General features: G+C 47.8%; 1 protein-coding gene across 1 annotated transcript; it reads left to right on the top strand.

The window, feature by feature from the left end:
* The first annotated feature begins 21,682 nt into the window (after positions 1 to 21,682).
* LOC119953758 (protein HEATR9-like) lies at positions 21,683 to 127,729 on the top strand. The gene is made up of 16 exons (XM_038778346.1): positions 21,683 to 21,701; positions 43,923 to 44,034; positions 44,900 to 45,048; positions 45,968 to 46,094; positions 64,089 to 64,145; positions 70,772 to 70,828; positions 85,062 to 85,122; positions 92,354 to 92,484; positions 94,409 to 94,597; positions 95,608 to 95,700; positions 97,136 to 97,255; positions 100,585 to 100,658; positions 108,795 to 108,846; positions 113,962 to 114,048; positions 120,157 to 120,248; positions 127,534 to 127,729. The coding sequence occupies exons 2-16, from the start codon at positions 43,933 to 43,935 to the stop codon at positions 127,595 to 127,597; spliced, it is 1,455 nt and encodes a 484-aa protein (XP_038634274.1). The 5' UTR covers positions 21,683 to 21,701; positions 43,923 to 43,932; the 3' UTR covers positions 127,598 to 127,729.
* The last annotated feature ends 8,601 nt before the right edge of the window (positions 127,730 to 136,330 follow it).

The following is a 136,330-nucleotide window of genomic DNA, read 5'->3' as shown; positions in this document are numbered from 1 at the left end:
CAGACACCACACAGACATGTGGCCCATTCTGACTGTGGCCTCAACTCTTACCTTCCTGTCTATCCTCTTAAAAACCTTTGTCTCCCTTGTTGATCAGAAATCTGCCTATCTCAGCCTTGAATATACTCAATTACCCAGTCTTCACTCCCCACTAGAAGAGAGCATTCAAAGAGAGAACATAGAACATACAGTGCAGAAGGAGGCCATTCGGCCCATCAAGTCTGCACCGACTTCAGCCCTCACTTCCACTCTATCCCCAATAACAACTCCTAACCTTTTTGGCCACTAAGGACAATTTACCATGGCCAATCCACGTAACCTGCACGTCTTTGGACTGTGAGAGGAAACCCACGCAGACACGGGGAGAACGTGCAGACTCCTCACAGACAGTGGCCCAGCGGCGAATTGAACCTAGGACCCTGGTGCTGTGAAGCCACAGTGCTAACCACTGTGTTACTGTGTTGCCCTTTCTCATCAATTTCTTCAATGTCTCTATCTTAAATGGGACAACCCTATTTAAACTGTACCCCCAGTTCTTGATTCGCCCAGGAGACTAAACATCCTCTCCGTATCAAAGCCCCCTCAGAACCTGATTTGTTTCAATAAGAGTACCTCGCCTTCTGAACACCTGCTCAACCTTTGCTGATAAGACAACTCTTTCACCCTGGGTGTCAGCCTAGTGGACCTTCGCTGACCTGCTTCCAATTAAAATATATCCTTCCCGAAGTAAGAAGATCAAAAACTGTACACAGTACTCCAGGTGTGGTCTCACCAATGCCCTATACAGTTGTAGCAAGACTTCCCTATTTCTCCATACTCCATCCCCTTCGTTATGATCCTGGACAAGACACTCAAATTAATGTTACAAACTGGGTAGCGATGAATAACTTTTTTATTTAAAGGAGACATAGTTTGAGATCCCAGATATAGCATAAGAGAATAAAGATTCCATGATTTTTGAACAAAAATAAATAAACACCATACGCAATCAAAAGAATAAAACAATTTGCAATATTTATCTTATACTTTTAACATTGAGAATCAAAATGAGGTACATGTGAATTAACAGGAAAGGTGAGGTGGAACATGCTACACTACATGAAAGACATATTAAAGGCAGATATGACTAAGGCAGATCCCATGGATTTCTCATCTACCTGTTGAAACATCACTGTTCAATATGTGTTGCATGATCTCATTAAAGCTATCTCATTGATGATGGGTCACAAATCATCAGCCTTCCATTTCAAAGATCTAGCCTTGGAATTCCCTTCAAAGGTCTCTCCAACTCAGACTGCCTCAATAACTTCTCATCTCCCAGAGTTTCAATCTCATCTTGTAAGACTATATTCCCTTGAATTGCTGGGTTTATGTTCCTCACAGATACAAGTCGAGCTCTTCAGCCATGCTGAGCAGAACACCACTACTCTAAAGGGTTACCTTTACCTCAGCAGCCAGTAGTACAGAGTCAATAGCCTTCTACTGCCTTTTCAACTCTGCAGGTCTTCCTCTGAGCCCTCACTACTTGGAACCGATCAGCTGCAGCATCCCTACTGCTTTTAGCCTAATTTTTTGCTCCAAGTGGTTCCTACCAGTGATATCTTCCCATTGACTCCTTCCTTGGTTTTCGCTCTTTCTCTCTCTCTGGAATTTATCCCTTTCCACTCTCTCTGGATTCCTTCACCCTGGGTTCCCTTTATCTCTCTTCTCTCTGTTCCCTATCCGGGACTCCATTGTGTTATGGCACCCAACTCCTGGGTCCCATGATCAGGTGTTCATGCCATTTTTTCCCACGAAGGCGCTCAGGCACTTTTCCCCAACCCAAAGATCTCACAATGTTGAACTGTACATGCACAGCCTACTCTCAATTCTCATAACTGTGCAAATCTCTTGGGGTGTCAGGACTTGTAGTTCTTGACCTTCGCTCGCAAATCAGGTAAGTTCCTATTTCTTGACATGAGATCCTTTGGGAGAAAGAAAAGAAAAATAGCACAGGGCTAAATAGCTGGATCTTAAAGCAGGCCAAGGCAGGCCAGCACAGTTCAATTCCCGTACCAGCCTCCCCGAACAGGCGCCGGAATGTGGCGACTAGGGGCTTTTCACAGTAACTTAATTTGAAACCTACTCGTGACAATAAACAATTTTCATTTCATTTTGTTTACATTTCAGTGAAGGTTTCTTTCCAATGGCTTTACAATTTATTTTCAAGAATGACTTAACATCATAAATTTCTAACAAATAACTTGTTTCGTACTATTCCTATAATTACACATTTCATACTATAAAGTTATAAAGACTGATCCCAAACAAAAACAAGTTCATGTGACAAATAGGAATAGCAGGATTCAAATATTACAGAATGATCTTACATCAGAACTGGCCTTTTCTCCTACATGCTTTCTCTAAACTCTGTATTGAACATCATCAATTACTTGTTTTTTTTCCCCATAATCTGTTCCTGTCAACCAAAAATATTGAAAATAGATTAAAGTCTACATTAGCAACATCTTGACCAGTTTGTATTTCTAATGTGTGCCATAGGTTTTCAGCCTTGTTGGTGTAACTGTAAACCAATACTCTGGCAATGTCCTCCTCTTCACGTATGGATGCATATTTGTCACGCTATATGACACAAACAACTTTCACACAGGTTTCTCAACTTTAATACGAAAGAACATAGTGTTTCTCTTACTTTTATCCACTATTAATGGAGTCATGCCTTTAATGTGTCCTCTAAGGTTTCTGTGGCAACCATAGCTATCTGATTGACAACCATCTTCAAAATGATCTTTTTCACTCACTTTCTCCATAACAGCTTTTCTCGTTTCATTGTTTTGATCAAAAGTAGATGAATAAATCTGCGCCGAGGGACTCTTTTTCCCTTTGCTCAAGTAATTTTCTAGCTTATCCAAGAGATGTGCCCCAGCCTTCTGCATATATTCACATCCTTGCTGATGCTCCTTCATAATTTTATCCAAATATTTGTTTACTCTCTTATCTCCCAACAATTTTCCAAGATTATTACCTTTCCATTCAGCTCAGCAACTGCTCTGGTGAGTTCAGTTGCCTTTGTTTCAGAGTCATCTGTGAAGCCCTTATACATACTTAACAACTGCATAAGGGTGTTTTGTTCATTTCAGAATCTTTCTTCCATGCCTGCTGACTGCTCCATAGACTTTTTCACTTTACTTGATGGATCCTCAATCTGTTTCTTAAAATTTCCCTCAGCTGCTTTTAAAGTCTGGATGTGCTTCTCTATGCTGCACTTCTCATTCTTTTTGTTCTCCAGATTGCATCGGAGTTCAAGGATTTCATTGCTCTTTCACACCAATTTCTAATGGTTCATCAGTCTTGTTCAGAATTTGGCATTCAGCAAACTGTTCTGATTCATTTGTTTAAGGGGTATTTCATGATACCTAATACTAAACTGATACATGAAGTTCACCCAGTTATAATTGAAGATCTATCTTTGTTGAATGTGCTTCAAAACGTTTATCATTTAGATGGCTCAAGTCCTCAGATCAGCCATGATCTCATTGAATGGCGGAGCAGGCTCGAGGGGCCAGATGGCCTACTCCTGCTCCCAGTTCTTATGTTCCTCTTTCAAATGTTCTAATTCCTATAACGGACACTCCAGTGTTCTCACCAGTTCTTGTTTTTCACCGGCAAACTCATCTTCCATGCATGAAAGTTGGCTCACTACACTAATCAGCTTTTCTTTAGCAGAACCTAGTTCCTCATGCATCCTTGAACATCCTTGCATGTCTGATACTAGCTTTTATTGTCCTGGGGTAGTTGTTTATCCACATCATCCTTAGCCTTAGAAACATGGGTTCTAGCTACTATGAAATCGGAGAACAAGCCAAGGCGTTCTTGCTGCAAAATCTGTTTCTCTTATATACCAACTGGCTCTCTCAAAACTCTCAGAGATGCTAAGAATTTCAAATAATAAGGGTGGCATGTTGTGCAGTGGTTAGCACTGGGACTGCGGTGCTGAAGACCAGGGTTTGAATCCCATCCCTGGGCCACTGTCCGTATGGATTTTGCACATTCTTCCCATGTCTGTGTGGGTTTCAGGCGCACAACCCAAAGATGTGCAGGTTAGGTGGATTGGCCATGCTAAATTGCCCCTTAATTGGCAAAAAAAATAATTGAGTACTCTAAATTAAAACAAAAAGAATTTCAAATAAGTATCCATCATAAAATCTATCCCTTCCATAGGTAACCTTGGAACAATTGCCACAGTAACAATTCTGTTTTCTAAGCCACTTCTTAAATTTACTTTACACAATGGAATAGGTTTTTGAGTCTCATAAAGATGCTCTATTATTACTTACTCATTCATTAAACCATCTGGCCCGGCTTGGGTGACTCTGTGCGGAGTCTGCACGTTCGCCCCGTGTCTGCGTGGGTTTCCTCCGGGTGCTCCGCTTTCCTCCCACAAGTCCCAAAAGATGTGCTATTAGGTAATTCGGACATTCTGTGTACCCGAATGTAAGCCTACTTGTGACAATAAAGATTATTATTATTAACTGCCCCCGCGGCTCGCAAGATATTAATTTGTTCACTTGTTTTGTTGGCGGATTAAGGGAAAACATAAAACATTTATAACCTCCAGTAGCATGACCCACTTCAGCACTATTCAAGGAAGAATTCCCTTGAATACCTGGGCCATATCCCCCAGTCTAGTCAGTTATGACTAGAATTGCAAATTTGCCATTGTTTTAACATCTGTCTTCTTTTTTACGACTGCCTTTTCTGAAGACTCCTTAAGGATGTACTTCCACAAAGATGAGTGGCAGTCCAGAAGCTTGGACAGAATATAAAGAAGAGCAAAGAATGATTAAATGATTAATAAGGGGGAGTTTGAGAGAAAGCTAGCTGGAAATATAAAAACAGAGTAAAAGTTTCTACAGGTATTTAAAAAGGAAGCGTGTAAGGAAAGTGAGTGTTGGTCCTCCAGAAAGTGAGAATTAAGAATGGAAAATATGGAAAATAATTGTAAAACTGGAGGTGAAAGGGAACAAATAAAATCATGAGGGAAAGGGTACAGAGAAAATTACTAGAACTCATAGCTCATAAGTTTTAATATCCTGATGGACTTCATTCTAGGGTCTCAATAAAAGTGGCGACTGAGATTGTAAATGCATTGTAATAGTTTTGTGTGAAGAAATAAATACAGTAAGTAATGCAAAATCGGTCGAGAAAATTAAACCGTCATTTTGGAGTTTTGACATTTCATTTTTGCATGAGATTGGAGGTGTGAAGAAAACATTATTTTTAAAAATGTATTTTTGGTTTTATTGTGTTATTCTGTGAAGCAGGTTTGTGGCTGTGCTTGTGCATGTGAATGTGTGTGAGACTAATTTAATTAAGTTGGGTATTGGGTGTCTCGAAAGTTGAGGACATTAGGTGTCAATGGCATACACTTGGAACTGAGTTTTCTATAAGTAAATATGACACGAGTAGAAATTTGCATTCGGAGATAAAGAAGGTTTAATTTTCCAAAATTCCCTAGATTCTGGAAAGGTGCCATCAGATGGCAAAATAATTAATGTGATACCTACATACAAGAAAGGAGGTAGAAAGGAAACTAGAAGCCAGTTCGCTGCACATCTGCCATTGGGAAATTGCTGGGATTTATTATTAATGAGGTTGTAGCGGGGCACTTGAAAAATTTCAGACAGAATCACAATGTGTTTAAAGGCGAAAGCATATTTGACAAATTTACCGGAGTTCTTTGAGGAAGTAACAAGCAAACAAAATAACAAAGAATCCGTATACATGCTGTACTTAGATTTCCAGAATACATTTGACAAGATGGCACATCAATGGTCTCTATGCAAACTAAGAGCTTATGGTGTTGGGGATATTAACACGAGTAGAAGATTGGTTAACTAACAGGAAAGCAAAGAGTAGAGATAGATTAGTCTTTTTTGGATTGGCAGGATGTGACATAGAGTGTCACTGGGATCTGTGCTGAGACTCAACTATTTACAAATGATATCAATGACTTGGGTCAAGGCACCAAATATATAGGGCGGAATTCTCCACTCCCAGGAAAAATCGGGAGAGCCGTTGTGAACTCGGCCGAGTTTCACGACGGCCTCGGAGGCCGCTCCTCGCCCCCTATTCTCCCCTCCCGGCGGGGCTAGGAGCGGCGCGCCGAGAGTGACGCAACGGCGGCGCCTATGTGACGTCAGCCACGCATGTGCAGGTTGGTCGGCTCCAACCCGCGCATGCGCAGCTGATGTCATGACGGCTGACAGCTCGAACCCGCGCATGCGCGGTGGCCATCTTTCCCCTCAGCCGCCCCGCAAGACGTGGCGGTTTGATCTTGCGGGGCAGCGGAGGGGAAATAGTGTGTCCGATTGAGACGCTGGCCCGACGATCGGTGGGCACCGATCGTGGGCCTGTCCACTCCCGAGCACAGTCGTGGTGCTCATTCCCCACCAGGCCCCCTACAAGCCCCAAAACGGGCATCTCACGCTGATTTCATGACGGCAGCGACCAGGTGTGGTTGCCACCGTCGTGAAATGGTCGCGAACGGCAGGCCGCTCGGCCCATCCGGGTCGGAGAATCGCCAGTCGCCGTGAAAGACGGCGAGCGGCGATTCTTCCGAGCGGGGGGTGGGAGAATCATTGGGGGGGCGCCAGGGGGTCGTGAGATTAGTCAGGGGGCCCTCCCGCGATTCTCCCACCCGGCGTGGGGAGCGGAGAATCGCGTCCATAGTTACTAAATATGCTGTTGGCACAAAGGTGTAAGTTAATAGGTTGTGAAGTGGACACAATAAGTCTGCAAAGGGACACAGATACGTTACGTGAGTGGGCACAAATTTGGCAGATGGTATTTAATGTGGGATAATGGGAACGTGTCCTCTTTGGCAGGAAAAATAAATAAGCAGTGTATTATTTAAATGGAGAGAGATTGCAGAGCTCTGAGATACAGAGGGATCAGAGATTTCTAACTCTAAGTGGATTTTATCAGACGTTTATGCCACATTTTAGCAGTGTGGTTACTCCATTGACTGAATTATTAAAAAATAACAGAAAATTTCAATGGACACAGGATTGTATTTGACAGATTGAGCACACCATCATGTATGTCTGTTCTAGCAGCACCTAATTATACACAACAGCTTAAATATGTCAGTGATGTTGGTGTACGTGCTGTGTTATTACAAGAAGGTGAAGTAGGAATTGATAAGCCAGTAGGATATTTCTCACGGAAGCTGAGTGTTTATCAGAAGAAATATTCAACCATATTCAAAAGACACACAAAGCCTGGTGTTAGTTTTACAGCATTTCAAAATTTGTGTTATAAAAAATTCTTTGGACACAATTATTTATACTGAACACAATTTTTTGAAATTTCTGGAAAAGTTTGAAACCAGAATGCCAGAGAGTTCAGGTGGAATTTATGACTGCAGCTATTGAATTTATTAATTATACATGTGGCTAAACGAGAAATTTTAATTTCCGATGCATTGTCAAGAGTTTTTTAGTTTGGGCATCATGATCGGCGCAGGCTTGGAGGGCCAAAGGGCCTGTTCCTGTGCTGTATTTTTCTTTGTTCTTTGTTCTAAGGGAGCTTAGACATTTGAGAAATGGAAAATGGACTGGAATGAGCTTACAAGAGGATGAAGTAGGAATTGAAAAGCCATGAGGATATTTCGCACGGAAGTTGAGGTTGTACAAAATACTTGTGTATATTTTCATGATTGGCAGGTTTACCTGATAATGTAGCAGTTTTGTGTGAAGAAATAAACTTTATTACTTTTAAATATTTGGAGTCTGCACCAACTCTTTGAAAGAGCACCCTACTAAGCTCACTCACCTGCCATATCCCTGTAACCCCAAAGCCGCACCTTACCTGCACATCTTTGGGAACAATGGGACAATTTAGAATGTCCAATCCTCCTAACTTGCACATCTTTGGACTGTGGGTGGAAACCAGAGCACCCAGAGGAAACCCCCGCAAAAACAGGGAGAACACATTTGCGATCAAATTAATAGGCAAGTAGACAAGGGCAGCACGGTGGCACAGTGGATTAGCCCTGTTGCCTCACGGCGCCGAGGTCCCAGGTTCGATCCCGGCTCTGGGTCACTGTCCGTGTGGAGTTTGCACATTCTCCCCGTGTTTGCGTGGGTTTCACCCCCACAACCCAAAAGATGTGCAGAGTAGGTGAATTGGCCACGGTAAATTGCCCCTCAATTTGAAAGAAAAATGAATTGGGTACTCTAAATTTTATTTTTTTTAAAGTAGACAAATATGGGTTAATTAAGGAAAGTCAGCATGGATTTCTTCGGAGAAAATCATGTTTAACTAATTTAGAATCATAAAATACCTACAGTACAGAAGGAGGCCATTTGGCCCATCGCATCTATACCAACTCTAAAAAAGAGTATCCGACCTACTCTATCCCCTCCCTCTCCCCAAAGCCCCACCTAACCATTGGACACGAATGGGCAATTTAGCATGTCCAATCCACCTCACCTGCATATCGATGGACTGTGGGAGGAAACCGGAGCACCCTGAAGAAACACACGCAGATATGGGGAGAACATGAAAACTCCACACAGTCGCCCAAGGTCGGAATTGAACCCGGGTCCCTGGTGCTGTGAGGCAGCAGTGCTGGCCACTGTGCCATCATGCCGCATTTACTGGAGTTTATTGAAGAGGTAGCAGAGAAGGTTGATGAGGGAATTGCTATTGATGTAATGTACATGGACTACAAGAGGCATTTGATACCTTGCTGTGCAGCAGACATATGAGCTCATGTAAAAAGGACAGTAGCAGCATGGCTACAAAATTGGCTGAGTGATAAAAAACAGAGAGCGGTGGTTAATAAATATGTTTTGGGCTGGAGGAAGGTTTGACATGGAGTTCCCAGGAGTCAGTGTTGGAATCCTTGCTTTTCCTGTTTTTTATTAATCTCCAAGACCTTGGTGTCCATGCCCTTCTAATTCCAGGTGGGACTTAAGGCCACAACTATGTTCCTCCATTGAGCCCTGTCTTATGCTGTGGCTTGCCCTCACCCCATGTAAGCTCCATCTCTTCCAGTTCAGTCATCACAGACCTACGTCATGTTGCGCTTTGCATGCACATGTCTGAGCTATCTTATGCATTTCTTTATCTCAAGGACAATGCTGAATAGCTTATATGTCGGGTATATTTAAGTGGCTTGGGTTTGCACAGAGGTTCAACCACTTCTTCATCCAAGCAGCTAATGTTATACTTGACCAATGTACAGCACAATATGTAAGTGTAGCAGTTGAAAGGATGAATGTTGTTTTTTGGAATTGTCCTTCCCCTAGATTAGGTGCTTTTTGTTTTTTCTCCTTGCTTTGTAACTTTTAAATCTTTACAGAAGGGTCTTGCCCTGCTGAAGCTGAGGCTACAAGGGAGAGAGCTACATGGTAAGTTGTGGGGAAGGTCGGTAAATCTTCACAACTTTTATCACTTATAGATTGAAAATACTTTTTGTGGTTTATAATCCATAAAGACTATAATTGCTAGCAACGAGGACAAGGAAAGAAGGGCCATTAGGAATTGGATACAATCTAAAATCAAGCATCTTACAAAGTTTTAATTTTAAGGGTTAAGCCATAGCAGGAGAGCTCAAAGCTTTGATTTGTTCCTCTTGCTCCATGTGGGAAGCGGGGAACATTTCCAGTGCCCTGTGTCATGATATGCAGACATGCACATAATGAGATACAGACAGGCAGAGAACAGGACATAACAGGACATAATGAGCACAGAGAACAGGACATAACCAATCAGCAGGCAGAACACTTGGGGGTGGTTTCCCATTATAAAAGCCATGAGGCACTCACACTCCGCCTCTTTCCACTGGGGACATCTACAGAGTGAGTCCGGTGTACATATCACATAACACCTGCAGCACGTGGCTAAGAGCTAGTCTGGTTCAATCAGACAGAATAATCACACTTAGGTTAGCAGAGGGTCAAACTCACAGAGAGCTGTGCTAACTGTGTGACAGGTTCAATAAATCAAATTAAACTAACTTCAAGGTCTGGTGTATATTTCAGTTGTAGCTGCATCCAGTTGCAGCCCTTGTTATCTCAGTGTGCTTAACAGGACACCAGGGACAGCATTGTGTGTAGTAAATGTCTCCAACTACAGCTCCTGGAAGCTCGGGTTTCAGAACTGGAGCGGCAGCTGGGGACACTGTGGAGCATCCAACAGGCGGAGAGTGTAGTGGATAGCAGGTATAGAAAGGTGGTCACACCACAGGCTCAGACTCCACAGGCTGGAAGGGAATGGTTGACCACAAAGCAGAGTAAGAGTGCGAGGCAGGCTGTGCAGGAATCTCCTGTGGCCATTCCTATGGATACTGTTGAGGGAATTACCTCTCAGGGGAAAGCAGCAACAGCCAAATCTGTTCTACCACATTTGGTTCTGCTGCAGAGGGGAGAAATAAAAAGTATTGGAATGCAATAGTCACAGTGGGTATAGCTGTAAGGAGAATAGTTACGTGTTTCTGTGTCCGCAAATGAGACTCCAGGATGGTATGTTGCCTCCCTGGTGCTAGGGTCAAAGATGTTCTGGGTGGACATTCTGGAAGGGGTGGTGAACAGCCAGTGGCCATGGTACACATTGGTACCAACTGCATAGGTTAAAGAAAAGGATGAGACCCTGAAAGCAACGTATCGGGAGTTAGGAAGAAAGTTGAGAAGTCGGACCTCAAAGGTAGTGATCTCAGGAATGCTACCAGTGCCACATGCTAGCCAAAGTAGGAATCGCAGGATATATTGGATGAATACATGGCTGAAGAGACAGTGCGAGGGGGAGATTTTCAGATTTCTGGGGCATTGGGTCCTGTTCCGAGGGAGGTGGGACCAGTACAAACTGGACGGGTTACACTTGGGCAGAACCAGGACTGATGTCCTAAGGGGAGTATTTGCTAGAGTGGCTGTTGAAGGGCTTGAACGAAAAAAGCAAGGGGGATGGGAACCCATGCAAAGAGTCAAAGGAGGTGGAAACAAGGACAAAAAGACAGAAGTGGGAATAAGAAAAGTGACAGGCAGAGAAATCAAGGGTCAGATTCAAATAGGGCCAGAATGGAAAATATTGGGAGTGGGACAAGTAATGTTAAAAAGACAATCCTAAAGGCTTTGTGCCTTGACGTGCAGCACATTCGCCATAAAATGGATGAACTAATCACACAAATAGATGTAAACGGGTATGACATAATTGGAATTACGAAGACATGGCTGCAGTGTGACCAGGGATGGGAATTGAATGTCCAGGGGTATTTAGTATTTAGGAACGACAGGCAAAAAGGAAAAGGTGGTGGAGTTGGAGTGCTGGTTAAAGAGGGAATTAACTCAATAGTGTGGAAGGATATTAGGTCCGACAATGTGGAATTTGTATGGGAAGAGCTGAAAAACACCAAGGGGCAAAAAACGTTAGTGGACGTTGTATATGGACCTCCAAACTGCAGTGGTGATTTTGGGAACCATGATGTGGAGATGCCGGCGTTGGACTGGGGTGAGCACAGTAAGAAGTCTTACAACACCTGAAGAAGGAGCCGTGCTCCGAAAGCTCGTGTTTGAAACAAACCTGTTGGACTTTAACCTGGTGTTGTAAGACTTCTTACTGTGATTTTGGGAATGGCATTAAACAGGAAATTAGTGCACATGCAATAAAGGAACATCTGTAATTATGGGTGAAGTTAATCTGCATATAGATTTGGCAAATCAAATCAGCCACCGATACCGTAGAGGAGGAATTCTTGATGTGTATACCGGGTGGTTTTCTGGGCCAGTACGTTGAGGAACCAACAAGGGAACAGGCCACGCTGCCAAGACCCTCGGGACACACCGGCTTGGAGTCGCTGGTCAGTGCTGCATGTGTCCGACTGGGTACTGTGTAATGAGAACAGAATCATTGGCAATCTAGTTGTGCGAGGCCCCTTGGGGATGAGCGACCATAATATGATAGCTGGAGAGTGAAATAGTCGATTCTGAGAGGAAGCTACAGTGATATGAGGTGTGAGTTAGCTATAATTGATTGCGGAATGTACTTAAAAATGACAACGTGTAGCATTGCTGAACTTGCTTCATTATTATTGGTCACTGAATGTGGACAAGGTGCGGCAGTGGTGGGAAGGAGAAGGAATAGAGTGGGGTAGGATGGAGGAGGAATCTTGTAAGGAGTCTAGTTTGAGGGCTATGGTGATGGCAGCATTGCTAATGGCTCCGAGTAGGTATTCAGGGAGCCCAGTGGTGCAGTCCACGGTGAAGATATGGAATCAGCTGAGGAGGCATTTTAGGGTGGAAGGGATGTCGGTGGTAATGCTGCTGTGCGAGAATCATGGGTTTGAGCTGGGGGGTGGGGGGATGCATAGTGTATATAGGAGGTGGAGGGAAGTGGGGCTGGTCAAGGTGAGGGATTTGTATTTGGAGGAAGGGTTTGCCAGTCTGGAGGAGCTAGGGGAGAGGGTAGAGCTGCTGAGGGGTAGTGAGTTCAGGTATCTGCAGGTTAGGGACTTTGCATGAAAGGACTGGAGGGTGTTCCCTAGGTTATCGATATACACCCTGCTGGAGTGACTACTGCTTCCGGATGTGGAAGGGGAGGGGAAAATTGGGGATATATATAAGTGGCTGGGGGAGCAGAGAGGTGAGCAGGTGGTGAAGATCAAGGAGAAATGGGAAGCGGAGTTGGGAATGGAAATCAATTGGGGAGTATGGAGTGAGGCACTGTGATGGGTAAATGGGACCACCTCTTGTACAAGGATCAGCCTGATGCAGTTTAAGGTGGTGCACAGGGTGCATATGACTCGGGTGAGAATGAGTGGGTTCTTTCAGCGGGTGGCAGATGAGTGTGAGAGGTGTGGGCGGGGGCCAGCGAATCATGTGCACATGTTTTGGGGTTGCGAAAAATTGGGAAGATTCTGGGCGGGAGTGTTCGCAGTCTCAGCCAGGGTAGTGGAGGAGGAGGTGGACCCGAACCCTTTGGTGGTGATATTTGAGGTTTCAGAGAAGACGGAGCTCATGGAGAAGAGGAAGGCCAATGTTGTGGCCTTCGCCTCTCTGATTGCGCGACGATGAATTTTGCTGGAGTGGCGGTCGGCATCGCCACTGGTGGTAGCAGCATGGTTGGGTGACCTGTACGACTTCCTGCGGTTAGAGAAGGTAAAGTGCCAGGAGTATACGAAATAAGGTAGGGGAACTGGCAGCATGGGTTGGTACCTGGGACTTCGATGTTGTGGCCATTTCAGAGACATGGATAGAGCAGGGACAGGAATGGTTGTTGCAGGTTCCGGGGTTTAGGTGCTTTAGTAAGGTCAGAGAAGGGGGCAAAAGAGGGGGAGGTGTGGCGCTGCTAGTCAAGGACAGTATTACGGTGGTAGAAAGGATGCAAGATGGGGACTCTTCTTCCGAGGTAGTATGGGCTGAGGTTAGAAACAGGAAAGGAGAGGTCACCCTGTTGGGAGTTTTCTATAGGCCACCTAATAGTTCTAGAGATGTAGAGGAAAGGATGGCGAAGATGATTCTGGAAAAGAGCGAAAGTAACAGGGTAGTTGTTATGGGAGACTTTAACTTTCCTAATATTGACTGGAAAAGATATAGTTCGAGTACATTGGATGGGTCGTTCTTTGTACAATGTGTGCAGGAGGGTTTTCTGACACAATATGTTGACAGGCCAACAAGAGGTGAGGCCACTTTGGATTTGGTTTTGGGTAATGAACCAGGCCAGGTGTTAGATCTGGAGGTAGGTGAACACTTTGGAGACAGTGACCACAATTCGGTGACCTTTACGTTAGTGATGGAAAGGGATAAGTATACCCCGCAGAGCAAGAGTTATAGCTGGGGGAAGGGCAATTATGATGCCATTAGACATGACTTAGGATGTGTTGGTTGGAGAAGTAGGCTGCAAGGGTTGGGCACACTGGATATGTGGAGCTTGTTCAAGGAACAGCTATTGCATGTTCTTGATAAGTACGTACCAGTCAGGCAGGGAGGAAGGGGTCGAGCGAGGGAACCGTGGTTTACCAAAGAAGTGGAATCTCTTGTTAAGAGGAAGAAGGAGGCCTATGTGAAGATGAGGCGTGAAGTTTCAGTTGGGGCGCTTGATAGTTACAAGGAAGCGAGGAAGGATCTAAAGAGAGAGCTGAGACGAGCAAGGAGGGGACATGAGAAGTCTTTGGCAGGTAGGATCAAGGAAAACCCAAAAGCTTTCTATAGGTATGTCAGGAATAAAAGAATGACTAGGGTAAGAGTAGGGCCAGTCAAGGACAGTGGTGGGAAGTTGTGTGTGGAGGCTGAGGAGATAAGCGAGATACTAAATGAATACTTTTCGTCAGTATTCACTCAAGAAAAAGATAATATTGTGGAGGAGAATGCTGAGACCCAGGCTATTAGAATAGATGGCATTGAGGTGCGTAGGGAAGAAGTGTTGGCAATTCTGGACAAGGTGAAAATAGATAAGTCCCCGGGGCTGGATGGGATTTATCCTAGGATTCTCTGGGAAGCCAGGGAAGAGATTGCTGAGCCTTTGGCTTTGATTTTTAGGTCATCATTGGCTACAGGAATAGTGCCAGAGGACTGGAGGATAGCAAATGTGGTCCCTTTGTTCAAGAAGGGGAGTAGAGATAACCCCGGTAACTATAGGCCGGTGAGCCTAACGTCTGTGGTGGGTAAAGTCTTGGAGAGGATTATAAAAGATACAATTTATAATCATCTAGATAGGAATAATATGATTAGGGATAGTCAGCATGGTTTTGTGAAGGGTAGGTCATGCCTCACAAACCTTATCGAGTTCTTTGAGAAGGTGACTGAACAGGTAGACGAGGGTAGAGCAGTTGATGTGGTGTATATGGATTTCAGTAAAGCGTTTGATAAGGTTCCCCACGGTCGGCTATTGCAGAAAATACGGAGGCTGGGGATTGAGGGTGATTTAGAGATGTGGATCAGAAATTGGCTAGTTGAAAGAAGACAGAGAGTGGTAGTTGATGGGAAATGTTCAGAATGGAGTGCAGTTACGAGTGGCGTACCACAAGGATCTGTTCTGGGGCCGTTGCTGTTTGTCATTTTTATAAATGACCTAGAGGAGGGCGCAGAAGGATGGGTGAGTAAATTTGCAGACGACACTAAAGTCGGTGGAGTTGTAGACAGTGCGGAAGGATGTTGCAGGTTACAGAGGGACATAGATAAGCTGCAGAGCTGGGCTGAGAGGTGGCAAATGGAGTTTAATGTGGAGAAGTGTGAGGTGATTCACTTTGGAAAGAATAACAGGAATGCGGAATATTTGGCTAATGGTAAAATTCTTGGTAGTGTGGATGAGCAGAGGGATCTCGGTGTCCATGTACATAGATCCCTGAAAGTTGCCACCCAGGTTGATAGGGTTGTGAAGAAGGCCTATGGTGTGTTGGCCTTTATTGGTAGAGGGATTGAGTTCCGGAGCCATGAGGTCATGATGCAGCTGTACCAAACTCTGGTACGGCCGCATTTGGAGTATTGCGTACAGTTCTGGTCGCCTCATTATAGGAAGGACGTGGAAGCTTTGGAACGGGTGCAGAGGAGATTTACCAGGATGTTGCCTGGTATGGAGGGAAAATCTTATGAGGAAAGGCTGATGGACTTGAGGTTGTTTTCGTTAGAGAGAAGAAGGTTAAGAGGTGACTTAATAGAGGCATACAAAATGATCAGAGGGTTAGATAGGGTGGACAGCGAGAGCCTTCTCCCGCGGATGGAGGTGGCTAGCACGAGGGGACATAGCCTTAAATTGAGGGGTAATAGATATAGGACAGAGGTCAGAGGTGGGTTTTTTTTACGCAAAGAGTGGTGAGGCCGTGGAATGCCCTACCTGCAACAGTAGTGAACTCGCCAACATTGAGGGCATTTAAAAATTTATTGGACAAGCATATGGATGATAAGGGCATAGTGTAGGTTAGATGGCCTTTAGTTTTTTTTTCCATGTCGGTGCAACATCGAGGGCCGAAGGGCCTGTACTGCGCTGTATCGTTCTATGTTCTATGTTCTATGTATGAGTTAAGGGGCTCAGCAGGGGAGTTCGAGAAAAGATGGGGGATGTTTGTGACCTTGTTTGAGGAGCTATTTGTCGCAGGGGGGTGGGGGTTGATGGGGAGGGTGGGTGAAAAAGGGGAAAAATCTGTACAGACTGTATAGTTGATTGTTGGGAAGTATGTTTCCGGGAGTGTTTACTTGCTGTAACCTGCTTTAATACAAGTTTGTAATAAAATACGTTTGAAAAAAAAAGGGATGACAAAGTGGATAGGCAATGGCTATATTCAAGGAGCACATGGGGGAACTGCATCAATTCTTTATCCCTGTCTGGTACAAAAGTCAAATGGGAAATTGACGATATGAAAGAAGCGAGCAAATTGGTCAAGAAAAACAACAGGTCTAATGAATGAAGTGTCCTGAACTGATTCTTACCAATCTCTCACATTGAGGATTGTAATGATCAGGTAGGTCTGCTTACATCAGTAAAATTGATCTCTTGAAAGAGTACCGACAAGTTCCCTTGACCACCAGAGAAATCTCAGCTTTTGTCATCCCGATGCAAGCTAGTGCAATTCAGTCTCAGAAATGGCCAACAATATCCCAAAGACTGACAAACCATAGGAACAGAGGAGCATTAGAGCAAGAGCAGACCATTCGGCCCCTCGGCCCTGGTCTATCATTCATGGTCTCAAAGTCGTATTCCCACACTATCCCCGCATCTCTTAATGTCAATGGTATCTGGCAATCGATCAAGCTCTGCTTTGAACATACTCAAGGACTTAGCCTCCATCGTCCTCTGGGGTCGGGAATTCCAAAGATTCAGCACCCTCGAACTGAATAAATTCCTCTTCATTCTGGTCCTAAATGGGCTACCTTATTCTGAGACTGTCCCCTGGTTCTAAACCCATCCAACCAGGGGAAATATCCCTCCTGCATCCGCCTCATAAGAATTTTGCACACTTTAGTGATACCACCTCTTATTCTTCTGAACTCTTGAGAATACAGACCCAGTCTCCTCAATCTTTCCTCGTCAGACAATCCCGCTATCCCAGGGATTAGTCTGGTGAACCTTTGTTGCACTCCCTCCATGGCCAAAATATCCTTCCTTGAGCAAGGAGACCAAACTGCACACAATGGTCCAGGTGTGGTCTCACCAAGGCTCTGTACAACTGTTGCAGCAAAACCTCCTGACCCTTATATTCAAATCCCCTCTCAATAAAAGCTAACATACCAATTGCCTTCCTAATTACTTGTTGTCTCTGCATGTTAGCTTTCAGTGACTTATGAACAAGAACACCCAGGTGCCTTTGGACATCAACACTTTCTAATCGCTCACCATTTGAGAAATATGCTGTATTTCTGATGTTCCTATCAAAGTTTTCACAACACCCTGGGCTAGTGCATGGTCAATTCCAACCCACTTGACCCAGAGACGCAACATGGGTGAAATAAGATTTTATATCAATACCCATGACTTTGGTCACCAGGTTTGTAAAACGTAAACACAAGTAACCTTTTATTATTAACAGTAATTATAACTACATTAGGCAAAAAATACAACTGGCTATCTATTATCTGATTCCCAAACCTTTCCCTTTCTAATTTCCCCACTCTCTACACACACACACACACATAAACAAACAACACAGAAAGAAAAGGGCAGTTGAGAGGTAAAGAATTTATAATAAAATAAAAGGATCCTTGATTCAGTGAGTTTCTTTCTCAAGGTTAGGTCACCAGTTGGATACTTTCTTTTCCTTAAGCTTGTAATGATCTTTACTGCAGACTCATAGAGACAGCAGGCAACCGGCAGCAGAAAGAGGGACAAAACTCTTCCTTCGAGCATCCAGAGGCTTCTGACAGGTTCTCTCTGAAAATGTCACCTGGCAGGAACCAATTGGTGACTGTTGTCAGGCAGAACACTGTTCCTGGCCAACCCACCGGTTGCCAATTAGCCAATCGAACCGATTTCTTCCAAAACCAGTTCCTAAGAATCACTTGGTGCTGACGAGTCTGGTTTCCCTTCTCCAAAATATAAAACCTAGCAACACATTGTCCTGGAAAGTGCTATTCTGCTTACAGGCACATTCTGATTATGGGTCCACGGATCCAAAATAATAAAATAAGATAATAAAAGAAATGGGAGCAAAGGAAATAAACAGGAAGGACACTTCCAAAAGTGGATAACTACATATTTTTCCACTTATATTCCATCTGCCATGTTCTTGCTCAATCACTTAATCTGTCTGAATCTCTTTGAAACCTCTTTGCACCCTCAATCAGGTTAGGCCAAATTAAACAACTGAGCAGTGTACCTGGATCACCTGTTGATTTACAGTGATACCAGAAAGACATCTTAGACCATCTGGAGGCAGTGTTGAAGGGCCAACAGAAAGCTAACGTATTGGTAAATATAGCCAAGAATGAATTTGCTAAAGCATAAATAACCTATTTAGAGGATATAGTAGGTCTGAGTTGAGTTTTGCCATGGAATATGAAAAATAATAATCTTTATTAGTGTCACAAGTAGGCTTACATTTCACTGCAATGAGGTTAAGGTCTGTCCCCTGGCAAACCTCCCCATTCCCAAAATAACGAGGCAGATACTGTAATTTCTGTAAATGTGTGGGTTCTTTCGAAAATTGTTTCCAAACTTCAGCACCCTAACTGCCCACTGACAGATATGCTCAAGAAAACTGTGTGTACGTAGGAGTGCCAAACGGTTTTTAAAAAAATGAACGGCCATTATGTGAAATGAACTGCGTCAATTGCCCCATCTAGGGTGGCTATTGATGCAGGTGACGTGGGAATGGAGCAGTTTTTCTCCAGGAGAACTACTTTTCAAAAAGGTTAAAAGTACAGCAGAGATAATACTGGGGCTGATTTAGCTCACTGGGCTAAATCGCTGGCTTTTAAAGCAGAGCAAGCAGGCCCGTCCCAGCCTCCCCGGACAGGCGCCGGAATGTGGCGACTAGGGGCTTTTCACAGTAACTTCATTGAAGCCTACTCGTGACAATAAGCGATTTTCATTTTCATACTCTACAGTGGAGAGGGGAATGTTCTGACTCTTATTTGCACTCCAACACTTTGAGGTTTATTTCAGCAATAGGCACCGAGAGGACCTGATCTATTGTTATGGGCGCCAGGGTTTAGAGATCTCCAAAGTAGATCATGGAGATCACCTGACTCATGACTTTTACTACATTGTGGTATGGAGAGCACACAGTCCACTCTACAGGTGAGTGTGTGTGATTAATGTGTGGCTCTCTGAGTGAGTGTGTGTGATTAATGTGTGGCTCTCTGAGTGAGTGTGTGTGATTAATGTGTGGCTCTCTGAGTGAGTGTGTGTGATTAATGTGTGGCTCTCTGAGTGAGTGTGTGTGATTAATGTGTGGCTCTCTGAGTGAGTGTGTGTGATTAATGTGTGGCTCTCTGAGTGAGTGTGTGTGATTAATGTATAGCTCTCTGAGTGAGTGTGTGTGATTAATGTGTGGCTCTCTCAGTGAGTGTGTGTGATTAATGTGTGGCTCTCTGAGTGGGTGAGTGCTTTTGCCTTACCACAAAAACCATGTTAAAAAGAAGTAATCAGGATTCCAGTTCTTCGCATGTGGCAGAAGCAAGCCATGCCCAATAAAGGCATTCATTGTAATATAAAAGCAAATTACTGCTGATGCTGGAATCTGAAACGAAAACAGAAAATACTGGACAATCTCAGCAGGTCTGACAGCATCTGTGGAGAGAGGAGGCAGCTAACCTTTTGAGTTTGGATGATTTTGTCAAAGCTTTGATGTATACTTATTTGTAACTCGGAATGTTAGCTTCCTTCTCTCTCCACAGATGCTGTACGACCTGCTGAGATTGTCCAGCATTTTCTGTTTCTGTTAAAGGCATTCATTACTTTGGAAATATGAATTTGAGTCAGTTTGGAATCTTTTAGAACTGATTTCCATTTTAAAATGGACAATATGAAATGCAACAGATGAGTGCCAAAGGTCATCTGACTGGCTCTGTGAATTCAAACACTGCCACCGTGCCTCATTCTAGACAGGGCGGCAAAAGGCGTAGTGGTTAGCACTTGGACTGCGGTACTGAGGACCCGGGTTTGATCCCGGCCCTGAGTCACTGTCTGTGTGGAGTTTGCACATTCTCCCCGTGTCTGCGTGGGTTTCACCCCCACAACCCAAAGATTTATATACTGTGAGCAATTTTGGGCCCCACACCTCAGGAAGAACATACTGGCACTGGAGCGGGTCCAGCGGAGATTCACACGGATGATCCCAGGAATGGTAGGCCTAACATACGATGAACGTCTGAGGATCGTGGGATTATATTCATTGGAGTTTAGGAGGTTGAGGGGAGATCTAATAGAAACGTACAAGATAATGAATGGCTTGGATAGGATGGACGTAGGGAAGTTGTTTCCATTAGCAGGGGAGACTAGGACGCGGGGGCACAGCCTTAGAATAAAAGGGAGTCACTTTAGAACAGAGATGAGGAGAAATTTCTTCAGCCAGAGAGTGGTAGGTCTGTGGAATTCATTGCCACAGAGGGCGGTGGAGGCCGGGACGTTGAGTGTCTTTAAGACAGAAATTGATAAATTCTTGATTTCTCGAGGAATTAAGGGCTATGGGGAGAGAGCGGGTAAATGGAGTTGAAATCAACCATGATTGAATGGTGGAGTGGACTCGATGGGCCGAATGGCCTTACTTCCGCTCCTATGTCTTATGGTCTTATGGTCTTATGTGCAGGTTAGGTGGATTGACCATGCTAAATTGCTCCTTAAGTGGAAAAAATAAATAATTGGGTACTCTAAATTTACAAAAAAAACCATTCCAGACTAAGAGATGTCTACTACCCATATTCTGACACCATCCAAAAGACATTCCTGAATTGAATGTATCTTTCTGAAACAAAAGCGACAATTGTCTCAATCACCTCAGGATGAACGTCTTCAAACGGTAATGAAGGTAGTGGCTAATCCACCTGAGACTTAAGTGTTGTCTACAGAAAGACACAGCAGCAGAAAGGGCAATGCCATCTATGCTTCAGAACTCGAGGTTGTAACTTTGCACACAATCATGTGAATGACAAACTGTTCCTTCTGTTTCTCACTTGTAAAAGTGCACTATTCTCTGCAACTGTATTTTATTTGAATGTGTGTGTGTGTGTGTGTGACTGACTGTATGCGAGTCCACAGCATTAGACTTCAGGGTGAGGGTGTGAATAAACAATCCTCTTTATTTAAACCCACAAAAGATTAGTGCTGATTTTCAAATTGTCTGCACACTCAGGAGTTAGGAAACAGGCCCATGTTCCTTTGGAAAGCTTACAGATTTACAGAGAATGGGGCAGAGATTTCAGTGGTTCTGTCTCACCCTGTGGGTAACAATTGCCATGGTGCTGAGACCTCTCACCATTGCCACTCTCAGCCATTTCTCTCTTCGGTCCCATGCCTGGATCAAGGCTGCAATGAGAGATGGAACTGGCTGAGCCAGTTTGCACTTTGGCAAACAGGGCTTTGGTATATGCTATATGAGAATTATTGAAGGAGGGAGAGCAAGCCGCCACCAGCAGGAGGGGCAAAGCAGTGCGACATTGACAGGGGTGATCCAGCAGGCCAATGGGATGCGGAGAGGGAGTTACCCCGCTATGATTGTAGCAACTGAGTGCGGAGCGGAGTTGGTGACAGCGCTCGGGCAGCGGGAGGTAGGAAGCTCCTGTAACTCCGGTTCCCAGCCATTGGGGGGAAAACACAGTCCTCGGCAGGTGAAACTTTTTGTTCGATTTGTTTTCAGGGGATCGGGTGAGGAGCAACTTCTGCCGACTCTGAGCCCCTGTTGAATTGCTCGATGCAGTTCTCGGTCATAAGAAAAATCCCTGGCTTCGTGAGAGGTCAGGGTCATTTCCGTATGACTTGACCATTGGCCTCTGTGCCGCTGAACTAGTGAGGGGTTGGAAGAGAAATCAAACAGCGGTTCTAATCTTGTCACATTTCAATCACACCGAGAGTGAATGTGTCTCATGTGTTTCTTTACATCTGTATGTGCCTGTTTGTGTCCATGTACCTGTTTGTTTTCATGTGTCTGTGTCCATGGTGAGTTTGTGTCCATGTGCCAGTTAGTGTGGGTGGTGAATGTGTGTCGCATGCGCCTGTTTGTGTCAATGGGTTTTTTTGCATCCATATACCTGTTTGTGTCCATGTACCTGTTTGTGTCCATGTACCTGTTTGTGTCAATGGTTTGTTTGTGTCAATGGGGCAGCACGGTAGCATGGTGGTTAGCATAAATGCTTCACAGCTCCAGGGTCCCAGGTTCGATTCCCGGCTGGGTCACTGTCTGTGCGGAGTCTGCACGTCCTCCCCGTGTGTGCGTGGGTTTCCTCCGGGTGCTCCGGTTTCCTCCCACAGTCCAAAGATGTGCGGGTTAGGTGGATTGGCCATGCTAAATTGCCCGTAGTGTCCTAAAAAGTAAGGGGGGGAGGGAAGGGGGTTGTTGGGTTACGGGTCTAGGGTGGATACGTGGGTTTGAGTAGGGTGATCATGGCTCGGCACAACATCGAGGACCGAAGGGCCTGTTCTATGTTCTATGTGTCTGTGTCCATGGTTTGTTTGTGTCCATGTGCCTGTTTGTGTCCATGGTGAATGTGTGTTGCATGCGCCTGTTTGTGTCAATGGTTTTTTTGCATCCATATGCCTGTTTGTGTTCATGTACCTGTTTGTGACTATGTACCTGTTTGTGTCCATGTGTCTGTTTGTGTCCATGTGTCTGTTTGAGTCCATGTGCCTGTTTATGTACCTGTTTGTGACTATGTACCTGTTTGTGACTATGTACCTGTTTGTGACTATGTACCTGTCTGTGTCCATGTTTCTGTTTGCGTCCATGTGCCTGTTTGTGACTATGTACCTGTTTGTGACTATGTATCTGTTTGTGACTATGTACCTGTTTGTGACTATGTATCTGTCTGTGTCCATGTGTCTGTTTGCGTCCATGTGTCTGTTTGCGTCCGTGTGCCTCTTTGCGTCCATGTGCCTGTTTGTGACAATGTGCCCGTTTGTGTCAATGTGCCCATGTGCCTGTTCGTGACCATGCGTTTGTGTCTATGTTTGTTTGTAAGGCTGGAATTTTCTGGTGGTTCCCACGAACGGGATCTTCTAGTCCTGCTGCTGGTTTGGCAGAGTTTTACAGATGTCATGTCTACGGTCTTAAAAACAAGGGTTGTGCTGAGTCCAGAGGTGACGCTTTTCGGAGTGTCGGACGATCTGGGAGTCCAGGGGTGAGAGAGACTGACGTCTTGGCCTTTGTTTCCTTGGTAGCCCGGAGACGGATATTGTTACCGTGGAAGGACTCGAAGCCCCCGAATTCAGAGATCTGGCTTAGTGACATGGTTTGGTTTCTCAGACTTGAGAAAATCAAGTTCGCCCTGAGAGGGCCAATGCTAGCGTTCGTCCGGAGTGGCAGCCGTTTGTCGACTTCTTTGGAGAAAACTAATTGTTAGCAGAGGTGCAGGGAGGGGGGGGGGGGGGGGGGGGGGGGGGGTGGAGTAGGTTTAGATAATTGTTTAGAGGAGGTGGGACTTGTGAGGGAGGGAAGGGAGGGATTGTGAGGGAGGGAGGCTGTCTTTGCACTATGTTTATATTTGTATTTGTAATGCTTGCTGTTATTATTATAAAATTATAAATGCCTTAATAGAATGTTTTTTAAAAATACTCCTCCCGTATGGGCAAACTATTTTTAAAACTTGTCATTACCACTCTATGTGATACCAAGAAATGACCGATGGCACTTTATAGGCCTTAACAACATTCCGGCAAAGTGATGGAAGGTGTCATCGACAGTGCTGTCAAGCGGCACTTACACAGCAATAATCTGCTGACTGATGCTCAGTTTGGGTTTCATCAGGGCCACTGAGCTCCTGATCTTATTACAACCTTGATCCAAACATGACAAAAGAACTGAGTTCAAGAGGCTTGAAAGGTGAGAGTGACTGCCCTTGACATCACAACAGCATTTGAGCGAGTGTGGCACCAAAGAACCCAAGCAAAATTTAATTCAGTCGGAAACACGAGGAAATCTCCCCACTGATTTGAGTCACAAGTGGCACAAAAGAAGACGCTTCTTGTTATTGAAAACCAATCATCTCAGCCCCAGGACTTCACTGCAGGAGTTCCTCAGGGTTGAGCCAGAAGCCCACCTATCTTAGCTGCTTCATCCTTGACCTTCCTTCCATCATAAGGTCATAAGTGGGAATTTGTGTTGATGATTACACAGTGCTCTGGACCGATCAAAACTGCACAGATACGGAAGCAGTCTCTGCCCACATGAGTTTGACTTGGACAATAAATGGTGGCATTTGATGCTGCACAAATGCCAAACAATGACCATAGCCCACCAGAGAGAACCTAACCATTGTTACGATCCCTTAGAGTCCGAGTACCTCTAAAAATATATATTTGAACTTCCAATTAATAGTTGGAAGAATGGCATGTCAAGGTTTCAAGTTTTAATATGATTGCCAAATTAAATCCAAAATGATTCTTGCCTCCCAATAGTTTACTTCTGTTCTTTTCCTTTCTCAGCCTGGTAACTTATACCCCCACAATTCTCCTTCATGGTGACTTTCATGATTTACCACAGCTAGGTAAATCATCCAGCCTCATTTTAATTCCTCATGCATTTAGTCTTTTAAATTTATGCACAAACTTCCAACCACATGCAGGTACCATGAACTGTAGAGATCTTTGGTCTCTTTCTGCTGTCTCTCTCTCTGAGATTCACACGGGCCTTATATCCAGATAGAGATGCTAATTCATTGTCCTTGAGAGCCAGAATCTCTCTCTCTCCCTTCAGACAAATCTGTCCATGGTATTCCATGATATATGAAACTTGATATCACCATGACTACTTCTGTACCCTTCCCATCACCATGGAAATGTGCATCACATGGGCCTTGTATCCAGGTAGAGATGCTGATTCATTATCCTTGAGAGGCAGAATCTCATCTTGGAACTAAATGGACAGTTGAAAGCTAACCTGGCGGTTCGTAACACTTTTCACTTTTCTGGTACTTTGCAGTAAGTCTCCTGTGGTTACAAGAGCAGGTCATAGGCTGGGGATTTTGCAATGAATAAGTCACCTTCTGGACTCCAAAAAGCCTGTCCACCAGTCCATGAAATAGTCTGCAATTGCCTAGGTGAGCGAAACTCCCACAACTCCCAAGAAGCTCAACATCATCCAGGGCAAAACAGTCTACTTGGTCATCCGCCTGCTTAAGCATTCATACGTTCCACCACTGGTGCACATTGGCAGCAGTCCCATTTACAAGCTGCACTGCAGCAACTAGCCAAGCATTTTCACCAAACCCTCTACTGTTGAAGAACAAGGGAACACTACCTGCTTCCCATTCCCTCCAAGTCACACGACATCCTGACTTGGCAATATATTATCATTCCTTCAGTGCCACCGATTCAAAATCCTTGAACTCCCTCCCTAGCAGCACTACGGCTACAACACTGCAGCGGTTCAAAAAAAGTAGCTCACCACCACCTTCTCAAGGGCAATTAAGAATGGGCAATAAATGCTGACCTAGCCAGCCATGCTCGCATCCCATTAACAAATAACATTTTTTTTCTATAGACACAGCAATTGGAGATCACTTGATCGAACTGGTGAGCTGCTGTGAACAATTATTGGTCGAGATCATGCTGCAAGGTCTTCAGCAGCATTGCTAGCATCAACCCCAAGTCTGTATATTTTCAATTTACACAGCAGTAGAGACACAGAGACAGGAAAAGGGAGAGTGATAACTTTATTTAAACTTTATCGGTGAACAATGTTGAACAAGATTAATCAGTAACATTAGAAGGAGGGACATCTATAGCAACCTTCATGACTTTAGAACATCAACAACCCTGTATAGCAAATTTTCAAATGCAGTGTTACAATCCCCATAGAACATAGGACATAGAACATACAGTGCAGAAGGAGGCCATTCGGGCCATCGAGTCTGCACCGACTCACTTAAGCCCTCACTGCCACCCTATCCCCGTAACCCAATAACCCAAGGGCAATTTATCATGGCCAATCCACCTAACCTGCATGTTTTTGGACTCTGGGAGGAAACTAGAGCACCCGGAGGAAACCCACGCAGAGACGGGGAGAACGTGCAGACTCCGTACAGCACTGATAACGTTTTTAAAAGAAAGGAATCTCCACAACGCCAAAGAAAAAGACAAGTTTCACATTAATAACATAACCCAAATGTGCTCCCAATCATTTATTATGGAAGGATTGTTCTTGGGAAAGCTCCAGTTTTCCTCCTGCTGCTTTGCAACAGCGTCTTTTCTTCTGTTATGTGAGCCTCTGTGAGAGCTGCTGCAAACCGCTGTTTGACACTGTTATGAGTTTCTATTTGAGTTTCTGGCCCTTCTCAACTTCCATTGCCATGACAACCTGAAACCATGTGGGTACTACTCCAAACTGAGGTATTGACCAGGAATTCACTGCCCAATGTTTCAAAGCTGTTTTACTTTGGGTTTAAGGTACATTTTAAAACATAATCTTCTTGGCAAGTTCCGCTTTTGTGACACTACGTTACTTGATGCAATGTAGGAAACATTGGCGCCAACTTGAGCACAGCAATATTCCACGAATAGCATTGAAAGAAATGGTCAGATCATCTGCTTTTATGGTGTTGATTGAGGGATAAATATTGGACAGGATATCTGGAGGAATTCCTCTGAACTTCTTCCGAAATACCATGGGTTCTCTTAAGTTTTCCCGAGAGGGCAGACAGGACCTCGGTGTAATATCCCATCAGACAGTGTGGTGCTGGAGAGTTAGGAACAGCTTTGAGACTACTATATATATGCAGATAGCATGGGCGGCATGGTGGCACAGTGGTTAGCACTGCTGCCTCACAGTACCAGGGGCTCGGGTTCGATTCCGGCCTTGGGTGACTGTGTGGAGTTTACACGTTCTCCCCAAGCCTGTGTGGGTTTCCTCCAGGTGCTCCGGTTTCCAAAGATGTACAGGTTAGATGGATGGGCCATGCTAAATTGCCCTTTAGTGTCCAAAGATGTGGGGTTAGGGGGAAAGTGTGGGTGAGAGGGACTAGGTAGGGTGCTCTTTCAGACAGTCGGTGCAGACTCGATGGGCCGAATTGCCTTCTTCTGCACTGTGAGGATTTTATGTTTCACACTGAAGTACTGATAATTTGCAGTCCAGGTGAAAGTGTCATGAGATAATTTCTTTACCAGGTAGGTTGAGAGGTAGACAACTCACACTCGCTGCTGTATAGGTTGAAGGTTTATTTAATCACTATTGGCTACAAAGTTGACTGACAGGAAAGTTCACTTGGTTTCATAGACCGAGTTACAAATCTACCATTCCTTGAACCATCAGCGAAAGAATCACTGGCTAACGGAAAATGAATAGTTTGTGATTCACAGAATGCGAAGAATAACAGCTTTGTTAATCACTCCTGGCAGTGTGCCTGTCTTCCAATGTGGGTGTTTCTCAGATTTCATGCACTGAGAATGAACTGGTACTTTTTTCAATGCTTTAAATAGGAAACCTAACTGGGAACTAAAGGGTTTCAGATGTCACTGGCTGCAATCTAGATTAATACTTTGTAATTACCAGAGACAGCAGACCAGAGGAAACATCATTAAATGTTAAATCAATGTTAATATTGCTGTGTTTATAGTGGAAGGGAAAGCAATAGAATAACTGGGGGAGTAACTGTAGTGAGCTAACTCAGAGTGTTTCAGTATGTGTATCTGATTCCAGCACAGTTCGGGAACAGGTCCATCAGATCCCTAAGGAATGCTGGGAAGGTTGAAGGCGACTAGGGGCATTTCATAGTAACTTGATTGCAGTGTTAATGTAAGCCTACTTGTGACAATAAAGATTATTATTATTAGGTGGAGATGGAGCTAGAGATGAAGCCATCGGTTGACATCTTCTATTAAACTGGCGAAGAAGCCACAATGAATGATTTGTCACATAATTCCTAGCTTCTGGGCCTTCCTCTAGTTCATAGCTCACAGCAGTGTCTCATTGTCCTAATGATTGGCGCTCTCACTCAATTAATCCATGGCTGGATTAATGAGTCTCTTTGCAGAATGGTGTAAAAGCACATATCTGGAACGTTCACACTTTCCCCCCTGCACAGATACTGCCTTATTTTCAGAGTGCTTTCACCAAATCTGTGTTTGATTTAGATTTCCAACATCCATAATATTATGGTTTCTATTTCATGCCCTGTTTTGATTGCAACATGTATTTAAGGATGGCATGCAACTGAACTATTCAAGAAGCATAGACATTTGGGGAGCATATCTCTAAGAACATAGAAATTTCCATAATATCCACGTTCATGTTTGAATTCATTTACAGGATGTGGGCATCACTGGCTAGTTACCCACCATCATTCCTGTGGTGGGGGAAGGAGGATCCCCCTCCTTGTTGAGGGGTTAGGGGTGCTCCACTTGTCAATGGGGGGGGGGGTCAACATTTGCATTATGAGGTGGAGGGGCTCTTGTCTTTGGATGCTGGGTTTGGGGAGCCCATTCAAAATGGTGACCCGTAAGGGCTGGGAAACTGCCGCTTTCGCCATTATGCATTATTGTGCTTAGCAAAGGTCTGTGAATTCCACCTCGGCTCCCAGCGCCAGCGAGACACGGACCTAATTGTCTGCTGGTGGGAGTACCTCATCTCTGGAACGGAGAATTTCGTCCACCGTCTTCCATCTGAATTCTTTGCCCACTGCATCCAATGGAGCCTTTGAGCCAGGTATAGCTCAATGATGACACCCTTTTCTATCAGAAAGTGGTAGGTCCAGGTCCCAGTTAAATGCTTACACGCAGAATTGATTGTATGGAGCCTTCAAGAGCTGGGAATGTGGAATTAAAGTGGGAGTTGAAATTTAACTTTTATGACAGTGGGTTGAGATGCAGAGATTAAGGCTGGTATTTTCTGGCCCCACCCATGGCCAGTCCTGCCCAAAGTCAATGGACGTTTGGTTGAAATGAAAACAGTAAATGCCGGATAAACTCAGCACGTCTGGCAGCTTCTGTGGAGAGAGAAACAGCGTCAATGTTTCCAGTCCTGTATGACTCTTTGACAAAGGGGCGGCACAGTGCTTAGCACTACTGCCTCACAGGCCAAGGACCCGGGTTCGATCCCGGTCCCCGGTCACTGTCCGTGTGGAGTTTGCACATTCTCCCTGTGTCTGTGTGGGTCTCACCCCCACAGCCAAGAGATGTGCCGGGTAGGTGGATTAGCCACGCTAAATTGCCCCTTAATTGGAATTTTTTTTTTAAATGAAAAAAAAGACTTCTACAGAGCTTTTTGCTGGCTCACTATATCCTCTGCAAAAAAAGCACTCGTCCTCCAGTGGGTGATTTTGATAATCAAGTCCTTGGTTTGTAAGAAAGATAGCAAACAAGTGAGACTTGTATTGAAGGCCAAGGAGGGTTTTACCCATAACTGGATAAACGTTTCTGGGTTTCTGTGGCTATGACTCATCTTTCATTCTCACTCCGCAGTATAAATATTTCCCACTCCTGTGTCTGTTAGCCTTGAAAGAGTCATCGGACTCAAATCGTTAGCCCTTTTCTCTCCCTACAGATGCTGCTGGACCTGCTGAGATTTTCCAGCATTTTCTCTTTCGTTGCATCCATAACTACCTGAAGCTAACAGCAACTCACCTGAAGAAGATACGTATGGTCCACAGTAAGTGGGAGGAAGAATGTTTGACTTAAAGCTTCTGTCAAAGTCGATCGTTTCCATATCTTGAAGGGGAATCAGATCACTGGATGTAGAGTACAACATCAAGAGAGTCAGACAGACAGAAGAATATCATCCTCATTGAAAGAGATTCTAAATTCTCCGCAATCTAACTGGATTCCTTGATCAGAGGAAATAATGTCTCTCTCTTACCCCTATTGCAATCCTATATCGTTTTAAACACTTTGATTAGCTTCCCCCTTAATCTTTTATATTTAAGGGAATACAGGCTGAGTAATGCAACCCGTGGAAGGCCAAGTATCACTCTGGTGAATCTGCATTGCACCCTTTCTAAGGCCAATACAACTTTCCTGAGGTGTGATGCCCAAAGGGTTTGATGATGTTTTACGCAGGTACCTTGTTGAGTTCAAAGAAGTGTCATATTGGATTTGAAACGTTAACTCATTAACATTAACATTTCTCTTTCCACATATACTGCTAGATCTGCTGTATTTTGCAGCACTTTCTATTTTTAGTTCAGGTTCCCAGTATCTACAGTATTTTGCTTTGATACTACTTTGATGTTGACATGGCTGTGTATACCTTGGAGATATGTCCATTCATTTTGTTTATTTTTTGGTTATGTGAAAGGGAAGCGAGGGCATGCTAGCTCAAGGGTTACAATTGTGAGATTTATAAGATTATTATGTTTTAGGACTATATCGCTTGGTTTATATAATGTGTTGAGCTTGGGACTGTATCTTTACATTTAGGGTTATTGGGGGTCATATTAAGCGCTGAAGACTTGTCCGACAGTATGCCTGGGTGGTTTAATTGTAAGAGATTAGAATAAGATTTGCTTTCTTTTTGAGAGGGATGTACAAGGACAATGACAGTTGTTCTTAAATCTACAAAGGACCTTGCATTTCCTGGTCTCAGAAAGGTTGTTTCAATAACAAGTTGTAAACAGTTGAGCTGGAACCTACCCCTATAATTTAAGATGACAGGGCAGTTATGATCAAAGATTAGCATTTAAACTTAGACACAAAGCTAATGGGCAGGATTCTCTAACAATGGGGCTATGTCCCCACGCTGGTGTGAAAAGCGGCGCCAACCACTCCGGCATCAACGGCCCCTGAAAGTGAGAAGTTCTCCCCTTCCTAGGGGGCTAGGTTGGCGCCAGAGTGGTCCCCGCAGTCCAGCCGGGCACTCTTTTTTTTCCGCCGCCGCCACAGCCTCCCCCATGGCGGAGGCAGAAGAGACCCCCTCCACCGCGCATGCGCCGGGGTGGGGGTGACGTCAGCGGCCGCTGACGCTCCGGCGCATGTGCAGACTCACGCCGGCCGGCGAAGACCTATCGGCCAGCCGTTCGCGCCGGCTGGCGGGGCGCCAAAGGCCGTTCGCCTCGGTCGGCGGGGCGCCAACCACTTTGGCGCGGGCCTAGCCCCTAAAGGTAAGGAGAATTCCGCACCTTTGGGGAGGCCCGACGCCGGAGTGGTTCTCGCCCTGCCGTGTAGGGGAGAATTCCGGCCCAGGTTACAGATTTCCCTATAATCCAGGCATATCGCAGAGAGACTGGGGTTGCAGTTTTGTCCTGTGGGGTCTGCAACAAACTGAGAGCAGAGAAAATGCTGACTTTAACATTCACCATGTGGAATGCAGATGGGTGCTCATGCTCAGTTTGAAGAGTTAAAGCAAGGCTGCAGGGTTCTTCCAGCTGGAGCTAGGGGGAGCATCTCCAGGAAATCTCTCATGTTGAAGATAGTACTGGGAAAGGGAGCTGCAAATCACTTTGGTTTGGTTCCTGAGAGTTGGATGTCTGCTTCAAAGACTGAGTAATACCCAATGTGGCTAGTTAGCCTTTGGAGTAGAAAAGAAGAATTGCTTCTCATCTCATCTCATCTCCCTCTCATATTGGACGCTTTCCCTTTCCTGAGCATGTTACTGAGTTTAGCAGCGCTTGGGAGGAGCAGGTGACTCTGGACCTATGCTTCCCAAAGTTCTGCATTACTGGGCTTTTCCTCATCTCTAGTTCAGCAGTGTTGTCGATTAATTGGTGGAGACCAGTTGCTGTGATTAGTCACCACCTCAATTATCATTGTACATGCAGTATTAGACGCTGAACTAGATGTACCCTTTTTTTTCATCTAGGTATTCCTGTATTTGGGTGTTCATGGGAGGAAAATGTGGGTGGTCTGATTAGTAAGTTTGCGGATGATGCATAGATTGGCGGAGTTGCTGATAGTGCCGGGTATTGTCAGAGGATACAACAGGATATAGATCGATTGGAGACTTGGGCACAGAAATGACAGATGGAGTTTAATCTGGACAAATGCGAGGTGATGCATTTTGGAGGATCAAATCGAGGTATGAATTATACTGCAAATGGCAGAACCGTTAGGAACATTAACATACAGAGGGATCTGGGCGTGCAGGTCCACGGTTCCCTAAAAGTGGCAACACAGGTAGCCAAGATAATTAAGAAGGTATATGGCATGGCATGCTTGCATTCATCTGCTGGGGCATTGAGTACAAGAGTTGGGAAATCATGTTGCAGCTATATAAAACCTTGGTTAGGCCATATTGGGAGTATTGCGTGCAGCTCTGGTCACCACATTATCAGAAGGACGTGGAAGCTTTGGAGAGAGTGCAAAGAGGATTCACCAGGATGTTGCCTGGCCCCGAGGGTATTGGCTATGAGGAGAGGTTAAATAAACTAGGATTGTTTTAACTGGAAAGACGGAGGCTGAGGGGAGACCTGATAGAGATCTACGAAATTATTAGAGGCATAGACAGGGTGGATAGTCAGAGGTTTTTTCCAAGGGTGGAAGTGTCAATTACAGGGGGGCACAGGCTCAAGGTAAGAGGGGGAAAGTTTAAGGGAGATGCGCGGAGTAAGTTTTTGATGCAGAGAGTGGTGGGTGCCTGGAACACGCTGCCAGAGGGTGTGGTGGAATCAGGCACATTAGCAACATTTAAGAGGCATCTGGATGGATACATGAATAGGGAGGAAATAGAGGGATATGGACCGAGTAAGGGCAGAAGATTTTTCTTGGAGGGCCCAAGCCTGTTCTTCTACTGTCCTTTTCTTTAGAACATAGAACATAGAACAGTACAGCACAGAACAGGCCCTTCGGCCCTCGATGTTGTGCCGAGCAATGATCACCCTACTCAAACCCACGTATCCACCCCATACCTGTAACCCAACAACCCCCCCCTTTAACCTTACTTTTTTTTTAGGACACTACGGGCAATTTAGCATGGCCAATCCACCTAACCCGCACATCTTTGGACTGTGGGAGGAAACCGGAGCACCCGGAGGAAACCCACGCACACACGGGGAGGATGTGCAGACTCCGCACAGACAGTGACCCAGCCGGGTCTTTGTTCTTCTTTGTTCTATGGGATGTGTGCAAACATTCCAGATACTGACACTCATTCTAAACTGCAATGCTTTTAAAGAAAGCCTCCCTGATTAGTGCCACAAAGGTTGGAATTAGGCTATTTTGCCAACTCTGCCACCATCACAACCTTCGGTCACAGAGCTTCCCAGGCTCTGCTACTCTGCAAAGTATTTACTTTATCAAAGCAGGACCCCTGAGCCACTGTTCTTTACATCCCAGTCATGTTAATCTGTGTGACAGACTTGTGCTGGTCTGTATGGCACTGTCTTTACTAACTAAACCGACAGTAGGGCTACATTCTGAGCTAACACTTCTATATATTATTAACTTTTCATATATGGACACTGGTTCCTACTAGCAACTAATCCTGAAGCTGGCAAATGTGTAATTAGCAGCAGAGAAGATTACAGAGAAACTTGGTGGTAGAGACTCTCAGGATTGGCAGCACTTCAACAGGCACGGAGTGAAGTAAGATCTCCATAGCAACAACTTAACAATTTGGTGTGAGCCTAGAAATCACTTAATCTCTTATTTAATATTCTGGACTTCAGAAATACACAGGAATTCCTTTCCGTTTGACTCGTATCCAGTGGAGGTGTTTGGACTGGTTGGGGCGGTGTGTTGAACATCCCCCCCGATCGATGGGACTGTCCATTCCAGAAGACTTTGGGTGTTCCTACCTCCACCTGCTGTACCAGAGCATGTATGTGGTGCGCACCAGATAGTGTCCCAGGGGCCTCTTCACTAAAGTACCCAACCTGGGTGAGTGTCTCTGGGATGGTGTAGGGTGTTGGAGACAGCCGTGAAGGGAAATCAGTGTCATCATCGGACTCGAGCTCTATGGTGTCCTTGGTCTCGGGTTAATGGCTCATGTTCGTGTCGGAGTCCTCGTCGCTGTTCGTCACCCGGTGTTCTGGCTGTGTCTGGAGCGGGGGATACCAGAAGGGCTCGCTCCATCACCAGCAGCTCCTGCAAGACATAGGACGAGGTGCATGATTAGACTACGTGCCGGATTGGTATGTGCGGGGAGGGGTGTGTGTTTGGGAGGGGGAAGTAGGGGTGGTGGTGGAGCAGGGTGTTGGGGTGGTGTGAGGGTTTGGGGGTGAGGTGCGGGGGGGACACACATATGCCGGTTCCTCGCCCGATGCTGACCCCGGCGACTGCCCGTTCCTTGGACCCGCCAACCATGTCCAGGGGAGGGGTATGTGTTTGGGAGGGGGAAGTAGGGGTGGTGGTGGAGCAGGGTGATTACATCCAGGGCACGATGCTCTGCCACAGTGAGGGGTAGTATTTGACAGTCTGATGCATGCAGCCCAACGGGGTGGGTAGCTGGTGGCTTCAGTGGCCAAGGCACCCGGTTACGGTTAGGGATGCCGGCATGTGGTGCAGGGTGGGGGTTCGGCCGCCCTCCGGATGGGGGGGGGTTACCTGTGTGTGGAACCGGGCTTGGTGCCAGGCCACAGTTCTGCCTACTTACCCTGGCCGTGCTGAGGAGGTGGTGCAGTTTCTTTAGGCACTGCTGGCCGGTCAGGATGGTGTTGCTGATGGCGCTGACAACCTTTGATACCTGTGCCCAGGCATGGCGAACGGCAGTGGCTGGCAATCTCCTTCCCGGGCAAGGTCTCAAGCTTGCGTCTGTAAAATGGGGTGCCGCTATCCTGACTGCCTTCTTATTGGGGAGTGAAGTGTGTATATGTGGCTGAGTGTCTATCGCGAATTTGACGAATCCTGCACCGTTTCTCATTGGAATTGATTGTGTTCCACATGGTGCCAGTGCTAGCCCCTTAACAGTCGTTGAATCGATCCCGGTGTGGCGCCAGTTTTGCTGTTGTAGCAGTCCATGAATCCTATCTCGGCGTCAACACTTAGTCTCAGGAACGGAGAATCCTCATTTGGGGAGGCATTTTAGGATGGAAGGGATGTCGGTGCTAATGCCGCTGTGCGAGAATTATGGGTTTGAGCCGGGAGGGAATGGATAGTGCATACACGAGGTGGAGGAAAGTGGGGCAGGTCAAGGTGAGGATCTGTATTTAGAGGAAGGGTTCGCCAGTCTGGAGGAGCTAAGGGAGAGGGTAGAGCTGCCGAGGGGGAGTGAGTTCAGGTATCTGCAGGTTAGGGACTTTGCGTGAAAGGTCTGGAGGTGGTTCCCTAGGTAGACGGGATACACCCTGCTGGAGCGACTGCTGCTTCCTGATGTGTAAGGAGAGGAAAAATTGGGGATATATACAAGTGGCTGGGGGAGCAGGGAGTCGAGCGGATGGGGACGATCAAGAAGAAATGGGAAGGGGAGTTTGGAGGGGAGATCAATTGGGGAGTATGGAGTGAGGCACTGTGTAGGGTAAATGGGACCTCCTCTTGTGCAAGAATGAGCCTGATACAGTTTAAGGTGGTGCATAGGTTCGATATGTCTTGGGTGAGAATGAGTGGGTGCTTTCAGGGGGTCGCAGATGAGTGTGAGAATTGTGGGCAGGGGCCAGCGAATCATGGGCACATGTTTTGGGGTTGCGGAAAATTGGGAAGATTCTGGGCGGGGGTTTCCAGGTTTTAGCCAGGGTAGTAGAGGAGGAGATGTGACCCTTTGGTGGCAATATTTGGGAGCTCATGGAGAGTAGGAAGGCCAATGTCTCGCTGAGGTGAATTTTACTGGAGTGGTGGTTGACATCGACACCAGGGGTCGCGGCATGGTTGGGTGATCTGTACGACTTCTTGCAGTTGGAGAAGATAAAATATGAGTTAAGGGGCTCAGCGCAGGGGGGGGTTGAGAAAAGGTGGGGTATGTTTGTGACTGTGTTTGAGGAGCTGTTCATCGCCAGGTGGGGGTTGAAAAAGGAGGCAAAACTTTGTACAGACTGTATAGTTGATTGCTGGGAAGTATGTTTCCCGGAGTGCTTATGTGTTGTAACCTGTCTGATACATGTTGGTAATAAAATACATTTTTTTAAAAAGGAAAGGAGAATTCGGCCACCAAACTGTCTCAAATCCTTGGAGGTGTTAACCCACAACACAAGATGTGGAATCAACAGGAACACCACATCTTCTTTGGAAAATATCATGAACTTGTGAAAAGTCAGTCAGTGAGGCAGTCATGTTGTATTTGTCTGTTTACAAGATCAGCTATGAGTAGTTTTCTGATCAGTTCCACCAAAGCCACCTTTTATAATCTTTATTATTGTCACAAGTAGGCTTACATTAACACTGCAATAAAGTTACTGTGAAAATCCCCTATCGCCACACTCTGGCGCCTGTTCGGATTCGCAGAGGGAGAATTCAGAATTCACTGAAGAAGCACGTCTTTCTGAACTTGTGGGGGGAAACCGGAGCGCCCGGAGGAAACCCACGCAGACACACGGAGAATGTGCAGACTCCGCACAGACAGTGACCCAAGCAGCGAACTGAACATAGAACATAGAACGATACAGCGCAGTACAGGCCCTTCGGCCCACGATGTTGCACCGACATGAGAAGTCAAAAACTAAAGGCCATCTAACCTACACTATGCCATTATCATCCATATGCTTATCCAATAAACTTTTAAATGCCCTCAATGTTGGCGAGTTCACTACTGTTGCAGGTAGGGCATTCCACGGCCTCACCACTCTTTGCGTAAAAAACCTACCTCTGACCTCTGTCCTATATCTATTACCCCTCAATTTAAGGCTATGTCCCCTCGTGCTAGCCACCTCCATCCGTGGGAGAAGGCTCTCACTGTCCACCCTATCTAACCCTCTGATCATTTTGTATGCCTCTATTAAGTCACCTCTTAACCTTCTCTCTAACGAAAACAACCTCAAGTCCATCAGCCTTTCCTCATAAGATTTTCCCTCCATACCAGGCAACATCCTGGTAAATCTCCTCTGCACCCGTTCCAAAGCTTCCACGTCCTTCCTATAATGAGGCGACCAGAACTGTACGCAATACTCCAACTGCGGCCGTACCAGAGTTTTGTACAGCTGCAACATGACCTCATGGCTCCGGAACTCAATCCCTCTACCAATAAAGGCCAACACACCATAGGCCTTCTTTACAACCCTATCAACCTGGATGGCAACTTTCAGGGATCTATGTACATGGACACCGAGATCCCTCTGCTCATCCACACTGCCAAGAATTTTACCATTAGCCAAATATTCCGCATTCCTGTTATTCGTTCCAAAGTGAATCACCTCACACTTCTCTACATTAAACTCCATTTGCCACCTCTCAGCCCAGCTCTGCAGCTTATCTATGTCCCTCTGTAACCTGCAACATCCTTCCACACTGTCTACAACTCCACCGACTTTAGTGTCGTCTGCAAATTTACTCACCCAACCTTTTGTGCCCTCCTCTAGGTCATTTATAAAAATGACAAACAGCAACGGCCCCAGAACAGATCCTTGTGGTACGCCACTCGTAACTGAACTCCATTCTGAACATTTGCCATCAACCACCACCCTCTGTCTTCTTTCAACTAGCCAATTTCTGATCCACATCTCTAAATCACCCTCAATCCCCAGCCTCCGTATTTTCTGCAATAGCCGACCGTGGGGAACCTTATCAAACGCTTTACTGAAATCCATATACACCACATCAACTGCTCTACCCTCGTCTACCTGTTCAGTCACCTTCTCAAAGAACTCGATAAGGTTTGTGAGGCATGACCTACCCTTCACAAAACCATGCTGACTATCCCTAATCATATTATTCCTATCTAGATGATTATAAATCGTATCTCTTATAATCCTCTCCAAGACTTTACCCAGAACCCGGGTCCCTGGCGCTTGTGAAGCCACAGTGCTAGCCACTGTGCTGCCGTGCCGCCATAGTACCAGTTCAACCAGTCGGTGAACCAGCAGGACGTAAGTTAGCCAGAGTACGGAACCTGTACCAGTTTCCCAGTGTCACTTGAAAACCAACCTCCTAGATATTCATTGAAAAGTGGACTAGTAACAGCTACTTGAAGGTAAATCAGTGCCAAGAGCAGCGGGATATATTCAAAGGGGAGATTCAAAGGATTCAGAGTAAACATGTTCCCACAAAGAAAAAGGGTGGTGCAACCAAATCTAGAGCCCCCTTGATGTCAAGGAGGATAAAATAAGTTAGTAAAGAAAGCTTATGTCTGGCTCCGGGAACTCAATAATACAGAAAGCCAAAAGCAATATAGAAAGGAAAGAAGTGAAATCAAAAGGGAAATTAGGAAAGCAAAGAGAGGACAAGGAAGAATTGGAAAGTAAAAACAAGGATGACCCACAAACATTCTATAAATACATTAAGAGTAAGAGGATAATTAAGGAAAAGGCTGTTGCTGCATCTTACAATGCACATGTCCAAGCCCGAGGACCTATGGAGATGCCAGTCTGAGTTGGAGCAGAGGGTTTTGTAGGCTCCCGCCATACATATCCTGTTGGGTGAAATACCACTCGTTTATTAGGGGAATTCATATTCCATGAAGCCCCAGGGGGAGATCTATTGACGATCGCCGACATCCTTCGTGGCCACCATAACAATTGTGTTTGGAAGTGCATGGTTGAAGGTGTGCCTCTGTAACCTAAGCTTGTAAGTGAAAAGATAAGTCTTCAGTTCTATCCTGCCTGGTTATCTGCAATAGAAGACCCAGTTGAGGAGGAGGAGGAGGATTTGAAGCATTTCTAGCTCCCTCAGCATTTGAGGTGACAACATTGTTGTTGAATTGGAATTCTTGGACAGGATTAATAACACAGGCCCACAACACCGACAAGAGAACCACTTCCCACTGACCTCAGCACTTAATCAAATATAATCACTCATTTCAACATTTGTAAAGTTCTATGACCAATTCTTATTGAGACTTTCCTCCACTGAGACATGAAGACCAAAGATGCCTTGTTTGGAGAAGAAGATCCTCAGAGGAGCGCATTCCTGTTGAATGATTGAAATTAAAAATAAATAATTACTGAATCGCTAAAGATAAGTAGACCAGGATATCATTCAGGTTCTTCACAAATTGCAAAACAAGGATAAAAGCAAAAAAGAAGATGAAATTATCCTGGAAAATATCCAGCACACAGATGGAGGAGGGTGAGGGAAGGGGACAGAGGATGGTGCACAATCTCCAGGTACAACACTTTCAACTTGTACCTCAAACAGCATCATGACCCAGAGGCTCCATGATATCACAATGGGGCAGCAACTGCAAAATGCTGTGCCAGCACTTTAACCCCAGAAATAAATGGGCTCCATAATGGTGAGTAAGAATGAAGGATGTAGACTCGGCTCTGTTTAACTTTCAACTGGGGACTTAATGAATTACTTAGCATGATGCATCTCAGTGCGTTAAAGATTTAGGGCTGACACTGGCAAGGTTGTATTTACAGTTCGCTGATCTTGGGGCTATGTTCATCTCGGGGGTGGGGGGGGATTTTCTGCTCGTGTTTGCTATGGGTGAAAATGGTCCTGAGGAGATTTTTTCGGGGGGGGGGAGAAGTTTTGGCTGTTGTTGCCGTGGTTGTTTATTGTTTTTCTTCTTTGTTATCTATATATATTTGAAAATGCCTCCAATAAAAAAAATTGTTTTAATGGCTCTGGGGAGAGGAACGTGGCCGTGCACGGTTCTGGCACTGCCAACTTGACACTGTCAGGGTGGCACTGCCGGCAGGCCCTCTTGGGAGCTCAATTGAGGGGGGTCCCCTTTTTTGTTGGGGGAGTTTCCACGGTAATTGTGAGGGAGGGGGTGACACCCAAGGCTGGAATTGAAGCCGGGACCCTGGAGCTGTGAGGCAGCAGTGCTAACCACTGTGCCACTGTGCTGCCCGTGTCTAGATATGGAATGACATGAATCAATTTCCTATTCAAAGGCAAAAGTCCTAAACCTGAAATATAATTGCCATTGTTGTATTAATATTATAAACAATAAGTCCAAATCATCATTTCTTTTTAGTTTTCCTTTTATAACTAATGTTTTACCTCTTTACATAGAAAGATTTACATAGAATTTACAGTGCAGAAGGAGGCCATTCAGCCCATCGAGCCTGCACCGGCTCCTGGAAAGAGCACCCTACCCAAGGTTAACACCTCCACCCTATCCCCATAACCCAGTAACCCCACCCAACACTAAGGGCAATTTTGGACACTAAGGGCAATTTATCATGGCCAATCCACCTAACCTGCACATCTTTGGACTGTGGGAGGAAACCGGAGCACCCGGAGGAAACCCACGCACACACGGGGAGGATGTGCAGACCCCGCACAGACAGTGACCCAAGCTGGAATCGAACCTGGGACCCTGGAGCTGTGAAGCGATTGTGCTATCCACAATCTGCCTCTTACTCCTTTATCGTGAAAATAGAAACAAAACTTGTTTAATAAATCAGCCATTAACTTTTTATCTGTAACAATATTACCTGTGGTTTTCTTTAATGTACTTACATTTCCCTTAGCCACTTCCTCAATTCATTTATTTATGAAAATTATTTACGATTTCCCTCCATCTTACTTGGAAAATTATTGGAATCCTTTCTTAGAGCTGTTAATTTAATTTTGTGCCTTTTGCTGCTTTCTGTAGTTTTATTAGTGCTATGAATTACCACTTTTCTTAGCATTTGGTTAAGCCATTTAAAAAATTTTTTAGAGTACCCAATTATTTTTTTTTCCAATTAAGGGGCAATTTAGCGTGGCCAATTCACCTAGCCTGCACATCTTTGGGTTGTGGTGGTGAGACCCATGCAGACAGGGGGAGAATGTGCAAACTCCACACGGACAGTGACCCAGAGACGGGATTAAACCCAGGTCCTCGGCGCCGGGAGGCAGCAGTGCTAACCACTGTGCCGCCCCCAAGTCATTTGTTTTAACTTCTCACTGCATCTTACCTCGTATATAGCCAAGGGCACTTGACTGAAGAGTTGGAAATTTAGCACTTTATTGGTCTTGTTATTGTTCCCAATATTTCTTTCAATGCCTCTCACTGTTTCTTTGTTAACAGCCCATTCCTTCAAAGTCAACTTACTAAAGATTAAAACGGTTAGTGTATGATCTTCACATATGACAGTTAAATGTATAGTTGTTCATGGGATTTGGGCGTCACTGGCTAGTCCAGCATTTACTGCCCATCTCCAGTTGCCTTTGAGAAGCAGGTCTTCTTGAACCACTACAGTCCCTGAGGTGGGGGTACACCCAGGTACATTTCTGTTAGTGAAGGAATTCCAGGATTATGACTCGGCAGAAGTGAAGGAAAAGCAATATATTTCCAAGTCAGGATCAAAATCTATTGTTTGGAGAGTAACTTGCAGATGGTGGTGTTCCCATGTACCTATGGCTCTTGTCCTTCTAAGTGGTAGTGGTCTTGGCTTTATAAGGTGCTGTCTGAGGAGTCTTGGTGAGTTGTTGCAGTGCCTCTTATAGATGGTACACACGGATGCAACTGTGCTTCAAAAGTATTTGTGGATAGTCTTTCAATCAAGCGAGTGGCTTTATTTTGGATGGTGTCGAGCTTCTTGAGTTGTTGGAGCTGCACTTGGTAAGCCCCCAGGATGTTGATAATAGGAGATTCAGCAATGGTACTGCCAGTGAATGTCAGAGTGTGATGGCTAGATTCTGTCTTGTTGGAGATGATCATTGCCTGGCACTTGTGTGGTACTAATGTTATTTGTCAATACCAAGCTTGGATATTGTCCAGGCCTTGGTTGGGCCTAGGATACTACCCTGATAAACTCTTGCAGTGATATCCTGGAACTGGGATGATGGGCATCCAATAACCACAACTATCTTCCTTTGTGCCAGGTATGACTCCAACCAGCGGAGAGGTTTCCTCCTGATCTCTATTTGCTCGGGCTCCTTGATGCCACAGTCGGTCAAATGTCACCTTGAAGTCAAGGGCTGTCATTTTCATCTCATCTCTGGAGTTCAGCTCATTTGTCCATGTTTAAATCAAGGCCATAATGAGGTCAGGAGCTGAGTGACCCTGGCGGAACCCAAACTAAGCATCAGTGAATAGGCCATTTCCAAGCAAGTGCCGCTGATGACCCCTTCCATCACTTTGCAAATGATCAGAGTAGACTGACATGCCAGTAATTCCCATTGATTTTTTATGTTTTTTGTGTACAGTGGGCAGCACGGTAGCACAGTGGTTAGCACTGTGGCTTCACAGCACCAGGGTCCCAGGTTCAATTCCCGGCTGGATCACTGTCTGTGCCGAGTCTTCACGTTCTCCCTGTGTCTGTGTGAGTTTCCTCTGGGTGCTCCGGTTTCCTCCCACTATCCCGAAAGACGTGCTGTTAGGTAATTTGGACATTCTGAATTCTCCCTCTGTGCACCTGAACAGGTGTTGGAATGTGGCGACTCAGGGCTTTTCACAGTAACTTCACTGCAATATAAGCCTACTTGTGGCAATAAAGATTATTATATTATTACTATTACGGGAAATAATTGCCAGGTAGATGCCAGTGTTGTAGCTGTTCCGGGGCAGCTTGACTAGAGGCAAGGTCTGGAGTACAAGGCTACAGTACGTTGCCGGAATATTGTCAGGGGTCTTAGCCTTTGCAGTATCCAGTGCATTCAGCCATTTTTTAATATCATGTGGAGTGAATGTAATTGGCTGAAGACTGATATCTGTGATGCTGGGGAGGCGGAGATGGATCATCCGTGTGGCACTCCTGGCTGAAGTTCGTCGCAAATGCTTCAGTCCTGTTTTTTTACATTGATGTGCTGGACTCAACCACCCTTAAGGATGGAGGTATTTATGGAGCCTCCCCCGCCAGTGAATTGTTTAATTGCCCACCACCATTCATGGCTGGATGTGGCAGGACTGTAGAGTTTGGATCTGATTGTGGGATTGCTTAGTTTTGTCTATTACTGGCTGCTAATGCTATTTGAAGTGCAAGTAGCCCTGTGTTGTAGCTTTACCAGGTTGACACCTCAATTTAGGTATGCCTGCCATTGCTCCTAAACTCTTGTCCGCTTCTTTGACCTTTTTAGAGTAATGGGAGAGTGGGGGACATTGCCAGGCCATGAGGTTACAGGTTGTGGTTGTATTCAATTCTGCTGTTACTGAGGGCCTACAGCACCTCATGGATACCAAGTCTGAAGTTTCTCGACCTGGTCGAGTGGGTAGATCTGATCTATCCCATTTAGGATGGTGATAGAGCCACACAACATGATGGAGGGTATCTTCAATGCTTGATGGGGACTATGCTGAGGAAGGTTTTACTCGGTGGGTGGGAGTCTCTGGTCTCATCCATGGTGGGACCCGTTGCGAGCGAGAACAGAAAATGTGTTGTTCCAGTCAAAACTCCATTCAATTTTCGCAGCACTGGAAAATCCCAGCCGCGAAAGAGGAAGGAATATTTTGGCCTGTATCTAACCAATATTTGGGGCAGCACGGTAGCATGGTGGTTAGCATAAATGCTTCACAGCTCCAGGGTCCCAGGTTCGATTCCCGGCTGGGTCACTGTCTGTGTGGAGTCTGCACGTCCTCCCCGTGTGTGCGTGGGTTTTCTCCGGGTACTCCGGTTTCCTTCCACAGTCCAAAGATGTGCGGGTTAGGTGGATTGGCCATGCTAAATTGCCCGTAGTGTCCTAAAAAGTAAGGTTAATGGGGGGATTGTTGGGTTACGGGTATAGGGTGGATACGTGGGTTTGAGTAGGGTGATCATTGCTCGGCACAACATTGAGGGCCGAAGGGCCTGTTCTGTGCTGTACTGTTCTATGTTCTAACCGCTGCTGTACCAGTCCTGGGAGTGTTTGATGGAACCGTGTAGAGGGATCATAGCTCTGTACCTAAACAATTTAGTATATTGAGGGTAATTATTGTGCTAGGACTGAGCTGATGTCTTGCTATTTTATCATAGCCTTTCTAAGATGAGTGAGGAAGAAGAATGGCTGCCAGAGTCAGCAGCAATATCGGAGTTTCCAATGATCTCCTTGTTTGAGAAGAAAAAGGATCATCGATATTTTAAAGAGGTAAGGCAACTTAGAGCGGAATTTTACAGCGTCCCTGTAGTTTAGAAAATGCCGTACTCATAGGCAGCAGGCTTTCTGGAGAGACACCTTATTTCTCATCAAATGGGCCTTCAGCTCGAGGTTTGCATTCAGGCCTCTGCAGTCTTAAGAGAACAGTAGTCAGAGGCTTGGTGGAGAGAGAGCCAGCCCTCGCTCTTCTGGAGAGAATTAGCTGGATCCTTTTGGAGAGAGTTAGTTGGATCTCTTCACCGGGCTGCCAGAATCAAAACTGAAACCAAACTCAAAACCTCAGGACTCTGAAAGGCCTTCCAGTGGAATAATATCCAATCACCACCTGTTACAGGGCAGAATACAGCCCTTAGGGCCAATTCATTGACTATCAGCTAATCAATCAAACTGAATCCTCACTGATGCCAGACAGTGTGCAATCCCCAATTTAAACCAGCTCAGCCTTCTGGATTCTTTTGTTTGAATTAAAGCCACCCCAGCTTCTTACAGGCTGCTTGCCTTAAAGTGAGATGTCCCTCAATCATCTATAGGTCAACAGCAAAATAAAAGGTAGGGGAAATAAGAGAATAAACAAATAATAAACAGGAAGGACCCTTACACTCTTTGTACGGTTGGAGGCCAATAAGCTCAGAAACGTGCTCAGACCAAGTTGGAAATTACTGCAAATGTTCCACATAGTACTAGAATTTAATTTCACTGCCCACGTTACCCCTACCCATCAGCAGCTTTCCCATTGAAATACTTATTCATTTCCCTCTTAAATGAAAGGGGTGAAGGAGCCTTGAGTGAAAACTCACAAGGGTGTTTTATTCAATTTGTTCTGTGGTTAAGGACTGTTCTTACAAATCTGAAACAGGTGTTTCCACCACTGCCAACCAGGTGGTCAGGAGAGAACCCAGATTCCATCAAACAACAGCCTCACATAATCAGCCAGCAAAGTGTGACCTGTCACACCAAGAATAGCAAACAACAACAGGCTGAGGAACAGAAGAAGAAAAAAGCCAGGTAAGAGCTAATCCAACTGGTTGCTTAGCATTATTATTACTATTAACCAGTTAAAAACCAAACCTCCACTTGGGATTGCATCACCTTCCAGCTTACTGCACCCAATATCCCTTAAACACTCCCTGGGCAGCACGGGGTTACATACAGAGTAAAGCTCCCTCTCCCCTAACCCCATCAAACACTTACAATACTGTTTGCTGTGGCAGTGAAAGTGGCAGTGGATTAAAATTTAAAGGGTCCTTCCCAATCTGTCCAATAATAATTACACTGTCCACGTTACAGAAATAGGAAGCCAGGGAGCATGCGGCCGGTGGCAGCCATTTTCTGCTCCCCTCCCTTTTTCACCAGTGTCCTCCCTGAGAATGACAGCCAATACTGAGGCAATACAGCCACGAGGAATGAAAGACCAATTTCCAAATTTGTGAGAGGCCCCAGGATGAGAAATTTTGGACATTAAAAATAAATCTGTTCCTTTTATTTCCTTGTTGCTTCTGCATTATAATAATATCAGACATGGAGGGGGGTGGGGGAGAAAGAGCTATTTAACTGTCAAGAGACATCCAATTGGACAACTGTCTGTTTAATTGATGAGGGAGGGCAGAGCTTCATGCGATGGGATGCATCGTTTGATGAGTGGCAGGAATGTGAGGGTGTGACATGGCATGTCCAGATAAATGTCCAACTAGAGAGGGGTCTTCTTGCGGAGGGGGGGGGGGGGGGGGGGGGGGAATCCTGTTGGTGGGCTGGGTTTGGGAGTCGGGTACCAGGGTGCAGATGGATAGGCCAAATGCACGTAAAGCGGGTGGTTTACTGTCAACACATTTCGGCTTTCATGTAACAGGGAGGTTTGTGTTTAGGGGAACACAGGGATTTGGGAGCATTTGCATTTTTCTCTGACATTAGCTTTATTATGTTACAGGCATGATTACTACATGCAGCAGTTCCGTAAAGGAACTTTTGCCATCCTTCTAAGCGTTACCAAGATACAAAAAAAACCAAGATCAATCAACCCAGCCTCACAACCCTTGAAGTGGCAGAGGGTGAAGGTCAGTGTAACATGGGTGGCAATGTGGGGACTGATGATGATGCGGGTGTTCACAGTGATGTGGGTGTTCACGTTGATGTGGGTGTTCACAGTGATATAGCTGTTCACAGTGATGTGGGTGTTCACAGTGAGTGGGTGTTCACTGTGATGTGGGTGTTCACAGTGAGTGGGTGTTCACAGTGATGTGGGTGTTCACAGTGATGTGGGTGTTCACGGTGATAGAACATAGAACATAGAACGATACAGTGCAGTACAGGCCCTTCGGCCCTCGATGTTGCACCGACATGGAAAAAATCTAAAGGCCATCTAACCTACACTATTCCCTTATCATCCATATGCTTATCCAATAAATTTTTAAATGCCCTCAATGTTGGCATGTTCACTACTGTTGCAGGTAGGGCATTCCACGGCCTCACCACTCTTTGCGTAAAAAACCCACCTCTGACCTCTGTCCTATATCTATTACCCCTCAATTTAAGGCTATGTCCCCTCGTGCTAGCCACCTCCATCCGCGGGAGAAGGCTCTCGCTGTCCACCCTATCTAACCCTCTGATCAGTGATGTGGGTGTTCACGTTGATGTGGGTGTTCACAGTGATATAGCTGTTCACAGTGATGTGGGTGTTCACGGTGATGTGGGTGTTCACAATGATGTGGGTGTTCACAGTGATGTGGGTATTCACAGTGATGTGGGTGTTCACGGTGATGTGGGTGTTCACAATGATGTGGGTGTTCACGGTGATGTGCGTGTTCACAGTGACGTGGGTGTTCACAGTGATGCGGGTGTTCACGGTGATGTGGGTGTTCACGGTGATGTGGGTGTTCACAATGATGTGGGTGTTCACAGTGATATGGGTGTTCACGGTGGTGTGGGTGTTCACAGTGATGTGGGTGTTCACAGTGATGCGGGTGTTCACGGTGATGTTGCTGTTCACGGTGATGTGGGTGTTCACGGTGATGTGGGTGTTCACGGTGATGTTGCTGTTCACGGTGATGTGGGTGTTCACGGTGATGTGGGTGTTCACGGTGATGTTGCTGTTCACGGTGATGTTGCTGTTCACGGTGATGTGGGTGTTCACGGTGATATGGGTGTTCACAGTGATGTAGCTATTCACGGTGATGTGGGTGTTCACAGTGAGTGGGTGTTCACGGTGATGTGGGTGTTCAAGGTGATCTGGGTGTTCACAGTGGTGTAGCTGTTCACGGTGCTGTGGGTGTTCACGGTAATGTGGGTGTTCACAGTGATGTTGCTGTTCACGGTGATGTGGGTGTTCACGGTGATGTGAGTGTTCATGGTGATGTGGGTGTTCACGGTGATCTGGGTGTTCACAGTGATGTGACTGTTCACGGTGATCTGGGTGTTCACAGTGATGTGGCTGTTCACGGTGATCTGGGTGTTCACAGTGATGTGGGTGTTCACAGTGATGTGGGTGTTCACAGTGATGTGGGTATTCACAATGATGTGGGTGTTCACGGTGATGTGGGTATTCACAATGATGTGGGTGTTCACGGTGATGTAGGTGTTCACGGTGATGTAGGTGTTCACGGTGATGTGGGTTTTCACGGTGATGTGGTTGTTCACAATGATGTGGGTGTTCACGGTGATGTCGGTGTTCACATTGATGTGGGTGTTCACGGTGATGTGGAGATTGATGGTGATGTGGAGATTGATGGTGATGTGGGTGTTCACAGTGATGTGGAGATTGATGGTGATGTGGAGATTGATGGTGATGTGGGTGTTCACAGTGATGTGGAGATTGATGGTGGTGTGGAGATTGATGGTGGTGTTGAGATTGATGGTGGTGTGGAGATTGATGGTGATGTTGGTGTTCACAGTGATGTGGAGATTGATGGTGGTGTGGAGATTGATGGTGGTGTGGAGATTGATGGTGGTGTTGAGATTGATGGTGGTGTGGAGATTGATGGTGATGTGGGTGTTCACAGCGATGTGGCGATTGAACATAGAACATAGAACATTACAGCGCAGTAATGGCCCTTCAGCCCTCGATGTTGCGCCGACCCGTGAAACCATCTGAAGCCTATCTGACCTACACTATTCCATTTTCATCCATATGTCTATCCAGTGACCACTTAAATGCCCTTAAAATTGGCGAGTCTACTACTGTTGCAGGCAGGGTGTTCCACACCCCTACTACTCTCTGAGTAAAGAAACTGCCTCTGACATCTATCCTATATCTACCACCCCTTAATTTAAAGCTATGTCCCCTCGTGTTGGTTATCACCATCCGAGGAAAAAGACTCTCACTGTCCACCCTATCTAACCCTCTGACTATCATATGTCTCTATTAAGTCACCTCTCAGCCTTCTCCTCTCTAACGAAAACAACCTCAAGTCCCTGAGCCTTTCCTCGTAAGACCTTCCCTCCATACCAGGCAACATCCTAGTAAATCTCCTCTGAACCCTTTCCAAAGCTTCCACATCCTTCCTATAATGTGGTGACCAGAACTGCACGCAGTACTCCAGGAGCGGCCGCACCAGAGTTATGTACAGCTGCAGCATGGCCTTGTGGCTCCGAAACTCAATCCCCCTACTGATAAAGGCTAGCACACCATATGCCTTCTTAACAGCCCTATTAACCTGGGTGGCAACTTTCAGGGATTTATGTACCTGGATGCCGAGACCTCTCTGTTCATCTACACTACCAAGAATCTTGCCATTAGCCCAGTACTCTGCATTCCTGTTACTCCTTCCAAAGTGAACCACCTCACACTTTTCCACATTAAACTCCATCTGCCACTTCTCAGCCCAGCTCTGCAACTTATCTATGTCCTATCCTATAACATCCTTCAGCACTATCGACAACTCCACCGACCTTCATGTCATCTGCAAATTTACTAACCCATCCTTCTACACCCTCTTCCAGGTCATTTATAAAAATGACAACAGCAGTGGCCCCAAAACAGATCCTTGCGGTACACCACTAGTAACTGAACTCCAGGATGAACATTTGCCATCAACCACCACCCTCTGTCTTCTTTCAGCTAGCCAATTACTGATCCAAACCGCTAAATCACCTTCAATCCCATACTTCCTTATTTTCTGCAGTAGCCTACCGTGGGGAACCTTATCAAATACCTTACTGAAATCCATATACACCACATCAACCGCTTTACCCTCATCCACCTGTTTGGTCACCTTCTCAAAAAACTCAATAAGGTTTGTGAGGCATGACCTACCCTTCACAAAACCGTGTTGACTATCGCTAATCAACTTGTTCTTTTCAAGATGATTATAAACCCTATCTCTTATAATCTTTTCCAACATTTTACCCACAACCGAAGTAAGGCTCACAGGTCTATAATTACCAGGGTTGTCTCTGCTCCCCTTCTTGAACAAGGGGACAACATTTGCTATTCTCCAGTCTTCCGGCACTATTCCTGTCGACAAAGACAACATAAAAATCAAGGACAAAGGCTCTGCAATCTCCTCCCTGGCTTCCCAGAGAATCCTAGGATAAATCCCATCTGGCCCAGGGGACTTATCTATTTTGACATTTTCCAAAATTGATAACACCTCCTCCTTTTGAACCTCAATTCCATCTAGCCTGGTCGACTGAACCTGAGTATTCTCCTCGACAACATTGTCTTTCTCCAGTGTAAACACGGATGAAAAATATCCATTTAACGCTTCCCCTATCTCCTCTGATTCCACACACAACTTTCCACTGCTATCCTTGATTGGCCCTAATCTTACTCTAGTCATTCTTTTGTTCCTGATATACCTATAGAAAGCCTTAGGGTTTTCCTTGATCCTATCTGCCAACGACTTTTCGTGTCCTGTCCTCGCTCTTCTTAACTCTCCCTTTAGGTCCTTCCTGGCTAACTTGTAACTCTCAAGTGCCCTAACTGAGCCTTCATGTCTCATCCTGACATAAGCCTTCTTCTTCCTCTTGACAAGTGCTTCAACTTCCTTAGTAAACCACGGTTCCCTTGCTCGACAACTTCCTCCCTGCCTGACAGGTACATACTTATCAAGGACACACAGTTGCTGTTCCTTGAAAAAGCTCCATATTTCGATTGTACCCATCCCCTGCAGTTTCCTTCCCCATCCTATACATCCTAAATCTTGCCAAATAGCATCATAATTGCCTTTCCCCCAGCTATAATTCTTGCCTTGCGGTACATACCTATCCCTGCCCATTGCTAAAGTAAACATAACCGAGTTGTGATCACTATCACCAAAGTACTCACCTACATCTAAATCTAACACCTGGCCGGGTTCATTACCCAGTACCAAACCCAATGTGGCCTCGCCCCTTGTTGGCCTGTCTACATACTGTGTCAGAAAACCCTCCTGCACACACTGCATAAAAACTGACCCATCTATAGTACTCGAACTATAGTATTTCCAGTCAATATTTGGAAAGTTAAAGCCCCCATAACAACTACCCTGTTACTCTCGCTCCTGTCGAGAATCATCTTTGCAATCCTTTCCTCTACATCTCTGGAACTATTCGGAGGTCTATAGACAACTCCCAACAGGGTGACCTCTCCTCTCCTGTTCCTAACCTCGGCCCATACTACCTCAGTAGACGAGTCCTCAAACATCCTTTCTACCGCCGTAATACTTTCCTTGATTAACAGTGCCACCCCCCCCCCCCCTCTTTTACCATCTTCTCTGTTCTTACAGAAACATCTAAATCCTGGAAGCTGCAACAACCATTCCTGTCCCTGCTCTACCCATGTCTCCGAAATCGCCACAACATCGAGATCCCAGGTACCAACCCATGCTGCAAGCTCACCCACCTTATTCCGGATGCTCCTAGCGTTGAAGTAGACACACTTCAAACCAGCGTCTTGCTTGCCGGTGCCCACTTTTGAACTTTTAACCCTATCCCTGACCTCACTATTTTCAACATCCTGTACACTGGGACTATAATTTAGGTTCCCATCCCCCTGATGAATTAGTTTAAACCCCCCCCGAAGAGCACTAGCAAATCTCCCCCCCAGGATATTGGTACCCCTCTGGTTCAGGTGAAGACCATCCTGTTTGTAGAAGTCCCACCTACCCCAGAATGAGCCCCAATTATCCAGGAAACCAAAACCTCCCTCATGCACCATCCCTGTAGCCACGTGTTCAACTCCTCTCTGATGGGGGGAGGGTAGCTGGTGATGGGATATCGATGCTGATGGGGGGGAGGGTAGCTGGTGATGGGATATCGATGTTGATGGGGGGGAGGGTAGCTGGTGATGGGATATCGATGCTGATGGGGGGAGGGTTGCTTGTGATGGGGGTTTGCTGATGATGGGGGATCGATGCTGATGGGGGCTTTGCTGGTGATGGGGGCGTTGCTGGTGATGGGGGATGGATGCTGATGGGGGTGTTGCTGGTGATGGGGGGGTTGCTGGTGATGGGGGGGTTGCTGGTGATGGGGGTTTGCTGATGATGGGGGGGGGGGTTGCTGGTGATGTGGGGTTGCTGGTGTAGGAGGTTTGATGGTAATGGGGACGTTGCTGGTGATGTGGGGTTGCTGGTCATGGGGGTGGGATTGCTGGTGATGGGGGTTTGCTGATGGTAGGGGATCGATGCTGATGGGGGTGTTGCTGGTGATGGGGGTGGCTTTGCTGGTGATGGGGTGGTTGCTGGTGATGGGGGTTTGATGGTGATGGGGACGTCGCTGGTGATGAGGGGGGGTTGCTGGTGATGGGGGGGTTGCTGGTGATGGGGGGGTTGCTGGTGATGGGGGTTTGATGGTGATGGGGACGTCGCTGGTGATGAGGGGGGGGTTGCTGGTGATGGGGGGGTTGCTGGTGATGGGGGTTTGATGGTGATGGGGATGTTGCTGGTGATGTGGGGTTGCTGGTGATGGGGGTGGGTTTGCTGTTGATGTGGGTTTGCTGATGATAGGGGATTGATGCTGATGGGGGCGTTGCTGGTGATGGGGGACATTGCTGGTGATGGGGGTTTGATGGTGATGGGATGTTTATGGTGATGCAGGGGTTCATGGTGTTGGTGATGGAATGGATGTGGTACTGTATCAAATGCCTTTTGAAAATCCATGTACCCCACATCAATAGTGTTACCCGTATCAACTTTCGTTGTGACCTCCTCAAGAAACATCAGCTTTAGTTAAACTTCATTTTCATTTAATGAATCCATCCTGTTGTTCCTTAATTATATTGCACTTCAAACTGACTATTGTTTTTGTTCAGAACAATTTTGTCCTGAACTTCTGTTTCCAGAGGTTTCCCTGTCATTGAAATCAAACAGATTGTCTAGTTCCTGGCTTTATCCTTGAACCCCTTTTTGAACAAGGGTGCAACATTCACAATTCTCCAGTCCTCTGGCACCACCTGTGTGTCTAAGGAAGAATGGAAGATAATCACCAATACCTCTGAAATTTTCACACTCACTTTCCTCTGTCCCTTTGTATGCATCTCTCCATCCTGGTACCTTACTCATTTTAAGTAAAGATTATCTTTCTAACATTTCTGCCTTCTCAATTGTAAATTTTTTTAGTGTAGCAGTTACCTCCTCATTCACCTCGACCTCAGGTGATTCCTGCACTACCTGCCTGTTCCGCTTCGTGACCCATTCCCTCTCTGCCAGTGTACTTCTTAGCTGCAGTGTGACCACTGTGGCGCTAACAATTGCACACAAAGACTAGAGACATGTACACTCGAGGCTTTATTGCTGTGTGATGCTATTCCTCTGGCAGCAGCTGTAGAATAGGATCTCAGTGACTCACACGCATATTTATACACAAGCTCCCTGTGGGCGGAGCTAGCCGACAGGGGCTTACCGGAGGAACCTGTATTACAGGTACAGCCATACATCCCCCTACTGCAAGTACACATATCAACAGAGGTTATATCACCACATTCACCCCCTGTAAAAAATGAGTCCGGCGGGGGTGACGTGTAACTATAATACAAAGGATGATCTATTTGCAAAAGGGTTCAAACAAAGAAAACCAAGAGTCCATCCAGTTAGTAGGTTACAGGTTGAGCTGAATCGGCGGTCGAACGTTCCGCTGTGATCGGCGTTGCTGTGGTGGCGACGTCGGCACAGAAGGTGATGGCAACGATGGTGCAGATGCTGGCAGTGTTGGTGCTGGCTGCTGGCGGGATGACTCCGAGAGCGAGCCGAAATCTTCCGTGTCCTCCAGGGTGGGCAGGGGATGAGGGATGGACCTGATGGGGACGAATAGGGGGGCGCTGGGGTTGGCGCGGGAAGGGGTGTGGGCATGGGATCAGCACCTGAGGGAGCCAGGTCCCGGAGCGAGACTGTGTCCTGGCGGCCGTCGGGGAACTCCACGTAGGCATACTGAGGGTTGGCGTGGAGTAGACGTACTTTGTCCACTAGGGGTTCCGCCTTGTGGTGCCAGACATGCCTACGGAGAAGGACTGGGCCCGGAGTCGTGATCCAAGCCGGGAGCGACACCCCGGATGTAGACTTCCTAGGGAAGGCAAAAACACGTTCATGGGGTGCACAGTAGTGACCAAATGGAATGGAGCGCGTCAGGGAGGACCTGCTGCCAGCGAGCGGTTGGGAGGTTCCTGGACCGTAGGGCCAGCTGGACGGCCCTCCATACCGTCCTGTTCTCCCTCTCTACCTGCCCGTTTCCCTGGGGGTTGTAGCTGGTCGTCCTGCTGGAGGCGATACCCCTGCTGAGCAGGAACTGACGCAGCTCCTTACTCATGAACGAGGATCCCCTGTCACTGTGGATGTAGTCGGGGAAACCGAACAGAGCGAAAATGGAATCCAGGGCCTTGATGACAGTGGCAGACGTCATATCCGGGCATGGGATGGCGAAGGGGAACCTAGAAAATTCATCGACCACATTAAAGATGTAGGTGTTGCGGTCGGTGGAGGGGAGGGGCCCTTTGAAATCTACGCTGAGGCGTTCAAAGGGGCGGGATGCTTTCACCAGGCGCGCGCAATCTGGCCGGTAGAAGTGCGGCTTGCACTCGGCACAGACCTGGCAGGCTCTGGTGACTGTCCGTACTTCCTCGACGGAGTAGGGCAGATTGTGGGCTTTGATTAGATGGTACAAGCGAGTGACCCCCGGATGGCAAAGGCTCTCGTGCAAGGCACGGAGCTGGTTCACTTGTGCGCTGGCACATGTACCTCGGGAGAGGGCGTCTGGGGGCTCGTTGAGCTTGCCGGGGTGATACAAGATCTCGTAGTTAAAGGTGGAGAGCTCGATTCTCCACCGCAAGATTTTGTCATTCTTGATCTTGCCCCGCTGCGTGTTGTTGAACATGAAGGCTACCGACCGTTGGTCAGTGAGGAGAGTAAATCTCCTGCCGGCCAGGTAATGCCTCCAGTGCCGCACCGTTTCAACGATTGCCTGGGCCTCCTTTTCAACAGAGGAATGTCGAATTTCGGAGGTGTGGCGGGTGCGTGAAAAGAATGCCACGGGTCTGCCTGCCTGACTCGGAGTGGCGGAAGTGTCGCTTTCTACTTGAAAAGGCAGTGTCTCATCTACTGCGTGCATCCCGGCCTTGGCTATGTCAGAGCGAATACGGACGAAGGCCTGTTGTGCCTCGGCCGTGAGGGGAAAATGTGTGGACTGGATAAGTGGGCGGGCCTTGTCCACGTATTGTGGGACCCACTGGGCGTAATAAGAGAAGAACCCCAGGCAGCGTTTGAGGGTCTTGGGGCAGTGGGGGAGTGGAAGCTCCATGAGGGGGCGCATGCAGTCCGGGTCGGGCCCCAATAGTCCGTTTTGGACTACGTAGCCGAGGATGGCTAAGCGGTCTGTGCGGAACACACACTTCTCCTTGTTGTACGTGAGACTAAGGAGAGATGCGGTGTATAGGAATTTAGAAAGGTTGGCGTCATGGTCCTGCTGGTCATGGCCGCAGATGGTGACATTGTCGAGGTACGGGAAGGTGGCCTGCAGTCCGTACCGGTCAACCATTCGGTCCATTTCTCGTTGAAATACCGAGACTCCATTTGTGATGCCGAAGGGAACCCTAAGAAATTGGTACAGACGACCGTCTGCCTCGAAGGCAGTGTAGGGACGGTCCGATTTACGGATGGGGAGCTGGTGGTAGGCGGATTTCAGGTCAATAGTAGAGAAGACCCGGTACTGTGCAATCTGATTGACCATATCAGATATGCGGGGGAGAGGGTACGCGTCGAGCTGCGTGCACCGGTTGATTGTCTGGCTGTAGTCCACGACCATCCTGTGCTTCTCCCCGGTCTTAACCACTACCACCTGGGCTCTCCAAGGACTGTTGCTGGCCTCGATAATACCCTCCCGAAGCAGCCGCTGGACTTCGGACCTGATGAAGGCCTTGTCCTGGGTGCTGTACCATCTGCTCCTGGTGGCGACGGGCTTGCAATCTGCGGTCAGATTGGCAAAGAAGGAGGAAGGCTCGACCTTGAGGGTCACGAGGCCGCACATGGTGAGGGGAGGTAGGGGTCCGCCAAATTTGAGGGTGAAGCTGTGGAGATTGCATTGGAAATCCAGGCCTAGTAAGAGCGACGCGCAGAGGTTGGGGAGAATGTACAGATGGAAACGGATGAATTCCACGCCCTGTACAGTAAGTTTAACCAGGCAGAAACCCCGGATCGGGACAGAGTGGGAACCGGAGGCGAGAGAGATCTGCCGGTTGGCGGGATGGACCGCAAGGGAATAGCGCCTTACCATGGTGGACGAAGCTCTCGGTGCTCCCGGAGTCAATGAGGCAGGAGGTCACGTGGCCGTTGACCAGCACCGTTGTGGAAGAGGGTGCCAGGTTGCGAGGACGCGACTGGTCGAGCGTAACGGATGCGAGTAGCGGGCGATCGGCAGTCGAGTCTGATGAGTCCGACGAGTAGCGGTAGCGACCGGTGTCCCCTGGCCCCGTCCCGGGAGGACAAAATGGCGTCGTCTGGAGTACCTGTGAGGGAGAAGATGGCGGCGGACAAGATGGCGGCGCCCATGAAGCGCACGTTGTGGGGTCGGGACAAGATGGCGGCGCCCATGGAACGCACATGGCGGTGGGCGATGAAGATGGTGGCGCCCATGGAGTGCATGTGGCGAGGGCGGCGAAAGATGGCAGCACCCACTGATCTCACGTGGCGTTGGGGGGAGCGGACGGCAGGGCCCATTGTGCGATCGGCTGAGGCGAGGGGGGGAATGCGGGCGCGATAGCGGCAACCGTCCGGGACTGACACACCGCTGCAAAGTGGCCTTTCTTGCCACAAGCTTTGCAGGTCGCGGTGCGGGCCGGGCAGCGTTGGCGAGGGTGCTTCTGCTGACCGCAGAAGTAACAGCGGGGACCCCCCAGGCAGCGCGGTGCGGCGAGCAGAGCAGGCGTAGTGTGCGGGAACGGCTGCTGGGGGGGCCGGTTACGGGGTCCATGAGGGGTAGGACGGGTGGGCCGAGTGGCTAGCGGAGTAAGATCGCGCACTAAGGGAGGCGGCCGTCATTGAAGGCGCCAGAGTCTTTGTGGCCGCGAGGTCGGGGGCGACCCCTTCCAGCAGTCGTTGCCGGATGGGGTCCGATGCAATGCCTGTAACAAAGACATCGCGCATGAGTAAGTCAGAGTGTTCTGTGGCTGTGAGGGCCCGGCAGTCGCAGTCTCGTACCAGAGGTATAAGGGCCCTCCAGAAGTCCTCAATCGACTCACCCGGCTGCTGGACGCGAGTAGAGATTAGATGTCTCGCAAACAGGGTGTTCGTCGACTGTGCATAGTTCTCCTTGAGCAGTTCCATGCTACTCCTCCGGCGGCAGCTGTAGAATTGGATCTCAGTGACTCACACGCATATTTATACACAAGCTCCCTGTGGGCGGAGCTAGCTGGCAGGGGTTTACCGGAGGAACCTGTATTACAGGTACAGCCATACATCCCCCTCATGCAAGTACACATATCTACAATGGTTATATCACCACAACCACCTCTTTGCATGTTCTATCCATGTAATGCTTAGACTTGCAGATGCACTGTCGTGACTCCACTTCTTTATGGGTTCTCTCCTTCTCCAAACTCTCATTGCTTTATTGGATCTCTTCCCTCTGTGAATTCCCACTGCTTCATTGGCTCTCTCCACAGCCTTATAGGCTCTCTCTCTCTGTACTCCACTGCTCTGTGGCCTCTCTCTCCCTGCTTTATGGGTTCTCTCTCTCTCCAAATTCCTGCAGCTTTATGGTGTATCTCGGCAAACTCCTGCAGCTTCATGGGCTCTCTCTCTCACTCTCTGAACTCCCGCTGCTTTCTGGGATCTCTCTCTGTCTCTCTGAACTCCCGCTGCTTTTTGGGATCTCTCTCTCTTTCTCTCTGAACTCCCGCTGCTTTCTGGGATCTCTCTCTCACTCTCTGAACTCCTGCTGCTTTTGGGGATCTCTCTCTGAACTCCCACTGCTTTACGGGATCTCTCTCTGTCTCTCTGAACTCCCGCTGCTTTCTGGATCTCTCTCTGTCTCTCTCTGAACTCCCGCTGCTTTACGTGATCTCTCTCTGTGTCTCTCTGAACTCCCGCTGCTTTACGTGATCTCTCTCTCGCTCTCTGAACTCCCACTGCTTTACGGGATCTCTCTCTCGCTCTCTGAACTCCCACTGCTTTACGGGGTCTCTCTCTCTCTCTCTCTGAACCCCCGCTGCTTTAAGGGATCTCTCTCTCTCTCTGAACTCCCGCTGCTTTAAGGGATCTCTCTCTCTCTCTGAACTCCCGCTGCTTTACGGGATCTCTCTCTCGCTCTCTGAACTCCCACTGTTTTATGGTATCTCTCTCTCTCTCTCTCTGAACTCCCACTGCTTTTCGGGATCTCTCTCTCTCTCTGAACTCCCGCTGCTTTAAGGGATCTCTCTCTGTCTCTCTGAACTCCCGCTGCTTTCTGGGATCTCTCTCTGTCTCTCTGAACTCCCGCTGCTTTCTGGGATCTCTCTCTGTCTCTCTCTGAACTCCCGCTGCTTTACGTGATCTCTCTCTGTGTCTCTCTGAACTCCCGCTGCTTTACGTGATCTCTCTCTCGCTCTCTGAACTCCCACTGCTTTACGGGGTCTCTCTCTCTCTCTCTGAACTCCCGCTGCTTTAAGGGATCTCTCTCTCTCTCTGAACTCCCGCTGCTTTACGGGATCTCTCTCTCGCTCTCTGAACTCCCGCTGCTTTAAGGGATCTCTCTCTCTCTCTGAACTCCTGCTGCTTTACGGGATCTCTCTCTCGCTCTCTGAACTCCCACTGCTTTACGGGATCTCTCTCTCTCTCTCTCTCTCTGAACTCCCACTGCTTTACGGGATCTCTCTCTGAACTCCCACTGCTTTATGGGATCTCTCTCTCTCTCTCTCTCTCTCTCTCTCTGAACTCCCGCTGCTTTAAGGGATCTCTCTCTCTGAACTCCCGCTGCTTTACGGGATCTCTCTCTCGCTCTCTGAATTCCCGCTGCTTTATGGGATTTCTCTCTCTCTGAACTCTCACTGCTTCATGGACTCTTCCTCTCTTTCCAAACTCCTCGTGCTTTATGAGCTCTTTCTCTTTCCAAATTCCCAATTTTGACAAAGGGTCATCTGGACACGAAACATTAGCTCTTTTCTCTCCTTACAGATGCTGTCAGACCTGCTGTGATTTTCCAGCATTTTCTCTTCTGCTTTATAGGCTCTCTCTTTCCAAATTCTCGTTACTTCACAGGCTCTCGCTGTGAACTCACACCGCTTTATGGCCTCTCTTTCTCCAAACTCACACCGCTTTATGGCCTCTCTTTCTCCAAACTCTCACTGTTTTATGGGCACTCTCCCTCTCTGAGCTCCTGCTGCTCGAAGGGCCAATTATTTCTGTGGTACGTTTTCAACTGTCTTTTGAAAGTCCTTATAAAGAAAATCCATTACTTTCCATTCATCAATTCCCTCTGTTATTTTATCAAAAAATTCAAACTCCACCGGCCTTTTATAAATCTGCGTTGGCTCTCCTTAATTAACTGAAACCTCACCAAGCGCATGTTGATATTTTACTTTTTTAATTGTTTCTAAAACCTTACCAATCACTGAGGTTAAACTGATCAGCCAGTAGTTACTAAGAGTATCCTTACATCCTTTCTTCAACAAACATTTGCCACTGTATAATCTTCTGGCACCTATGCCATACATAGGGAGGATCGGAAGATTCCGGCAAGCAGCGAGTTCCTCCACCTCCACCCCAATTTCCATTAGCAACGTGGAATGCAAGTGATCCAGGTCAAGTGATCTATGCACTCTAAGAATAGACAACCTTTCCAGTACATGTTGCCTATTAGCATTCATCCCATCCATTAGTCATCTCGCTTTCTACTGATATTTTGTCAGCATCCTCTTCCTTGGTAAATACCCTGACGAATTACTCATTAAGTATTCCAGCCTTAGTTTGTACCATGAAGCATATATGTCACCTTCCTTGTCCCTAAAGGTCTCCATCCTGCCTTTTACTACCTGGTTACTATTTACATGCTGGTAGATGATTTTTGTGTTACCTGTTATGTCAACCATCATTCTATTCTCATACTCTCTCTTTGCCAGTCTTATTTTCCTCTTCACTTCTCTCAACCCATGTTGCCCGGGTTCTCACTTGAATAATTCACCTGATATGTATCACACGTCTTCAGTTTTGTTTAATCATATTCTCTAGTTCCCTCATCATCTGAGGAGCGCCGGCTTTTCCCTGGCGGGGCGGGTGCAGACAGTGAAAATGACGGTGCTGCCTAAGTCTCAGTTTGTGTTTCAGAACATAATTATCTTTGTCCCCAAGTCTTTTTTAAGGAAAGTTAATGGGTTGATCTCGGGGTTTGTGTGGGCGGGGAAGGCTCCGCATGTGCAGAGGGTTATTTTGGAACAGGGGCCAGGAAGGGGGGCTGGCACAGCAGAATTTGTCCGATTATTATTGGGCGGCAAATATTGCAAAGGTGAGAAAATAGGCTGTGGAGGAGAGGTCGGTGTGGGGAAGGGTGGAGGCAGCAGCGTGTCGGGGAAAGAATTTGAGTGTTTTGTTGTTGGCACCTTTGCCGTTCTCGCCGGCCAGGTACTTTGTGAGCCCAGTGGTGGTGTTGGCTTTAAGGGTATGGGGGGCAGTGTAGGCAGCACTTGGCGTTAGAGGGAATGTCGTTGGGGCAGCGATCAGCGACAACCATAGGTTCATAACGGCGAGACTGGATACGATGTTCCGGAGGTGACGGCAGATGGGGTTTAAGTACTTCAGGGGCTTGTTTATAGGGGGCAAACTTGCGTGGCTGGAGGAGTTGGAGGAATTGTATGGGTTGCCCAAAGTGAATGGTTTTAGGTACCTGCAGGTTCAGGACTTTGTGAGGGGAGAGGTGCCGCCTTCCCGGGGCTGCTGCCTCCAGCATTGCAAGACAAGCTTGTCAGAGGACAAGATAGGGGAGGAGAAGGTGTTGGATATTTATAACGAATTGATGGAGAGGGCGGTAACCCTGGTGGAGGATGTTAAGCGCAAATGGGAGGAGGAACTGTGAGGGGAGGTGGAGGCCGGGACATAGGCTGAGGCCTTGCGGAGGGCGAATGCATCATCATCTTGTGCGAGGTTAAGTCTCATCCAGTTTAAAGTGGTGCTTAAGGCTCACCTGATGGTGACGAGGATGAGCAAGTTATTTGAGGGGGTGGAAAACAGGTGTGGGCAGTGCGTGAGGTGGGGGTTGGGGGGGGGGGGGGCAAATCACATCCACATGTTCTAGGCATGTCCAATACTGAGGGGGTTCTGGCAGGGGTTCTGTCCGAGGTGCTGGGTGTGAGTGTGGCACCCAAGTCCGGAGGTGGCAATGAAGACCTGTGGGCCCAGTGGGGGGAGAGGGGGGCTGATATGTTGGCCTTTGCCTCCCTGATAGCCCAGAGATGGACTTTGTTATGTTCGCGGGACTCCGAGCCACCGAAGGCAGGGGTGTGGGTGAGCGGCCTGGCAATATTCCTGAGGTTGGAGAAGATCAAGTTGACTCTGCGGGGATTGGTAGAGGGGTTCACCCGGAGGTGGAAACCGCTCATTGAATTCTTCAAGGAGGATTGAGGACTCCGCAAGGAGGGGGTGAAGGGGGATAAAATGGGGGAGCTGAGATGTTGTATGGGGTAGGCGTCAGGGGAGCTGGAAGGTTGTGGCTGTTTATTGGGTTGACGTGTTGTTCTTCTGATATTCGGTATATTTTTGTTTTAAAGCCTTGAATAGAAATATTTTTTAAAAAGAAATGGCGTCCGGATTACATGGTTATTCTCCCGGTATTGGTCTACCAAACAATCGATGACTCTTGCTCTACTTTTCAGGTGGACTAGAGGAAAAGTTGTGGTCAGTCAATTAGCAGTTGAGTGATTCTGGTGCATCCTCCATTCGCTCTCTGTCTTGGGACTGGGTCTGGGGCGTCACGATACGGTGTTCCTTATCCAGGCAGTTCATCTTCTTTTCTCCTCGAAAAGAAAACCAAAAGTAGCTTTTAAACAGTTTTCCAGACATGTTTTTTCCCCCAAAGCCTTAAACCACCGTGTGAAGCTTTTGTAAACATCTGCCAGGGTCAAGAGGTATCCAGCTTCTTTAAAACTGCTCAATTACCTTTTCTTGTACAATGCCGTCTTTCCCAGGAACATCAGCCACGAGAATCCTTGCATTAACCCTTTAAGGGCACAGTAGCTTTTATAAAAAATACAAATTCTTCCAGAACGTTTTGATCCTTGAAGATTAAACATTTTCTCTGATTAAAGTGTTTATGACAGGAGGCCAGACTGGATATGGACATCGGATTTCCTTCCTTGAGGGACTTTAGTGAACTAAATGGGTTTTTATGACAATCTGGCCATTACAATACTACCTCATGCCAGCTTCAAATGCCAGATTTATCTCTGTAAAGCGAAAGAAAAACTTCACTTTACAGACAATCAAGAACTTTTGAGATGGAATTATTGCCAGGATATACGAAACACAGCAGCCAATTTGTGCACAGCAAGTTCCTGCTAGAGTCAATCTAGTAATCATCACATTCTGTTTTTGCGATGTTGATTGGGAGATAATGATTGGCCGGGACACAGGCAATACCTGCCCCTACTCTTCGTAAAGTCTAAATTGTAGCATTCCCTCAGTACTAATTTTGGTCTTCATTCATGTGCTTAAGTCCTGGAATAGGACTTATACCACAAATTTTGTTGAGAGTGCTACCAACTGAGACACATTGCTGTAATTTGTAAAGCCCAAGTGCCATGGAGGGTTTTGAACTCCCTCTGGAGCTTTATGGCGGATTTCTGGATTACACGTCTAATAACGTAACCATTAGACTGTGATATAAGCCAAAATGTAGGGATGGATGGGATGGTTGCCAGATTTGCTAAAGTTGGGAAGAGGACAAAAGAAGGCTACAAAAAGACTCTTAGAGATTATGGGCAGGATTCTACACTCCCGGGACTAAGTGCCCGCCCCATCGTGAATGCGACGCCGCGAACAGGGCCCGGGCACAACCTATTATGGCCCCCATTGGGGGCCAGCACGGCGCTGGAGCAGTTCACTCCGCTCCAGCGTCCTTACAGGGCGCCAAATGGGCGCCATGCCAACCCGCGCATGCGCAGTTGGGGCAGCTCATTCCTGCGCATGCGCAGTTGGGCTGCGCCATCCTGCGCATGCATGGGGAACTTCTTAGGTGCGCCGGCCCCTCACCAACATGGTGCCGGGGTTCTGGGACGACTGCGGAAGGAGGTAGGCAGCGGGGAGGGGGGGGGGGGGGAGAGGCCGGCCCGCCGATCGGTGGGCCCCGATCACTGTGCCAGACCCCTCCGGAGGCCCCCCCGGTGAAGGAGCCCCCCGCACAGGCCGCCGCCCTCAGCGTTCCCACACAGTTCCCGCCGGGAGCGACCAGGGGTGGACGGCGTCAGGGCCGGAGAATCGGCGCTTGCCGTTTGCGGCGATTCTCCGAGCAGCTCGGCGCGATTCTCGCGCCGCTGGTTTCGGGGGGGGGGGGTGGGAGAATCGTGTGCGGGTGTTGGGGTAGCATGGCGCAACTCGTGCGGCGCCCCGCCGATTCTCCCACCCAGCGGGGTGGGGGGGGGGGGGCAGAATACCGCCCTACGTGAGTGGGCAAAGATCTGGCAAATGTGGGAAAATGTAATATTGCCCATTTTGCCAGGAAGAATGAAAGAGAAGCATAATATCTAAATGGTGAGATATTGCAGAGCTCGAAGATGCAGAGGGATCTGGGTGGCATAGTGCATGAATCGCAAAATGCTGGTATGCAGGTGCAGCAAGCAATTAGGAAAGCTAATAGAATGCTATCATTTATTGCAAGGGGAATTGAATAGAAAAGTAGGGAGGTTATGCTTCAATTATACAGAGGACTAGTGAGGCCACATGTGGAGTACTGTGTACAGTATTGGTCACCTTATTTCAGGAAGGATGTAAATGTGTTGGAAGCAGTTGAGAGAAGGTTTACTAGACTAATACCTGGAATGTGGATTGTCTAATGAGGAAAGGTGGACAGGCTAGGCTTGCATCCACTGGTGTTTAGAAGAGTAAAAGGCGACTTGATTGAAACATACAAGATCCTGAGGGGTATTGACAGGATGGATGTGGAGAGGATGTTTCCTCTTGTGGGAGAATGCTGAACTGGGGGTCACTTTAAAAATAAGGGTTCGCTCATTTAAAACCGAGCAGAGGTGAAGTGCTTTTCACTCAGGGGCCGTGAGTCTTTCGAACTCTCTTCCTGAAAAGGTGGTGGAAGCAGATTCTTTGAATATTTTTAAGACAGAGATGGATAAATACTTGGTAAGCCAGAAATGATAAGTTATAGGGCCGGATAGGTGGGCTGCAGATTTGAGGTTACTATCAGATCAGTCATGTTCTTATTAAATGGTGGAGCAGGCTTGAGGGGCTGAATGGCCTATTCCTGCTCTTTGTTCGTATATTATATGTAGGAGGAGATTAAAGGTGTTGCTGGAGTCTGCAGTGGGGGTGAGTGTACATGAACTATTTCGGAATTTCAACGAATGGACTAATTGTTTTTTCTTGCCGCATTTCGTGAGGCCTAGATTCATTTCAAAGTAAAGAGACATTTGTTCACATCTCACTGGCATTGACATTTCCTTTTTTTCATTTTAGCATCTTGTAAAGTGTCTAAGTTCTGCTGTTCTACTTGAAAGGAAAGATGCTGCTAAGGCAAGTCCCACATTTTCTGTTTTTGATTAAATGAAATAAGTTTGGGATTGGATAAGGTTATTAGAGACTAACCTCTTCCAAGATGTGTGACTTTGTGGATTAGTCACTTTCACATTTGATGTTTGGTTCAGATACTTATGAATGAAAATCTCCCTCACCTGGTAGATACAGGGGGTGATTTATAGAAAATGCATCTGGCCCATAATACACAACAATTCACATGGGTTGTGAGAATGGGAAGTTCTTGCATTATAAGTAGTATTTCTGACATATTGGGTGGAAGAGTGAAGAGGGAGCGTAACGCTGCACACACATGTGTCTCTATCCCAACCCCTGTCATCCAGGGGCTGGTTTAGCTCACTGGGCTAAATCACTGGCTTTTAAAGCAGACCAAGCAGGCCAGCAGCACGGTTCAGTTCCCGTACCAGCCTCCCCGGATAGGCGCCGGAAGGTGGCGACTAGGGGCTTTTCACAGTAACTTCATTGAAGCCTACTCGTGACAATAAGCGATTTTCATTTCATTTTCATCTCTTTAACATGCCATTGATCTCGCTGACCTTTGCCTTACCTTCGATAACCGAATTGTTATGGTGCAGAAGGAGGCCATTTGTCCTACTGTGTCTAAACTGGATCTCTGAATAAGAAACTTACTGAGTGCCTTCTCCCTGTAACCTTGCACATTCTTCCTTTTCAGATGACAGTCTAATTCTCTTTTGAATGAATCCATTGAACTTGCCTCCACCGCACTCTGAGGCAGAGCATTCTAGATGCCTTGCGCTGCGTTAAACAGATTTTCCTCATATCACTATTGCTTCCTTTACTAATATCTTCAAATCTGCACCCTCTCATTCTTGATCCTTTCAGAAGTGGGAACTGTTTCTCTCTGTCTACACTGTCCAGACCCCTCATGATTTTGAATACCTCTGTCAAATCTCCTCGGAGTCTTCCTTTCTCCAAGGAGAACCGTCCTAACTTCTCCAATCTATCTCCATAACTGAAGTTCCTCATCCTGGGAACCATTCTCCTGAATCGTTTCAGTACTCTCTCCAATACCTTCTACCTCCTTCCGGCACCCAGAAATGGACACAATACTCCAGATGAACTAATGGCTTATACAAGTTCAACATAACCTCCTTGCTCTTGTACTCTAATTCCCTATTGATAAAGCCCAGAATACTCTATGCTTTATTACCTATTCCCCACCACCTGTCCTGCCACCTTCAGTGACTTAACACCCAGTTCTCTCTGCTCCTGCTCCCCCTTTAGAATGGTGCCCTTTATTTATACAGTCCCTTCATTTTCTTTCCACCAAAATAATTGACTTCACATTTCCCTGCATTGAACTTCATTAGCCACCTATCCGCCCATTCCACCAACTTGCCTTGTCCTTCTGAAGTTTGCCACTAACCTCCTCACAGTTCACAATGCTTCTGGGGTTCAGATCATCCATAAACTTTGAAATTGCCCCTTGTACAACAAGGTCTAGGTCATTAATATAGATCATAAAAAGCCAGGGTCCCAACACTGACCCCTGGGTAACTCCACCACAATCCTGTTCCCAGGCTGAAAAACATCCATAAACCACTACTTTGTTGTCACTCTGCCAATTTTCACGCCAATGTTGCTACTGCCCCTCTTGGTCCATGAGCTGTAACTTTGCTGAAAAGTCTATTGTCTGTACCACACCTTTTGGAAGTCTGTGCATACCACATCAACAGCAATTGCCCCATCAACCCTCTCTGTTACCTCTTTGAAAAATTCCAGAAAGTTAGTTAAACATGATTTTCCCTTCAGAAATCCTTACTGGCTATCTTTAATTAACCTGTTTTGTCCATGTGACTATTAACTTTGTCCTCCTGAAGTATTGTTTCTGGAAGTTTCCCCACCATTGACGTTAAACTGACTGGCCTGTAGTTGCTGAGCTTATTCGTACTCCCTTTATTGAACAGGGTGTAACATTCGCAATTCCCCAGCCCTCTGACACCAAACTGGAGTCTAGGGAAGGCTGAAAAATTATGGCCAGTGCCTCCACAATTTCCACTTTCCACTTTCCGTTCTCACCATATCCTTGGGTGTATCCCACCTGGTCCTGGTGCCTTATGCACTTCAGTTACAGATAACCAATTTGATAACTCCTCCTTTTCAATTTAACATCCATCGAATGTCTGAATTATCTCATTGTTTACCATGGCCTGGGGAGCGCCTTTTTCCTTGATAAAGACAGATGCAAAGTATTAATTTAGTATCTCAGCAATGTATAAAGAAGAGAGGTTCCCGCATAGCATTGGATGGGCACTGAGGTTGGAGCAGCCATGCCATTATTTGTGAGATACTTGCTACAGCTATGACAGAGGTCTTACCAATACGAGACACCTTACTACTATTAATAATCCTTACTTGTACAGGGAGTCCTCACTTAATAATAATTACTTATTGTCACAAGTAGGCTTCAATGAAGTTACTGTGGAAAGCCCCCCGGCGCCTGTTCGGGGAGGCCGGTACGGGAATTGAACCCGCGCTGCTGACCTTGTTCTGCATTACAAGCCAGCTTTTAGTCCACTGTGCTAAACCAGCCCCACTTAAAGTGTTGCATTCCTGAAAATTGTCACGTTAAGTAAAACCTTTTTAAGTGAAGCATGGTTTCCCGTAGGAATCGTCCTGTGGACGGTTTTTGCCCAGAAAAAAATCAGTGTAAAAATTGAAACACTGTACCATAGGCTTAAATACTGAATAGTGCAGTAAGTAACTTTAAAATCACTGCCTTGCCTGCAGGCTTCTCCCTTGCAGAGACATCTTTAAAATCCCAAGAGCGTGATCGTGCCATTTTGGGCGAGTTTGGTGGGGTTTTATCACCGGCTTCATCGGTGAGATCCACACTGGTATTTACCCACAGTTAGGGCGCGATTTACCGGCTGTGTACCGCTGGAATCAGGACGGGACGTGGCCGGTAGATCCCGAGAGAGACCTTGGCAGTGCCACCTGGACACCTTGGCAGTGCCACCCGGACACCTTGGCAGTGCCACCTGGACACCTTGGCAGTGCCACCTGGGCATCCTGGCAGTGCCACCCAAGTGCAAGCCTGGTCCTGCCAGGATGCCCAGGTTGGCAGGAGAACTGCCAGGGTACCAGACTGGTAGTGCCAAGGTCCCAGCTGGCATTTTCCCCATGCCAGGGCTCAGGCCCCGATTTGCCCTGCCGGTATGTGGTGGGTTGTTGGGGGGTGGGGGGGGGGGGCTCAAGGACACCCCCAACAGGTGAGTTGGGATGTTGGGGGGATCCAGGGGTCGCGTCAGGGGGGGGGGGGGGGGGGGGGGGGGGCGCGTGAGTGGTCGGGGTGCCGTTTTATCATTTTAAACCTCTTCCTAAACTGAGGATCTCCACTTGTCGGAGCTCTTCAATGCAGGATATGCGGCTATGCGCGGCCTCGGTGGGAGGTTCCCCATTGGGGGCCGTTTGAGAGCGGGGTTGTTCTCAGCACTTGACTGTGTTTTATTTTAGTTAAGTCGCGCCCGAGTCATTTTTTGGGGCTTTGGGGGGGTTTATCCTTGGTCCTTGGTCCGTCCCACACTTCGAAACCCGCTGACAACACCGCCATTTTGAAAGGGTGCCCCGATCTTTAAGTGAGTTTGAGGGTCCCCCACACCCTCCACCCACTTTTCACCTCACCAATCTTTAGGAGGCCTCTTCATACCCACCCTTCGCTTCCCCACCCTTCATACCCGCCCTCATCCCTCTTTCATCGGCATGGCCCCCCCTCAGGCCCTGGCCCTTGGCAATACCCTGGCACCCAGCCTGACAGTTCGCCTGGCAGGTTGGCAGTGCCACCTGGGAATCTTGGCAGTGCGAGGATGGCAGTGCGAATTTGTCCGGGTGCCAGAGAAAGAGCCAGGCTGCCACCCCAACAAGTCACTGACCACCCAGGGGTCTCCAGCGTCCTGGTAGACCCCCTCCCTCCCAGGTGCTGTTACGGTTGGTCAACGTTTGTGTGGACCAGTGTTAAATGGCGTCGTGGCAAGCTCACCCAGGCACGGGTATTAGTTCCTGGGCACTGGGATAATCCGGCACAGACAGCGTTAAATGAGCCTAATGGTTAATTTAGCTATGTATATCTGCATCTCACCTAGCAAGGGCCAGATCCCCTTTGACCTCGTGAGGTGTTCCGCGCGATGTAACAGCCTTGTCTTATCACGGAGTCGAGTGTGACGAGACCGCTCAATAGCACCCAAATTTACAACAGATTCCTCAAGCACATGTATGTATAATACAGAGCAATATAACAAATAATTACTTCAAAAACAGAAGCCCACAGAAATTTCTAGGGTCCACACTATCAGCAACAAAGAAATTTGAAAAACAAAGTTTACAGTACAGTATCTGGATCGTAAGATACAGTACAGGGGGGAATTCTTTCAACTAATAAGGCCCTACAGAGTACCCCAACCAGTACAGGATGCAGTAAAAAAAAACAGTTCAAAGATGAAGTTTGAGGGGATTCAGGGGATACCTGTGATGCGCTATCAATTGTACTAAAGACACGAATGGGTACAAGAGAGGCTTTATTACAGTTAGATGTTTATCCTCCGACTGCAGCTGGTAGAATGGCTGCTCAGGAGAACTCATACATATTTATACGGCTCCTTGTGGGCGGAGCTAGCCGGCAGGGGCTACCGGCGAACCTGTAGTACAGGTACTGCTGTACATCCCCTAATACAGGCACACACACAATTACACAGTGGATCACCACAAACTGAAAATGCAGCTGAAAAGCAATGTTCCTCGAATACACAGAAATGGCACCAATTACAAATCAGACACCGAATCACTGGGCCTGGTCACGCGATGGCATCATCATACTGCTTGCTCCCTTTAAAACAGGGAATGCTGCACTCTAAATTAAACATAAACATAAGACCATAAGACCATAAGACATAGGAATGGAAGTAAGGCCATTCGGCCCATCGAGTCCACTCCACCATTCAATCATGGTTGATTTCAACTCCATTTACCCGCTCTCTCCCCATAGCCCTTAATTCCTCGAGAAATCAAGAATTTATCAATTTCTGTCTTAAAGACACTCAATGTCCCGGCCTCCACCGCCCTCTGTGGCAATGAATTCCACAGACCTACCACTCTCTGGCTGAAGAAATTTCTCCTCATCTCTGTTCTAAAGTGACTCCCTTTTATTCTAAGGCTGTGCCCCCGCGTCCTAGTCTCCCCTGCTAATGGAAACAACTTCCCTACGTCCATCCTATCCAAGCCATTCATTATCTTGTACGTTTCTATTAGATCTCCCCTCAACCTCCTAAACTCCAATGAATATAATCCCACGATCCTCAGACGTTCATCGTATGTTAGGCCTACCATTCCTGGGATCATCCGTGTGAATCTCCGCTGGACCCGCTCCAGTGCCAGTATGTCCTTCCTGAGGTATGGGGCCCAAAATTGCTCACAGTATTCTAAATGGGGCCTAACTAGTGCTTTATAAAGCCTCAGAAGTACATCCCTGCTTTTATATTCCAAGCCTCTTGAGATAAATGACAACATTACATTTGCTTTCTTAATTACGGACTCAACCTGCAAGTTTACCTTTAGAGAATCCTGGACTAGGACTCCCAAGTCCCTTTGCACTTTAGCATTATGAATTTTGTCACCGTTTAGAAAATAGTCCATGCCTCTATTCTTTTTTCCAAAGTGCAAGACCTCGCACTTGCCCACGTTGAATTTCATCAGCCACTTCTTGGACCATTCTCCTAAACTGTCTAAATCTTTCTGCAGCCTCCCCACCTCCTCAATACTACCTGCCCCTCCACCTATCTTTGTATCATCGGCAAACTTGGCCAGAATGCCCCCAGTCCCGTCATCTAGATCGTTAATATATAAAGAGAACAGCTGTGGTCCCAACACTGAACCCTGCGGGACACCACTTGCCACCGGTTGCCATTCCGAAAAAGAACCTTTTATCCCAACTCTCTGCCTTCTGTCTGACAGCCAATCGTCAATCCATGTTAGTACCTTGCCTCGAGTCCTTTAAAGTCCTTTAAAATGAAACCACTTTAAAAGGGGACAGATAAAAGGATGATTTACTATACTGACAAATCCTAATAATACATAATATATTTCCCTAGTTGTAATAAACATTACTTTAGAAAGTTAATAATTCCCATATACTCATTGTTTTGTGTGATTAATACTTAATATTTTTATTGTTAACCTTCGATTTGTTGACAATTAGTGCAATAACAATCAAGTTATGATTTACCTGTGATCTCAATTTCTCTTTCCAAACTCTATCATGGGGACCCAGCTCCAGAATGTTCCTGACACTTTGCACCGGAATCTCCCTGACACACTCCCGCCCCGGAATCTCCGCGGAATTCCGACTCCGGAATCTCCCCGACACTCCCATTCTGGAATTTCCTCAGCACTCCCAACCAGAATCTCCCTGAAATTCCCTCCCTGTAATCTCCCTCGACCCCCCCCCCCACCGTGGAATCTCCCTGATACGCCCGCCTGGGGTCTCCACCAAATCCTCGCTCAGTTTTGCGCTGCTTTCAATCACGAGTCTCATTCTAGGAGCGAGTTGTTATTTCATGTTGATTTTACAATGCTTGTGGTTTTCCTAACAGGCTCTGCAGTGTCTTAACTGCAGCAACAAGGAAGTTGTTTCTGCTCTTTATACCACGGTATGTATCCAAATCAGCAGCAAACTAGACTCCAGTTGTTCACGTCCTAGATTGCTCTCATTTTCCAATCGCTTTCCTTTCTGAGAAATTGTTTACTGGTCATTCAGTTTGAGACAATGGGGCTGAGTAACAGAACAGTCAGTTTGAGGGTCAAACTCTTTGCATCTCAAGAAAGTAAGGGGAGCGAGCACTCACAGGTATGAACCATTTTAGAGTGACATTTCATTGGATCCTAGCAAAGCTACAGGCTGATAACTAGGTTTGTGCTGTTTATATGTAGAATTGCAGTTATCCTGGTGTGTGTTACAGGGTGGAACCTAGTCAAAGAGTCCAACGGGATGATTCTACAGAATAATAAATGTCCAGGACTGGGTTACAAGCTGGAATCTAATCAAGAAGCTCAGGCTGGTTTATGTTCTAATATACCTTTTAAGGGATGGGAGCATGACATCACGTGTCATGCAATCCTGTTTTAGTTTCACTTTTGCTTTTCAGTTGAGTACATACACAACTCTGCAGCTCTGGGGCTAGATTCTCCAAAAATGGGGCTATGACCCCTTGCTGGCATAAAAACGCTGGCGCTTCACTCCAGATTTTCCTACAAAAAAATAAAGCCCTCAATGTGAGGGCTTGGCCCCTAAAGATGTGCAGACTTCCGCACCTTTGGGGTGGCCCGACGCCAGAGTGGTCCACGCCACTCCATCATGCCGGGACCCCCCGTGGCTGCATGACGGCACCGTCGAGGACAGCGGGCACGCGACGCGTTGATGTCCGCAATGTTCACGCATCGCGTGGGAGGGGATCGCTGAACACTACCACCTGCATCGCCAGTCGTGCACACGGCGAGAACATAACACCCAACACCCCCCCCCCCCCCCCACCGCACTCCCGCTCCGCGTACACTGCTCCAATTCGACATCACCTTACCACTGCGGCACTACGGTACAGCACTACATTGATGGCTGTGTCAGCGGGTGTGATCGGTGCCATGTTGAATGATGACAGCCCGCTCTGCGATGAGCTGTGAGCTCAGAATCGTTAGACAAAGTCTGACTCATGGCAATAGCTGAACCATCCATCTCGGTGGTCGCTGCATTAGTCAGGGTCACTCCATCGCGTGCCCGTGTGGGGAAGTTGGCATCGGAGTGATGAGGACTACGGTGTACGACTGTGGGAGAGGGGGGGCGAAAGGACTGCATACCCGGCACCAAAGTTTCACCGCTCATCAACCCCAGCGACACTCGGTAACCATCAGTATTCCCGTGGCAACGGAAAAATCACAGTCTTACGAGTTAGGTGCAACAGTGAGTTTAATGGTGAATATTATGTACAGATGTCCCAGCCCCTACAACTAAACTGCCCTGCACCCGTGCCAACTTACTATGTGTCCCTCTTCATTGCCTTAGTGATGTGTGACGTCTAAGTGAACCCCAGATGGTACAGCAGGAGTGGAGGCGGACTGTTGAAAATCAAGCCCCGCGACATGTCTCCCCGTCGGCACTCGTTTCCTGGGGCAACCCGGCCTTGATGGGCCAGGCTGCTCGGCGGGCGTTTCGGATGACGTGGTGCCACCCTGCTCTGCCCGCTGCCCACCGGATGCGCCAGGGACGGGACGGGGGGGGGAGGCCGAGCGTTCAGGGACGTCCCGTGATGGAGTTAATGGGACGGGCCCCAGAACCTCCTCCTCCCTTGGGGAGCCCTGTGGCCCCCAGGCCTCACTGTGGGACGGAGATGCGAGCAGGGACATGCCCCAGTGCCCCACCGACACCTGGCGCTGTCAGTCCTGGAGGCCTGCAACGGTATCGACCAGGGTCCGAATGTTCGCTGAGATGGAGTCGAAGGAGTGAGACATTCCCGCCAGGGACTGTGCAACCTCAACCTGTGAGTGCGCGACGCCATCCAGCACGTGCGTCAGGTGGTCGATGCTCTCCGTGACTGACTGCTGGGACTGGGCCATGACCCGGTGAGACTCGGCCAGGGCCCGTAGCGCCGGCAATGTAATTTTGGCTCTGGCGCATTGCTGCCTGTGAGAGGGCAGCCCTGTCCAGGGCCATGGATGACGCATGCACATTAAGCGCAATGCCTTGCCGAACCTGACACATGGCCGAAACAGTTTCACCCATTGCCTTGACCGTGGACGCCACCCGTGCGGTTTTGGCCTGGGTTGCTGCCATGAGCGGCACCACTCCCTGCTCCTGGACGCGGATTGACTCCTCTAACTGCGTCTGCAGCTGCTGGAAGACAGCCCTCATCCCGTCATTGTGTTCCTGGGTTTCAAAATGCATCGGCTGTCCGGGTGGGTCGAGTAAATCCAGGAACCTGGGAACCATCTGGGTGGCAGCTGAATGCTGGGCCTGGGCTGCCCTCCGACCGTCCAGCCCCTCGGCTGCTCTAACCTCCACCTGCTGTACCGGCTCAGCTGTGTTGTGCGAACCAGACCGTGACCCGGGTGCCTCATCACTTAATTACCCAACCGAGGTGAGTGTCTCTGTGATGGTGGATGGTGTGGGAGATAGCTGCGCCGCAAGCTCTTTTTAAAAAAATAATTTGTATTGAAATTTTTACAAAATACAAAATATAAACATCTTAACTCTATTAACAAACACCCGCGGTAACACCCCATGAACAATCCCCCCCCCCCACCCCCCCCCCGCTTCAAGAGCAACTTCAAACAAAAGGAAAGAACAAAAACAAAACAAAAAAGAGCACCCAGACAACGAAAGGGAAAGAGATAGCACCCTCCACAAACCCATGTGCACAGTTCTCCCTCCCCCCAATCCTTACCCCCCCCCCCCCCCCCGGGTTGCTGCTGCTGTCGGCCTATTTCCCTACCGTTCTGCCAGGAAGTCCAGGAAAGGCTGCCACCGCCTGAAAAACCCTTGTACTGATCCCCTCAGGGCAAATTTCACCCTCTCCAATTTAATGAACCCCGCCATATCATTGATCCAGGCCTCCACGCTTGGGGGCCTCGCATCCTTCCACTGAAGAAGAATCCTCCGCCAGGCTACTGGGGACGCAAAGGCCAGGACACCGGCCTATTTCGCCTCCTGCACTCCCGGCTCCACTGCAACCCCAAAAATTGCGAGTCCCCAGCCTGGCTCGACCCTGGATCCCACCACCCTCGACACCGTCCTTGCTACCCCCTTCCAAAACTCCCCCAATGCTGGGCACGCCCAAAACATATGGGCGTGGTTCGCTGGGCTCCACGAGCACCTAGCACACCTGTCCTCTCCCCCGAAAAACCTGCTTATCCTCGACCCAGTCATGTGGGCCCTATGCAGAACCTTGAACTGTATGAGGCTAAGCCTCGCACAGGAAGAGGAGGAATTCACTCTCTCCATGGCATCCGCCCATGTCCCCTCCTCAATCTCCTCACCGAGCTCCTCTTCACATTTACCCTTCAGTTCGTCCACCGAGGCCTCGTCTACCTCCTGCATTACCCGGTATATGTCTGAAATCCTCCCTCCTCCGACCCACACCCCCGAGAGCACCCTGTCCTGTACCCCCCGTGGGGGCAACAAGGGGAACCCCTCCATCTGCCGCCTGGCAAACGCCCTAACCTGCATGTACCGAAACATGTTCCCAAACTTCCCCTCTAACTCCCCCAAACTCGCGAACCTCTCCTCCACAAACAGGTCCCTCAACCTCCTAACCCCTGCCCTGTGCCAGCCCAGAAATCCGCCATCAATGCTCCCTGGGACAAACCCATTGTTCCCCCGTATCGGGGCCTTCATCGAGCCCCCCATTTCTCCCCTGTGCCGTCTCCATTGCCCCCAAATTTTTTTTTTTTTATAAATTTAGATTACCCAATTATTTTTTCCAATTAAGGGGCAATTTAGCATGGCCAATCCGCCTACTCTGCACATTTTTGGGTTGTGGGGGCGAAACCCACGCAGACACGGGGAGAATGTGCAAACTCCACACGCACAGTGACCCAGAGCCGGGATCGAACCTGGGACCTCAGCGCTGTGAAGCGGTTGTGCTAACCACTAGGCCACCGTGCTGCCCCATTGCCCCCAAATTTTGAAGGTAGCCGCCACCACCGGGCTTGTGGTATACCTCGTTGGAGGGAGCGGCAACGGCACCGTTACTGGCGCCTCCAAGCTCGTGCCCACACAGGACGCCACCTCCATCCTCTTCCATGCTGCCCCTTCCCCGTCCATTACCCACTTACGCACCATCGCTGCGTTGGCAGCCCAATAGTACCCACAGAGGTTGGGCAACGCCAGCCCCCCCCATCCCTGCCTCGTTCCAGGAACACTCTTCGAACCCTCGGAGTCCCATGCGCCCACACAAATCCCGTGATACTCCTGTTGACCCTCCTAAAAAAGGCCTTTGGGATAAGGAAGGGGAGGCACTGGAACAGGAACAAAAACCTCGGGAGCACCGTCATCTTAACGGACTGCACCCTCCCCGCCAGTGACAGCGGTAACATATCCCACCTCTTAAACTCCTCCTCCATCTGCTCCACCAACCTTGTGAGGTTGAGCTTGTGCAGGGCCCCCCCTCTCCCCGCCACCTGGACCCCTAGGTACCTGAAGCTCTTCCCTGCCTGCTTCAGTGGGAGCCTACCAATCCCCTCCTCCTGATCCCCCGGATGCACCACAAACACCTCACTCTTGCCCAGGTTCAACTTATACCCCGAGAAACCCCGAATTCCCTAAGAATCCTCATCACCACCGGCATCCCCCCCCCACCGTGTCCGCCACATACAGCAACAGGTCGTCCGCGTACAGCGACACTCGATGCTCCTCCCCACCCCGCACCAGGCCCCTCCAGTTCCCTGACTCCCTCAATGCCATGGCCAGGGGCTCAATCGCCAACGCGAAGAGCAAGGGGGACAGGGGGCACCCCTGTCTCGTCCCCCGGTACAGCCGAAAGTACTCCGACCTCCTCCTATTTGTGGCTACACTCGCCATCGGGGCCTCTTAGAGCAGCCTCACCCACCGGATAAACCCCTCCCCAAACCCAAACCTCTCCAGCACCTCCCACAAATACTTCCACTCAACCCTATCAAAGGCCTTCTCCGCATCCAATGCCACCACTATCTCCGCCTCCCCTTCCACAGCCGGCATCATAATGACGTTGAGGAGCCTTCGAACGTTTGTGTTCAGCTGCCTTCCCTTCACAAACCCCGTCTGGTCCTCATGAATGACCCCAGGCACACAATCCTCTATTCTAGTGGCCAGGATCTTTGCCAGCAGCTTAGCGTCGGCGTTTAGCAGCGAAATCGGCCTGTATGACCCGCATTGCAGAGGGTCCTTGTCCCGCTTCAGGATCAAGGAAATCAGCGCCCGTGACATAGTTGGGGGCAGAGCCCCCCCCTCCATTGCCTCGTTAAAGGTCCGGACCAACAGGGGGCCCAACAGGTCCAAATACTTTTTATAGAATTCCGCCGGAAACCCGTCCGGCCCCGGCGCCTTCCCCGACTGCATGCTCCCTATCCCTTTGACCACCTCCTCCAACTCGATCGGCGCCCCTAGTCCCTCCACCTGCTCTTCTTCCACCCTCGGGAATCGCAGCTTGTCCAAGAAGCGCCCCATTCCACCCCCCTCCACCGGGGGTTCAGACCGGTACAATTCCCCATAGAAGTCCCTGAAGACCCCATTGGCATCTACCCCCCTCCGCACCACCTTCCCAGCTCTATCCATCACTCCCCCAATCTCCCTGGCCGCGTCTCGCTTCCGGAGCTGGTGCGCCAACATCCTGCTCTCCTTCTCCCCGTATTCATACACCACCCCCTGTGCTTTCCTCCACTGAGCTTCCGCCTTTCTGGTCGTCAGTAGGTCAAATCTGGCCTGAAGGCTACGCCTCTCCCCCAGCAATCCCTCCTCTGGGGCCTCCGCATATCTCCTATCCACATGCACCATCTCCCCTATCAGTCTCTCCCTCTCCCTCTGCTCCCCCCTCTCCCTATGGGTTCGGATGGAGATCAATTCCCCCCTCATCACCGCCTTCAATGCCTTCCAGACCGTCCCTACTCGAACCTCCCCGTTATCATTGGCCTCGAGGTACCTCTCGATACACCCCCGAACCCTCCCAGCCACCTCCTCATCTGCCAACAGCCCCACCTCCATGCGCCAGAGCGGACGTTGGTCCCTCTCTTCCCCCAGCCCGAGGTCCATCCAGTGCGGGGCATGATCTGAAATGGCAATGGCGGAGTATTCCACATCCTCCACCCTCGACACCAGCCCCCTGATCAGGACAAAAAAATCAATCCTAGAGTAGGCCTTATGTACGTGGGAGAAAAACGAGTATTCCCTGGCCCTTGGCGTCACAAACCTCCAAGGGTCCACCCCCCCCCAATCTGGTCCATGAATCCCCTCAACACCTTAGCCGCCGCCGGCTTCCTACCCGTCCGGGACTTGGATCGATCCAATGGGGGATCCAGTAATGTGTTGAAGTCCCCCCCCCCCCCCCCCCCCCCCCCCCCCCCCCCCCATGATCAGGCCCCCCGCCTCCAGGTCCGGAATGCAGCCCAACATACGCCGCATAAACCCCGCATCGTCCCAATTTGGGGCATAGACATTTACCAACACCACCCGCTCCCCCTGCAGCTTACCACTCACCATCACGTACCTCCCGCCACTGTCAGCCACCACCTTCAACGCCTCAAACGACACCTTGTTCCCCACCAGGATCGCCACCCCCTTACTCTTCTCATCCAGCCCTGAGTGGAACACTTGGCCCACCCACCCCTTCCTCAGCTGCAGTGCCGCAAGCTCTAGGTCCTCGTCCGTCAGTAAGTCCGGTCTGTCCTGGTCCCAGTCATGGCCCGGCGCGGGGCGCACGCGGTCCATGTGCAGTTCATCAGTGGCTGAGTCAATTGACTGCATCGCTGTCCTCTGTGCGTCTGGGTCCACAGACCCTGTCCTGTCCTGTCTCGCGGCCCGACCTTCGGGCAACGCACAGCCATGAAAGTTGTCACTGTCTGTCCTCTGTACGTCCCGATCGAGAGTCCCGGATTTCGAGGATGGCCCTCCTGGCCGACCTCATGCCACCCTCTGGTGCGCGACCCTAGGTGCGGTTGTTGTCGCGGAAGGTCGGCTGTGTGTGGCACCAGACGGCCCTGGACGTTCGTCAGCTGGCCCTGGGGAACAGAATGATACGGGGTTCGTTAGACACGCTCGGCCGGGTGTAGGGTGGTCCAGTGTGCAGAGTGGGAGAGGAGAGAGGATGGGTGGTCCAGTGGGCAGAGTGTGAGAGGAGAGAGGATGGGTGGTCCAGTGGGCAGAGTGTGAGAGGAGAGAGGATGGGTGGGCCAGTGGGCTGTGTGAGGGGAGAGAGGATGGGTGGGCCAGAGGGCAGAGTGTGAGAGGAGAGAGGATGGGTGGGCCAGTGGGCAGAGTGTGAGAGGAGAGAGGATGGGTGGGCCAGTGTGCAGAGTGTGAGGGGAGAGAGGATGGGTGGGCCAGTGTGCAGAGTATGAGGGGAGAGAGGATGGGTAGTCCAGTGGGAAGAGTGTGAGAGGAGAGAGGATGGGGATCCAGTGGGCTGAGTGTGAGGGGAGAGAGGATGGGTGGTCCAGAGGGCAGAGTGTGAGAGGAGAGAGGATGGGTGGTCCAGTGGGAAGAGTGTGAGGGGAGAGAGGATGGGTGGTCCAGAGGGCTGAGTGTGAGAGGAGAGAGGATGGGGATCCAGTGGGCTGAGTGTGAGGGGAGAGAGGATGGGTGGTCCAGAGGGCAGAGTGTGAGAGGAGAGAGGATGGGTGGTCCAGTGGGAAGAGTGTGAGGGGAGAGAGGATGGGTGCTCCAGTGGGCTGAGTGTGAGGGGAGAGAGGATGGGTGGTCCAGTGGGCAGAGTGTGAGGGGAGAGAGGATGGGGGGTCCAGTGTGCAGAGTGTGAGGGGAGAGAGGATGGGTGGTCCAGTGGGCAGAGTGTGAGGGGAGAGAGGATGGGGATCCAGTGGGCTGAGTGTGAGGGGAGAGAGGATGGGTGGTCCAGTGGGCAGAGTGTGAGGGGAGAGAGGATGGGTGGTCCAGTGGGCTGAGTGTGAGGGGAGAGAGGATGGGTGGTCCAGTGTGCAGAGTGTGAGGGGAGAGAGGATGGGTGGGCCAGTGTGCAGAGTGTGAGGGGAGAGAGGATGGGTGGGCCAGTGTGCAGAGTGTGAGGGGAGAGAGGATGGGGGGTCCAGTGGGCAGAGTGTGAGGGGAGAGAGGATGGGTGGTCCAGTGGGCAGAGTGTGAGAGGAGAGAGGATGGGTGGGCCAGTGGGCTGAGTGTGAGGGGAGAGAGGATGGGGGGTCCAGTGGGCAGAGTATGAGGGGAGAGAGGATGGGGATCCAGTGGGCTGAGTGTGAGGGGAGAGAGGATGGGTGGGCCAGTGTGCAGAGTGTGAGGGGAGAGAGGATGGGGGGTCCAATGCACAGAGTGTGAGGGGAGAGAGGATGGGGGGTCCAGTGTGCAGAGTGTGAGGGGAGAGAGGATGGGGGGTCCAGTGGGCAGAGTGTGAGGGGAGAGAGGATGGGGGGTCCAGTGTGCAGAGTGTGAGGGGAGAGAGGATGGGTGGGCCAGTGTGCAGAGTGTGAGGGGAGAGAGGATGGGTGGTCCAGTGGGCAGAGTGTGAGAGGAGAGAGGATGGGTGGGCCAGTGGGCAGAGTATGAGGGGAGAGAGGATGGGTGGTCCAGTGTGCAGAGTGTGAGGGGAGAGAGGATGGGGGGTCCAGTGGGCAGAGTGTGAGGGGAGAGAGGATGGGTGGGCCAGTGTGCAGAGTGTGAGGGGAGAGAGGATGGGTGGTCCAGTGGGCAGAGTGTGAGAGGAGAGAGGATGGGTGGTCCAGTGGGAAGAGTGTGAGGGGAGAGAGGATGGGTGGTCCAGAGGGCTGAGTGTGAGAGGAGAGAGGATGGGGATCCAGTGGGCTGAGTGTGAGGGGAGAGAGGATGGGTGGTCCAGAGGGCAGAGTGTGAGAGGAGAGAGGATGGGTGGTCCAGTGGGAAGAGTGTGAGGGGAGAGAGGATGGGTGCTCCAGTGGGCTGAGTGTGAGGGGAGAGAGGATGGGTGGTCCAGTGGGCAGAGTGTGAGGGGAGAGAGGATGGGGGGTCCAGTGTGCAGAGTGTGAGGGGAGAGAGGATGGGTGGTCCAGTGGGCAGAGTGTGAGGGGAGAGAGGATGGGGATCCAGTGGGCTGAGTGTGAGGGGAGAGAGGATGGGTGGTCCAGTGGGCAGAGTGTGAGGGGAGAGAGGATGGGTGGTCCAGTGGGCTGAGTGTGAGGGGAGAGAGGATGGGTGGTCCAGTGTGCAGAGTGTGAGGGGAGAGAGGATGGGTGGGCCAGTGTGCAGAGTGTGAGGGGAGAGAGGATGGGTGGGCCAGTGTGCAGAGTGTGAGGGGAGAGAGGATGGGGGGTCCAGTGGGCAGAGTGTGAGGGGAGAGAGGATGGGTGGTCCAGTGGGCAGAGTGTGAGAGGAGAGAGGATGGGTGGGCCAGTGGGCTGAGTGTGAGGGGAGAGAGGATGGGGGGTCCAGTGGGCAGAGTATGAGGGGAGAGAGGATGGGGATCCAGTGGGCTGAGTGTGAGGGGAGAGAGGATGGGTGGGCCAGTGTGCAGAGTGTGAGGGGAGAGAGGATGGGGGGTCCAATGCACAGAGTGTGAGGGGAGAGAGGATGGGGGGTCCAGTGTGCAGAGTGTGAGGGGAGAGAGGATGGGGGGTCCAGTGGGCAGAGTGTGAGGGGAGAGAGGATGGGGGGTCCAGTGTGCAGAGTGTGAGGGGAGAGAGGATGGGTGGGCCAGTGTGCAGAGTGTGAGGGGAGAGAGGATGGGTGGTCCAGTGGGCAGAGTGTGAGAGGAGAGAGGATGGGTGGGCCAGTGGGCAGAGTATGAGGGGAGAGAGGATGGGTGGTCCAGTGTGCAGAGTGTGAGGGGAGAGAGGATGGGGGGTCCAGTGGGCAGAGTGTGAGGGGAGAGAGGATGGGTGGGCCAGTGTGCAGAGTGTGAGGGGAGAGAGGATGGGTGGTCCAGTGGGCAGAGTGTGAGAGGAGAGAGGATGGGTGGGCCAGTGGGCAGAGTATGAGGGGAGAGAGGATGGGTGGTCCAGTGTGCAGAGTGTGAGGGGAGAGAGGATGGGTGGGCCAGTGTGAGAGGATGGGTGGGCCAGTGTGCAGAGTGTGAGGGGAGAGAGGATGGGTGGTCCAGAGGGAAGAGTGTGAGGGGAGAGAGGATGGGTGGTCCAGTGGGCAGAGTGTGAGGGGAGAGAGGATGGGGGGTCCAGTGGACAGAGTGTGAGGGGAGTGAAGATTGGTTTGGGGGTGGGGGGGGGGGGGGCATGCAAGGTTGTCTTACTTGCTTCTGCGCCTCCAACCTCACGTTGCGCAACCTCTCGGTTGGCGGATCCCCCAGCGAGGTCCAGTGCCCTCTGCTCAAACACTGTCAGGGGGTGCATAACGGGTGAACTCCCGCCGGTTTTGTTGCGCTCCCGGCTGTTGTGCGCAGTCTTCTCCTGTTGGGTGGGGGGCATGGATAGAGCATCACAATTAGGCAGGTATCATCAGGGCGTTCAGATATAGGGTACATTAATGCTGGGCGGGGGGAAAGTTGGAGTCACACCTTGTCATCTCACCAGGGGGTCGCAGCGCTCATGTGGGTCTGTGACAACGTTGTTCACCCCCCCTCCACTCAATGTTGGCCCCCCTTCCTCCCCCTCGTGCCCGTGGGGGGGGGGGGGTTGATGAGGGACATGGCAGGGAAGGATGGTTGTGACCCGGGGGCACACTCGTGGCACTTACCCTGGCAGCTCTGGTGAGGTCGTCGAGCTTCTTACGGCATTGCTCCCCGGACCGAGGGGTCTGCCCCACAGCACTGACTGCCGTGCCCACCTCACACCAGGCCCGTCGCACAGCGCTGGAAGGGTGGCGATGCCCTCATCTTGGGCAGAGGATGCCCATTGCGCTGCTCCACCTCATCTAGGAGGGTCTCAAGGTCGACATCTCGGAACCTCGGCGCGGCCCTCCATGGCACCGTCATTTTCCTCCCTCCTCTGCTGCGGGTCTTTCTTTGCGCGTATCGCGCCTTTTAAGATGCAGCACGGCGCCATTTGGGCGTCGGGCGCTGATGACGCGCATTTTACGCCACAGCCGAGTTCGGAAGACCCAGGTAGAAATGCAGAGTTGTGTCGAACAGCAGGAGCTCAGAAGATCCGGGCCTATATGCAGAATGGATAAACTGTAGCTAGTTACAGGCTGGAATCCAATCAATGGATTTGGGGTGTGATGTACCATCAATTCGACTCAAGACACAATTAGTATCCGAACTGTGGCTTTAATCAGCTAGTTGTTAGCCCGGTGGTCGACTACAGAGAATGGCCGACCGCCGGGAACTCTGGGTACTTATACCCCACCTCGGAGGCGGGGCCTACTTGCCTCTCGGCCAATTGGAGAGCAGTCAAATGACTAGTCCCAACCAATCGGACGAGAGGCACATGACCAGCCAGAGCCAATGGGAAGCCAGTGCTCCGCACCAATGGCAGTGCTCATATCCATACCACCACATTCACCCCTTGTGGAGAAAGAAGGCAGGGGGGAGGGTGTAAGTGGGAGAGAGAGGGGGAGGGGGGGGGTCCGACGACTGGTGGTATGAGCAGCGAAAATCGATAAGGGTGGGCTGCCCACTGGCTCGTGGCAAAACAATACTACTACTAGTAACAACAGAATACACAAAAATGTCCAAGAAAGTGCCATGGCCGCATCAGATGGAGACGATCAGCCTGTCGGGTGCCCGTGGTGTTCTGGTGGACCGTCGCAATGGAGCCGGTGACGTCGGGCCGATGGTCGTCCTTGCCTCTGGGAGCGTTGGTCGTAGATGTGTCTCCGTACCCCGGGCCGGTGGTGGAGACGCTGTAATCGGGGGAGAGGGGGCATGTGCGCTGGGTCGTGGGGGGTGTTGGGGGGAATTGGGGTTGGAGGGGGGGGTGTTGGTGTAGGGGAAGAAGGCCGCACGCCGGCGGGCTCCAGGTCCCGAGGCGAGACCGTATCCTGCCGACCGTCGGGATACTTCCAAATGGTGCCATTCTCCTGCTCGACCTGACCGTTACCCCGAGGGTTATAACTGGTCATCCTGCTAGAGGCTATGCCCCTGCTGAGCAGGAACTGACGCAGTTCGTCACTCATAAAAGAGGACCCCCGGTCGCCGTGGATGTACGCGGGGTAACCGAACAGGGAGAAGATGGATAGGAGGGCCTTTATGACGGTTGTTGTGGTCATGTCGGGACAGGGAATGGTGAAAGGGAAGCGAGAGTATTCGTCGATAACACTCAAGAAATAAGTGTTATGGTTGTTGGAGGGGAGGGGACCCTTGAAGTCTATACTGAGATGTTCAAAGGGGCGGGATGCCTTGATCAGATGCGCTCGTTCGGGGCGGTATAAGTGCGGTTTGCACTCGGCGCAGATGTGGCAGTCCCTGGTGACGGTCCTGACTTCCTCGACGGAGTAGGGCAGGTTGCCATAGTCCGTGCCTCAGCTAGGCTGAGGGTGTTCTTCTCTAGCAATCGTTGGCGGATAGAAGGAGGCTGCATGCCAGCAACGTAAGCGTCTCTGATTAGAAGTTCCATGTGCTCCGTCGCCGAAACTTGGAGACATGCGCACGTTCTCCCTAGAGCTGCGAGGGCCTGGTAAAACTCGTCGAGGGACTCACCAGGGAACTGTTGTCTAGTCGTCAGGAGATGCCGTGCGTAAACTTCGTTGACCGGCCGCAGAAAGTGTCCTTTGAGAATCTCCATGGCCGCATCAAAGTCGCCTTCGTCCTCGATCATTGCGTAGACCGATGTGCCCACGCATGAGTGGAGGATGTGGAGTTTCTGCTCCTTGGTGGGCTTGCCGGCTGCAGTCGTCAGGTAGCTATTAAAACACACCTGCCAGTGTTTAAAGATTGCAGACGCATTTGCAGCATGTGGGCTGGTGCGGAGGCAGTCAGGCTTGATGCGAAGCTCCATTCCAAAATTCTAGCTGATTAAATTGACGTACCATCAATTCAACGCAAGACACATTTAGTATCCGAACTGTGGCTTTAATCAGCTAGTTGTTAGCCCGGTGGTCGACTACAGAGAATGGCCAACCGCCAGGAACTCTGGATACTTATACCCCACCTCGGAGGCGGGGCCTACTTACCTCTCGACCAGTTGGAGAGCAGTCACATGACTAGTCCCAACCAATCGGACGAGAGGCACATGACCAGCCAGAGCCAATGGGAAGCCAGTGCTCTGCACCAATGGCAGTGCTCATATCCATACCACCACAGGGTGCTTATATATAAAATAACCGATACTCAGGAGTGAGTTACAGACTGGAATCTAATTGAAGGATATGGTGTGTTTATACATATAATAACAGATCATTGAGAGTGAGTTATGGACTGAAGTCTAATTGAGAGGATTGGACCATTTATATATAGAATAACAGATACTTTAGAGTGAGTTACAAGCTGGAATTTAATTGAAGGATTTGGGGGATTTATATGGATTTACGTGAATTGGCTACGTTAAATTGCCCCTTAATTTAGAAAAAATTATTGGGTACTCTAAATTTATTTTAAAAAACAGATATACGAGAGTAATTTACAGACTGAAAATGTATTTGGGGTGTTTATATATAGAATAACAGACATAGGGTGGCACGGTGGCATAGTGGTTAGCACAGCTGCCTCACAGCGCCAGAGATCCGGGTTCAATTTGGCCTTGGGTGACTGTATGGAGTTTGCACTTCCTCTCTATGTCTGCGTGCGTTTCCTCCGGGTGCTCTGGTTTCCTCCCACTGTCCAAAGATGTGCAGGTTAGGTGGGTTGGCCATGCTAAATTGCCCTTAGTGTCCAGGGATATGCAGTTTGGGTTGGTATTACAGGGATAGGACAGAGTGGACCGGGGTGTGAACATGGGTCGAGTGCTCTTTCTAAAGGTCGGTACAGACCAATGGGCTGAGTGGCCTCCTTCTGCACTATAGGGATTCTAAGGATTCTAAATATTCCAAGTGTACTTGGAATTGAGTTACAGACTGAAATCTAATTGAGGCATTTAGGGTGTTTATATATAGAATAACAGATACTTGGAAGTGAGTTACTGATTGGAATCTAATTGATGGTGGTTTGTGGGATAAACAGCAATAATACCAAATTATATTTATATAGCACTTTTAACATAGTGAAACTCGAGGCTCAGCAGTGACTGTGGAGTGGAAAATCAATCTTAGCTGTAACTTAATATTATTGTACACAATGTGAACTGATTGATCTACCGCTGGTTTGTTTCCTTTAGTTACGGACCGATGAGGACTCTGTGATGAAATATGAAGCTGCCAAGGCTCTGGTCACACTGGGTGAGTGTTAAGAGCATGAGATGTTAGATGAGCAATGGGGAATGTGAGGGTTGAGAGATGGGAGGTGAGTGGATTGGAACTTTTGGATGCTGAGAAGTCTGAACTATGTCAAGTACTGACTGATTTGACATTGGTTAATATTAATATTAAGAAGAACAATGACATTTCAAACAATATGCCGAGGAATGGGTAAGAAATGAAATGAAAATTGCTTATTGTCACGAGTAGGCTTCAATGATGTTACTGTGAAAAGCCCCTAGTCGCCACATTCCGGCGCCTGTTCGGGGAGGCTGGTACGGGAATTGAACCGTGCTGCTGGCCTGCCTTGGTCTGCTTTAAAAGCCAGCGAATTAGCCCAGTGCGCTAAACCAGCCCCCATAGAAGGTCTCCAGTGGTCACTGCTGTCAAGTGTAAACGCAGGTGTGGGCTCAGGCGGAGATCCATCGTACAGCTGAAGACAGATGTACATGGGTAAGATAGGGAGGGTGCTGAGTGTCCATGGATCTCATTCCCAACAGTTCAGACTGAGAGAAAACTAGTCAAATTCAATCTGAAACTTCTGGCCAGGACAGTGCCAGTTTCAAGCCTGCACTTCATCTTGCTCTGGTATCTCCCGAACTACGCAAACACTTTGACCCATGTTTTGGTCTAATATCTCCTTGTGTGGCTCAGTGTTTAACTTTGTTTGATCTAACGGAAACATTTGTGTTATTTCAGGCAGGTTTGGCTGGGAGTTTATAGCCGGCCTTGTCGGTGAGTTGCCCACTGCTATCTAACCACACAGTCCCTTTTTCAAGCCCTGGGGATTTTCTCCCCGGCTTAGCCCATACTTTGAATTTTTTCTATCACTGGGGAGCTGAACTTTCCTGCCAGAACCAGCTCCTCAGAGATCGGGCCACCATTTTGAAAGGCTGCTCCCCCCCCCTTCAAAACTTCCTACTCCCCTTTTCGGGCACTCCCCCTTTAAGTCCCTCACCATTCATCCCCCACAATCTTCTGGAGGCCCCTTCATACCCGGTCTTTACCCCCACACCCCCAGCCCTCCTTTCATGGACCTGGCCCCACTCAGGCCCTGGCCCTTGACAGTGGCACCTGTGCAGCCTGGCAATGTTCCTGGCAGAGCCACCTGGGCCTTTTGACAGTGCCAGGGTGGCTGTGCTAAGGTGCCAGTCTGGCAGCGCCAAGGTTCCCAGCTGCTGGGGAAGAGCCAGGGTGCCACCCTGTCCTGTTCCTCATCACCCATGGGCTTCAGTGGCCTGGGAGACCCCTCGGGTGCCATTCTACCTGGTCCACATTTGTGTGGACCAGTACAAATTGGCCATCATCTGGGGACTCTTTAGACAGGCCGATAGATGCCAGGAGCCAGTTAGATCTGGGTCAGCATGGTTAAGGGGTTCTTGAATCTACTTAGCCATGCAATAGGCGGGAGCCAGATTGTGAAGCTTTGCAAAATCTGGTTCGTGAGGGGGGGGCGATTCTCCGATATGGCGGCCAAGTGTTCATGCTGCCGTGAACGCCGTCGGCGAACAGGGCCCGGGCACAACCAATTCTGGCCCCCACAGGGGGCGAGCATGGCGCTGGAGCGGTTCACGCCATTCCAGCCTCCGTACTGGCGTGCCAACCTGCGCATGCGCAGTTGGGCCAGCTCAATCCTGCGCAGGCGCAGTTGGGCTGCACCATCCTACGCATGCGCAGGAACTTCTTACGTACGCCGTCCCCGACCCAACATGGGGTCGGTGTTCAGGGGCCGGCCATGGCGGAAAGTAGGCCGGGGGTGTGGAAGAGGCCGGCCCGCCGATTGGTGGACCCCGATTGCGGGTCAGACCCCTTTGGAGGCCCCCCCGGTGAAGGAGCGCAGAGCCGCCGGCAGCGACCAGGGGTGAACGGCGGCATCGGGACTCTGTCGTGTCGGAGCGGTCACTCGGCCCATCTGGGCCGGAGAATTGGCGGCCGGCGCTGCGCCAAATGCAGCGGCGCAAATGCTGCCGATTCTCCGCAGCTCAGAGAAACGCGCGCCGGCGTCAGGGCGTCGTGGCACGGTTGCTCTGATTCTCCGGCCCGGCGCGGGGCTCGGATAATCGCCCCCAGGAAACGTGGGAGAGGCCGCTCCCGACATCTACCGGCAGCAGCATTCTCCGATTCCAGTGTGACGTGGCCAACGCCTTGAGATAATTGCAGCCCGTCCACATTGACCAGTTTTATCTCCGTGTGAACTGAGCTCCATGGATACTCTGTACTCTCGAGATAATTTGCAACATCAAACCTAATCTAACACTGAAGCTGTATAGAAATGCACTCCCAAGTTCTTGTTTTTAAAAAAATGGATTTTATTCCAAACGTGTATATATTAAAAGTTACAATACATAAACAATTCAGGAAACAAACTTCCCAACAAATAATTATACAGTTTGTACAAATGTTCCTTCTTTTTTGCAGCTCCTTCTTTCCCCCCTCACCCCACCCCCCGTGTCAAACAACTCCTCAAACACGAGTGTGAGAAGTGTGGGCGGGGTGAGGGGGGTGAAGGATCACGAGCATCCCCCACCTTGCCTGAAAACCCTCCGCTGAACCCTTTATCTCGTATTTAATCTTTTCCAGCCAAAGGAAGTCATATAAGTCACCGACCCTGGCCACTACCCCAGGTGGCGTTGCTGACCGCCACTCCAATAAAATTTGTCACCGGGAAATCAGAGAGGTGAAAGCCACAACATCGCCTTCCTCCCCTCCTTCAGCTCCGGCTTCTCCGATATCCCAAATATCGCCACCAAAGGGTCTGGCTCAACCTCCTTCCCCAGTGGCCTAGCTAGCGCCATGAACACTCCCTCCCAGAATGTCTCCAACTTTTCGCAGCCCCAGAACATATATGCATGATTTGTTGATCCCCGCCCATTTATGAAGCATTGCCCATTCTCTCGCTACTTGAGTCCCCAGGTATCTAAACCTGTCTCTGGCCAGCTTAAATGGCATCCCCCCTAAATTGGCTCACTGACCCAACTCATTCATGCGGAACGCTTCGCAGTTCCCTACATTTAACTTGTATCCCGAGAACGCCCCAAACTTCCCCAATGGGCCCATGATCTTCTCCATGCTCTCCAGCAGGTCCGAAATGTACAATAATAGGTCGTCAGCGTATAGCGACACCCGATGCTCTTTTTGTCCCCTCACAATCCCTCGCCACTCTACCAACCCCCAAGCCATTGCCAGAGGCTTTTTAGTCAGCACAAACAGCAGCGGCATCAGCGGGCACCCCTGCCTTGTTTCCCTGTGTAGTTCAAGGTTCCGTGAACCCATGTCATTGGTCCGCACACTCGCCCTCGGTGCCGCATATAACAAGCGCACCCATGCCACTAACTTCGGCCCAAACCCAAACCTTCCCAGGACCTCAAACAGGTACCACCACTCCACCCGGTCAAAAGCCTCAGCCTCCTTATATTGTTAGAAAACTGCCTGCCCTTTACAAAGTTGTTTGATCCTCCGCAACCGTCCCACCACCAACTTAACCAGTACTTTCATGTCTGTATTTAACAATGATATGGACCTAGAGGATCCACATTCCAATGAGTCCTTCCCCTCTTTTGGTATTAATGTGATTGTTGCCTGCATCATCATCTCCGGCAGCTCCTCCTTCTCCAACGCCTCATTAAACGCCCCAAGAGGTGTGGTGCCAGGTCCGTCACAAACTCCTTATAAAATTCCGCCGGGTAGCCATCGGGCCAGAGGGCCTTCCCCGTATACTATCCAATATCTCCCCAGGGGCTCCTCATGCGCCTGCCTCTTCTCTTCCTCCAACTGTGGAAGCTTCAGTTGGTCTAAGAAGCGTCCCATGTCCCCTTCTTTTCCCCCGGGATCGCCCTATAGAGGCTGGTACAGCACAGTGGCTAAATCGCTGGCTTTTAAAGAAGACCAAGGCAGGCCAGCAGCACAGTTCAATTCCCATACTAGCCTCCCCGAACAGTGGTATCTAGGGGCTTTTCACAATAACTTCATTTGAAGCCTACTGGTGACAATAAGCGATTTTCATTTCATTTCAGTTCATTTTCATTTCATTTGTAATGCAGAACAATGCCAGCAGCGCAGGTTCAATTCCCGTACCAGCCTCCCTGAACCGACGCCGGAATGTGGCGACGAGGGGCTTTTCACAATAATGTTATTGAAGCCTACTTGTGACAATCAGCGATTATTATTATACAGCTCCTTACAATATTCCTTAACGCCTCATTTATCTTCCCCGGCTCCAATACTACATCCCCTGCCCCAGTTCTTATCTTCGATATTTCCCTGGACCCGGCCTGCCTCCGTAGCTGATTCGCTAACATTTGACTCGCCTTCTCTCTGTATTCGTACTGTAGCCCTCTTGCCCTACGCAGCTGTCCTACCGCCCTCCCCGTTGTCAGCCTATCAAATTGCCCCTGTAATTTTTTCCTCCTTGCCAATCACTCCATGGTGGTCACCCTCGAGTACTCCCTATATACCTCCACTCCCTATCTACATCCACTATCTCACTCATTTGCCATTCCTCCCTCCTTTTCCTATCTGCATGTACCTTGAACGAGATAATCTCCCCTCAGACCACTGCTTTTAGCCCTTCCCAAAAGGTGGCCGGCGACTCCTCCCCGTTTTGGTTCAATTCTACATAATCTTTAATCACTTTGTCACAAAACCATCTAACTGCAACAACCCTGAATCGAGCCTCCACCCCGGCCTCTGCTCCCGTCCTGATCTAAGCCGAATCTCCAGTCAATGGGGCGCATGGTCCGAGATTACTATCCCCACTTACTTTGCCCCCTCCACCCCGACCAAAATATCCCGGCTCACCACCAACAAGTCAATTCTGGAATATACCTGTACACATGCGAAAAAAAGGAATACTCCCTTTGAAGTGCCACGGATCTACCATACCCACCTTTTCCATAAACCCACCCAGCTCCTTTGCGATGTGTATCCTACCCATTGACCTGGGGCTCGATCTATCTACCCTCGGCTCTAGGACACAATTAAAATCTCCTCCCATAATGAGCTGGTGAGTGGCCAAGTCTGGGATTAACCCCTCATAAAACCTACATCATCCCAATTCAGTGCATACACATTTACCAGCACCACTGGCATCATTTCTAATACCCCACTCACAATTACATATCTCTCACCCAGGTCCCTCACTTCCTTCGTGTTCACAAACCCCGTTTTCGTACTCATCAAAATTTCAACTCCCGTGACTTTGAATCAGATCCCTAGTTCTAAACCTGACCCACCTATCTCTTCCATTGTCTAACCTGGTCCTTCACGTGGAGGTGCGCCTCTTGCAGAAAGACCACCTCCGCTTTCAAGCTCCAAATGATCCAAGATTTTTTGAACGGTCGATTGAGCCCTCGCATGTTCCCTGTTATCGGCCTTACCAGGGACGTATGCCTCCATTCCCCTCTACTGTCCGCCATCCTGACCTTTCAGCACTACCCCCGTTAATTTCACCCTGTACCTGGCCCATCCAAGATGGCCCCTTTCTCTGCCCCGATTATGTTTCTTCTCCAACCTCACCTTGTCGCATCAAACCCCCCTCCCCCCACGGCCTCCTCTCTCGGCCTGCTCCCCCACCTCATTTACATTCACCAACATTACCTCCTAGTGTGGTAACTCCTACTCAAAGGCTCCTCCTGCTGACCCCTCCCCCACCCTCACCTCTCTGTTCTGTGAAGGAGGCTCGCCGCTGACCTGCCTCTCCCCCGTCTGAACAAAGACTCATCTCGAACCACAGGTCACCTTCCCCAAGAACAACAAGAAGAAATAACACAGCCCCGGGCAGCTGGAGGGGGGAATGGGGACAGCCGTCCCCTTAAAACGTTTCACCCTGAAACCCTTTGTCAACTCAACTAAAAGAAGAAAAAAAACCCTCCACATTGGAGGAAAAGAACCCCCCCCCCAACCCCTACACCACCCATATTCCCAATTACTTCGAAGTGCCAGCACCTCAGTTTCCCAGAATTGTTCAGTTCAGTTCTCCCCCAGATTATGTTCCTTGATAAAGTCATTGGCCGCTTCTGGGGTCTCGAAATAGTGTTCCCGGCCTTCATACGTCACCCAAAGCTTCGTTGGGTAGAGCACCCAAACCTGATCTGCCGTCGATATAGAACCGCCTTGGCTCTGTCGAACCCCGCACGCTGTTTTGCAGCTCAGCTCCAATGTCCTGGTGTAATCGGACCTTGTTCCTCTCCCATTCACAGTTGCTCTTTTCCCTGGCTCACCCACTGCAGAATCTTCTCCTTCTCCACGAACTTGTGGAGCCTCATGACCATCCGCCTGCGGCGGCTCCCCCACTCTAGGCATCTGCCTCAGAGACCTGTGGGCTCTGTCCACCTCTGGGGCCTTGTCGCGTACCCCCTCCGCCACCAGCCCCGCCAGCATCCTCGAAACGTACCTCGTGGCACTCACACCTTCCACTCCTTCAGGCAGGCCCATGATCCGCAGATTCTGCCTTCCCGATCCATTTTCCTGCTCCTCCACCTTTGCTCTCAACGTCTTTCAAAGTTCTCCAAAGAGCTCCACCTCCGCCTCCAGTGCCACCACCCGATCGCTGTGGTCCGACATCACCCTGTCAACCGATCCCTGTGCCCCCAAGCATTTCTCCACCCTCTCCAACGAGCCCTTCAGGCGTGCCACAGCCCCTTCGATGGCCTTTGCATCTCCTTCTTCTGATGGCGGAACTTTTCCCTGATGAAGGCCATCAACTGTTCCATCTGGGGCTTTGCTACTTGAACCAGCCCTTCCACCTCCGCCATCCTTCCATTGGCTACTGCACCACAGGTCTCCTCCAACTCCTTGGCCAGTTCTTTCACCTTCAGCCGGGTTTGGTAACCAGCAGACATATCACTCCCGGGCGGGTGGAGGGGGGGGGGGGGGGGGGGGGGGGGGGGGGGTGGGGGCCTTCTCTGACCTTCAGCTACACTTTTCCGTTGAAGTTGCACCCTATGTCAGGTAAAAAGAGCTCTTTTCTACACCTTCAAGCAGGAGCTGCCCTTTGGGCGACCACACACCATGGCCGCCACCGGAAGTCCTCCCAAGTTCTTGAACTGAGCTACTGAGCTTCGACTGGTGTCATTGGAACTGGTGTCATCTGTAAAATGTCGGTACCTACTGTAGAGGTGGAGGAGAGAATGAGATGAAGGGAAGACAGGGAGGGACTTAAAAATTGATTCATGAAACATGTTGACTTTCCTTGAACTTGATGATTTTCTTTCAGGTTGCTGGGAGGAAGATGTGGTGCTGAAGTTAATCCAAGTTATGAATGAGTCGACAGGGAAACTTCAGGAAGACATTATTATAACTTTGAGGGTGTCACTGCGCGAATGGGCCAATCGACCCATCCACCAGGTATAGTACACAACACAGTCCATACTGAACTCCAGCACGGGTCAGTGGGTAACACTTTCACCTCCATCAGAAAGTTATGGCCTCCAGTGCCTCGCCAAAGACTTAACATGGAACATACAGTGCAGAAGGAGGCCATTCGGCCCATCGAATCTGCACTGACCCATTTAAGCCCTCACTTCCACCCTATCCCCCAAACCAATAACCCTTCCTAACCCTTTTGGACACTAAGGGCAATTTAGGATGGCTAATCCACCTAACCTGCACGTCTTTGGACTGTGGGAGAAAACCGGAGCACCCGGAGGAAACCCACGCAGACACGGAAAGAACGTGTAGACTCCACACAGACAGTGACCCAAGCGGGGAATCGAACCTGGGACCTTGGAGCTGTGAAACAACTGTGTTAACCACTATGCTACCGTGCTGCCCTCAATTGTTGTGCGCTTTATTGTTGTTTCCAACATCACAACAGTGTCTACTCTTCAAAAGTACTTCATTGGGGGTAAAGCACTTTGGGACACCCTGAAGTTGGAAAGGTGCTCTAGAAATGCACTCCCATTATCTACATTGTTTTTACCTGATTACCTTACGTTCCCACCTAACTTTGCATGGTCAGCAATCTGGCACACCAGGCCTCCTGTCCTTTCTAGCCCTCCTCCTTGAGGAGGTCCCTCCAGCAGAGTAGATGATCCCCATTTGCTGGAATAACGATGCCATAGAATAGTGCTTGAAGGGTGCACTTGCCAGAACACCTCTAAGGAAGCTTGTAAGTGAAAGAGTTCTCCAGAAAGCACAGGTGTTGTGGTGAATGATTGAAACCACTCAAGTCTGTAAGCTGCAGTAACAGAGGTGGGGATTTTCCACCCCCATTTTTGGGCTGCAGGAACGGAGTAGAGGAAGGAGCATTGAGTTGGAGGCCCAAAAAGCGTTTTACGTTGGAGGGATTTCCCACCCCCAACCCCCTCGATTGCCCCCTGCAGTCGCCAATGACATAATGGGAATGGAGCCAGAGGCAAAGACAATCAAGGCCACTCTGATATTCATGGCTATTGGCGATGGGGGGAGGGGGTAGTGGTGGCACAAGAAGGTTTGGGGATGAGGGTATGCATGTCTGTGATCTGGAGAGATGCAGTCTCCAGTGGGCCTGGTTCTTGATCATCTCCAGGTAGCTTCACCTTTGGTGGTTTATCCTATGCTGGGGTTATGGCCTTTGTGTTCTTTCTAGTCCTCATCCCTCTCCCCTGTCCTTCTGATGCCTGGGCACTCTTCCTGCCCTGTAGAGAGCATTGCTCTTCAATGCCAGAAGGGCCCGAAGTTGAAGGGTCATGAGAAGAGTTTTTCTTTGATTCCCCTATTTCAGTCTGTTAGAGGGTTGGATTTCGCCGAGTGCTGGAGTCTCTGCGTACCACACCCCCCACCAATAGCCTGGCAAAGACAAAGCGCTCCCCTGTTCCAACAGCTCACCACACAGGGATCTAACACTCTGATGGGCTTTCCATCCCCAATGTCTTGCCTTTGAGAGCTGCCTGCCAGTCAAATGGCCAGCAGCTCTCTAGCCACAGCAGTGCCACTGGGAGAAAGTGGCCACTACTGAAGCTGCACCCCAGTCCCCAATCACCAGGGGCTGATCACTGACTTTTTACTTTGCTTCGCCTGCTCCACCCTTTCTTAGACAGTATAAAATCCATTGCATTTCTGCCTCTCTTTAGCTCCGAAGAAGAGCCACATGGATGCGCCCCAGAGGCTGCCAGACCGGCTGAGTTTATCCAACATTTTCAGATTTTATTTCAGATTTCCAGCATCTGCGGTATTTTATTTTAATTTTAGTGTAGTTACTGACAATGTCTTTACACTCTTTCTTGAACAAGGTGGTATCACCTTATTGTTGAATGACGTACAGAAACAACTGTGTCTACTATCCTTTCAGAGGCCCAAGATCAAAGCTAAGGAAAAGCTGATTTTCCTATTAAGATCCTTCATAACAACTCTACGATCCAAAGACCTAATCCCTGTGCAGGCCACAGCCTGCCTGTGTTACCTCAACAGAAATGACGAAGAAGCCATCGATTATATAATAAGTTACCTTCACGATGGCACCACCTACCAGAAAAAACAGGTATATGCCTTGTCTTGCTTTTTACTGGGTAGAAAGTTGAATTAGGCCTCAAATCCTAGAGAGAGGGCAGGCACGTTATAATCGGGCTGTTCACCCAGACCACAATCAAGTTATGTAAAGTGTAGGTTAAGATGACTCTTCAAACAATGTCCCCAGCTTTTACCTCATAATTTCAATGATTACATCTAGAAACAGGATCCATTATATTTTTATGTGAAGGTGAACAGTGAGGATCAAATTGCTAGAGAGTTCTGTAAGGAGGGAGTGCATGAACACAACTCAAGTGCTCTGTTAATGATGCTCTTCCCCTCCCCCCAAGGAGAAACTGGCTACACTGGCAATAAGGTCAGTAAGAGGAGGACCCATTGTCGTGTCACTGGTAAAATAACTGGAGGGGAGATGAGGACAGTTTCTTTATGCAGCAAATGATTGTGATCTGGAATTTGCTGCCTTGAAGTAACTTTCAAAAAGGGACATGGATAAATACTTTAAATGGAAAATGTTGTAGTTCTGTGGTGAAAGAGCAGGCTAGGTGGTGGGGAGAAGAGGTGGTTCTATTTGGATAGGTCTACCAAAGTCTTGGCACAGACACAATGGGCCAAAGGCCTCCTTCTGTACTCTGTGATTCTATGAGGGCAGCGTCTGATTCAGGTACCACACAACCACCTCCCTGAATCGATTAGCTGGGATGAGCGTCAGTACTTTTGACAGTTGGATAATATCCACAATGATCACTTTGGTGCAAGCCCCACAAATCACCTGATTTATTGGCAATTTCCAAGTTGGGATTTGCACTCGCTGCCTTTGAGTTCAGCTTGGTAGCCATGGGGATCATATCCTGACTCTCAACAGTTTGAACAATGTGATAGGTTTCCAGTGAAGTGAGCTGAGGCTGACAGTGTCGGTGAAGTCAAGAAACTCTGGGAGTTGCGTCGCTGCTAATTTAATTTTTACAAAGGAGAGAAAATGAAGAAACTGTCAAAAATTTAGCCACGTTTTCTCTCCCACAGGCTCTGGAAATAGTGTTGAGACACCTTGCGATCCATGAACCATTCTCAATCCAAGCTGTTCTGAAGCAGCTCCAAACATCCCCAGTCTATAAGGTTTGTTTTAGATTTTAGCACCTTTTTTTTTCTTCAGTGGAAGTGACCAGGTTGGAATAAGGTTCATGTCGGTTTGGATTGAGATATCGGGCTGACAGAGTTTGGGGCAACAGCCCTGCACCTCTTCTGACTCGACCTCCTGCATTCCCAGCATTAATATGCCCTGCTGCCCACTCTCCCACACCCCCTCCCCTCTCCTGCCTTCCCCTTCCTCACTCCCCACTGAAGATCTGCAGCTTCCTGTCGCTGGCTCTTGGCAGGCTGGCCTGATTACAGTTCGATACTGTGATGGCTATCCTGCAGATTTGTAATTGTAGCAAGAAGGTTATCTTCCATCGCTCCGTCTAAAGAAAGCATTCCATCCTTCCAATGCCTCTATTGCAAAGATCCAAAACCTTCCCTGATTTGTTGGCAGGTGTTGGATTAATATTTGTTTATGAACGGCTGGGTAATTTTGACTTTTGCAATAATTGGCAGTCTTTGAAATCAGGAGAGATGTCACATGGACTGCGGATTCATTTTCACCTATTTTCCATCCTCATACAAAGTCTACCTACACCCAGTGGGTCAGGTAGATGGAAACACAGAGGTACAAAAAGGCATCAATTGATTAGGCTGGTGGACAAAAGTGGGCTGATGGAATTCACTGCAGGCAAATGAAGGGTGAACCTAAGAAAGAGAGATTAGAGTATTTTCTAAATGATGAGAACACAGCAACTGTGGAGGAGGTGGCGGAAATCACTAAAAGCAGGTATAAATAAATAATTTGAAAGACAAGTGCAATGTCGCTCTTGATCTCACAGGGATTCAAACTGATATTCCAGCTGTACAGAGATCTGGTTGGAACCACTTGGAGCATTAGAGCTATGGAAACAGTACCTCAGAAAGGAATTATTGACCTTTGAAGGGCTGCAGTGCAGAGTGACCAGAATGATATGATGGCAAATAGGATTAGGTTATGAGAACAAGTTGTATAAATAAGATTTGTATTCTCATACTCTCCATAGAAGGTTAAGAAATGATCTAATCAAGGTGTCTAAAGTATCAAAACGATTTGATAGGGTAGATAGAGAGAAAGCATTTCCTCTGGTGCAATTGTTCATATTAATGACATACAACATTAAAAATTAGGTTGAGACCAGATGGGAGGTAAATCAGGAAGTATTTCTTCACACAGCTAATGGATGCTGGGGCCACTTGGAGTTTTGTGAATAGATTTTTTTGGGATAAGAGTATCAAAGCGTATTGAAATTGAGCGATCTGGGGAAATGGAATTGAGATACAGATAAAATGCCAGAATAGGTTTGATGGGTTGAATCCTTGCTCTTGGCACTCAAACCAAATCTGGTATGCTGCAAAATGCTTCTGTCTGATGAATTCCATTCTCACGTCTGCTGCTGCCTCACTAATCCAGTTTCATGTTTAATGCCCCCAGCACCGGTTGAAGGCATTGGATTTATTAGCCTTTGTTGGACCATTGCACATCACAGAGGCCGGCATGTATGAGGCTGTGTTTGAGGCACTGAAAGAAAAACTGTGGGATGACCCAGTTATGGTAAGGAACTTGGAAAGGTTTGCACATTGATGCCCAATTGTTGAGTGTGTGATCACACTGCATGGTGCAATATTGAACCGCACAGATCTGTAGATCCCAGGTTAATAATAATCTTTATTAGTGTCACAAGTAGGCTTACTTTAACACTGCAATGAAGTTCCTGTGAAAATCTCCTAGTCGCCGCACTCCGGCGCCTGTTTGGATACACAGAGGGAGAATTCGGAATATCCAATTCACCTAACAAGCTCGTCTTTTTGGGACTTGTGGGAGGAAACCGGAGCACTCGGAGGAAACCACACAGACACGGGGAGAACATGCAGACTCCGCACAGACTCCGCACAGACAGTGACCCAAGCGGGAAACGGACCTGGGCCGCAGATGCTGTGAAGCAACAGTGCTAACTACTGTGCTCCTGTGGTTCAGTATGGGTGGGGTGCCGGGGGGGGGGGGGGGGAGTTTTATTGCATCTCAATGGGATTGGGCTATGGAAAGGGTAGAAACACAGCCCTTTCCTGATTGGAAACCTACTCGGAGAAAACAATTTGGATGGATGGGATTGGGCTCCACTCTGACACCTGCACAATTCACTGTCCTGGCACTCACTGCCACGGTTGATAAGTGATGAATGCTTTCTGCTGAGAGACCAGTCTAGTATTTGTGAAACTTTATCCCAGTGAAAGGCAGAACAGTCTGGGGTTTTTCCCTCTCCATACCTACTTTAATTCTCCCTCCTAATTCCCAAAAACCTTGGCACTGGTCCAACATCATTTTGTTTTTGCACCACATAATTAAATGTGTTGAATCTTCTCCAAGTTGCTTTACAGAAACACAATCAAACAAAGTAATCATAGAATCCCTACAGTGTAGAAGGAGGCCATTCTGCCCATTGAGTCTGCACTGATCCGCCGCTCCCCATGTCCACTTCCCCCGACCTTACCTGCACATCCCTAGATACAAAGGGGCAATTTAGCATGGTCAATCCACTTAACTTGCACATCTTTGAACTGTGGGATGAAACTAGAGCACCCGGAGGAAACCCATGCAGGCACTGGGAGAATATGCAAACTCTACACAGACAGTCACCAAGGCCGGAATTGAACCCAGTTCCCTGGCGCTGTAAGGCAGCAGTGCTGACCACTGTGCCACCCCAAGCACCAGGCCTAATATTAGGCAGCTGACCAAGAGCCTGGCCAAAGTAGTAGGTTGTAAGGAGTGTCTTAAAGTAGGAAAGAGGTTTATGGGAGGGAATTCCAGAACTTGGTGACTTGGTAACTGAAGGAATGGCTACCAATGGTTAAAAGCAGGGATGTGTAAAAGGCCAGAATTAAAGGGTGCCGATATCGAGGAGGATTTGGGGCTGGAGGAGATTACAGAGAGAGGGAAGAGCGAGGCAGTGCAGGGATTTGAAAACAGGGATAAGATTTTAAAATCAAGGTGTCACTTCACCAGGACCCAATGTGGGTCATCAAGCACAGGCGTGATGGGCAAATAGGACTGGTGCGTGTTTGGATATGGACAGCAGAGTTATAGTAACTTCAATTAAAGGAGGATGGACCAGCCAGGAGCGTGTTAAAATAATTAACTCTGGAGGTAAGAAAGGCCAAGAGATTCAGCAGTAGATGAGTTGAAGACAGGGTGAAGTTGTCTGATGCTGCAGAATTGGAAATAGGAGATCATGGTAGTCAGAGTCTCACCTCAGATATGACACCAGAGTTACAAACAGGCTGATTCAGCCTCAGAGAGTTTCCAATGAGTTAGATGGAGTTGGTAGTTAGGAAACAGAGTTTGGAGTAGGGACTAAAACATGACTCGTGTCTTTCTAATATTTAATTGGAAGAAATGTATGCTCAATAAGTGCCGCATGTCAGTTAAGCAATTTGATAGTTTAGAGTCAGTGGAAGGGTTAAGGGACTTGGTGATGAGGTAGAGGTGGGTGTCCACCGGTGTCCATGTGAAAATAAACTGGTTTTGGATGATGTCGCCAAGGGGAAGCACGTAGATAATAATAATAATAATTGCTTATTGTCACAAGTAGGCTTCAATGAAGTTACTGTGAAAAGCCCCTAGTCGCTACATTCCAGCGCCTGTTTGGGGAGGCTGGTACAGGAATCGAACCCGCACTGCTGGCCTTGTTCTGCATTACAAGCCAGCTGTTTAGCCAACTGTGCCAAGATGAGAAATAGGAGGAGGCCAGAGATTGATCCTTTGGGCACACAGTACAGAAACAGGAAAATAAGTCACGACAAGTGATTCTCTGGCCGCATTTAGATAGGTAAGAATAGAACCAGATGTGGTAGTATGACTAGGGGTATTACGGTACCTGGGAGTGTGAGCTGCCATTGGTGCAGAGGGCTCGCTGCCCATTGGCCCAGGTATCGTGTGCTTCTTATCCCTATTGGCTAAGAGGAAGGTAACTCCGCCTACGAGGCAGGGTATAAGAACCCGTGTTCCCCTGCAGCCAGACCATTTCCTGTACATCTGCTGCCGGGCTCACTTCTTGCTAATTAAAGCCTTTCGTTTCGGACTTCACCTATATTTTGTGTCCATTGATTGTGCATCACCAGACAAGAGCAGTTCCACCCAGCTGTACAACAATGGAGGAGGATGGTCTGGTCAATCGCATCAAAGGGTGCAGACAGGTCAAGGAGGACAATAAAGTTTATCTTTGTCACAGTGACAGAGGAAGTCATTTGTGACCCTGAGAGCTGTCTCGGTATTGTGGCAAGTGAAAGTCACTAAAGGATATGCCAGAGGTTAGTGAGATCTGAAAAATCAGTCCAAGCACTCAGCTTTATTTCCAGAAGGATAGAATTGAAAGGAGGGGAAGGTATGCTATTAAACCTTGGTTAGACCACACTTGAAATACTGCATGCAGTTCTCTTCACCATATTATAAATTATGTATAAAGGCATGGAGAGAGGGTGCAGAGGAGATTTTACCAGAATTATTGTAGAGGAATCAAAATATTGTGGAACCTCAACCCTTTCCTTTCTATATCATTGGTGCCCTCAAGTAACAGGCTCCTGGTCTTTGCCCCGATGGATGTTCTGCTGCTTCTGAGCATTGATCTCTACCATGGCACCAGGGAGGCACACAATCGCAGACTGATATGGTTACAGATGTTTGTTAAGTAAATGTTTACTGTATTATGAAGTATATGTAAGGTATTGCCGAATAAAACTAGTTAACGTAGCTAAAACAAGAGTCTCTGTAATAGCTATGACTGGTCATCAATATCTAATGGATAACACTGATCATAAAGAAGCCTGTACAGGACTGCTTTCTCTGATAATGATTTACAAGTTAACCCTTTCCTTCCTGGCCTACAGGCTGTGCGTCGACGGACAGCCATGGTGACGAATGTGCTGAAAATGAAGATGAATTTGTGGATGGAAGTGGAACAGTGAGTCCCTAACTGGCTGATCACAGTCACATTGACATCAGTTATTTTTTTCCCTCCCAGCCTGGGTTATTCTCTGACTGAGCAGAACAGCCACCAGTACAAGCCACCTGAATCCCATCCCATTGAAAGCAATCGCTTCCGCGATGTGTGAACCATACACTCTTCCATAGTGCTGCCCAGACTCAGAGGCAAGATTACTCTCAGCTTCACCGCCCAGCCAGCCACCCCACATTAGATATTGCTGCCCAAAGCCTCCTCCCTACCTCCTCCTCGCCACATCACCCCCACCAACTCCACGCTTCTGATTGACATTTTACAATGTTTCAATGGATGTATGCAGCTGTTGAAAGTCAGCTCATTGTTTGACTTTAACCATCACTGCCAAACACAAACCTGGTCCCATAGAGTCTACATGTCAGGATTCAGAGATGATTTTGCTGTCCACAGCTGAGAGTATGCTTGCTCCAGTAGATGTAAAGGAACTGACAGTCTATTTAACAGTAGCACGGGAGTTCACCCTGTGTCTAGTCCAACAGTTAGCCTTCAACCAACACGCCAGAAGTGAAAGCAAAAGGTTAAGTGAGCATTTACTTATTTTATTGGGATCTTGCTGTGCATAGTTGTCAGCAATTTTTGTATTTGTTCATTCGTTGCTGATACGGCCAGCAATTATTGGCCATCCCTAATTTCCCGTCAGAAGATTCCGTCCATGTGGTTTGGGTACAACCACAGTGCTGTTACAGGGGGAGTTCCAGGATTTTGATCTAGCAACTGTGAAGGAACAGCGGTATAGGTGCAAGTCAGGATGGCATGTGGCTTGGAGGGCAACTTGTAGGTGGTGGTGTTTCCAAGGAGCAGTTACCCTTGTCCTTCTAAGTGGTAGAGATTGCGGATTTGGAAGGTGCTGTCGAAGGATCCTTGGTGAGTTGCTACAATGCATGTTGTAGATGGTACGCACTGCTGTCACTGCATTAGTGGTACATCAGTGATGGAGGGAGAGAATGTGTAAGGTGGTGGATGGGGTGCCGATCATGCAGGATGCCTTTTCCTGGAGGTTGTTGAATTTCTTAATTGTTGTTGGCGCTGCACTCATCCAGGCAATTGGAGAGAATTCCATCCTGACTTGTGCCATGTGGATGATGGACATGCTTTGGGAAACAGGAGGACACTTACTGCAAAATTCACACCTTTGATGTGCCCTTGTAACTATAATAGTTATATGGTTGATGAAGTTAAGTTTCTGGTCAATGGTAACCACCAGGAATTTGGTGGAGAATTCAGCGATGGTAATGCCATTGAATGTTGGGATATGGCTATTTTCCCTCTTGTTGGAGATGGTCATGGCATGGTACTCGTATGGCACAAATGTTAGTTGCCATTTATTAACTTAAGCCTGTCCAGGTCTTGCTGCATGCCAGTTCAATATAAACATACCAATCACACAACAATAATATAAGTTCTTTATTTGAGGATGAGATGACATACACATAATGTTAACCAGGAGGCTAAGTATACATATCTACTACTGGAAGACCTACTGGACGCAAGCATCCTAGATAAAGGGAACTGTATCGACATGTATGACCGACTGGTAGAAAGGGACGACACCGTATTGGACGCAACAAGAATGAAATGGGAGGACAACCTGGGGATTGAGATAGGGTGGGGGCTCTGGAGCGAAGCACTGCATAGGGTCAACTCCACCTCCACGTGTGCAAGGCTCAGCCTGACGCAACTAAAAGTGGTACATAGAGCCCACTTAAGAAGAACCCGTATGAGTAGGTTCTTCCCGGAGGTGGAGGACAGATGTGAACGGTGCCAAAGAGGCCCGGCCAACCACGCCCACATGTTCTGGTCTTGCCCCAGACTTGTGGAGTACTGGACAGCCTTCTTCGAGGCTATGTCCAAAGTGGTGGGGGTGAGGGTGGAGCCATGCCCGATAGTGGCGGTCTTCGGGGTTTCAGACCAGCCAGATCTATTCCTGGGGAGGAGGGCGGACGCCCTTGCCTTTGCCTCCCTGATCGCCCACCATAGAATCCTGTTTGGCTGGCGGTCAGCAGCACCGCCCAGAGCTGCAGACTGGCTGTCCGACCTCTCGGAATCTCTCCAAATGGAGAAAATCAAATTCGCCATCCGAGGGTCAGACGACGGCTTCCACAGAATGTGGGAGCCATTCATGCAATTGTTCCGGGACCTGTTTGTGGCCAACGAACAAGAGGAAGAATAGTCGGGGGGCCAAGAATCAGGGGAAAATGGACGGGAATCGGGGGAAGGTAGCCGGGGTGGGGGGGGGGGGGGGGCTACGGGTTCGTTATGGGGGTTTGATGGCTAGCTAAGGCCCAAAACCAAACTGTAAATAAATGCCTATAAACATGTGCCTCGGCCATATTGGGGAATGTAAAATATGTATGCCGGTTAAAGGGGGGAGGCCACAGTTATTATTATGAAGATGCTTACCTGTAAATGTACATGTTAATTTTTGCGTGTTTTTTTTTCTAATAATTTGTAATTTGTTGGATATAAAATATGAAAACTCAATAAAAAACATTTTTAAAAAAAGTATACATATCTGACTCCTACCATCTGCTGCTTGTAAACTGAATAAATGTCATGGGACTAATACATCGTCCTGTTGGAGCTGGTAGTGATTGACAGCACTTCCACATACATGTACGTCATATCACAACATTCCCTTTATTTCTAAAGTAAAGGTTTACCTTTAAAGAATCAAACTATTTACATGACAGCAAAGGAAAGTAACATTGTATGTGATCAAAACACGATACAGAGCAATAAATTTACAAGTGTCTAAGAAGTATTGGCAGTTTGCTTACCAATCTGATCTTAGTTACTGTGATCTTTGATAGAGGCTGGTGTGCGTTTTCAGAATGCGAGCGACATAGAACATAGAACATACAGTGCAGAAGGAGGCCATTCGGCAGTGAATTCCACACACATACACTACCCTTGTGGGTGACAAAGCATTGTCTCATATCCCTTGTAATCCTTCAACCAATCACCTTAAAGCTATGCCCCCTGGTAACTAACCCTTTAGCAAATGGAAGCAGGTCTTTCCTGTCTACCCTATCTAGGCTCCTCATAATCTTGTACACCTCAATTAGGTCTCCCTTCAGCCTCCTCTATTCTAAAGGAAAACAACCCCAGCCTATCCAATCTCTCCTCACAGCTGTAATTTTCAAGCCCCGGCAACATTCTTGTAAATCTCCTCTGTACTCTCTCCAGAGCTATTATATCCTTCCTGTATTGTGGTGACCACAACTGTACACAACTCCAGCTGTGGCCTAACCAACACTTTTTGCAGTTTCAGCATTACATCCCTGCTTTTGTATTCAATACCTCACCCAGTAAAGAAAATCATTCCATTTATGTTTTTTACCATCATCCACCTGTCCTGCCACCTTCCGAGACCGGTGGACAAGTACTCCAAAATCTCTCACTTCCTTTGACCTTCTCAATATCCTCCAAATTATTGCTTTGTTTTCACTCCCCAAAGGCATCACCTCATATTTTCCGGATTGAATTCCATTTGCCACTTTTCAACCCACTCAACCAACACTTACTACCAACACTCAACCAATAAAGGGCAGCATTTAGCATAGTGGTTAGCACTGTGGCTTCACAGCGCCAGGGTCCCAGGTTCGATTCCCTGCTGGGTCACTGTCTGTGCAAAGTCTGCACGTTCTCCCCGTGTCTGCGTAGGTTTCCTCCGGGCGCTCTGGTTTCCTCTCACAGTCCAAAGACGTGTCGCTTAGGTGGATTGGCCATGCTAAATTGCCCTTAGTGTCCAAAAAGATTAGGAGGGGTTATTGGGTTAGGGTGGAAGTGAGGGCTTAAGTGGGTCGGTGCTGAATGGCCTCCTTCTGCACTGTTTATTGTATGTTCTTACTAAATAATCCTGATTGTGTTAAGAATTATACTGACAACAAATTTCCGATTATCAATCAGACTCACAGTATCGCTCGCTTATGTATGCTCGGAAATGCACATATTCACAAACAGAGCCCTGCCCTTTACAGACAGAAGCATGTCCATCCATTGCGCCTCTTCCAACTAAACAAAAGCTTGGAGGACAGCCATTCTCTGGTTAATTCAACTTGAGAACATCTCTACCAATCAGAGTCCACTGCCAATTAATCAACATTCTCTGCTCATGCAGTGGAAATTGCTGTTCCCTTTACTGTTGGTTTATCTTGCGTCTGGATGAGTGCAAGACAAAAATCTTTGATGGTATGGTTCTTTTTTTAAACAATATTTAATTTAAGTTCCTGCTTAAACTTTGCAGGAAGTAGATATATCCTGGTTAAGCGCTCCAAAATTCAAACAATGTTACAGGGACCTGGTGCCTGCTGGCTGCCATGAGTTGTGATCCCAGACTGAATGTACGATGTGTAGAATTCATATCGAGCTGCAGAATCATGTACACGCAGTTAGTTCTTGATAGTTGTTTCACTTTCACACCAGTTCTTTTCTTCAGCAACTTGGGATGGGTTAAGGCTTTTTTGGTTCGGCAATCAAATCTTCAAAACCATGCTGCCACATATTCCTATTCTATGTGTCCACATGGTAGCACAAGTGGATAGCACTGTGGCTTCACAGTGCCAGGGTCCCAGGTTCGATTCCCCACTGGGTCACTCTCTGTGAGGAGTCTGCACGTTCTCCCTGTGTCTGCATGGGTTTCCTCGGGGTGCTCTGGTTTCCTCCCACAGTCCAAAGACGTGCAGGTTAGTTGGATTGACCATGATAAATTGCCCTTAGTGTCCAAAACAGTTAGGAAGGATATGGGAATAGTTATGGGAATAGGGTGGAAGTGAGGGCTTAAGTGGTCGGTGCAGACTCGATGGGCCGAATGGCCTCCTTCTGCACTGTATGTTCTATGTAAACGTACCAATCACACAACCAGGATTGGTGGAACAATAAAGTGAATTCTTTATTTGAAGATAAGACTGTATAAAAACTGTTTTAACTACGAGGCTACGTATACATGTTTGACTCCCACATTGGAACACCGGCAATTGGAAGTTACCCTCCAAATCACTCACCATCCTGACTTGGAAATATATTGCCGATCCTTCATTGTCGCTGGTTAAAATCTTGGAACCCCCTTCCCATCAGCACTGTGGGTATATCTACTCCACAGGGACTGCAGTGGTTCAAGAAGGCAGCTCACCATCACCTTCTCGAGGGCAATTAGAGATGGGCAATAAATGCTGGACTAGCCAGCAATGCCCATATCGCTTAAATTTTTTTTAAAATCTGCTGCTTGTAGACTGCAAACAAGCCATGCCACTAATACATATCCTATCGAGATGATAGTGATTGACGACGGTTTATGATATGCTTCCTTAAAGGCACACCTACTTCATATCATAACATGGAATTGAACATTGCTATGCAATCATCAGCAAATATCCCGACCTTAGGATGGAGAGGAGATTATGATGAAGTAGCTGAAGATGATTGGGCCTTTCATCAGCCATGATCATAATGAATGGTGGAGCAGACTTGAAGGGCCAAATGGCCTCTTCCTGCTTCAATTTTCTATGTTTCTAGGACACCAGCCTGAGGAGCTCCTGCTTAGAGGTCCTGTGACAGACGATTGACCTCCAGCAATCACAACCATTTTTCTATGTGCTCAGCATGACTCCAACTTATTTTGCCACTGATTCCCATTTCAGTTTTGCTAAGGTTCCTTGATGCCACACTGGGTCAAATGCTACCTTGATGCCAAAGGCAGTTTTTGTCTCCTGTTGCATTCAGTTCTTTTATCCATGGTTGGGCCAAGGCTGCAATAAGGTTTGCAGCGGAGTCCCCCAGCAGAGCCCAAAATGAGCATCAGTGAGCAGGTTATTTTGATTGAGTGTCACTTGATGGCACTGTCAACAATATCTTCAATCATTTTGCTGATGACGGAGAATAAACTGACGGGACAGTGTTTGGCTGGATTAATTCTGCCCTGCTTTTTCTGGATAGGACATAGGTGGGCAGTTTTCACATTTTCAGGTGGATGCTCGTCTTGTCGCTGTTGTGGCTTGGCTAGGTGTGTGGCTAATTCTGGAGCAAAGTATTGGGCACTATAGACATGCGGTTACCAAGACCCACAGTCTTTACTGTATCCAGTGCCACTAATTGATGTCATGTCGAGGTAATCGACTGAGCTGAAGGCTGGCTTCTGGAGATCTCAGGAGAAGACCAAGATGGATCACCTACTCAGCACTTCTTGTTGATCAGCTGGGCACCTCATCATTGAGGATGGCTGTGCTTGTGGAGCCTCCTCCTCCAGCTATTTACTCCATTGTCTACCAACATTCCAAACTAGATGTGCCAGGGCTTAAGGACATTGAGTTGGTCCATTAGTTCCAAGATTGCTTAGCTCTGTCTTTGCATGCTGCTTCTGCTGATTAGCTTAAATGTAGTCCTGTGCGTAGCTCACCAGATTGGCATCCCATTTTAAGGTATGCCTGGTGCCAGTCCACCCATGCTCTCCTGCACCCCTCATTGATCCCGGGTTGATCCCCGAGGTGAGTAGAATTGGTAGACCGAGGGATTTGTCAGGTCATGTCGTTGAATACAATTCTGCTGAGGATGTCCCACAGGTATCCTTGCAACGTATGCAAGGCACCAGAGTCATCTCTCTTTATTAGAGAAAGGCAAGTAGCTTGAGGGCCACCACTTTGCATCAAGCATGGAGCAAGGCAAGGAGGTAGGCCTCCTTGAACTATCTCATCTTGTGCGAAGATTGACCCTGCTCTGTTGGCTCCATTCTACACCACAATCTAGCCATCCAGCCAACTATGTTAACTGCCCCCACCCTGGCGACCCATAGTGCCTCATGGATGCTCAATTTTCAGTTTCTAGATCTCTTTTGAACCTGTCCCGTTTCACACGAGGATGATGCCACACAACATGAAGGAGGATGTCCTCCGCATGAAGATCGAACTTTGTAACCACACTCCTATTAATTCTGTCATCGGTGAAACAGATGAATTTTTCTGACAGTCTGGTAGTTTTACGATTCTCATCACTGCGACTGTTCTTTATTCCAGATTTTGTATTTTATGAATGGAATGTAAATTCTTGAACTCGTGCCTCTGGATCATTAGACAAGGATTCTAGATTACTAGTCCAGTGACATAGCCATTAGCAATCACATTATGATGTGGTGACTTTTCTACTATATGCTGTAGTAGCATTTGAAGTTGGTTGTCAAGCACTCTGAGGCACTTCGAGGATGGGATATAGTTTTGCGTCAGCCAGTAGGAGTTTTCCCAGGTTGTACTTGAATCCAGTTATTTGCAGGCTATTACTGCTTTCATCACTGGTACCAAACACCCTAGCTATGTACAAATGATCTTTAAAATTTTTGTATTTTTATAGCAGCTTTCATGCTGTCGTGTCCTTCAAAGTACTTTAATGGCAATGAAATATTTTTGAAGTGTACTCAATGTTGTGAAGTAGAGGAGTGCAGCAGTCAAATTACACACAGCAACAAGATCTCCAAAAACAACAGTGAGATAAATGAATAGATCGCCTTTTCGGTCACGATGATTAAGAATATTGGTCAGGATACCGGATCAAACTCCCTCGCTATTTGTACACATATTTGCTGCCACGTTTTCTACATTAAAACAGTGACAGCATTTCAGAAGTACTTCATTTGCTGTAAGAACACTTTGGTTTGTCCAGAGCTCATGTAAAGCACAATATAAACCCAAGTCTTTCCTTTTTTTTCTTGATAGCCTGAATGTCTCTTCCCAACAGATATCTTCCATCCACTGTAAACTTTACTTCACCCAAAACTCTGTCGCCTGTATACTAATCAGAGACAATCACCCTGTGTTTATTACCCTTCACTGATTTCAGTTTCGGCAACACCATGGTTTCAAAATATTTGTACTTGATTTCAAATCCCTCGGTGGCTTAGCCCTTTCCTGTCTGCACCTGCAGTAACTCAAAAAGGGCAGCTCACCTTAAGAGCCTTCAGAGAGATGGACAATAAATGTCTGTCTTGTCAGAAGTGCTTACGTCACATAGAAGAAATCAAACATGTCACTGAGAACAGCTAACAAACATCACCCTCTTTCCAGCAGATTTACATATTTTCTTTCTGTTTGATAGGCAATTAGAAGACAATGATGCAGAAGTCAGAGCCAAGGCAATCATCTCATTGGTAAGACAACATTTCTTCAATATGCTTTCACGGAGATTGTTTTAGTTTTATGTTATACAAGGGAAGGTGAAAGATGATTGTGCTGGGACTATAACTCCTAATATTAGCATTTAAATACTTGTAGCTCAGGTACAGCACAAGTTAGGTACAAAGTAAAGTTCCCTCTACACTATCCCATCAAACACTCCAGGGACACTCCAGATCCTCGGATGGTGATGACCAACACGAGGGGACATAGCTTTAAATTGAGGGGTGATAGATATAAGACAGATGTCAGAGGCAGTTTCTTTACTCAGAGAGTAGTAGGGGTGTGGAACGCCCTGCCTGCAACAGTAGTAGACTCGCCAACTTTAAGGGCATTTAAGTGGTCACTGGATAGACATATGGATGAAAATGGAATAGTGTAGGTCAGATAGGCTTCAGATGGTTTCACAGGTTGGCGCAACATCGAGGGCCGAAGGGCCCGTACTGCGCTGTAGTGTTCTATGTTCTATGTTCTATCCCTGCATTTTCCTTGTATTCCTCAATTTCTTTAGTATCCATGTCCCCGGAGTGGGGGAGTGGGCCTCAGTGGAGTGCTGTGTCGGAGGGTCTGTGCAGACATTATGGGCTGAATGGCCTCCTTCTACGTTGTCGAGATTCTATGATTCTATGATCTCGGGTTACAATATGGAGCAGATGGCTGTATTCAAGGTGGAGAAATGAGTGGAATTTGAGGTTTGGTGAGGGTGGAATTAATGAGGTGAGGTGCATGGGGATTCAGGGGTGGTATATGGGGCGAAATTCTCCCATCGGGAGACTAAGTGCCGACGCCGGAGTGAAAACCGGAGTGTTTCACTCCGGCATCGGAGGCCGCTCCTCTCCCTCTATTCTTCCACCCCCAAGGGGCTAGGAGCGGCGCCGCATCAATTACGCGCTCCGGGCCTTGGCGTAAATGACGTCACCCACACATGCGCGGTTGCCGTCCTCCCCGCGGGGGCCCCGCAAGACATGGAGGATTGATCTTGCGGGGCGGTGGAGGAAAAGAGTGCGTCCTTTAGAGACGCCGGCCCGCCGATCGGTTGGCACCGATCACGGGCCAGACCGCGACTGAGCGCCCCCCTGGTGCTCGATCCTCACCCCTCCCTCAGGCCGCACACGCGCTGTTCACGCGCTGTTCACGCCGGTAGCGACCAGGTATGGTTGGCGCCGGCGTGAACCTGTCGGATTGGGCAGGCCTGCTACAAACGGCGATTCTCCGAGCGGCCTGTCGTGAAACGCGGCACGCCGTTTTGGGGGGGGGGGGGAGAATCGCGTGCGGGTGCCAGGGCGGCATGGTGGGAATTGCCCGGCACTCCCGTGATTCTCCCACCCGGTGTGGGGGTTGGAGAATTGCGCCCAAGGTGTGGGTTCAGAGGGTGTGATAGCTGTGGGGAGTTTAGGATGGCATATGGTGGTGGGTGTAACATGGGATATGGTGCGTGTGTGTGGAGGTGGGGGAGTAGAGCAGGACACGAGTCTTTGATTCTGCCGATGATTGAAATTAAAACGTTTGCCTCCACAACTTGAGAGATTAATTTGATAATAAGAAAGCTGATTTTTAGGGCTAGTTTGTATTTTAGAAATTTCCAAAGCCACACTGGATAAATGGTGACTACGTTGTCGGGTATGACAAAAGGTAGGCACAAGGCTGAACATAGAAATGGAGGCTGGAGTATGTCATTTAGCCTTTTGAACCCGCTTTGCCATTCAGTTAGAATTACACCTCCACTCCAGCTGCCTGCATTTTCCTTGTATTCCTCAATTCCCTTAGTATCCATAAACCTGTCAACCTCTGTCATGAATACACATATCAGCTGAGCACCCAAATCTCCCTAGAGAACAATTTCCAAAGATTCACAACCGCTGAAGAAATATTCTTCAACACTGTGGTTAGCACTGCTGCCTCACAACACCAGGGGCCCGGGTTCAATTCCAGCTTGGGTGGTCGTCTGTGTGGAATCTGCACGTTCTCCCCGTGGGTTTCGTCTGGATGCTCTGGTTTCTTTCCACAGTCCAAAGATGTGTAGGTGGGTTGGCCATGCTAAATTGCCCTTTAGTGTTCAAAGATGTGTAGGTGAGGTGGGATTGCGAGGATAGGGTGGGGGGAGTGGGCCTCAGTGGGGTGCTGGATTGGAGGGTCTGTGCAGACACTATGGGCTGAATGGCCTCCTTCTATGTTGTCTGGATTCTGTGATTCTATGATCTCAGTCTTATATGGCTGATCCTTTATTCTGAGACTGAGGCCTCATGTTCTATATTCTGTAGCTAGGGAAACATCTTCCCAGCATCATCCCTATCAAGGCCCTTAAGAATTTTACGTTTCAATTGAATCATCTCTCATTTTATCTGGACTAGGCCTAGTCTACTCAATATGTACTCATGGGGCAATCCTCTCAGCCCTGGAACCAGTCTAGTGATATTTAACTGAACTCCCTCTGTGGCAAATGTGTCTTTTCTATTGTAAGGAGGCCAGAACTGCGCACTATATTCCAGATAAGGCCTTACCAATGTTCGGTTCAACTGTAGTAAGACTTCCTTATTCTTAGACCCCAATCCCTTTGTGATCATTAACATAGATTGTAAATAGCTGAGGACCAAGTTCTGATCCTTGCAATATTGATAGTTATAGTCTGCCAACCCAAAACTGTCCCATTTATTCCTTTTCTTTGTTTTTGCCCATTAACTGATCCTCAATCCATACTCATTAGTATTTCCAAAATCCTAATTCTGGGTAGCAACCTCTTGTGTTTCACTTTATTAAAAGCTTTTTGAAAATCCAAATATATTACATCTACTGCTTCCCCCTTTTCCATCCTGCTAGTTACATCTACAAAAGATACTCTGAAACACTTGGCAACTATTTTTTTAAATTTAAAGTACCCAGGGGCTGGTTTAGCTCACCAGGCTAAATCGTTGGCTATTAAAGCAGGTCAGCAGCACGGTTCGATTCCCGTACCAGCCTCCTCGAACAGGCGCCGGAATGTGGCGACTAGGGGCTTTTCACAGTAACTTCATTGAAGCCTACTCGTGACAATAAGCGATTTTCATTTTCATTATTTTTTTTTCCCAATTAAGGGGCAATTTAGCATGGCCAATCCACCTACCCTTGACATCTTTGGGTTGTGGAGTGAGACCCACGCAGATACGGGGAGAATGTGCAAACTTCACACGGGTCCTTGGCCCATGAGGCAGCAGTGCTATGACTTCCCTTTCATAAATCCATGTTAACTCTGTGATTTTCTGAATGCCCTTTTATAATGCCTAGCATTTTGGCATTACTGATGTTAGCCTAACTAACCTAAAATTCCCCTTTTTCTCACCTTCTCCTTTCTTAAATAGTGGGATCACATTTGCTACCTTCCAATTCTTGGGGACTGTTCTGGAATCTAAGGAATTCTGAAAGATTAAAATGAATGGATCCACTAAGAGACAGTGATTGTGACAGTGGCAACTCCCTCTTTTAACCCCAAGGACATGGGTCATCAGGGTCAGAGGAATTGTCGCCACTTTGTCCCATTAATTTCTTCATAGAGCTATACTGGCACAAAAGGAGGCCTTTTGGTCTATCAACTTCATGTTTCTTTAACTATACTGATTTTTAAAGTTCGCCTTTCTTGCTAGACTCTTGGGTGGGATTTTCTGGCCATTCCCACCGGTGATATCTTCCGGTTCCTGCCAAAGGTAACCCACTGAGGTGGGTTCCCTGGTGGCGGGAAGGGCGTGCCACACAAAACGCCGTAGACATCAAGAGGACTGGAAGATCCCACCGTCAGCCAAAAGAGAGACATCACTGCCACTGGAAAGCACAGCGGAAAATCCTGCCCTTGGTTTCTGCTTTTTTAATTTGGACCTAACTCCTGAGATTTTCTCAGTGGAACAACATGCCTAATTCTACATATGTTGTTGGCTCTTATGTGGATCATAACAAGTAGATACACTCCTTCCCACTCCAGGTTAGTGTGGTGATATGCATCACTGTAAATACACGTGGACTAGATAGACACTAGAGGGAGCACCAGAGACATGACGCACAGACATTCAACCAATAGGCCAGTAAGATAGGACACGACCAATGGGCATTCACGACACACAGAGGTGACACTACCACAGGAGGGCATTACACCAACCCATATAAAAGGTCACAGCACACATGATCTTCCTCTTTCCAGTGGAGACACTTAGTGAGTACACAGGGTTGATTGAAACACATCACACCCACCACGTGGATTGTAACAGACTGGTTAGATAGTCTGAGTAGCTATAGCAGAATTAACAGGAGAGTTGAATCCAAGTTGGAGAATCGTTAACAGTTAAATAAATGTGTTAAAGCTATCTCCAAGTCTGAACCTTCCTTTGTCAGAATGTACATCAAGGAAGCAGCTTATGCTACGTTAAGAGCATAACAAAACAGTTAGTATTCAGATGTGGACAGATGTCTTTATCCCTGGCAGCAGGCAGGCAATACAACCTTCAGGGCTCCAGTTTGCTGCTGCAAAGAATGATATCTATCCCCCGTGCTATACTGTCACCTGTCACCATGTTCCTATTCGCTCCCACCATGTGAAAGGTTTCCTGTACAACAATCAGTTTGTCCATCAACCCTGTATCCCTTGTTCTGAGTCGGTGTTCCACACAGTTTGGCAAGCACCTCCTACCTGTTGGACAAAGTCAGGTGCTCAGGTTCCTCCATCACTACTTGCTGGATTCACATTCCTGCCTGACTCATAGTCACCGAGTTCTGTCACTGACCATTGGCTAACTCTAAAGTTCTACTTAACCTGAGTGTGTAACAGCCTCCTGGCACAATGTGTCCAGGTCACCTTCCCTTCCCTGATGCTTGCAATGTCTGCAGCTCAGAATCCAATTTGGAGTTCTTTGATCTATGAATATAATCCAGATATAATTTTCTGGGATCACAATGCTCTCCACAAACTCCCACATGTTGCAGTGATAGCAAATCGCCTACCTTTCCATCTCTCTCCAAACATATTTATTTGGTTGGTTAATTTGCTATTTTTAATTACATCAAATACTTTTGTTTTATTAATTTACCTGAAAGAAATGAAATGATGACTTTTGACCTTTTGTTTACAGAGTGTCCTTGGACTACCTAACAACAGAGTGCTCCAATTGCTGCTCGAGATGGTGGAGGTAGACCTAAGTCAGTACGTGCGATTCCAGGTTAGTCTTTTGCCCTAGTCCTCAATAGCCCCAGTCATAAGAAACACTGCAGTGAAGGCTGGATGATAAAGGGGCATATACCATTTGAGTCTGAGCTTATAGAATAGAGAATGCCAACACAGCTAGTATGTGAGGACTCCAGAATGCCCTGGTTGGCCATTTGTGTGATAAAAGTCTCTGGCTTGAGTCACTCCAATGTCTGCAACTCAAAATGCATTATTGGGAATTGTGATGGCAAATAGAAAATATGAAATTGAACTATTTGGAAACAGGAAACAAGGTGGCACTAATCACTAACAGGAGAATTTAGATTGGGACAGGGCTGCTAAGGAGTGAGAAAAATAAATTGAATGGAGATGACCCTGAAATGACACAAGTACTGAAGACAATTTGCCTCGGTTTTCACAAAAGGGACTAAAAGCGAGAAAATGACCAGACTAGAAGAATGTCGAGAGTGATGGTTATTAGAGTATGATGGAGATTTTTACCAAACCAAATTGGACAGGACAAATCCCTGCGCCCAGATAGATTTTAGCCTTGACTCCTCAAACTCAGAAAGAGAAAGTAGAGGCACAGGCCCCAATAGGTAACTATTCAATAGCAGAATGGATAGTGCCAGAGAACAGGTGGGCAGCAAACATGATTCCCATCTTCTGAAGGGGAAACAACGACTGGTTAGCTTATCAACAGTAAGAAACATACTCGGATCTTCGCTAAAAGATGACAAAATGTCTTTGATCAGAAATTATAATTAAAAACAGCATTGATCTCCAAGGGGATCGGAGGCCCCCAGCTGCATGCTCTTTGGGTGGTGCCCTGGTACTGCTGGTGCCACCTGTGTACCCTGGCAGTGCCAGCCTGGCACCCTGACACTGGCAGCCTTCTACCCTGGTTTTCTCCCAAATTCCTCCAGTTTTGGTAGGGCTCCTTGATGCCGTACTCAGCCAATTGTTGTATTGAGTTCAAGAGTTGTCACTCTCACATCACCTCTGGTGTTCAGCTCTTTTGTCCACGTTTGAACAAAGGCTGTAGTGAGGTCAGGAGCTGAGTGACCCTGGCAGAACCCAAACTGAGTGTCAGTGAGCTGGTTATTGCTGAGTAAATGCTGCCTGATTGTACTCTTGATGAGCTCTTCCACCAGTTTACTGATGATCAAAAGTAGACTGATGGGGATGGTGAGTGGCTGGGTTGGATTTGTTCTGCTTTTTGTTTTTCCTGGGCAATTTTCCACATTGCCATGTAGATGCCAGTCTTGTAGCTGTACTTGATCAGCTTGGCTAGTGGAGCAGATGGTTTTAGAGCACAAGTCCTCAATATCATTGTCGGAATAGTGTCAGGACCCCTAGTCTTTGCAGTATCCAGTGCCTTCAGCCGTTTCTTAATATCGTCTGGAGTGAATTGAATTGGCTGAAGACTGACATCTGTGATGCTGGGGACCTCTAGAGGAGGCTGAGATGGATCATTCACTCGGCACCTCTGACTGAAGATCGTTGCAAATACTTCAGCCTTGTCTTTTGCACTTCAGCGTGTCAAACAGCAAATCCCTTCAGCTGTTTGCAACAAGCAAAATACTGGCGGTATCCAAACAGCGCGTGCTTGCAAAACTCAACACAGTGAGTGCGATTCTACCAGAAGGGACAATTTCCCCTAGCGAGCGTGTTTCGCTGTGTGTTTCCCGGCGCTCATAGTGCTGAGAAACAAATGGCTATTCAACGCAACTCGCATTGTATAAGGGGCCTGAACGGGGAACTCGCAGCCAAGGCCGCCAATAGCCCTATTTTGTACAGAGGGGAGCTCCAGGGGCTGGTTTAGCTCACAAGGCTAAATCGCTGGCTTTTAAAGCAGGCCAAGCAGGCCAGCAGCACGGTTCGATTCCCGTACCAGCCTCCCCGGACAGGCGCCGGAATGTGGCGACTAGGGGCTTTTCACAGTAACTTCATTGAAGTCTACTCGTGACAATAAGCGATTTTCATTTTTTCATTTCATTTCATTGTAGCGAGAGATCGGGAGATTGTAGGAGAAATGGCGTCCTGATCTCCAAGGCCTCCAAAATGGTCCTAACTGCTTCTCTCTCTCTCTCTCTCTCTCTCTCTCCTCTCTCTCTCTCTCTCTCTCTCTCTCCCCCACCCCCCCCCCCCCAAGCCCCAAAGCACTATGGGAGGGTCCCTGTGTCCCCTCAAAGACCCATGCTGGGCACCCCAGCCCGATCACGTGTGCAGAAAAATGCCAGCTTGACACCCTGGCAGTGCCCATGCCAACTAGCACTGCCACCTGGGCACCTTGGCAGTGCCAGGGCACCACCCTGCCCAAAGGACATGGAGCTGGGGGCCATCAATCCCCTAGAAGATCCCCACGAGTGCCTTTCCATCTGGTCCCCATTTATGGAGAGCAGTGCTGAACGGTGCTCGCCCTAGGTCTCTGAGGCAAAGGGGATGAATCCCAAAGCCTCAGGTACCTCAGAAAATTGTACACTAGAGTGAGGCTTACTGCCTTCCTCTAATATGCAGATTTGCCAAAACATGATTGCAAAAAAATGGATGGGATTTGCATCGTGTTGAATCTTGTGAGGCGTGGCAAGCCGGGTAGATCCGGGAGCATGGCCTCGCGGCTTTCATCCACAGCGCTGCGGCGAGCTGCTTTTCTGGCACAGCATGGCATTTGATTGCATCCAGTATCAAACTTTAGATGTAATTCTGCAATCGGACAACATCTGCTGAATAATCCTGGGTGTTGTAAGAATTACACTCCGACGTAATTTAATATTATCAGTTGGACTAGCAGTATGGCGCACTTTGGCGTGCTAGAGGTTGCATACCCTGTTTTTTGCAAAGAGAAAGATCATGTCCGCATTGTGACACTTTCACCTGAGCAAAATAGGGGACAGCCATTCTCTGGTTCATTGCCCAGGGCAATGCCTTGACCAATCAGTCAACCTACCTGGTTTGAATTTGTGCAAAGCTTGATATTTAACTCAGTCATCAATTAACTGATGCATTCTCCATGGTAACAGCTCTACCAATTAGAGTCCACTTTTTAAACACCAGAATTTCTTTCTCATCAAATAAAATTGTCGTTCTCTTTGTATTTGTTCCTGATGAGTGCAAGATGGAAATCTTCAACATGGATATTTTTTCAGAGAAACTTAAATATAATATTGTTGAGAGTTATGAAATATATCCTTAAATGTTTCCCACTGCTTCTTTACCTTATTATCTTTCACCCCATTTGCCCATTCCACATCAACCAATTCTGCCTTCTTACCCTTGTATAAGTTTTTTAAATTTAGGTTTAAAATCTGGTTTCAAGGGCAGCACGGTGGCACAGTGGTTAGCAATGCTGCCTACGGCGCCGAGGACCCGGGTTCGAATCCCGGCCCTGGGTCACTGTCCGTGTGGAGTTTGCACATTCTCCCCGTGTCTGCGTGGGTTTCACCCCCACAACCCAAAGATGTGCAGGGTAGGTAGATTGGCCACTCTAAATTGCCCCTTAATTGGAAAAAATAATTGGGTACTCTAAATTTATAGAAAACAAAAAAAAAAAAAATCTGGTTTCAGACACACATTTCTCACCCTCAAACTGAATGTTACATTCTCTCATGTTATGATCACTCTTACCAAGAAGATCCTTTACTGTGAGGTCATTAATTAATCCTGTTTCATTACACATTAAGTCTAAAATAGCCTCTTCTCTGGTTGGTGGTTCCAGAATGTATTGATTTAAGAAACTACCCTCAATACATTCCATGAACACATTCTCCATGCTACCTTGGTCAATTTAATTTACCCAATCTGTACAAAAATTAAAATCTCCCATAATTATTGCAGTACCTTTCTTTCAAGCCCCCATTATTTGATTTATACTCTGTTTTACAATGCAGCAACATCAGGAGGTCTATAAAACCAGTGGTTAGTACTGCTGCCTCACAGCGCCTGGGACTGGGGTTCAATTGCAACCTTGGGTAACTGCACATTTTCTCCATGTCTGCATGGGTGTCCTCCGTGTGCTCCGGTTTCCTCGCAAAGTCCAAAGATTGGCCATGCTAAATTGTCCTTTAGTCTCCAATGGTTAGGTGGGGTTACAGGGATAGGGTGGGGGAGTGGGCCCAAGTTAGGGCGCTCTTTCAGAGGATGAATGTAGACTTGGTGGGCCACCTTCTGCAGTATAGGGATTCTATTCTATTCTATAAACTACTCCTTCCAGTGCTTACAACCCTTTACTAATCCTGTTCTCCACCCATACTGATTCTACATCTTGATCCTCTGGTTCAAGATTATTTGTCACTACTGTACTGATCTCATCCTTTATTAAAAGAGCTACTCCCTCAAACCCCATAATATAACTACAATCGTTGAAAATTATTTCTAAACTTGAAACCTACTTAGTTAAATAAAACAAAATAATGATGGCAGGGAAGGTGACAATTTACAACTGAAGCATGTGGGAGTTTAAACCTGCAGCTCGAGGAACCTCAGTGCAGGGTTGATGAGCTACGGTCTGAGCTTTGATCAAAGCGATGCATCAGGGATGGGGAAAGTTAGGCCGTCACACTCCTTAGGTTTGGTACTTCAGATGTGATACAACTTGAGTGCAAAGAAAAAGCCATGGAGGGTGGGAATATAGGGATATGGGGGTGGATGGGAAGATGCTAGTGTGCTCTTTAGACACCCAGCATCATCAAGCTGGGCCAAGTAGTAGACTCGGAGTGATTTGGTGAAGGGGCCAGACTAACTTCTGATATATTAACCTATTCATTATCTGCAAAGGTGCTGTCTGACCTACTGAATGTTTCCAACATTTTCTATTTTAGATTTCCAACAGCTGGAGTATCTGTTTTTCTTTCCAATCGGCTTCTTAGACACTCTTAAAGCCTTTAAAAAAAACAAATTCCAATTAAGGGGCAATTTAGCGTGGCCAATCCACCTACTCTGCACATCTTTGGGTTGTGGGGGCGAGACCCACGCAGACACAGGGAGAATGTGCAAACTCCACACGGACAGTGACTAGGGACCGGGATTGAACCCGGGTCCTCGGCTCCTGAGGCAGCAGTGCTACCCACTGCGCCACCGTGCTGCCCCTTTCTTAGATTTTCTGAGCATACCAGTAAATCGAGCTGATAATGATGAGGGCTCCCTCCAGTGATGTAGCTTGGAAAGGCATTTCCCAATGTAGGATCCAGTTATAAAGGGCCTGTGCTGAGTTAGTTCATGTTAGCCAGGGTTGCACCTTGGACTTCCCCATTTGACCAGGGTGTCCCCTGGGGTGGCGGAGTTGGCTTGGCTGAGCAGAGTAAGGGGAAGTTGGCCCGAAGGAGTGAGCCTCTCACTGAACAAGGGGCATGGTTGTAAACCTCTAATTCTGCACAGGATCTCATTCACAGGGGGCATAGTGTGGTGTGCATAAGGAAATCAGGAAAATGTGATACTGGTGCAGTAGATGGGACTATTATGAGGCTGGATACAGTGTGGATGGAGCTTTTACTCTGTTTCGACCGTTCTGTTCTTGGTCTGGGAGTATTTCATGGGGTTAGTGCAGAGGGAGCCTTACTCTGTATCTAACAAATGTGCTGTACCTGTCCTGGGGGTGTTTGGTGGGGACAATGTAGAGGGAGCTCTACTCTGTAGCTAACCCTTGCTGTACCTGCCTTGTGCCCAGCTGTCCGACCCCAACACCCCTCAGTTTGATGAGGTCAAAGGAAGATTTAGTCAAGTACTTTATTGTGCTGTTGGACATGGCTGGTAGAATAGTGGTTATCACTGTGGCATCACAGCGCAAGGGTCCCAGGTTTGATTCCCGGCTGGATCACTGTCTGTGCGGAGTCTGCATGTTCTCCCTATGTATGCGTGAGTTTCCTCCCACAAGTCTCGAAAGACGTGCTGTTACGTAATTTGGACATACTGAATTCTCCCCCTGTGTACCCGAACAGGTGCCGGAATGTGGCGACTAGGGGCTTTTCACGGTAACTTCATTGCATTGCAAGCCTACTTGTGACAATAAAGATTATTCATTAAAAATTACATTCTTTAACTTTTATTTGTTTTGATTTTAAATGCTCAACCTGTCATGTCCTCCTGCAGCCATGGATAAATTGGACATTCCTATTTCTTGCAGATAATACGGGCCTTTGCCCATCTCCATCTGAGTGATGAGCACGTGAAGCGCAGCCTGTTGAACCGGCAGCTTGGAGAGGGACCACTGGCCAGGTACTGTAGGGGGGGCAAAAGAACTAAAGTGTCACATACAAGAGAAAGACACAACTCTGTTCAACTGAATTGGTGAATGCAGAGCTCGATTTCCAGATGGGGTGAAGTTAGCTGATCTCAGAAAGAGTCATTTCCATTCGTTGGCTTGCAGAATGGGAAAAACATCCCAGGTCCCCTCTCCCCTAATCTAGTGGTTCTTCTGGGAAATGCCAGGATCTGCATGTCAGGATCTGTTGGATATCATGCCTCCATCGCTCTTGGGAAAATGTTACGTTTGTTGTAAAGGGTGTAAGAGCAGAGCATTTGGAAATACATAATATAATCAAGCAGTCAGCATGGCTTCATGAAGGGAAGATCATGCCTGATAAATGTATTTGAATTTTCTGTGGTGGTAACAAGCAGGATAGATAAAGGGGAACCGGTAGATGTGATACTTGGATTTCTAAAAGCTTTCATTTAGGTACCGCACAAAAGGTTACTTAACAAGACAAGAGCCCATGGTGTTGGGGGTAATACATTAGCATGGATAGAGAATTGGCTAACTAACAGAAGACAGAGAGTTGGGATAAGAGGGACATTTTCAGGATGGCACCTACAACTAGTGGAGTGCCGCAGGGATTAGTGCTGGAGCCACAATTATTTACAATACATATTAATCATTTGGACAAGGGAAGTGAATGTATAATAACCAAGTTTGCAGCTGATACAAAAATAGGTGGAAGGGCATATAATGAGGATGATGCAAAGAGTCTACAGACGGGTTACATGAATGGGCAAAAAGTTGGCAGATGGAATATAAGTTATGGAAATGTGAAGTTCTGCACTTTGGTAGGAAGAATAAAGATGCTGAATATTATTTAAATGGAGAAAGACTGCGGTAAAAGCTGCAGCACAGAGGGATTTGGGGGTCCTCACGCATAAATCACAAAAAAGCGAGCATGCAAGTTTAGCAGGGTTTAGGAAAGGCAAATGGAATGTTGGCCTTTATTTCAAAGGGAATGGAGTATAAAAATAGGGAAGTCTTGCTAAACCGATACAAGGCACTAGTGAGACCACAACTAGAATACTATGAATAGTTTTGGTCCCCTTAACTAAGGAAAGATATGTTGGCATTGGAGACAATCCAGAGTAGGTTCTAGAGTCAGAGGTTTACAGCATGGAAATGGGTCCTTCGGCCCAACTTGTCCATGCCGTCCAGTTTTACCTCTAAGCTAGTCCCAATTGCCCGCATTTGGCCCATATCCCTCTATACCCAACTTACCCATATAACTGTCTAAATACTTTTAAAAGACAAAATTGTACCCACCTCTACTGCAGCTCGTTCCAGACACTCACCACCCTCTGTGTGAACAAATTGTCCCTCTGGACCCTTTTGGATCTCTCCCCTCTCACCTTAAACCTATGCCCTCTAGTTTTAGACTCCCCCATGTTGACTATCTATGCCCCTCATTATTTTATAGACCTCGATAAGATCACCCCTATGCCCCCTACACTCCAGGGAAAACAAATCCCAGTCTATCTAGCCTCTCCTTATAACTCAAACCATCAAGTCCCGGTAGCATCTGAGTAAATCTTTTACACACTCTTTCTAGTTTAATAATATCCTTTCTATAACAGGGTGACCAGAACTATACACAGTATTCCAAGTGTGGCCTTACTAATGTCTTGAACAACTTCAACAAGACTTCCCAACTCCTGTATTCAATGTTCTGACCAATGAAACCAAGCGTGTTGAATGCCTTCTTCACCAAAATGTCCACCTGTGACCCAACTTTAAGGAGCTATGAACCTGTACCCCTAGTTCTCTTTGTTTTATAACTACCCCAACACCCTATCATTAACTGAGTAGGTCCTGTCCCGATTCGATCTACCAAAATACATCACCTCACATTTATCGAAATTAAACTCCATTTGCCATTCATCGGCCCACTGGCCCAATTGATCAAGATCCCGTTGCAATCCCTTGAGCCTGACTAGCACATGGCACTGGTAACAATCCTGAGATTACTACCTTTGATGTCCTACTTTTTAGTTTAACTCCTAACTCACTAAATTCAGCTTGTAGGACTTCATCACGTTTTTTTACATATATCTTTGGTGCCTATATGCACCACGACAGCTGGCTGTTCATCCTACCCCTCCAGAATGTCTTGCAGCCTCTCCAAGACATCCTTGACCCTTGCATCAGATAGGCAACATACCATGCTGGAGTCTCGCTTGCGTCCAGAGAAACATCTGACTATTCCCCTTACCATTGAGTCTCCTATCACGATAGCTCTGCCACTTTTTTTCCTGCCCTCCTGTGCAGCAGAGCCAGCCACGGTGCTATGAACCTGGCTGCTGCCTTCCCCTGGTGAGCCATCTCCCTCAACAGTATCCAAAACGGTATATCTGTTTTGCAGGGAGATGGCCGCAGGGGATCCCTGCACTGCCATCCTACTCTTGCTCTGTCTGGTGGTCACCAATTTCCTATCTCCCTCCATAATTTCTAACTGCAGTGTGACCAACTCACTGAACATTCTATCCACAACGTCCTCATCATCATGGCTGCTCCAAAGTGAATCCATCTGCAGCTCCAGAGTGGTCAAGCGGTTTAACAGGAGCTTCAGTTGGACACACGTCTGGCACATGAAGGAGCCAGGGACACCAGAAGGGTCCCTGAATTCCTACATCGCACAAAAAGAGCATGACACGGGTCTGGGATTTCCTGCCATTACTTAACTCTCAAGTTAACTTACAACAGCATTTACAATGCCAAGAGAAAAAAGAAAAGAAAAACTACTTACCAGTCACCACCCAATCACGTACCTGCTGGCTGTGGCATCACAGTTCAATTTCTTTCTACCTCTCACTTGCCCTCGAGTCTCCCTTGGAGGTCCCCCTCTCCACTCCACCCAATGATGAGCATCTCTTTCATCGCCTCGGCACCGAATTCCCACTCCGCTCCATATTCTCAATACCCTTACTCTAGCTGAAGTTTCACTTCTACTCCTGATGTGACCATCAATTCACTGGACACAGGATTGGAAGTAAACTGTGGTTTTAATAGTCTTACAATTAAGCCAGCCTGCGACCAGAGGAACTGAGAGCAGGCTTACGGCTGCAGCACTTTATACTTCCGGTTAGTGGGAGGAGCCATGGGTGGAGCCCAGTACAAACTCCTCATCTCCCACTATGGGCAGAGCCGCGCAACGGCTCACATACAGAGCCCACAAGGACACAATACAACGCAATGCAGTACAGTGTGAATTACAATACAGCATAATTCACCACAACTCCTACGTCTAATAGTATTATGAGAGCAGATTGGTTCACTAGCTTGATCCAGGTGTGGAGGGAATAGGGATTTTCTTATGAGGAGAGGTTGAGTAGGTTACGCCTGCACTCATTGGAGTTTAGAAGAATGAGAGATGACCTTATTGAGACTTATTGATTCTCAATGAGCTGAGTCATTTTTTTTCCCTTGTGGGAGAGTCTTGGACCAGGGAGCATAGACTCACAGTAAGGGGTCGCCCATTTAAGATTGAGATGAGGAGAAATGTCTTCTGTCAGAAGGTAGTGAATCTGTGGAATTCTTTACTGCAGAGAGATTTAGAGGTTGGGTTATTTAGCATGTTCAAGGCTGAGATAGACAGATTTTTAATTAGTTTGGGGATAAGGCGGGAAAGAGAAGTTGAGGATTATATCCGATTATATTGAATGGCGGAGCAGACTCGATAAGCCGAATGGTCTACTTCTACTCCTACGTGTTATGGTCTTATAGTATTAAAAGAGCAAGTTGGTCAGCTGCTACTTCTAAATCAGCCTTTAGTAGTTCTACCACAGACACACATTATTGTCCAGGAAAGAACTATGTAACTGCTCAATTATTTCCAGACTTTACTAATTAGAGATAGTATAACAGCTGCAGAAAGGCAGTTCGAGGAGGATCTGCCTACTGAGGTAGTATGGGTTGAAGTCAGAAATAGGAAAGGAGCAGCCACCTTGTTGGGAGTTTTCTATATGCCCCCCAATAGCAGCAGAGATGTGGAGGAACAGATTGGGAATCAGATTTTGGAAAGGTGCAGAAGAAGTCACAGGGTAGTAGTCATGGGTGACTTCAACTTCCCAAATATTGAGTGGAAACTCTTTAGATCAAATAGTTTGGATGGGGTGGTGTTTGTGCAGTGTGTCCAGGAAGCTTTTCTAACACAGTCCGACCAGAGGGGAGGCCATATTGGATTTGGTACTTGGTAATGAACCAGGGCAAGTGATAGATTTGTTAGTGCGGGAGCATTTTGGAGATAGTGCCACAATTCTGTGGCTTTCACTTTAGTAATGGAGAGGGATAGGTGCGTGCAACAGGGCAAGGTTTACAATTGGGGGAAGGGTAAATACGATGCTGTCAGACAAGAACTGAAGTGCATAAGTTGGGAACATAGGCTGTCAGGGAAGGACACAATTGAAATGCGGAACTTATTCAAGGGACAGATACTACGTGTCCTTGATATGTATGTCCCTGTCAGGCAGGAAGAGATGGTCGAGTGAGGGAACCATGGTTGACAAGAGAGGTTGAATGTCTTGTTAAGAGGAAGAAGGATATTTATGTAAGACTGAGAAAACAAGGTTCGGACAGGGCGCTTGAGTGATACAAGATAGCCAGGAAGGAACTGAAGAAAGGGATAAGGAGAGCTAAGAGAGGGCATGAAAAATCTTTGTCGGGTAGAATCAAGGAAAACCCCAAGGCCTTTTACACATATGTGAGAAATATGAGAATGACTAGAGCGAGGGTGGGTCTGATCAAGGACAGTAGCGGGAGATTGTGTATTGAGTCAGAAGAGATAGGAGAGGTCTTGAACGAGTACTTTTCTTCAGTATTTACGAATGAGAGGGCCCATATTGTTGGAGAGGACAGTGTGAAACAGACTGGTAAGCTCGAGGAGATACTTGTTAGGAAGGAAGATGTGTTGGGCATTTTGAAAAACTTGAGGATAAACAAGTCCCCCGGGCCTGACGGGATATATCCAAGGATTCTATGGGAAGCAAGAGATGAAATTGCAGAGCCGTTGGCAATGATCTTTTCGTCCTCGCTGTCAACAGGGGTGGTACCAGAGGATTGGAGAGTGGCGAATGTCGTGCCCCTGTTCAAAAAAGGGAATAGGGATAACCCTGGGAATTACAGGCCAGTTAGTCTTACTTCGGTGGTAGGCAAAGTAATGGAGAGGGTACTGAGGGATAGGATTTCTGAGCATCTGGAAAGACACTGCTTGATTAGGGATAGTCAGCACGGATTTGTGAGGGGTAAATCTTGCCTCACAAGTCTTATTGGATTCTTTGAGGAGGTGACCAAGCATGTGGATGAAGGTAAAGCAGTGGATGTGGTGTATATGGATTTTAGTAAGGTATTTGATAAGGTTCCCCATGGTAAGCTTATGCAGAAAGTAAGGAGGCATGGGATAGTGGGAAATTTGGCCAGTTGGATAACGAACTGGCTAACCAATAGAAGTCAGAGAGTGGTGGTGGATGGCAAATATTCAGCCTGGAGCCCAGTTACCAGTGGCGTACTGCAGGGATCAGTTCTGGGTCCTCTGCTGTTTGTGATTTTAATTAATGACTTGGATGAGGGAGTTGAAGGGTGGGTCAGTAAATTTGCAGACGATACGTAGATTGGTGGAGCTGTGGATAGTGAGGAGGGCTGTTGTTGGCTGCAAAGAGACATAGATAGGATGCAGAGCTGGGCTGAGAAGTGGCAGATGGAGTTTAATCCTGACAAGTGTGAGGTTGTCCATTTTGGAAGGACAAATATGAATGCGGAACACAGGGTTAATGGTAGGGTTCTTGGCAATGTGGAGGAGCAGAGAGGTCTTGGGGTCTATGTTCATAGATCTTTGAAAGTTGCCACTCAAGTGGATAGAGTTGTGAAGAAGGCCTATGGTGTGCTAGCATTCATTAGCAGAGGCATTGAATTTAAGAGCTGTGAGGTGATGATGCAGCTGTACAAAACCTTGGTAAGGCCACATTTGGAGTACTGTGTGCAGTTCTGGTCGCCTCATTTTAGGAAGGATGTGAAAGCTTTGGAAAAGGTGCAAAGGAGATTTACCAGGATGTTGCCTGGAATGGAGAGTAGGTCTTACGAGGAAAGGTTGAGGGTGCTTGGCCTTTTCTCATTAGAACGGATAAGGATGAGGGGCGACTTGATAGAGGTTTATAAGATGATCAGGGGAATAGTTAGAGTAGACAAAGACTTTTTCCCCAGGTGGAACAAACCATTACAAGGGGACATAAATTTAAGGTGAATGGTGGAAGATATAGGGGGATGTCAGATGTAGGTTCTTTACCCAGAGAGTAGTGGGGGCATGGAATGCACTGCCTGTGGAAGTAGTTGAGTCAGAAACATTAGGGACCTTCAAGCGGCTATTGTATAGGTACATGGATTACGGTAGAATGATGGGGTGTAGATTAATTTGTTCTTAACCTAGGACAAAAGTTCGGCACAACATAGTGGGCGGAAGGGCCTGTTCTGTGCTGTATTTTTCTATGTTCTATGAAGAACTGGGGTGTCCTTCCAGTCACCTGTCCAACAGTTTATCTGTCTTTCAACATTACTAAATTATCAGATTGCTGTGTGCGAGGTTTTACCTTACCTTACAACAGCAATTAGTCTTCAGGAGCACTGGCTGTGAAGCACTTGGGAGACATCCTAAAGATGTGAAAGGATCTGTAGAAATGCAAGTTCTTTCACTGATGCCCCCACGTGGTCTGGCTCTCCCATGATTCCAGTCTCACAATAAGTGGTTGGCTCTTAATGTCCTTGGGACAACTGGGAATGGGCCTTGTGGCCCACATCTCAAGAACATTTTGCTCAACTACCTCAGGTATCTCTAATTGTCATTTAGTAATTTTCTGTTGTAGGGGACAGCCATTCTGCGACGGGCTGTTTCCTCCTGGATACTGGGAACGATGAGTGTGAATATGGATCTATACATGTGCCATTACCGGAGAAGGGTGTCACACTGTTACATTTTTGCCACCTGCGTTAACAGAGAACAACAGCAGATCGCTTTAAGTTTTAATCCGATAGCTAGAGCTGTTTCTAGCATTAAGCTGTACCAATATTGAACTTGAGTGAACTAAGAATATGGACCTTTCTCTGAAGGCCTGAACTATGTTTCAATGGGATTCTAATGTCTAGCTCTGTCTTTAATTCATTGAATGCACAAAATCTTTTGTTTTGACTTGGAATTTAAAATGATTACATGATTTTCAATTATAATATGTGAATCATCAATTGTTTCTCTCGTTGCAGAGAGGCCCAAAGAGCACTGAAAAGCCTTGAACGGACATCCAAAAGTCGGAAAGAAAAATTTTAATCCCTCCATGTCAATTAGGAGGAATAGACTGGCACCCTGACGACACCACACTGGCACCCTGACGACACCACACTGGCACCCTGACGACACCACACTGGCACCCTGACGACACCACATTGGCACCCTGATGACACCACATTGGCACCCTGACGACACCACATTGGCACCCTGATGACATCACACTGGCACCCTGACGACATCACACTGGCACCATGCGATGTCACACTGGCACCATGCGATGTCACACTGGCACCATGCGATGTCACACTGGCACCATGCGATGTCACACTGGCACCATGCGATGTCACACTGGCACCATGCGATGTCACACTGGCACCATGCGATGTCACACTGGCACCATGCGATGTCACACTGGCACACTGACGACATCACACTGGCACCATGTGATGTCACACTGGCACCATGCGATGTCACACTGGCACCATGCGATGTCACACTGGCACCATGCGATGTCACACTGGCACCATGCGATGTCACACTGGCACCATGCGATGTCACACTGGCACCATGCGATGTCACACTGGCACCATGCGATGTCACACTGGCACCATGCGATGTCACACTGGCACCATGTGATGTCACACTGGCACCATGCAATGTCACACTGACACCCTGAGACACCACACTGGCACATCATCACACCACATTGGAATCCGAGACATCATACTCACAGCATGAGACACTATGCTAGCACCCATACAAGGTACAGTAGCACCCAATGTAATATAATTGCACCCCAAGGTGATACACTGGTACCCTGAGGAATTACTCTTGCACTCCAGGCCATTGATGCCCAGAAGCATTACACGTACAACCCAAAACATTACAATGACATACACTAGCACCACTGGAGGACCACTAGGACGATACACTAGCACCACTGAAGCATTAAACTGGCACTCCGAGATGATGCACTACATTGGCACCTAAGGCACTAGACTGGTGCTCCAAAACATTATACTTGCAGAGTGCGATTGCACACTGGCAAACTGCGACACTACATCGGCACCCATTAAGATTCATTGGACCCAAGGGCAGCACGGTGGCCTAGTGGTTAGCACAACCGCCTCACGGCGCTGAGGTCCCAGGTTCGATCCCGGCTCTGGGTCACTGTCCGTGTGGAGTTTGCACATTCTCCCCGTGTCTGCGTGGGTTTCGCCCCCACAACCCAAAAATGTGCAGAGTAGGTGGATTGGCCACGCTAAATTGCCCCTTAATTGGAAAAAATAATTGGGTAATCTAAATTTATTAAAAAAAAGATTAATTGGACCTGAGACGCGAGACTGGCACACTGCATCACTACACTGGCATTGCAAAACACTACGTTGGTGCCCCAAAACATTATACTTACTCTGTAAGGCACTACACTGGCACCCTGAGATAATGCTTTCACACCCTGCGTTCTTACACAGGTACCCTGAGACTTGGCACTCCAAGGTGTTAGACTCAGGGCACTGAAGCACTGCTACAATGCATATACAATCATCTCACATTTGAGTTGGCTTGGCTTAATCTGGTTTGACCTCAGAACAAGATGAACCTGAAGTTTACAGCGTTGACATTAAAACAATTTGGGTGCTCTTTCTGACTGTGGTAGCAACCCCACTAACATCTCTCAAATGTCTTATTCACTGTTCGATCACTTGCCAATGTGGATACATACACACAAACATCCTATCCATTCAGACTCACATCTGGTTCTCGGGATTCCACCCGCAAATTCAGGGAGGCATTCTAACAAAATAGTGATAGTGTTCTATTCCGGACAACTTCATTTTCCCCTCTTTGTTCCTCCGCTGAACGCATTGTTGGAAATGTATGTACATGTGATCAACTGCATAGAAACTGACTTTGGGGGTAAATCACTTTGAACCAAAGAATGATGGAGCGAGAGTAATTTCTGAACGATGAAAAGCGAGGAATGGTGGAAGGGCAGATAGATTTAGGGATTGAAGTATAGGAATCAGTAAAGGCTAATGGATAGGTACATAAAAAATTAAAAAGGCAAATGAAATGTTGACTTTTATCTCCAGGAAGCAAGCATTAAGATGCGTTGCAGTTATTTAACGGTCTGGTAAAATCTTTTACCTATCAGGTGCATTAGAAAATAAGTCAGCAAAGTATCACTCATTAAATGACAGTCTGACTTCCGCAAATCAATAGTTCCTGGCAGGGACATTGGTCTGCCTGTGATGATTTAAAATGGACTCAGGCCTGTTCTGTTTGGTGTAGCTCTAATACTGCATAATACTATTGGCAAAGCTTAGACCCAATTCATGCCTTCCTGGCTCTATTTAGACAGTCTTTCTTTCAAAGTTCGATTCATACGTTCCACTTGTCCTGATGATTGTAGATGATAAGGACAGTGTAAATTCCAGTCAATGTTTAATAGTCTACAGACTTCCTTACAAACAGCACCTGTAAAGTGGGTTCCATTGTCTGAGTCAATGTTAGCTGGTACTCCCCATCTGGGGATAAAGTCTTTGCATCGCACTTTGGCTGTATGGGCAGCCGTCCCTCTTCTAGCTGGAACATCTTCCACCCATCTAGAGAATTTATCCACTATTACAAGGACGTCATTGTATTGTTGACATTTAGGAAGGGTGATGTAATCTGTGTACACTACCGCTATTATTTTTTCAATCCCGTTTTATTTTAGTTTCAACGACCGGCACCCGATTGAATTAACACAGTCTGAAAAAGGTCCTTTCTAAGGGGTTGAAGCACTGCTTGATGCGGCTTTAAGATGTTTAATGGATGAAAAAGATGTTTCTTACCAGTCCAGCCATTTTTCTTTGAGTCTACCGTCCGTCTGGTCTTTCTTCGGTCTTCTGATTTCTTCCTGACTGGCTCCTCCCCTTCTGCCTACTACACCAATTGAAAGAGATATACCATGCGGATTTAGTGGCACTTGCAAATACTAAAACTCAGTAGAAATTTGAGTTAAAACTTCTCGGGTGCAGGGCAGCACGGTTGTCTAGTGGTTAGCACAACTGCCTCACGGCGCTGAGGTCCCAGGTTCGATCCCGGCTCTGGGTCACTGTCCGTGTGGAGTTTGCACATTCTCCCCGTGTCTGCGTGGGTTTCGCCCCCACAACCCAAAAATGTGCGGAGTAGGTGGATTGGCCACGCTAAATTGCCCCTTAATTGGAAAAAATAATTGGGTAATCTAAATTTATTAAAAAAAACAAAAAAACTTCTCGGGTGCAAATAAGAATCGTTTGTTGCCTCTATTTAATTACAACTGAGAGTGACTTAAATCTTATTCTCTAATAAGTCCGGCTAACAAAAAGGATTTAAAGAGAAGCAACTTCTACACAATTTAACTTTTAAAATAATAACAGAAATGGTTTCTTGCTTACGGCAAAAAGCTTGCATTTACTTCAAGAGTTAGAGTGGAAAAGTGAAAGTATAGAGATAGAAAATAGTTTAGATCAAAGTATAGAATGATCTGGATAAAAATGGCCGTACGGACCTTCACGGTTATACTAAATCATATCAGTCTTTAGCCATCTATCTACACCCCATTGTAATCCTAATTGGTTTGGGTTAGAATCAAATGAGTTTGATTTGATGGTTAGCTGTCAATCTTCAATGTGCAACATTAGTTTTAATTGTTTCGTGGCTGAATACTTGTGCATTTTACGGAATGCGATTCTGTGCTGTTATCGTGACCAGTTTAAACTGGTCTTCTGCTGACTTAGCTGTTATCTGCATTGTGAACAATGGTGCCTTCATATTACTATGGTGTTGCTATGGTGTTGCTCTGTCCTTGATCTGACAGCACAAGTATAGTGTCAAACTGTCTTGCAAATGTGCTGTTTTAATCTATAATGAAATTATGCTGTTTTGTGTCTCTGTATGTTTTGAGATGGCCTGAGGTTATGAGTGAATTTAAAATGGGTATTTAAAAACTGGGGCTTAATATTTACACTAAATAGCTATATTTTACGTATCAGGTGTATTAGAAAATAGTTGGCTTCTACAAAGGATTATGGAACCAAGGATGAGTTGAAGTAGAGTGATGTGTTGGCTTGTGTAGGCTTGAGAGATGAACAGACACTTCCAACACAGATGAAGGTTCAACTCAATTTTATTAACTACTTCTAACTAACTAACACACAATGACTATGGGTCTAAATAATGCTAACTTGAACTAGATACCTGAGCCTTGTCCGAACCAGTTGATTCTCTCAGCACGTGTTGTGAGTCCGTGCTGGGCTGAATAAGTTCCTGTTACACTCAGAGGCAGCACCCAGAATGAGCGGGAACCGTGGTGCCCTCTGCCTTTATAGTGTGTGTATTCTAACTGGTGATTGGCTGTGGTGTTTGTACATATTGATTGGTCCCTGTGTGTGTCCATCAGTGTGTGTCTGCACCATGATATATTGGTATATATTATGACATAGAGGTCAGCCATGGCCAGCCCACTGATTATGGAACAGTATTTAGGAGCTGAATGACCTCCTCCTGTTCCTAATCTGCGACATTGTAGTATGCATAACCGTTAGCTGTTGCCTGTTGGATGGGGAATAGAAGTCAATTTAGATGCTGTGATCATTATACTGTTCAATTCAGATTGATCTTAAAGCAACAGTCAGTTTATATATTAAACCTCATTAAAGACTCCAGTACAAACTGCAGAGAACATTCATCAGTTGATCGCAAGTTGTGCAGGAGGAAATTATCATCCATTTTACAAGATAGAAATTGATATGGAATGATACAGAATTAGAATTACAACTTTCTTTTCTTAAAGTATTTTTGTTAAAATTTTACATAACAGCCAACTAAAACACAAGAATTCAAAAATTACAAACAAGAAAAAAATTAATTGACTTAAACACTATACCTAAAACCCCAAACAGCTGACGGTCCCTAGATCCTTAAAGAAGAAAATAAATGGTTGTCATCTCAGGTAGGACGTCTCCACTGAGCCCCTGATAGTGAAGTTAATATTCTCTAAGTGAAGACGGTCATTAAGTCCCCTAACCAGCCAGAGGCACTGGACAGAATGGGGGACCCCCCCCCAGCAAAGCAGTATCCTCTTCCGGGCTATCAGTGATGCAACGTCTGCCTCTACTGCAGGATGAATTGCCGGTGAATCCGAAACCCCAAATATGGCTCTCAGCGGACATGGGAAGAATTCCAAACAGTGTCTCTGACATGTTTCTAAAAAGGAAGCCCAGAAGCTGGCGAGATTGGGGCAGGACCAAAACATATGCATATAGTCAGCTGGGGCAAGCGAACAGCGATCACATTTGTCCTCAACGTTTGGAAAAAACCCACTCATCCTCACCTTGGTCAAGTGCGTCCTACGTAGCACCTTGAACTGAATTTGGTTCAACCGGGCACATAAGTACATGGAGTTGACCCTGTAATGGTCCTCCCTCCAAATCCCGCTGGTACGCATAGCTAGGCCCAGTTCACTCTCCATTTTACCCTTACCCTACTTAGTTGGGAGGGTTCAGATGAGAGAATATGGTCTGAGATAGACCCCTTGCCAGACTGAGCCAAGGATAAAATACTCTTCAGGAAAGGAAGGGAAAGCATTACGAGAGAAGTCACCAACCTGAAAATAACAAAAAAGGCTCGAGCTGGATCGCTGAAATTTGTCCGCCAACTTCCTAAAACGGGCAAACCTTCCATCCACGATTGGGTCAGCAAAATGTTCAATTCCCTTCACTTTCCATGATTTAAATGTTGGATCCAACGCAGAGGGTAAGAAAAGGTGATCATTTTAGATAGGGGCCAGTGAAGAGAGTTTAGGGAAAGCAGTTTAAAATGTTGTCGAAACTGATTCCAGACACCAAGAGAGGAGGTCACCACTGCGTTCAGGCAAATCTAGCGGGAGAAAAGTGCAATGGTGCAGTAACTATAATAATAATTGCTTATTGCCACAAGTAGGCTTCATTGACGTTACTGTGAAATGCCCTTAGTCGCCACATTTCCGACGCCTGTTCGGGGAGGCCGGTACAGGAATTGAACCCGCGCTGCTGGTATTGTTTTGCATTGCAAGCCAGCCATTTAGCCCACTGTGCTAAATCAGCGCCTATGCCAAGGAGAGTGGATGTAGTACAAGAGGGAGTCTCCACTTAGTCTCAAATGGACTCAGGATCACAGATCACAATAATTTGTTTTGAGTATTAGCAGCCCAGTAATAAAACAATATGTTGGGAAGGGACAAGCCCCTTGTACGTCTATCTATCTGGAGTAGCCACAATGTGGAGATGCCGGCTATGGACTGGGGTGAGCACAGTAAGAAGTCTTACAACACCAGGTTAAAGTCCAACAGGTTTGTTACAAACACTAGCTTTCGGAGCATTGCTCCTTCCTCAGGTGAATGATTCACCTCAGATTCACCTGAGGAAGAAGCAATGCTCTGAAAGCTAGCGATTCGAAACAAACCTGTTGGACTTTAACCTGGTGTTGTAAGACTTCTTACTATCTGAGTAGAACATTGCGGATTCTGCAATTGTTACCTGTCCAAAAAAAGCAGATTTCAATTTATTAACTTTAATAGATAAAGGATTTAGGCAGAAAAATAGGGAGACATTGAAAGAAAAACAAAAACCTAGGGAATACGTTCATTTTTATTGTTTGAATCCTACCCACCCAAAAATAGAGGGAGTCCACCTCTAGGCCTGTTTTTTTTAGAAAATATTTTATTCAAGACATTTTCACCTGCACACAAAAAATCAGAATAACCAAACAACTCAATGAACAATCAGACCCCACCCCGGCCCCCCTGACGCCAGTCCCCACTACATCGCGCCTTTCCCATTTTAATCCCCTTACCCCCCCCCCCCCCCCCCCCCCCCCCCACCCCACACCCCCAATCCTCCTTAAAGAATTCGATAAATGATTTCCACCTTCGAGTGAATCCCTCTTCCGACCCCCTCAGCGAACTTGATCTTTTCCAGCACCAGAAATTCTGCCAGGTCACTCACCCACAACCCCGCTTTCGGCGGCTCAGAGTGTTTCCACCCGAGCAAAATCTGTCTCTGGGATATCAGAGAGGCAAAGGCCAAAACATTGGCTTCTCTCACCTTGTGGGCTCCCGGGTCTTTCAACACCCAACTATCAGAACCTCTGGACTCGGGATCGCCTCCATACCCAGCGGCTCAGACATTACGTTCAAGAACCCCTGCCAGATTCCTCTCAATCTTGGACATGACCAGAACATACGGACATGATTCGTTACCCCCACCGCCCACACACACCGCCCACACCTATCCTCTACCCCTGCAAGGAACCTACTCATCCTCGCCACCATCATATGTGCCTTGTCCACCAATTTAAACTGGATGAGGCATAACCTCGCACATGACGACGACGCGTTCACCCTCCGCAAGGCCTCTGCCCATGTCTCGTGCCCCACCTCCCCTCCCAGCTCCTCCTCCCATTCACATTTAATATCCCCCACCAGGCCTCCCTCCCACTCCATCAACACCATATAGATATCCGACACCTTCCTCTCCCCTACTTCGTCCTTCGACACCACCTTGTCCTGCAACCCCAGTGGCGGCAGTCCAGGAAAGGACGGCAGCTCTCCTTCCGAAGTCCCAAACCTGCAGGTACATAAAGCCATTCCCCTGGGCAACTCATACACTTCCTCCAGCCCTGCAAATTTGCCCCCTGTAAACAAGTTACCGAAGCACTCAATCCCTGCCTGCCGTCACCCCCTAAACCTTGCATTCAGCCCTGTTGGCGCAAACCTATGGTAATTGCAGATCAGCGCCCAGACCGAGGCACCCTCAAGCCCCAAATGCTGCCTCCACTGCACCCACGCCCTTAGGGCTGGCACCACCACTGGGCTCACCAAGTACCTGGCCTGAGAGAACAGTAAAGGCGCCAACAACAAAGCCCTCAAAACACGTACCCCTGCACGATATCGTCTCCACCTGTCCCCACACCAACCTCTCCCCCACAGCCCATTTCCTTAACATAGCAATGTTAGCCGCCCAATAATAGCTCATCTTGTTCAGCAATGCCAACCCCCACCCCACTGCCCCCATTCCAAGAAAGCCTGAAGCACCCGCAGGGTCTTCCCCGCCCACAGAAATCTGGAGATCAGCCTATTGACCTTTCTAAAAACATCTTAGGAATGAAGATTGGGAGGTTCTGAAATAGAAACAGAAACCTTGGCGGTACTGTCATTTTCACTGTCTGCACCCGCCCTGCCAGCGACGGTGGCAGCACATCCCACCTCTTAAAATCCACCTTCATCTGCTCCACCATCCAAACCAAGTTCTTTTTATGCAACTCCTCCTAACTCTGTGTCACATGGATACCCAAATACCTGAAACTTGCCCCACCACCCTAAATGTCAACTCCCCTACTCTCCTTTCCTAGCCTCAATCGGGAACACCTCGATCTTAGCCATATTCAATTTGTATCTCGAAAACCAGCCAAATTCACCCAGGACCTCCATGATGCTTCCATTGCTGCCCACTGGATCTGAAATGTATAACAGGTTGTCCGCGTACTGTGAGATCCTATGTTCAACGACCACCCCCCAGCTCAATTCCTCTCCAGTCCCTCAATGCCCTAAGCGCCACTGTCAGTGGCTCTCTCACCAAGGCAAAGAGCAACAAGGAAAGCGGGCACCCCTTCCTCATCTCCCAGTGCAACCTCATTTCATAAAATCCATTGCCCCCTCTGGTGTGTCGAAATAAATCTCTTGCTTCTGGAAAAGAATCCACAGGCAGG

This window comes from Scyliorhinus canicula, chromosome 18, assembly GCF_902713615.1.
Source record: "Scyliorhinus canicula chromosome 18, sScyCan1.1, whole genome shotgun sequence".
NCBI classification, from domain to species: Eukaryota; Metazoa; Chordata; class Chondrichthyes; order Carcharhiniformes; family Scyliorhinidae; genus Scyliorhinus; species Scyliorhinus canicula.
The sequence above is the reverse complement of the archived record's forward strand: the minus strand, read 5'-3'. Positions and strand labels throughout refer to the sequence as shown.

Bases quoted from the DNA above. Each gene is read 5' to 3' on its own strand.
- LOC119953758 (XM_038778346.1), top strand. From the start codon at position 43,933: ATGAGTGAGGAAGAAGAATGGCTGCCAGAGTCAGCAGCAATATCGGAG. The intron at 64,146-70,771 runs GCAAGTCCCACA...TTTTCCTAACAG, and splicing joins AAAGGAAAGATGCTGCTAAG to GCTCTGCAGTGTCTTAACTG. The intron at 70,829-85,061 runs GTATGTATCCAA...TGTTTCCTTTAG, and splicing joins TTTCTGCTCTTTATACCACG to TTACGGACCGATGAGGACTC.